Below are 144,179 nucleotides of genomic sequence, written 5' to 3'. Positions count from 1 at the left end.
GATCTCATCAACAGGATGCTTCTTTCTCCCTTACTTTCCAACATTTCTCCCAGCACTGCAAGAACACATAAGAAGCATTGCCCAGGCAAGGTGGGACACTTACCTTAGTGATAATTGGTCATGAGAAAGCAGAAAATCTCAGCAAGTAAAAATCATAACAATGCCAAATTCAAGGGTATCATAAGGTACTTCTTTTTGTTGTATCTTTTGTTTCCTCCAGGTCAGAGATGAGTAAGCTCTAGTCCATGAAAGCCAACACTGTTTTGATTTGTGTTACTTTGGACAGCTACCTCTGCTGAATGTCAATTAGAGGTGTTGTACATGAAGTAGTTCCAAACTATTGACTTGCTGCTTGTGGATGTACTTGATACTCAACTGCATTTCTTTGAGTCCATTGCCTTCGAAATAGTTTGAAGAAAGCAATTCCCAGAGACTGGGAGGGTCTTTTCTTGGATACTGAAAGATCTATTTTCCAAACAAATGCCCTACTGCTTCTTCACAAGCAAGCAATAGGGTAGATAGAAAGTGAAAGGTGGTAAATGAAAAACAACATAACAATATAAAAGTTTTTTGTCAGTATGGGAAAGAAGTGGCTCACATTCTGCAACCAGTATGAAGTTTAAATTAGTTGAATATGTAGATGCTTAGTCAGTTCAAGAGACAAGAATCATGGCTGACCGTGTAGAAAATCATCTTCACTAATGGAAATTTGCCTGCTTGCTTTACAACTTAAAAAGCAACTGCAGGTTGGTCATAAAGTATTTTTTATTTTTAATTCTCCATTTTTAAATGGAAAAATAACTTAATAACTTGTTTTGCCAGGCTGGCTTTTCAGTCAACACAAAAATTTGATTGGCATTTGGAAGCGCAATCACCTTTTCTTTGTTCCTAGTTTCTTAGGTTTTTTGTTTGTTTGTTTTATGGAAAATAGTTCAGTATGTCTGCAGATTTTCATGTTAGCCAGGAATTTGTTATTGACAGCAGATGTGCATGATCAGCATTTGAAATACCTAGCTGATAGAAATACAAAGGGCCACCTAGAAAGGCAGATCAGTTCTCCTCCTACATCATGCCTAAAGGACTGGATGTTGTACAACCGAGTGTCTTCAAAGAAAAAAAGTAACTAATATGCACTGCAATCTGTTCTTCTTTCCTGCTTTCATCCTACAGCTAGGAACATTCAAGATCTCTGAAATTCAGAGCCTCTGAAATTTCGGGCTGCTCTGATGTCAATAAATAATCCTACAAGTGATTTACCTGAGCATGCAGTTCAACATCAGATGAGGAAGAACAATTCACAAAGCTGCAAAATTTAATCCAAATTTTGAAATCTTAAATCTTTGATGTTTTCTGCTTTACCCATCATCAGTCTGTAGTCAAGGACAATCACTAAAACAGGTAGCACCAGCTCTGTGACCACTCACTCTGTTCTCTACCACTAAGGCCCAAATACTGTACTACCATCAAAGACAGCATTGTCTCTCCCAGGCTGTAAGGAGATTTTCTAATCAAGCAGAGGAGATAGGAAAATGGCATGGCTGAATAAGAACCTGCTGGTCAAACAGGGTTAAGAAGGAAATGCACAGGCAGTTAAAGGAGGAATGGGAGGCCTGGGAAGAATATGGGGATGCAGTCTGAACATGCTGTCATGGAATCAGGAAAGCCAAGGGGTAGATGAAGTGAACATGGCCACATGAGACCAAATATGTACCAGCTTATGGGGCCAGACAGCATGCATCACAGGGTTCTGAAGGAACTGACTGATGTAGTTGCCAAGCTGCTCTCCATCATTTTTAAAAAATCATGTTTGTCACTCAAAGTCCGCAGTGACTGGAAAAAGGGAAACATCACTCCCATTTCAAGAAAGAGTGAAGACCTGGGGAACTACAGGCCAGTGAACTTCGTCTCTGTACTTGATAGGATCATGGAGCAGATACTTGTGGAAGAGCTGTTAAGACATATAATAGATGAGGTGGTGCTCCAGGACAGCGGGCATGGCTTCACCAAGGGCAGATCATACCTGATCCATCTGGTGGCCTTCTATGATGAAATGATGGCATTAGTGGACAAAGGAAGGGCAGCTGATGCCATCTACCTGGATTTGTGTAAGGCCTTTGATATGGTCCTACACCACATCTGTATCTCCAAATTGGAGAGATTAAGATTGGAAGGCCTGTTCAGAAGATAAAGAATTTATTGAATGATCGCTGAAGACATTCATGGCCAGGTTGGATGGGGCTCTGGGCAGCCTGATCTGATGTACAGAAAAACAGGGAGCTGTTGGAGAGGGTCCAGAGGAGAGCCACAAAGATGATCAAGAGGCTGGAGCACCTCCCCTATGAGGACAGGCTGAGGGAGCTGGGCTTGTTCAGCCTGGAGAAAAGAAGGCTGCGGGGTGACCTCATTGCAGCCTTTCAGTACCTAAAGGGAGCCTACAAGGAAGAGGAGAATCAACTCTTTGAAAGGGTGAGTGACAGCAGGACAAGGGGAAATGGTTTGAAGTTGAGGGAGGGAAGATTTAGGTTGGACATCACGGGGAAGTTCTTTACAGAGAGAGTGGTGAGGTGCTGGAACAGGCTGCCCAGAGATGTGGATGCCCCGTCCCTGGAGGTGCTCAAGGCCCTGGGCAGCCTGGTCTAATATTAAATGCGTAGGGGGGTTGGAGATCCATGATCCTTCAGGTCCCTTCCAACCCTGGCCATTCTGTGGTGAGTGGCAAGCCTGCTCATTGCAGAGGGATTGGATTTAGTGGATCTTTAAGGTTCTTTTCAACCTTAGCCAGTCCATGATTCTATGATTCTATGTTGTGTCCCACAGGAGCAGAATCCCGTGCCTTCCCAGGCCCACACTGAATCCATGTTGACAAAATCTTACGAGAGATGGAGCTGTTCAATCCTGGTCACAAAGAGAGGAGAGTTCTTGTCCACGAACATTATGTCTCACATCTTGTGAAATGTGACACAGATGTTTAGCAGGTGCGTGCAAAGAAGGATGGTGAGTTGCATATGCATTCTGTTGCTCTGCATTATTGCAGGCTGTTTCTAAAACAGAGAGCATAGTTAGGGACTCTGGAGGCTTGCTAAGTTATTTAAAGCTGTACCAGCTGTTCTTGTAATGCTAGAGCCCTGTAGTATAGGTTGGCTCCCTCTGACCTGAAGGGCTGTTATTACTAAACAGAAATCCAGATCAGGGAGTTGCTAGTAGCAAATAAATGATTTCAGGCATGTTTACAGACCTCCCACTGATACTGCAAGGCATAAAAGGTCATATCCTCAGCTGCTAATCGCCTAAACAACTCAACTAATCAAACTAGTTATTGCAAATTCACATACATATTTATGTTTATAAATGTTTTGCTCTTTATCAGCCAGTGAGCACATGGAACATTCAGTAGAGAACCTGGACACTATGTTGCTCAGGATTACAACATCATGCACTGCAGAGAAGGGAAGGACTGAGCTTAATGTGAGATAAATGAGCTAATGCTGCAGAACCCAAAACAGCATTGTCGGACTGGTTCCTGGCCTCTTCTGGCTGTACAACTTCAGTCTCCTTGAATTACTGAGGAGGCTCTTGGGATACCATTAAGTCATTAACAAGTGTGAGTTCTATTAACTGATTTCTGGGAAGAGGAAAACACTTCTTACGCAGTTAACATCTCAACGCAGACATCATCTTGAGCAACAGAGTATGTTGCTTTGTCAACAAACCATCCCCTTCAAGGAATAAAAGAAAGATGTTTCACCAGAGCATGGATGAGCCCTTCATCAGGTAAGCTGCTGAATAGCTTTGGAGCCAGGAGCTGCTAGCTTAAAGAAACACCTGAGAGGATATTTCCAGGTAACAGCCAGTGAATTCTAAAGCATTAAGCCGTTAGCCCTTTGCCCAGCTCAATACATCAATCAAGTCAGCATTCCAGAAACAGAATAACTACACAAGGAGCATGGGGTGTGGGTGTACTGTCGAAAATACATTCAGTGATATGTCAGCGCTGACACAGGTAGAGGATGAAAATATACTCTTCTATGTTCACGCATTTGAGAATTTCAAACAGTGCCACACTTAATCATATAAATCCAAATAAACAAAAAGCCTAGTTGATGAGACACTTATCCTAGTGAGCTGAGGAAGCACACAAAACGCAGTGGAAACCCATTTTCTATATGTGTGTAGAAGTTCTGTGACCATAAATTCAGACAGGAATTTGGAATTCTGTGCTAGTGAAGGGCATAAATGACATAGTACTAGAAAAACATCTCACAACATAGTTCTGAAAACAACAGAGAACTGGGGGACAGAGAGATCACATCACATTCCTGGGTCACACGTATCAGCAGCAAGTATCTTGGAACTCCTTCCTAAAACTCTGGAGGGCAGAACCTTTAAGGGAAGGAATTGTAGAATTTTCTGAGTTTCATTTCATCACACAGTGAATAACATGACACTAATACTGCTGGGAAGCTCTTGACAAAACATTGCATTTGCCTCAGATATGTTATTTTCCAAACTTTTCTTTTGTCTTTAAAATATTCCATAATTAACATCTGCAAAGCAGAATGTGGCAACAAGAACACACATACAAGAGGGACAAAAGCTGATGTTCAGAACTGAACCTCACCTATTCTCACTCCTGCCTTTCACAGCAAGGGAACTGTGCCCACCCTTCCTGCTAGCTTTAAAACATTCTGAAGGACTCACTCACATAGTCACACACCTTTGAAATATCATAAAGCTAAAGCTAAAATAGCAGCAATACTAAGAGATTTGATTCCCAGTCTGTGGGCATTTCTTCAAGCAGAACAGAAAAAACAATCAGAGGAAATAAACTATTACTAATAGAATTCTTGTGTCTTCAAAGAAAGAGAGAGATTTGTCAGAAAAACAAAGAAAACACTTTATGAGATTATTATGAAACACACCATCATCAGCTCAATCAAAATGGGGAGATTTTGCAAGTTTACCTGAGTAGACAACTCACTGCCTCACAGCTCCTTGCTTGCTTACCCTCACTGCACTGAGAATGGGAAAGTGGAAAGGAAGAGAAAACCAAAAAACCTCATATCACACACACACACACACACACACACACACACAAAAGTTCAACATGAAAAGGGTCAGTACTGGGCCCATTCTGTTTACTATCTCTATTGATGGCCTGGACAAGGGGATTGAGTGCATCCTCAGTAAGTTTGCAAATGATGCCACATTCACAGGAAGGGTTGATCTGCCTGAGGGTAGAAGGGGCTTTCAGAGGGATCAGGACAGGCTGGATAGCTGGGTTGAGGCCACTGGGTTGAAGTTCAACAAGATTGAGAGCTGGGTCCTGCACTTTGGCCACAACAACCAGGACAGGTAACGCTACAAGGTTGGGGTAGAGAGGCTGACAAGCAGCATGGCAGAAAAGGATCTGGGGATGCTAGCTGACAGCTGTCTGAACATGAGGCAGCCGTGTGCCCAGAGTACAAAGAAGGCCGATGGCATCCTGGCTTGTATCAGAAATAGTGTTGCCAGCAGGAGCAGACAGGTGATCATCACTCTGTACTCAGTTTTGGTGAGGCGGTGCTGAGTACTGTGTTCAGTTTTGGGCCTCTCACTGCAAGAAAGATACTGAGGTCCTCGAGCATGTCCAGAGAAGGGCAGTGAAGCTGTGAGGGGTCTGGAGCACAAGTATTATGGAGAGCAGCTGAGGGAGCTGGGATTGTTCAGTCTGGAGAAGAGGAGACTCAGGGGAGGAGACCTAATTGCTCTTTACAACTCCTGAAAGGAGGTTGTGGTGAGATGGGTGTCAACCTCTAAGGCAAAACTGATAACAGGATGAAAGGCAATGGCCTCAAATTGCACTACAGCAGGTTCATGTTGGATATTAGGAAGAATTTTTTCTCCAGGAGAGTAGTCAGGTGCTGGAAAGGGCTGCCCAGAAAGGTGGATGAGTCAGCATTCCTGGAGGTGCTCGAGAAACATTTAGCTGTGCTACTGAGGGACAAGGTTTAGTAGGAAATATTGGTGGTAGATAGACAGTTGGACTGGATGATCTTGCATCATCAGAATACCTAGAAACACCTTGGCAATTCTATGATTCTATGAAAGCATCAGTGATTTTTTGAGCTGATGTTTCTTGAAAAATGTTAAAATATCATCTGTTCAGAATTAAGTGAATGAAATGAAACATCTGTAGATCACCAGGCAGAATTAACTCCATTGGGTCATGGAAATACTTGCTTCTGCACTTCCATCTTCCAGCCTTATTACTACTTCTGCCACTCTGTTGAACTAATCTAACCTCCCAACTGTAATCCATGAACTGACTGCTCAGCACAGTTTGGATGACACAGGAATAGTGGAATTGCTGTGCTTGCTCAGACTCTATTCATCTAACCCATCATTTAGTCCCAGCATCAGCACTGTGGTGTGATCTGCCACTACGATGACGATGCTCTCACCTTTCTGATATTGCTTTGCATTTTGTAGTATAGCTAACAGTGCTAACTAGACAATATCTTTTTTTTTTTTTTCTCATAAAACCCTTAGAATTTTCTCCAGCTCTTCATCTCAGTAATCTTTGCTGCCTTTGCATAGGCCAATTAGACAATGTCAAAGGAAGCATTTATTTTTATCTTTGTTTATTGTTTTTTTTTCTCTGTTTCATCATTAATAGAATCACAGAATCACCAAGGCTATTGGTGATTATTTTATCACCATTATGCTGAATGTCACCAAAATGTGTATGACAAGAGATGAGAAAAGGTATTGCTCCTCTTTTTTTTTAAATGAAGGAGCCCATAATTCCTAACAAGTAAACAGATCAATGATCTCTTAATTTTTAATGGGAGAAAACACTCTAGGACAGAACTTCATGTCCTGCATTACTAGAATATTTTTCAACTAGTGAAGTTAAATTTTTAAAGTTAATTTTATTTTTTCCCATTTATGTTTTCCTCTCTTGAAAGTTCACGTGAGAAGGTGCAATGGTTTCTCATCACTTTGTTGTTGTATTTGCCTGCCTCCTGTTGCTGTGACTGTGAACATCAGCAAGGACCACAATGTTCTAGACTTCCAGCACTTTATTGGTTTCTGTGATACTTATCTTACTGTGCTCATCTAGGTTAAACAGTCTCATGCTTTTTGACATCTGCTAATGAAGCTTTTTCCTAGATTCTATGTTATTTTATGTCTTTTCCCCTGAGTCACACCCATTCTGCAGAAGCAATCGGGCTGGAATGATTAAAATGGCACAAGATACAGAGATAGAGCTTTATCTGAATGAATGTGTTCTTGCCCCTAGTCTGCCCACATCTCATTTCTGCTCCTTCAACAGTTCCTGCTGGGTGAGAAGCTCTGCCTGCCTGCCTGCCTGCCTGCAGTAAATGCCCACGGTCTCTCTTTCCAGCTTTTCCTCACAGGTCACGTTACTTCTGCATTGCTAACTTTTAGTTGTACCTGACAAATTGGCTGAGTTCTTTTAATTTCTTGTAGTCCCACTGGGGACCAGGGCAGTGATCAAGGCTCTTCACAGCCTGTTGCTCTGTGGTGGGGTGAGCACTTAGCTGATTTCACTGAATTCTTATATGCAGGGTAGATACCCATTAAATTCATTACGCCCTAGGGAGGAAAACTCACCTGTGCAGTGAAATACAATTGCCTGAATCTATCTCGGGAAATGCTGATTTTTGTGCAAGGCTATTTTTCCTAATGGAGAGCTCACAGAAGTGCATGTGGTAAATGACAGGATAAATCAGCTCTGGCAATAAACTCCATGCGGGTGAGATATTTGCTGTCCCAACCATGACATAGCTGCTGCTGAAAGCAATTTTCTGAGTCCATACATGAAGACACAACCAATCCTTTCAGTAAGTGGTATACTAACTCTGCGGGCTTGACCTCGTGCTCACAGTAAATAACCTAAGTGAGAAGTGAACTTGTGTAACTAAATCTTCTGTTTTGGTTCACTAGAAAGTAAAAAAACCTAGGCTGTAAATAAATGTGGGAAAGACTGAAGGACAAACAGGGAAAAATGACACATCTCTGTGCTGTAGTAGAGCCTTTGTGATACCACAGTGAATAAAAGCCACACTGAGGTCGCTGTCACGTCAGCCTGAACCCTGGAACCATCTTCAGGGTTACAGAACTCTCCCACTTAACAACGCTTGAGTACCGGGCTTTCGCGGCCGCGTTTCGGTTCCGGGGCTGCAGGGAGCCGCGCTCACAGCGCCCAGCATCCCGCTGTCACAGCAGCGCCCTGCAGCAGGTGGGCGCTGCGCTGCGGAGCCGGGCGGAGCGCAGACGGAGCGGGGTGAGCGGTGGGGACGGGACGTTGTTATATCCCGCCTTGCTAAGAAATCGTGGTTCACGATTTTTGACGTATTCGGTCTATAGTAGAAGCTTCTCTGAGCCATCGAACTTCTGCGTTCACGGCTAGTGCAGCTGTCTGAGTGAGCCTTGGTGCGTTAACACAGCCGTCTCAGCCTTCTGCTGCTCCCGAGCCAAACGGCTCTGCTGCTTCACTGCAGGATGCGTATCGCAGTGCCTCACCGTTCCGTCTGCCCGGGGTTGTAAGTGTCTCACTGTCTGGCAACAGAACAGAGAGAATGAAAGTTAGAATCTGAACCAGCACCTTAAGCTGCCAGAGCAAAAATGACAAAGTAATGCTAAACGGGAATCTCAGTGCTGCCTTCTTTAGTGCGTTCTGAACCATCTAAGACAGTTTTCTAGATAAGAAGCAGATCTGGTATCAGATGAGCACGGGTAATGTTCAGATCTGCTAATACTCTTGTCAAGATAGGTCATAAGCACGTGTCCTGTTAGTAAAGATTGACAATCTGTAGGTAAGTCAGCCTCTGTTCTTTCTTTGTGACAGAATCCTTACTTTTGCTTTCTTTCTCTCCCAATTGGGCTGCAGCTTTTCCCAGCAGTTGGTTACTGGTAGTAGAGTAGGTGGAGACAGCAGTAAATACTGTGGCTTACAGGTTATTGTCACAGTTTCTCACCAAGACCTTGTGCCTGACAGAGAAGCAATATCACATATATGGCTAATTCATTTTTCAGTGTCCAGGAATCGTGGTTTTAGTTTGAGGGGTGGGTTTCTTTTGTTTGTTTGCTTTTTTGTTGTTATTGTTATTGTTCATGGAGACCGAGGAATGCATAGTGACTCAAAATGGAATCTGTTCCATTTTCCATTTTCCAAGAAACTTAAAACTTCATGTTTTCCATTGTGACTCTTCACAAGCTGCAAATTGAAGGCATAAAATGCTTCACAGATCCTGTGCCAGGTCTCTTGCCTTGTGCAGTCGCTCACATCTTTGCAGAGAAGGTGTGGAAACAGCACCAGCTAGAGGTAATGATATTTGGTCACAGGGAAGCAAATCACTCCCCGACTGAGAGGCAGTGAGAAGCTGGGCTCTCCGGTGGGTTGACAGCTTGGTATAGCTCTGTTGGGTTCTTGTGGATAAACTGCTTAAAAGGATCAGTGCTGAATGACACTGTGGATAATAATAAAATAATAACAACTAGCACATAATAAAAACAAGTAAAATAATGGTAATAATAATAATAAAGCCTCAGTAGACTGCTATTTAATGGGGGGGTTGCTTTTTTCCTTATAAGGTGATGATTTTCTGCACAGTAACATTAATAAGGTGTGTTAAGGTATATAAATACCGTGGCTGCTGCTGGCCATCTCTCCCACAGGCTGAGCTGTTCAGGTGCTCCTAATGGGCTGTCATTGTCTTCTGACCATGAACAAAAGCTGCACAGTTCACTGGAGGAGTACAGTGTGCACATAGTGAATGTGATCAGGCCGTCCTTGCCTTTGCATGTCAGTTCCCCTTACACCCTCAGACAGGACAGATGTGGCTGAGGTGCACTGCTTGTGGGGAGGGGATGGCAGATGTTGGTAAGGGACACAAAGTGGTGAATAACATCCAAACGGAGTAATATGAAGAGTTTCTTGTGAGAGCTGCTTGAATAGTGTAGAAAGTAAGCATCTAGGCCTCTCTGCTGAAAAACATAGGGAGGAAACATTTATTTCAAAACATTTATTAATTCTGAGTGTGTTACAGTCACTGGTGAATATCATTTGGTAGGAAATGGAGACCTCTACAGACGCCTCATGAGAAGGAGCTACAGTGGAGACATGATAATGCTTCACCTCACCAAGGGCACCTAGATGTTCATTTATTCTGAGCAGTCTCATGTTCTGTGCTGAACTCAGCTTTACCTTTCCATGAAAATTAGCAAGTGAGGAGGAGTCTTTATTTCACTTGGATGTGAGGCACCATGCATTTATAAACGGAAGAAGAAGGGGAATGGAAAAACCTTCAAATGGATGAACACTGCAGCCCATTTACTAGGCTGCAGAAATAAACTTCAGATCTGAGATGCGTATAGAGGTTTGGGGTACCATTACCAGTGCACCCTTAATACCATGCAACTCTGTGAGGTCAGTGCTGTAACGCTGATGACCCAGGTATAGATGGAGACATCAGGGAACTCTACAAAGATTACCAATAATAAGAAAGTCGCTTTGCTTCATTTTCTGTCACTGCATTTTCCCAATTTCCATGTGCAAATGTAAAGCACAGCCTACTGCATCACAAGGTTTTGATATTCAATTCACTTGTATGACAGCACACCAGCCAGCAAAACACAGCATCTATGGAGGCGAGCATACCTTTTTCACATCTCTGGAAGCAAAGCATTTGCAAACACCTTTTGACATTTTGAAATTTTTAATAATACCATCTCCATACTTTGATTTTTCTTTGCATTCCTATTTATCTTTCAACTTACTTAGTCCATGATAAAAAAAAGTTTTGGACAGTATTTATCGATGTATTTTCATCAAAGTCAATGAAATATTCCCCACTTACTCTAGTAGAATAATTGGATTCTGTCCATTTTTGGGTTTGTTGGGAACAGAACTATTATTTCCAGGAGAATAATTTCTAGGGAGAAGGAAGCTTGTAATTTGTGTTTTATATGCTAATTTCCCTTTACTTTGAAAAATCTCTCTGTCATAATTCCATATTTTAAGCTATACCACAACAGCTACTAGGGCTGTGATTCACAATAGTGTCCTCTGGACAAAGTGAAACTGCACCTTGGATTCAGAGGTCTAACAGAACTGGAGCACTGAAAGAACAGCCTATACAGGGATGTATAAATCTCCAAGTGAAACATCATGAATGACCTGGAGTACAGTCCTTCTACACTCAGATTTTGCATGCAAGAATGTGAGGGTCAGTTTCTTAGAATGTACCAAATGGAGTATACTTATACCCTGACATTTCTTTTTCTTCCAGTGATTAATTACTTAACCCATGAAAATTGTACATATTGAAAGTACTGCCCATTAGATGTAGGACATTTATGGTTTACAACAGAGTATAGAAAGTACAATGCAAGCCAGGAGGCAATTGAAGATAAATTACTTTGAGGCTATGTCTTGCAAAAATTTGCTCCTCCAGGACTCTGAAAATTATTCAGGAAAATGTTAGCTAGCCTTGCTCTTTTATCCTCTGTAAGCAGGAATATTTTCTTAAGATCAAACCTTGATGGTCCACCATCTGACATTCAAGAACCACCACTTTGTTTAAGTTTTCAGAAAGGGGTTCCTATTACAAAAGAAGAAAGTAGCGGAGATAAGGTATGATCATTGTCAGTGAGGGTTAGGATGCCACTTCTGCAGAAATTAAATTGCTCAAGCATTGAAGTATAAAGTCAAGAGACTCAGAGGGTGAGGGATTCATTATTGTGCTGATGTAGGCAGGGTGACCCCATGCCAAGAAGAGCACTAGAATCCTTTAATTTACAAATATCCAATGCTGAGTGTCTTCTCTATAAATCACTAAATTCTTTATTCTCATTACTGCAGTCTATCCCTTTCTCTCCATCTTTGTTTTCCTCTTTTAGTGGTTAAAGTGTGTTTTAATACAGCTTTCAAGGTTTAGTTCAGCCCATCCTTGGTACCTCTTTATTTTATTCCTACATTTGACTTCTAAGAAGTAGCTATCTTTGTGTTCAGCCTGAGGCATTTCAGATATTGTTCCCTGCACAGTCCTTCCATCTTTGCGAACAGATTAACTCACCCTGTTAGTTATGAAGGTCCCTTTTCACACTCTGGGGAAGCTTGTTTTCTGGAAGAAATTCTGGATGTTTCATTTTCAGGGCCATGACTCCCCTGCAGTCGGTGTTACCGGGTGGTTCTCTACTTGCACAGTGCTTCTGTCTTTCTGGAAGTAAAAACTTTGTTTTTCTGCTGCAGCCATGCTGTCTCACAAATGGTTCCTTTGATGACTAATTTTCTTTGGCATGCTTTTCCATAAGAAGCCTTTGTCCAAACACAGTCATAGCTCACTGATTACCCTGGGAGGACATGTATTAGCACTCATACTCACAGCTCCTCTGATTTGTTTGAAGTTACATGAATGTGTAAGATAGGAAGATTTCAGAAATATTTATGCAGCTGTTTTCTATAAAACACAAAGCCAAGCCTTGAGTCTCCGATTAACTAGTAGTTCCCTCTCTCTGTTTAATGCATTTGCAAAATGGACAAGGGGAAAATTTGTAAAATGTGGACTATTCCAGATGGAAATAATTATACTACGGGCGACTACTGAGTAGATTGGAGCGGGCTGATTCCTGTTGGAACGGGCTGATTCCCAGTGCCTCTGCTGGTCTGAGGCCTCCTCTTGCCCCTTCTCTCAGGGGCAAGTGGGTGTTGTCAGCTCCACCACCAGGGCTCCCTACTCTGTCAAATGTCATCCGTTTATGCCGTCTTGAAACAAAGGAGCCCAAATTCGTGGCTTTTGTTCCATGTACATATTTCCCTGGGCATCTGTCACTAGTCTCACCCTGACCAAGATAAAGCATAATTATCACATTCCTGGGTTTGTAGCCTTTGTGAGAAAAAAAGAAGAACTCTCTTAAATTATACCTTATTTGTACCTTACCTTATTTTCTAACTCCAAATTTTCCTCCCAGTGTCTTTTATTTCCAATTACACTAAGGTCTCAGCATCATGCAATAACAGGGAAGGAAAAGACAGAACTGTCTATCTAGGTGCCTTGAGGGCAGCAGCAAGGGCCTGGATTAAGGGCTACACAGCAATTTGCAGACTGAATAGGTCATGGAGCACAGTAGAGGTTCTAAGGCAGCACGTATTTTGAGATGGAAGGTGTAAAAGGACCTTAAAGAGGCAAATAGATGAGTTGTTACATTGGAGAATTGTGGTAATGTCTAGAGACACAGTAAATCCTTTGCATGGGAAGACCTACTCAGCATTCTTACAGTAGGGAAAAGTTCCATCTGCAGAAACAGGAGCTGCACATGCCTTAATGTCCTGCTTTCAATTGCTATTTGAAGCAGCATATATCTGCATAGACATACAACTCAGTATGGGTGACAATACATGTTGGAAGCTGTTCCTCATCCACAACAGCAGAAATCACTCAAAGTAGCTTATCAGCTACAGCTTCAGTACTCAACTGTAGTTTTCCAGCATAGATCTACAGTCAGGATTTGTTTCTTACAATACAATACATTTAAGGAAAGGTGTCACATTTTATTTGAGTCTGTACCACAACCAGGTGTATATCTCTCTTACTGAAGTAAGATTGAGTCCACTGCCATTCTCTATAATATACAATTCCTGCAATGCAGGAACCTGAGACAGCTGTGTACTCCTCTCCTCACTGCTCAAGCAACTGCTCTGTTCCAGCTCTGCATTTTTGTTTGTTTGTTTTTCCAATTTGATGAATACAGCTATTGCTTGTGTCCTCCTGATTTTTCTCTTTGTATTATTAGACATCATACTGTCTTTCTTGTCTGAAGACAAGTGGAAGGTTTTCCACTTGTCTTGTTAAGAGATTGGAAATAGAGGATGGAGAAGGCTTATGTGCTGCAAAATGAGAAGAGCTGGAGTTTATATAAGCAGAGAATGAAGCCAGGGACTTGTACTAGGACAAGAAAGTGAGCAGAACTAAAGATAATGCTCAGACAGAGAGGTAATAGACTGTGATCATCACAGAATCACAGGATGGCAGTGGTTGGAAGGGTCCGTAGGAGATTGTTGAGTCCAACCCCCCTGTCAAAGCAGGTACCCTATAATAGGTCGTACAGGTTGGCGTCCAGATGGTTCTCAGAAAATGCCATAAACTGTGGCCATAAAAAGAAGCAGAAATGCAGCTGTTTCTAACATAACACACTGTCTTCTCTCGAAAGGTATGCATACCTTTAAACTAAGAGGAAAACGAGGTGATCAAAGGCAACGCTTTGATAGTAGTAAGACAGCAAAGTTGTAGGAGTTTAATAGATGGATGGACATAACTGCACAACATTTTAGATAGCTGGCCATCTGCTAAATCATCGTTCCTACTGAAAACCAGCCTCAGTATTGTCTCCCACACAAAATACAACTATCTTTGCAAGGAATCCACAATTCTTGCATATGCCATGGAGGTAAGGTACATTACCAAGAAGCCATGGTCCTCTGCAGAGAGTTCTGGCCTCTTTAGCCCTATGAGAGGCAAGCATATGCTCACCAATTTGCATGTCATTCTCTTATGTGAGACAGAAGGTGGTGCAGAACAGGTAGGACTGAACACTTCATTCAATAACTTTTCCAAATTTTCTCCTTTTAACTGTTGTTGTACAGCCTTCTTTCACATTTCACAGAATCACATTTGGGAGAATTTTCATTGGATTCCAATAGGATAATAAGATAAATTGCATTTCTAGAGATGGGACCACTGTCTGGTTTCCTGCCATTCAGACAAGTGAGAAGTATGGCCTTTGCAATAGCATTTGTCTTCAGTTGTACTTAGCGTGCCATCTATACGACTAGTAGTCATGACCTCACTTTAGAACAAGACATCAGAGATAGAGGCAATAAAGAAGGCAAATATCTAAGTACACGTGCATATATAATACTGACAGGGAAAGCAAATGTCATACTTGTGTACATATATATATATGTTATTGTATGTGTACATGGATGTTCCTGAAACCTTTGTGAGAGTGGAACAAGGCTAAATGACTCTAAGTTATCAAGAATAAAGCAAAGAGCAAGGTGCAGGCTTTAAATGGATGAACATATCAGGGCTTTAGTGAGGTGCCAGTGCTGAATTCAGTCTGCCAAGGCAACTATGAATCTAATGATGTAACTACAGAAAGGTCACCAAGATATCTCTAACCTAGAGGTTCATGCTTCAGACAAACATTCCAGGAATGCTCATTTTTCATTTCTAAATGTTCCAATTCTCTGAACTGTTGGAAATCAGGTATAAAGTCTGCTCCGTATATAAAGAAACATTCAACTCTTTAACCCACCAGACTTCCAGTAACAAAGACTTTTGGATTAGATCTGAAAAGATTGCACATGCCCTGAAACAGACCTTGCTTTCTCTCAGTTTGCACACTCCAACCCCACCACTTAAAAGCAAATCCTTCTGCTGCACCAGCAGTGAAAACAGACAGCGGGTCACTCACTTGTTTTTGGCTGCCCAGTTGATTCAACTCAGCTCATTTGCTCTCTAACCAGTGTTCTCTGTGTTTTTCTTTAAACGTACTCCTGCACAATTTTGGTTAAAGGAAGTGGCCAGGCTCTTTCAAAGCTGTGTATTTATTCACACTGTGGTGCAAGATCAGCTGAAATGCTGCTTGTCATCACTAGCAAACTGTAGCTCTGGAAAGAGGTAATTAGAGCTGGGTCCACAGTTAGTGCTGAACCAAACACAACACTAAACACATGTTTTTGTCCTTTGTGCAATGAAAGCAGTGTGCTCTGTATGGTTATCTGTTTGAACAAAAACTATCTCCAGAGGAAAAATATTGCTTCTAAAGATGCTGCAAGCTGTGCCAGTCCAGTGCAAAAAAATCCCGATAATGTAGGAGGCTCTTGAGGATTCTTTGTTAGCATGCCTTTTTTTAATAACAACTTATGTTTCTCCTCCATAGATTTATCAGCACAAAGTATCCTAGAAGAGCTTATAACATGCATTTTAATCTCAGTTCACTGACAATGATATCAGCACATGTAAGCTGATTTGCTCAGCCAGGTGTTTTGCTGCTTGTACTGTTTATCCTGGCATTATTCTGCTTGTGCTGTGAATAAGATTTTCTAGTAAACTTTCTAAATCCCATTTAATTGGACTTTGTGGACTTTTAAAATAAAAGTTAATGAATTTCTTACATAATACTGTAATACTAGTGACTTCTGACCTATAATAAATAGCAGCAACTACAGATTTATCCAAACCAGAGGAAAAGAAGTGAAGTATGCATGGATGTGGCATGCTTTATTTGGTCCAGGTTAAAGATACACCAGGCAATTTGTGAACCAGTTCTCTGAAAAGGCTAGTCCGTGATTCAGTGCTCTGTGTAGCCAGACTGGGGTTCCATTTACTATGGGTCTTGGGTCTTGATCTTGGGTTCCATTTACTATGGTTGGCGAACCATCCAGTGATTGCTGGAATGCAAAACTGAGCCTCTTTGATTTTCATTACACCACATTTCTGTAGATCATTTGGACTTAATCAAAAGCTTTTTATCATTACTATTCGTAATTTACTTATGAGACTGCACGAGCAATTAGTGCCCCAAGATCTGTTCTTATGTCTTGGTACTAACTTCCATCTTCATCAAATAAATATCCACATTCTCATCCCAGAGTTTACTTGGTTCTGGATAGAACAGTTCTATCACAAGTCAGCACTGTTGCATGCAGAGTTGCACAGCCTTACCTGCTGCAGATAATTTAAATGCTGGAATTAAGATCCTATTTTCAAGCTACTTAGTAGAGACAGGCATGTTAAGTGAAATAGCTGGCAGGGTGAGTGATTCTCCAAATAGTGCCTCTTTATAGAAATGCAGAAAGATTCTGTGTATGAAGATTAGATTAAGATGCTTAGGCTCTCTTGTGGATGCCTAAATACAAGTCCTGACTAAATACAAGTCCCTTGTGCCTTCAACTTTCTATCATGCAAAGCTCTGCATAATACAAAAGTGTCAGTACTGCCTCCTTTTGTGTGTATCTGAAACTTACAGATTTCTGTGGTCAGGACTATTTATTTGTGCTTTATACATAGCACATAGTACAGGAAACTTCCAACTCTTACTGGATTTTTAGTTGCTACTGCATATGAATAAGACAAAGTAATCTACATCAAATTAACAAATTAATCCACATAAAATTTAAATTCTGATTATAATGATTGACTAGGAGAAGAATCTCAAGATAACTCTAGAGAAGAAACAGAAACCTGAGTTCTAATGTTTCTTTTCTTGCTCTTACAATCACCTCTCAGGAGTGTCCATGGAGTTACACAAATGTTGTGAATGGCTAAGAAGAATGGCTATGGCACAGAGTGCCTGAAGTCTACCAGAATCTTTCTGCCAACTTGCAATTTGTGCAGGTCTGCCCTGATTTGCACAAATAGATTTGTACCTCCTTCCTTGGAGAGAATTTTGCTTTTTCTAAAATGATCATACAGTCAAATGGCAAGTTAGAAGAACTAGGTGGTTTTTCAGCTAGCAACAACTGGCAGCACCTCTTCATTGGCAACAGGCAAGAACTGCAGATGCCTTGGAGATGTGAGAGCAAAGTGCATAGGTAAAGAGCAAAAAATTTCTGGTGGAGAGATGAAATTTTCTGACAAATTGGGAGCAAGAACAGAAAAGGAGAGGGTAGGAATAAAACCTGGCCTTCAGTGAAAATAAAATAAACAAAAATCAAAGGATGGTGGGAACAGGAACACTATGGAATTCTAAAAGGAAATGTGATCATAATCTCTTACTGTTTCATAAACTTGTTTACCAAACACAGGCAGAACAAGAGGTAATTCTAGAAATAAAAAGCAGGGGAAAAAAAGTGAACAAGAACTGTTACTTAATGAGGTGACCAAGCAAGAGTCATAACTTCAGATAAAGATGTAGTTGTGCTGGAAGTCACTGGGAACTGCTTCTTTGATGGCAATGAAATCGAGTGTTCCCTGAAGTCTCAGTCAAAATTATGTCTGTTTGAGAACCGCTTCAATTCTAAGCAGGACTTAGGTGGAAATCATTTGATTGAAGGTTAAATCCTGTCTTCCAGAAAATTAAGACTAAATTAAAGCTTCCTCAGAAAACAATAACATCTCACTTTATACCAGGGTGATAAATGGGATATTTTTCTTTGAATGTTGTAAGGAAGTGCTGGCTGCTGACTCAAGCAATTCAAATAAAAAAATAAATGGAAAGAGAGGACAGGAGAGACCTGGAAAATGAAGATTTGAAAGAACAGAGCAGAACAGCAACATTTGTAATCATGAAGATAATACAGGTTTGAATGGCCTGTTAGAAAATCTATCCCAATGGCATTAGGATTAAAAGTATAATAAGAATGTTCACAGGTTGGTGATTGGAACCAATGCTTCACTGACACGTGTTATAAGAAGGAAAAATACATAGTGATCATTTAGCTTGCACTTTGTTCCGGATCTTGTCTATCAGCTGTTAGGAGGTGCCCTGAGGCAATACTGCCCTGAGGTTGTGTTTTGCTTTACATTTCTCCCTTACTTACAGTACTCTGGTGTGTCTGTGCCTGTTGATCCTCTTAGCTCCTACATTATTCTGTGGCTAACAAATGTGAATTAAAAAGTGTACTTTCTTGTCCATTCATACTTGTAAATCTCTTCTGTGATAATTCATCACCTGTTCTCCAGATTTAATGTTGTAAAAAATAGTGAATAATCGTCCTCTGTCCTTCTGCATCAGTACGTAAAAGACTTCATGGATTGAGAACACGTTCCTTTTCAAATGCTTGCTTCTCATGGTGAAACTCAGGAGGACTTTACCAGTTGTAGTGAGGTGGGTGTCAGCCTCTTCTCCCAGGTGACTGTGGTAGAATGAGAGGTAATGGCCTCAAGTATGTGCTAGGGGAGGTTCAGGTTGGATACTGTGAAAAACTGCTTCTCAAGAAGAGTGATAATGTCACTGTCCTTGGAGGTGTTCAAAACCCATCTGGATGTGGAGCTGACAAACATGGTCTATAGCGGTCACACGTGCGTACTAGAGGATCTTAGTAGTCTTTCCAACCTCAGTGGTTCTGTGATTCCATGATCTTCCCTTGTACCTTTTATGTCTAAACATAATACTTTTTGAGAATAGACGATCAGAACTGCACATGATATTATACATATGGCCATTTCTCTAACATATCTGCATTATTTTATGTTTACTGCCACAGCAGCAAATCTCAATACTCTTCCAGTAGTTTATGGGAATATGAACAGCAGAGACCTGCCCTTTGGTTAGCTTCCTCCACTGTGACATCCTGAAACAGTATGCTTGGGTTGCTGCCTATAGCTGGTTCAGACTCCACACCAGCACCTGAGCGACACTGTGAAAAATGCAGCCCTGAATTACTGCCCATGCTGTTGTGAATATCTGAAGAGCATTGAAAGCCCAATTGTCTGCATCTCTCAGGTTCTTCCTCAGCCTCATAATGGGCCTGCTTATACAGGCACCATGTCAGTTAAGGTATAGATTTCTACATATGTGTGGAAATTATTAGGGTAAAACTTAGCTAGAATTCACTTATCTTGACACTGAAAACGAACTGCAGATGAACTTCTTGTCATTAAAAGAAGACATATAGCATAGCTACTGATATTTAGTATTTAGTATACATATACACTGATATTTTGTATCAGATGTTACAGGCTTTCTTTTTAGGTATCTAGACTGTTTACACTTAAATTGTGAATATATTTGAATATATGAATGTATCTTCAACATCCAGGATGCCACAGAGAGAGACTCTTACTGATTCCTACCTTTGCACAGGACGGCCGCAGATGCACATGTGACATACAGCCCTAGAGCTTTCCTGCATATACCAGAGAGGCATTGCAGGTCATTGCAGGGCCTCCTTTTGTACACTGGGGTCTTTCCTGATTTCATCAGTGCACTAAGCCATTCAGTATGAACATTACTTCACAACTCCACTGACCTCAGAGCATCATTTTGAGCACCCACTGGCCCCAGAGTTCTTGGGTTACTCCAAATTCTGTATTGAGTGACACATCCTCACTGGGTGTAACAGGGATAGGCAGGTTCTTTTAGGTATCCTTGCTGGAATCAGGTCTGGCCATTGAGTTGTGGCTGTAATTATAGCTTTATGATCACATAAGCATTCTAGCAATCAACATAGCTCAGTATTATCTAGAATCTTTAGAAGTCAGCATAGCTTATTGTTACATTGATTCATTAATATAACTTCCTTATTTAGAATTTTTAGTCACTTTGAATTTTTAATCTGCTGCTAATCAGTCACCTCTCAATACTTGGCACACACAGTACAGTACTCATAATCAGAACTTACCTAAAAGAGCATGAGTCACTCACTCCTTGGGAGAAGCAGACAGTAGTGGAATTGTTCCTGGTCTTCAGAGTATCACAGTTTGCCATTCAGCAGCAGTTCCAATCTGAGTCCCACAGAGACATGCAGCTGCTTGATGTTATAGGCAGTGTCTCACGTGCTGCTACACACCCCCTGGTGTCACAGCAACCTGGCAAACCAGGTTTTCAAAATGATCGGTTGGGTAAAGCTTCTTATCACACTGCTGTCAGGAAGCTTTCTTGTTCTGTGGTCGGTGCCACCACATCCTGGTGACAATATTGATGGGCAAATGCTCTGTTCACAATGCCAAGAACGTAAAGAAAGGACAGGAGTGATACATGATCAGCCTATTTACATGTAGTAGCCATTTGCCTTGTTATTATGCCAGTGATGTTAGCAGAAGTCGGACAGGGTGTAGTTATCACAAACCAACCCTTAACTGTGAAGAACACTGGTGAAACACTATCTCTTTATCACAGCTTACAGCTTAGTAATGTGGTCATAAAGAAGACTTACTGGTGACAGTGGTCCATATGTTGGCCAAAGCTGTTTACTTGAGAGGAGAGTAGTGTACAAAACATTTATTTGAGTAGCGAATATACAAAAAGATTTGAAACATTATATAAAATAAAACAAAGTATTTCCAGCAGCTATAACAAGCTATAGCAAGCTATAACAAGCTATAACAGGAGCACACGTATGACTCCTTGTTACGCAAAAAGATAATCTGGAGTCCAGCAGTTTTGAACGGTTAATCATGAAAGTCAGTAAATGTTAGATCGTGAATATTTTAAAGCATTTTGAATAACATCAAACATAGCAGAAACATTTACAGTAGCTTTTTGAGTTTCATAATACTTAAACCTGACAACAATGCAAGTATAAATTGGTGGAATTTTGTTGATCTCTCTACCAAGGGATTAATTATATTACACTTCTTGCTTACAGAGTAATGGCTGTTTAAAAAGGTAAAAGGATAACAGACTCCAGGAGTCTCCAGGAGTCTGATGAGGATAAATTCCTGGTCTAGGAATTGGACAAACCAACCAGAGGTGAAGCATTACTAGATCTGGAGGTCATCAGTGCAGAGGAGAACATTAAAGAGGTTAAGACTGGAGGCAGTCTGTGCTACAGCCACAATCCGCTGGTTTAGTTTGTGATGCTGAGAAACATCAGCCTGGCAAAGAGGTAAATCAGGATCTTGAAATTCAGGAGAATGAAATTCCAGCAGTTTAAGGAATTGTTGGATGAGATTCCCTGGGAAACTGTCCTTAGGATCTGAGGAACAGAACAGAGCTGGCAGAACTTTAAGGGTGCTTTTCTGAGAGCACGAAAACTCTCCATTCCTCAGAACAAGAAATCTCACAGAGAAGGCAGGAAAACAGCACAGTTGAGCAATGACTGCTGCTCAGACTGAGGAACAAAAAGGTGAAGTATAAGCAGTGGAAGCAGGGGTGGGTGGCCTCAAAGTATATAGGGATGCTGTCTGGATGTGCAAGGATAGTGTCAGGAAAACCAAGGTGAAGACAGAACTGAGCTTGTCAAGGGATGTGAAAAATGACAAAAGGAATTCTGCAGGTATGTTGGTCAGAAGAGACAGGCTGAGGAAGTTGTAAATCCCCCCCCCCAGTGAATGAGAGGGAAGAATTGGCTTCAATAGACATGGAGAAGGCTGAAGTACTCAACAAGTTCTTTGCCTCAATCTTCAGTAACAGTCAGGAATTCCATGCCTCCCCTGCCCCTGAATCTCTAGGCAGAGGCTTGGGGAACAAAATTCCACCCACTGTAAGTAAAGAGACTGCTCAAGACTGAATGTGTATGAGTCTATGGGGCCAGACAACATGCATCACAGGGTTCTGAAGGAACTGGCTGATGAGTTTGCCAAGCCATTCTCCATCATGTTTGAAAAGTCACAGCTGTCTGGCAAAGTCCCTGGTGACTGGAAAAAGGGAAATATTCTTTTTTTTTTTAAGAAAGGGAAAAAGGAAGACACAGGGAACTACAGGCTCATGTTTGTGCCTGGGAAGATTATGGAGCAGAACTTCCTGGAAGATGTGTTGTGGCACACGCAAGACAAGGTCATCCAAGACAAGGGCAGATTGTGCCTGAGCAATCTGATGGCCTCCTGTGATGCAGTGATGGCCTTAGTGGACAAAGGAAGGGCAACCAGTGTCATCTACCTGAACCTATGCAAGGCCTTGGGCATAGTTCCACACAGTGTCCTTATCTCCAAATTGGTCAGATGGGGGGTTGAAGGGTGGGCTATTCCACATTTGAAGTATTGGTTGGATGGTCATCAGAGTACTGTGGTCAGTGTCTCTGTGTTCACGTGGAGCCCAGTGATGAGTGCTGTCCCCCAGGGGTACATCTGGGACCAGTGCTACCATAAAATTTTCTGATTGAAATGCATAGAGAGAAAGATATGCTAGAGTACAGCTAAAGGATGTAGTTTTTCCCAGTGCAAGCATTCCTTAACTTCTCTTTTCACTACCACCATTTACAATTTCCAAGCCACTGGGTGGCTCTGTACATCACTAGAGTCAGTATAAACAGGGCTGGCTCCAGATTCAAAAACTTGAGTAATGGGCAGTAATTCAGCCCAAGTTATCTTTGCTTTTCCATCAGCAGGAATATCTATAGCTTTGTTGAATAAAACGTTTTCTTAGATAGACACTTCCATCTGTAAATTGTACTTCTAAAGTATCATTAGTGTTAAAAGGGAAGCATCTTGAATAGGAATAGAAGATGCATGTCTCTTTTATGCTTTTGAGACAGTCACATTCAAATGAGAGTCCTTCCTGAACAACAATTTTCCCAAGGGGCAGTGCAATGACGAATTTTAAGTGCACACTGCTGAATGGTAGACTTTTGGGCTACCCCTAGGGGTAGCTGTTGGTCTTCTATATAAACTTTAAAAATAGCCAGAGGGATATGGAGAGAATGATTTATAGTGAGATTTACCATCTCCCTGAGATTGGTATAAATTGCCCTAAGCACCTTTCTGCATATGGGATGTATTTATTTTGGGAAACTTGGTAGCTACATGAACAAAGTCAGATGGGATAGGGGTGCTAAGCATTGTGTTCTTACCCTAAACACTGTCACCTCACTACGAGATGTAGGCAGAACAGGATAGTAGAATGATCAAATTATTATTATTTACATTAATTCTACTAAATGTGAAGCATGGTTCTGTGACTGGGAGCCTATGCTCAGATTCATTTTTTCTTAAATAAATTATAGACGCCAAGATAGTTATGAAAATAATGAGATTAGTCCTTAGAACAATTGCAAGAAAATTTTCATCTATTGAGAAAGACATATATTACAGGATATTGAGTGTCACAGCTGGGACTGATTTTTCTTCCCTTTCCGTTGGTTTCTTAAGTAAGTAACTTCCTGGATAGGGCCCTAACATTTTTTCATGTGATATTCCCAGTCCTAATCTGGTTAAATATTCCCAACTTTGTGTAGCTTCATAGACTTCATAGACTGATTCTTCAGTGAAGCTTCCTGTTAAAATATCAGCAATACATTGCAATAAAGTTTTACCAGAAGGTAATGAAGTTCAACAAGGCCAAGTGCAAGGTGCTGCACTTGGGTTGGGGCAGTCCCAGGTGTTTATACAGACTGGGGGAAGAACGCCTTGAGAGCAGCCCTGCAGAGAAAGACGTGGGGGTTCTGGTGGACATGAGCCAGCAGTGTGCACTTGCTAGAAGGCCAACTGTGTTCTGGGCTGCATTGAAAAAGGGGTGGCCAGCAGGGAGAGGGAGGTGATTGTCCTTCTCTATTCGGCTCTTGTGAGGCCCCATCTGCAGTACTGCGTCCAGGCCTGGAAGCATTCAAGGCCAGGCTGGATGTGGCTCTGGGCAGCCTGATCTGTTGGTTGGTGATGTGCACATAGTGGGGGGTTGAAACTGGATGATCATTGCGGTCGTTTTCAACCCAGGTCATTCTATGATTCTATGATTCTGTGAATCAAGGCAGCTTGTAAAAGATTTATTACAGACGATGCTGGCACTGTTTCTTCATCAGTAATTCTGATAGCCCATTTAGTATTTCTCTTTATCCCACTTTCGTTTTTTAGGATATTCATATCCAGCATATTTAGGTCTGCCAATAACACTTAATAATTCGGTTGGGCACTAAATGTGTTGTTTTGAAGCCCTAAATACAGGACATTATTCCACCTTAATCATGAGTGGTTTTCCTCCAGTATCTATAGGGAAATTAGTTGTTAATTTATTGTTCAGTATGACTCCTCCTCTTGCAGCCTTCCAGTATTTAAAGGGAGCATTTAAGCAGGAGGGAGACCAGCTTTTTACAGGTAGAAAGAGATAGTGACTGTACAGGGGGGAATGGCTTTAGACTAACAAAGGGGAGTTAGATGTTAGGATGGTGTTCTTTTCTTAGAGGGCAGTGAGGCCCTGGCACAGCTGCCCAGAGAAGCTGTGGGTACTCCATGCTGGAGGCGCTCAAGGCCAGGTTGGATGGGGTCCTGGGCAGCTGAGCTGGTGGGGGGCAGCCCTGCCCATGACAGGGGGTTGGAACTTCATGATCTTTAAGTCCCCTCCAACCTAAAGCCATTTTATGATTCTATGATGATTTGTTCTACTTGTCTCATTCATTCTCACTTTCATTAAGAGACTATTACTTAGCGGTATCATTTTTTGATGTTTAAATTAGTCCACTGACTTTGCTGAGCTTTTGTTAAACCTCTAATTTGGATTGAGTAGATTAAGTTAAACCACCCACTCCCTATGAATGGGAGGGTCAGGATTTAGTTCTCATGCAGCTGTCTGCAATGGTCTGTCAGAGCCCTTGCAAAAAAGGGTTCTCACAGGTAAATCCTGGTGTAGATGCGTATGTCCCTGTGGCTTCTTACCATACAACTCGCAAATGGGGCTGCAGCAGGAATGTCCTATGGAATAGGTTAATCGCCTTGGACTTCATCCTGATGCAGTGGTTTATTATCAGTGCTTGTTACAGTACATCCCATAATTCATTTGGGCCTCACCAAGGAATTGTAGGTTCATTGCCCTGATCTTAATAATATTAATAATGGATCCCTTCACCCATTTGATAACTAAAGTCCATAAGGTTTGGAGGGTGAGGAAAACACCATGACGTCTGAACCCTTCTTTGTATTGGCTTAAAGCTTGCTTTCTGAGGCATTTCTTGTGATAAGACTCTGACTAAGATTGAAATCATCTCTTGCTTTTGTAAATAGGGATACTACTCACACTCCTTTATGCCAATGTTAGCATAACCATTGAGGTATTGACTTTGTGGGTCATTTTTTACATGCTCCTTGAATTTTCTGTAGATCATCTACTTTAAAATCTTGAGTTTTAGTGATGTCATGTTTCTGCAGATTGTCCCTTTATGGGTCATCAGTGGTTACTTGTTTAATCAAAAGTCTAATTGATACTAGTAATTAGGAATTATTTCTCCATCAGATTAATCTACACCATCTCAGATGTCTCTGTCTCAACCAGCCGTGTAAACCTTTATAGAAGCTAAATATGAATGGTGCTGGAAGGTCTCTGGTATCCCAGCTATATGAAATACTGAGATGACTGAGGAAGTAAGTGTTTCTGTGTGCAGGTGGTTTGCAGGTGACTTCTCAGCGATATTCTTGTCTTGCTCACACAAATAGATATTGCAGATGTCGAAGAGCAACAAGAGAAGGCAACAAGAAAAAGTGAGATGGGAGCTGAGTGATACCAAGACAGGCTGCAAGAAGCAAGGATGTTGATTCAGCAACCAGGATCTCTCTCACAGAGACAATTTTCTTTCCCCATGTGGGAAACACATGGGAAAGAATACAGGTATGTCCATGCTGGAACTACAACATAGGCATGTGAGGGTCCCCTCCATTTCTCTGTAGGGGCTTTTTGAGGTACATTTGGGGTCTCACCCAGGTCTCTTTTGAGTGATTCTGGACAATACCTGTGATAGACTGGGTAGAGAATACCTGATCAGTGCATCCAAACTCTCTCAGCATCTAACAATTGGCTCTTGCCTCACTGAACTCCGTGTCCCTTTTCAAGGTGCTTCACACCCTCCCCATGACACATTTCTGACTTCCATAGCATTTAATATTTTAGTCACTCTCACATTCCTCCCTTTTTAACCCAGTCCCCCTTAATGAGCATGTAATACTTAGGAACGCCATCAGAGGGCTCTCATGGTAACTTACAGCGTTTCCCCTGAGGAAACTGGACAGCAATGCAGGTGAGAGGGCACAATCCATCAGCAGCTTGAGATGATGCATAGTACCAAATAAGACGTAGCAGCAACATTCCTCTCCATGTAGGCCCAGTACCTTGACCCCTGAGCCCTTCCATCTTCTCTTCTTCCATACCTGGTTCCCTCAGCTTGTCCTCTTACATCATGAGGTCTAAACCCTAGACTACTTTTGTGGACCTGCTGTAGACTTGCTTCAGCTTGACACCTCTTTTTGAGATACATTCTCACCAGTGCTCTGCACCTCCTTCCTGTTCAGCTCCTTGTTCACTCTTCTCCCAGTGATCATCCTTCAATCTGTCCTCTTGCAAGAGGAATTGCATCTAAAGATGGAACTGCTGAACTTCAGGAGGCCCATTCCTTACTATCAAACTCCCTCTAAATTTCCCTCCAATTTACAACAATTATGGTTCTCTCAAACACATGGATAGGACAAAGAAAAAATTGTTTTAAACTATGGGAAGGAAGATTTAGGAGGAAGTTTTCTGCTTAGAGAGTGGTGAGGTGCTGAAATACATTCCCCAGAGAGGTTGTGGATGTCCCATTCCTGGAGATGTTTAAGACCAGATTGGATGGGGCCCTGGGCAGCCTGATCAATACTTGATCTGGTTGTCAACCCTGCCTGTGTGAGGGTGTTGGAACTTGATAATACTTGACGTCCCTTCCAATCCAAGCCATTCTGTGATTCTATGATTGGAAGAGAGAACTAGTCCAGGATATCTGAGAGACAGACCTAAGAGAGTCACTGGATTTACCTTGAATAAACTCTTTATTTACAGGCCTTGTGGATGTTGACTTCTAGCTGGCAGGTTAGCAGCCCCTTTTTGCTGGCAAAATGATGACAGGCAATCAGTATCAATCTCCCAAAGCTGCTCTGCAAAGCTGCACTTAAGCTACTGTGCTTCTGTCTTGGAATTGCTAGAGCGTCAATAAGTGAAACACAAAGACAGTATAAGACACATGAAAAAGAAAGCAACTAACTACAGGGTCCAACAGCTAGTCTGCTGTGATATCCTTCCCTTCTCACAAGAGAGTACACCCAGAATAATGAAAAAGAAGCAATCTGTAGTATTTCATGCAGTATTAATCTGCAGATTATTAAAAGAGAAAGACCACATAAAAACAGGAGACACTCTACTGCTCAGTCTGTTCTTCTCTTGCTCAGACAGCTCTGTGTCATTTCTGTTGCACAGCTTTGAAATGCCCCAACTCAAGGACAGCATGAATAACTGGCAGCAGCAGCAGTGGAAGATTAAGGCAGGCTCTCCCCTGCCATCCAGCTATTAAGGAAGGGCTACCCCAGAGAGTAATCAGAAAGGTGAACATGGAGTCACACTTTGGATGAAAGGTGGCATTTGCAGCTACTACTGATGTTGCCATACAGTGTTTGCATCAACAACCCATGGAATGACAGCAAGAGAAAGGGCAAAGCCTGAACCTCATTGCAGTATAGATAAACAGTACATAAATACGTCATTCTCCAACTGTTTTTCCTCAGAGCATGGACTCAGGCCAAGTTCTTCGAGAAACTCCAAGCGTGTGTTTTGTATCTCTGGATAAGTACAGACTCCACAATTTTTCCAGTTATGGAAGGAAATGTGAAGTGCAGTACTGGCCAACAAACTTCCATTCCCATCGTACAGATGCTCAGGCGTCTTCACCATGCTGAAATACTCACCAAAACAGAGGCCTAATGAGCACCTCTTCTAAAGACTGCAAAAGATGATTCAGCAGTGTTTTCATAGGATAAGCAGTAATAACTGAATTCTTTGAGCATCTCCAGCAATTAGACAGCAACATCATTCATACATGCACCTGTGCTGCTTTTGTTGCACCCTTGCAAAGATACACACTGTCCAAAGAATTACTCAGGGCAGAACCAAGGCATCTGATTTTCTATAGCCCAGCAATAATATTTAGTACACAGTTAAGACATGCAAACGCAAGAAGTTTTGAAAAGCCTCTTCAACTGTTCTGTTCAAGACAATCTGAGTACACATTGACAATTACAGGAAGAAATTGGAGATGTTTATGATTTTTTTAAAATAAACTTTTAATGCGCTATATAGGCATGATCACTACGAGATCGTCCACCTATATGCAATACTACACACTGCAACACACTGCATTTTCAATGTACATTAAAACGTCTGGGAAGAATATTCCTTCACTGGAAAAAATATCATACAATCACTTAAATAAACAAAGACAACATTACAGTGCAAACAAAATCCTGGTTTTATTTATTCTGCAATTACTGAGTATTTTCTTTCTAAAAGTTTTTTTTTTTTTTTTTTTTTTTTAATAATTAAAAAACCTACCCACTGACAACCAACATTTTCTGAGATGATTTCCTTTTGCTGAATCATGGCCTGATCCTTGAAGCTGTAGTAAACTGTATACAGATCTGTATGTTGCATATTGACCTGATTTGTGCCAGGCTTGGGATCCCAACCCCAAGCCTGCAGACAGCAATAAAGTGGCACTGCTGGCTTCAACTGACTTTTGATCAGCCTGTGTCAAGAAAAAATTCAGTACAACAGTCCTCTCCGTGAACTAAAGAAGTGTAGGTAAGAAAGGGCCAGGTGTTGGTTTACAATTACATTGTTTTCTGCTGCTAATTGTTGGTAGAGAGTGTAGGGGCTTACTTTTCCATAAGGAAGAAAAACAGTTGTAGGACAGCAACAATGGCAGATTCTAAAAAACACACTTTGCCATGAGAAAAAGGCAGTATTACACCCCTTTCACCCAGGAAGCATGTGGGCATTGCCAGAGTCACACAAGCAAAAAAAAAAAAAAAAAAAAAAAAATACAGCAGCAGATGCAAGCAATCTGATTCCTAATCTGTGAGAGATCTGCCTTCATGTAGTCCTGCAGCAGCAAAAACATGCTAATATTAAAGTGCTTTTATGCTCTTGCCAATTGGGTGATTTCATGAGGAGAATGAAGGCATTAGGGAAATGCACAGTGTGCATAGGTGAGAACACAAAAACCGGAGTGGTTGTTTCTTGGAGAGGAATGTTGTCTCTGTAAACTTCATTGTACAACCCTTCTCTCAGAAAACCAGTAAGAACCTCTGCCTTCGAATTCCATGTGAGATAGGGACAGTTTGACTCACTACTGTTAATATATAGAATGACACTAGGCTCTTCATGTACATGTGGTCCGCTCCTGCTCAGACTGTGTTGGATGTCAATAAACAGAACAAGGCAGGTTTAAAAGACAGGCAGCAGAACATTCACCACTGATGACATATATGTGACTTCCTTCAGGTTCTTATCAGATTAGACAATACAGTGAAGCACTACTTTTACAGGCAGTAAGTGATTATTTCATTACATTTTTTTTCAGATTTGCACTTCTACACATACATAAAAGAGAAGAAAGGAAAGAAAAGCTGATTTAAATAACACACAATTTCACAGTCCTCTTGCAGTCTGTAAAATACCTAAACTGCATGAAACCAGTTTGCTACTAAAACATCTGATAGGTTAATGCACAACACTCTAGATATAGGTGGGAGATGGCACAAAGTGAGGACTACAAGGCTATTGAATCCCCAGTTCCAATTTCTGCACAATTATAGTATTTCACTTATCGCATTCAACGAGCACACAGAGCATGTACCAAATATCTCTCAAGTGAATGGGCACCGAGTTGGCAGGACTGAGGTAGAGAGCAGCTTCTGCAGTGCTTCTTGCTGGCAGTGCATGAAATACAGCAAGGGGAGTTCTGCTCATGGGGAAAATGAACACTGGCCAGAAGGTGTGTGTTGAGGCACCATGTTGTAAGAATGTCTTGCACACTGGAAAATTGAATTCCTGCTCTGCTACATACCACTGTTCTCATCTGCACAGCTGTGAAAGCCAGCTTGTGTAACGGCAGTGTAACACACACTTCTGAGTCTGCTACCTCAGTGTGACAACTGTTTGTTTCAGATGAAATAAGCAAGTGAAGATTTTGCCTACAAAAGCCTTTTAAAAGCCTTTGACCACCCTCATGCATAAATACTAACCCACATACTAAAATGACTCATTCTCAACTACTTAAAACATCAGGGCGCAACTTCCCCGAACAATATTAGCCACCTGCATCTAGGAATGAAACTTGCAAATGAAGACAGTAACCCTTATAGATTTATTATTGTACCAAAAAAAAAAAAAAAAAAAAAAGGATAAAAATATAGAATAGACTACTTTTTTTATTATATCCCCTTATTCATAAATAATTGACCATGACGTGCTCTCACAAAACTATTCATTAAGATTGATGTGCCTAATAACGTTTCCACATTTGACTACCCCAAGAAACATTGGGGTTTAAACTCTGCGCATTAAGAAAACAAAATGCACCAAGCTAAGTGACCACACCGAGCTGCAAGGATTTGCCTGCTATCAGCTCCTTCTCAGGTCTACCAAGAACCTCATGGGCAGGTTACTTTTGCACATGGAAAAGCTTCTAAGGGTAGGAAGAGAATAAATATTGCTGGTGCTTTACTGTTGAGAAAAACTTGTTGATTCAGTTTAAACCCCGGAGAAACAATGTTTTGTTGGGAAGTATTTGCATTCACAGAGGAGCTCTGGGAAGGCTATCTGTTCTCTCTGTACTAAGGTAAGATTTCTTTCTCTTACACAGAAGCACAGTTTTAGGGGCATGCTGCAGCATAAGATTACCATACACAAAGTCCCATACACAATTCACCCACATGCCCCAGTCTAAAGGCAGTTGCTTTGCATCATAGACTCGAGCGCTGGATTCCAACAATGGATTTAGTGCAACCCTGCTTACCTCTCACCTCCCATCCACAGGAAGGGGTGAGACTAGGATATTAGAGGGTCCGCACAGCCACAGGGTAGAGCAGTGACAAGTGTTCTGCTCCTTTGATAGGAAGCTTTTTTGTAGTGTAGTAATGGATGACTTCAGGAACACTGTCGAAGGGAGGGCTATTCTGACCCAGGATGTATTTTTCTTTGGTTTTTGTCAGTTTCATGTGCATAAAACCTTGACTGCTCCTACAAGAAAAACAAAGTATTAGTTCATGATTTTGTACAGAAAGGAGGACAGCACCACAACAGACTTATTCACAATGCAGGGAAATGTGAGAGAACAAGACATTTTCTAAGTGAAAGGCCAAGACTGCTCCAACACACAGTTGACTGTTAGTTGCAAACCTTCAGAGTCCAGCATAAAGGCAAAGCAAGGTTGTTTTACCCTAGAGCTGACCCAGAGGCATGCAAGAGGGCAGCCTCTTTCCCTTTCCCTTCCATTTTGCTGTGAGCATTTACTTTTCACAAAACCATCCATCTTTTCTCAACAAAAAGTGTCACTGTTTTTGTCGTACTGGATCCATGCTGGCGGTAAGCCTCACTCAGATGAGACAGATCTTGTCCTTGGGAGACCTCTGTGCAGGGCACACCTTTCCTATCCTAGAGCAATTGCCTAGAGCGTGGCCTTGTGCAGGCAGACCTGCTGCCCTCGGCTGGGGAAAAATCCTCAGATCAGCCCTTTACAGAGATCTATGGCTTAAAAAATTTCATCTGCATTGTGCTTAGCTCTGGATGCTGGCCTGCAGCCTTCCTGCAGGCGCAAGTCAGTAAGAGACTTTGTTGAGGATTTTTTTTTTACATTATTAAGGCAAACTAAATACACGCTTTAGCTTAAACATAGTAATAGTTAACTATCAATGCACTAGGAAAAATTCCATCACCACAGGCAGTTCTACAAGGAGTCTGCAAAGACACATGCCCTGAACTGACTTGAGCAGTGCACTGGTTCAGTGGTCACAGCTTCAGACCATTTGCTTACAAACAAAGGAACATTTGTGCTGCTGGTTTTTCCCTTCACTGCAAAGCAGCTAGGTATGCCAAGAACAAATACTTCTGTAATCATGTTATTCCATCAAAGCTCAGAGATGTTGCTCAGGGAAGCTCCAGTGGTCCCATTTCTCATCAAAAGAAGAATTTTCTTGTCAATTTCTCTTTCTTTTGGTAAAACATGTTTGTGGAGCAAACTGCAATCACACAGAACTCCCCAGCACTAATGCATCTATTTAGTGTATGCAGTGTTTGAAAGGAAACATGCAATTCATGCCAATGCTGGATATTATTCATTACCATAACAAAAAGCAATTTTTGATCAAAAGGGCTATGAAGTACTGCTAATGAAATTGACCCTAGTAACAAAACCAATCCACTTCTAAAAGCAAGATATTTAATAATACATGATGTAATTTTGCAGCTGCTGGTACATACTGCCTGCAGCTAATATGTAGCTCTTACAGCTCTTACTTTTTCTGGTAATTGCTCAATGAATTTTTCATGAAAAATACAAGCCACAGTCACCCTAGATCAATTCATTTCATAGTAGAATGACTGAAAAACCTTTCATACAAAACTGATATGACTGGAGGTAGAGGCACCACTTTCATCCTACAGAAACAGCAGTCCCCTTAATGTAAGCTACATGCAATTCATATTTATAGGATCAAAAATCCATCACTGTTTTCCAAGTCTTCTATTCTAACTCATCAGTATCTCAACACACATACTCTCTTTTCAATCACACTGCACTATAATTTTTGAGAGGTGTAGACCTGCAATTGTTAAAAATCAGCAATGAAGCAAAATGACTATTGGGAGTAGAAGGATTAAGCTGATGATCAAAGAACCTTTCCCTGCAGTCACTATATCATCATTTATATCACCATTTAATCATTGCAGCCCTCTTCGATGCTGGCCTCACTTAGCCATTGAAAGATGAATTCCACAAGGCTAACACACCCGGGGATTTTATTTGCCCAAGGCTCTTCTATTAAAACCAATTGCTATAGAAGATCTTTGTGGAACTTCCCAGATGATTCAACTTTCAAATGGTCACATGGAGATAAAAAACTGTATTCACTGTTATCTTTCGTTATTTTAATTCTTAGATATCTCCACTAATTATTCAGCAAGATCTCTGATAGGTCTCACCAAAAGCTAGTTTTCTGTTAAAGGTATTTATTAGAAAACTGGTAGGAAATGCTAACCTAGTGTTCTGACTGTTGAAAATTTGGGATTCCACACCCACACACATGTCCCCCCTCCCTCCCCTGCTGAAGAAGAGAAAATACAAAGAAGTCTTTGCTGTTTGGACAGGTCAAAACCCGGAGTTTCCCCTCTGAATAGATTTGAAACAGGGGTAGATCTTATTGTAGTTTCTTGTGAAATAAATACCCCCCAAAAACCAACAAGCAGAAAACCAAAATAAGAAACCCTCCTCACATCCATTGTATTTCCTCCCTTGCACTTCTATGGTTTGAGTTCTCCCCAAAATAACAGAATTTTTACTCAGTAAAACCCCATCTGAATGCAAAGCTCTCAGAAGTAGATTTCTGATGTCCTTCTCTATGGGTGGCTAAGGAGCAGAGGTGGCAACGAGCAGCCACGTGAAACTGATCTCAAAGCTTTGCAATAACAAGAATGCATGTTCACAAAAGAAAAAAAGACTAAGAGGAAAGATCGACATTCAAACAGTGAACAGATTTTGCTGATCGCAAGTGTTTGTACGCAACCGTAATCACAACATTTTTAATGATGGAGTGAGTTCTAATTTCTATCCCAGCTGTCCAGAACTCTTTAAGCTGTTCAGCACTATTTCAAGGTTACTGGCAGATGAAAGCAAAGACTATTAGAAGCTGAATTTTGTGTTTTCAGTACTTTCCTCCCTCCCTCCTTGCCTTCTTTTAAGTTTCCAAAAATTACACTGTGAATCTGTTATCTGCTTTCCTTGCTCCAAGTAAACCAACTGAGACATCATTTGTTCCAGCAAGAAATACCAAGATAGATATTTCCAGTCTTCTAGAATAAAGAACAAATTCACTCGGAAGGAAGTGGTGTGGCAGGTGATTGAAAGATCTCTGTACGTTCTTTCCAGCTGAGCCACCCAATTCCATGTTGGAACCACACCCTCGAATTTAGCTCTTCCAAGTGCCAAGGATTTCAAACCATTCACATCTCCATTCGGGATCCTGTGCTGTAAACCCTTCTCTTTTTGTTTCTGAAGTCTGCCTTACAGGCTCCCCTCTTCTGACATGCCTCAACTCAAAGAAAATTAGGGCCCATTAGTAACTGGCTTGGACAGAATATGTCTACACTTGTTTTACAACACAACTTCTGTTAGACCCGTGACTAGAATTACAGGAATAGTGTTCAGAAAGAAACTTGGAAGTAATATTCCTCCATCATCATCTCCTCCAAACCCTTTCAATTCATGCCTTGATCTTAGTAAACATAGAAGTTACTGAAATGTAAGATAGAGATGAAGGAAAAGTCCTATGATTTAAGTGGCTGTAAATCAATTTCTGCTTGGTTTTCTGCAGTGTCATTTGCATTCACTTAAATTTTACAAGCACAAGCAAAAGATGCCCTTGATAATGTATTGTCATTATTGTCATGTTTTTGGAATCTGGATTACTCAATTATTTCAGCAATAATAGCTGTTAGAAACTTCCTGGTCTTCCAGGTCTGACAACCAAGAAGTAGAACCTAAAAGAAAATCCCAAATTGAATGCATGAACATTGATGAAAGCCGGTGTCTTACATAGATCTGACATAACCACTTTGCAAGAAACTGTGCTGGAACCTTACTTAAGTAATGTAACAAATGGTTACTGTGTCTTCCAAATGTTGCTACGATTTCTCAGTGTTTCTCCCAAGTTTTTGTTCATCTGAGAGTGACAAAACGAAGACAGTGTCAAGACAGTGACACTACAGAAAATATTAATTCCTACCTTATTTCAACCATTCCCATGAGTTTCAAATGCAGAACTGGAGAACTCCTAGATACTGATCCCTGCACCAAACTGCTTTGGACTCTCCAGGGCAGGTGTTTATACAGACACAATACATGACTAATAGTCACACCTTGTTTAAAATGTTTTGCAACTCAACCATAAAACCAAGTGACTTTGAATTAGAGCTTTCCCACACATTTTACCTCAGTTTTCAAAATCCAGTGAGGATGGGAAAATAGATTGTGCAGACAGCTCATCAGATCGTGCTTTGTTTGATCCTATGCCTGAACTTCGGTAGAAGAACCTTTAGGAAATATTAATTAGGCACTAAACCTAGCATTTTTTTTCCAGAAAATGTTAACAACTATGAAACATTATTCGTGTTCACAACCAGGAAAATTGGTCAAGCCTTCTGAATACAGGTTTTACTGTAGAAAGTGCTGTCTTGTCAGAACAGATTTTCTGCATCAAGGCACTCATAGTGAAATGCCACTTGGGTAAGGAAAAAGGCAACAACATTGCAGCAGCATCAGAAAAAGCATTCTAGCAGTGCTGGAAATGAATGTTGTTTCATGCTGTCACTTTGAACAAAACTGACAATGTTTCATGGCAACTTACAGAAACAAAGAAATGAATTTAAGTCTCTTCTGAAACAAACAAAAAACAAACCTGTTTCCTCTCCCCCCCACCCCCCATATGAGTGATCAATTGAACAAGTCCTTTACTGGAGACAATCAGTTTCTGACCTGACTATTGTTCCTGTGGCTCAGCTCTGCTTTTTCAAACACAGAACACACGGCATTGTCATCCTGTGTCTAACAGCCACTATCTCCACTGTACAAGCATGTGTCACTTTCTCTACTAAAAAGGGCTAGTGCCCCTTTGCAGCACCATGCAAAACAGTACTTTGCAGAAGAGTGCTCTGCTGTGCCCAGGCTCTATTCTCTATAACCAATGCTAATCTGCTGCTTAGAAAGCAGGAAGAATGTTTAGCCTGTTGGACTTCTGTAGAAGTGGCAAAATCCTCATCTGCTAACAGCCACCTCTTTGTAATTTCTGTTTAGGCTGACAGCAAACTAGAAATGCATAGAGAGATAAGAATTAGGATTTTCTTATGATACAGCTACTGCTTTCCAAGAAGATGTTATGTGCTTTAAATTAACTAAAATGTATAGAGTCCAGGTTAATACAAAAACCAGAACCTACCGCAGAGCTTATGTAATCAGTCTTGAAAAACAGGACCTCTTCTACAAATCGGTCTTATGTTTTCATATGCAACAAGAACTCTGCTTTCACTCTCCTATGCCATTTAAGGAAAACCGCAAGTATATCTGTAAGCTCACAGGATCAGGGTTTTAGTAAACAACATCCTCCATGGATGACAAAAAGGCTGAATTCAGCTCTTCTCTCCCACTGAACGCAATGATTGCACAGAAATTATTTGACAAAAGAGAAAGTAAAGATCTTTCCTGTTTTTACTGACACTGTGCACATTCAGTTTACTTCTGAAATAATCTTAATCTAAAATTTAGAAGTAGTCACATTTCCTGAAACTGAAAAGTAAGAAAATGAAGTGTAAGCAAGGTGCACACCACTGCAAAGGGCCTTGGCAAAAGGAGACTCTGACTGAAGGAGTTAAACAACACTAGGAATTTCAAAAAGCTGCCAAAAGCCAAGCAATTCAAAAGTCATTCAAAAAATGGCAGTTCATCTTGAAGGTTCTGATAAAACCAGAGTTCAGAATCATATATTTCTTGTGGCCACAACAGTCTCAAAGTCAGCAAATAAACAATGTCAGAGGCAACTGTACTTAGGATTTTGAGATGAATTTAAATACTGGAGTAGATTTCAGGAGGATAAAAACTACATGTTATCCTCTTCAGGACATCAAGCTGGAAACCTTTATTACAGTGAATAGGCATACTCAGCTGTACTATTAATTTTAAAATTACCCACCATTTATTCCAGAGAAAATGAGGCCTCACCACTCATCAGGCAAGCATACTTCAGCCACTTTCAGATCTCTGGATTTCCCTTTTCCAGCATACTTACTAGTTACCTGGACAGTAATCAGCCATCTAAATCTGCCATGCTGTTTTCATGCATTCTAAATAACTCTGTGGAACTCATGCACAATAACAAAGGCTCTAGGCAAACCAAACCATACAGGATCTTCCTTCTTCCATTTTTAGAGAAAGTAGTCATCTTTCATCTCTGTCAGCACATGCCATTCAGTGTCAAGTTTGTAACCTTTACTTCCAAAAGCAAACCAATGCTCAGATACCAGGAAATTAAAAGATGACTGTTAAATTCTTTAAGAACAATTAAGAATTACAATAGCTGTTAATTGTTGTAACTTCAATTCTATTCCAGCTAAGGCTTACAGCACATCTATACACCACCAGATGTCTGTTTCCATCCAGTCCAACTCCCTGTCCCCAGCAGGACCTGCCCATCAGGTTGTTGAGTGTTTTGAACAGGCAGTTTCATAAAACCTGTGAGGATAAACATTTCCCGACTTCTCTGAGCCCAGTCTCAGGTCTGCACTGCTCTCACAGTGCACTGCTCTCTCTCTTCTTCCTTACGTGCAATGGGAACTCCTTGCTGCAGCTTGTGACTCACTATCCAACAAACAGCCATATTCTTAGTAACTTTCCTGGGAAGGCATTCCAAAGCTCACCACCTCACTTTCTCTTCTGCAGAGCAGCAAGGCTCAGTGCCATGAGCTAAAATCTACCAACCTTTCCAGTGGCCCTGTCTCTGGACCTGCTCCAGTTTTTTGACTTGCCTCACACCAGATACAGCTTCACAAGTACAGTGTTCTGTATATGTAGTCCTTTTTTTATCTTTTTGCTTGTGCTTTAGCTATTACAGACCAGCAGGTGGCTGGATTTCACCAAAGAAGACTGAAACTTAAGGCAGCATGCAAATTGAGATTTCCTACTGTTATGTTTCACAAGAGCTTGATGTGCACTGAAGTCATGGCTGAACACCTGAAACACAAGTATGATGGCTCTCCTCTTGCTTCCTGCACTTATTCTACCACCCAATTGCTAGTAAAAAGCAGACCTTACATATAAAGAAGCTTGCAACTGGGCATTTCATTGGCAGCAGTGACACAGTTATCAGGAGTATGGATCTCAAGTTTTCACTAAGCCTTATGCAATTAAAACTGGGTTTAAGGAAAGAGTGAAGGAGTATGAGAGGGCCAAGCACTACAACTGTGAAAGAATACACAGAAAACACAAGGAACAATGACAAGTGGTGCCCATCAGTCAGTACTGGAACCAGTGCCATTTAACATCCTCATCAAAATGGGTCTGGGCGCACCCTCAGCAAGGTTATGGACACATCTGAAGGGGGATGCCATTCAGAGAGACTTAAACAGCCCTGCTGAAAAGAACCTGGAGGTACTGATGGATGGCAGCTGGACCTGAGCCAGCAATGTGCCCTAAGAACCCAGAAAGCCAACTGCATTTTGGGCTGCACCAAAAACAGAGGTGACCCCTGCCCCTTTGCTCTGCACTGGTGAAGCCTCATCCGGAGTACTGAATCCAGATGTGGAGTCCTAAGTATAGGAGAGATGTGGACCTGTTGGAGTGCATCCAAAGGAGGGCCGCAAAAATGATCCCTATAGAGCCTATGAGGACAGTCTGAGAGAGTGAGGCTGTTGAACCTGGTGAAGAGAAAGCTCTGGCGGGACCTGATGGCAGCCTTTCAGTAACAAAAGGGGGGATATAGGAAAGAAGGGGACAGAAGCTTTAGCACGGTCTGTTGTGACAGGACAAGGGAAAATGAATTCAAAGTAAAGAAGGAGAGATTTAGATTGAATATAAGGAAGAAGTTTTTCACATTAAGGGTGGTGAGGCAGTAGGACAGGCTGCCCAGAGAGGTGGGTGCCCCATTCCTGGAGACACTCAAGGCCAGGCTGGATGGGGTTGTGAGCAACCTAATCCAGCTGTAGGTGTCCCTGTTCACTGCAAGGGAGTTGGGCTAGATGACATTTAAGGGTCCCTATCAACTCAAGCAATTCTATGATTCTATAACGTATGGCTGCTGGAGGGGCTACCAAAGAAGAGACAGCTGCCTCAGCTATGAGGCGCAGGTCTCTGGACTGTGTACAGAACAATACCTTTTGCCTCAAACACTTGTCATAACCAAGAAAAGAAATCCTTGTTTTAACTGAGCTGAATGACAGATGAACCCAGATTTTAAAGATCATTTAATGCCTCCAGAGATATCCAACTCACACACAATGAATTTTCACCAGGTAAACAACACTAATTTAAAACAACAGCCATTTACATGAGCAACTTAAATTAAAACAAATGTTTTATCTACAGGAGCATTATAACTTGGAAATGGAGCATCTTCTATCGTTGCTTCATATATGCAGAATAACCACTTTTGTAACATGAAGCTGACAAACGACTCGTGTGTCTGATCTTCTCAAAGACCACAGAACACAGAAAGCTTTCCTAATACCAGAAAAAATGGTCTTTGGAGACCTCTCCATTGTATATTTGTTACATTAAATGAAATTGAGCAAGTGCTGCTGTCTATGTGCTGTGTATCTTTTCAGACATAGGTAATGTTTTTGTAGATTCCCTTTGTCAGATATTTCAGAAATCCTAAAGTTTGTCTCCTGTTGTCAGAGAGAAGAATACCATACAATCAAAAACTGCAGAGCTGTTTGTTTTTATTAAAAAATAAATAAATAAAATCAATCGTATGAAGTCACAGAATGGATTTTATATTGCTGTCATAATCTCAGTTATCTCTACCTTTTTTCAAGTATCATAAATGTATCCATAGAACTGAAAAAATTGCTGGTTTGTACATGCTGATGAAGGTCCCCGAGAAGCACAAACATACCAAAAGAACAAGGGTGAACATGATTACCTGGGAAAAGCGTGCAGCATCTAAATAGGGGCATAAGCTGCAACTTCTGCCAATAAATGATCTTGAAGAGTCACAGCTACAAAAGTACTAAAATTTATCTCCCCTCACAAAGCAATTCCATATCTCACTCACTCACATTAGGCACTTCCCCATTTTTATGACTAAGTAGAATCACTGTTGTCTAAACAGTAAAAATAAAGAAAACACAGGGTCATCAATGAAGCAATGCAATCACAGAAACCAGAAGTAACTCAGATGTAACTTAATGGATTTCAGTATCAGTTTAATTTAATACTGGAAACCTCATTTTAATGAACTTAAATGGCAAAGATAGTGCTCCTGAATGTGAGAAGGGCCTTTGGCTCCTGTACCACTTAAATAAGCTTGGAACTGTAGTTTAAAAAGGTTTGTTTCAGTTCTCTAATTTTGTCCATCTGTAGCTAGCAGTCCAGCAAACTTCTGAGAATCTTCTTCCATTGGGTGATTTATTTTCTTAAAGCTAAACTGAATCTCCACCTTTCAACTTTGTAATGTGACTGATTTATATTTATTTATTATTAGTTATTAGTAATATACATTATTAATTATTAGTTATTACACAAGGATCATTTTATTATTTGTCTCAGAATATGCCAACAATTTCTACATATTTTGAAGAAAAACACTAGTAGCACAGTTCTGTAAGCTTAACATTGAAGCTTGTCTTTTTTACTGTCAACCTCCATGTATATAAATATAAAAATCATCTACATTCACAGAAGAGCTTGCTCTCAACAATTACTAGAGAGTTTGCCATTAAATAGTTGTGTTTCACACAAAACATGGATGAACTGTGAGTTTACTCATGCATATGTGCATGCACTTGTATAAATTCAATATTTTCCCTATAGAATGCTATTTCTCCCTCACAGATACTTCAATATGTGTACTCCTTCACTTCATGGAGTCGCTCCTGTGAGTAAACAGACATCCTGCCTGCCTCTCACCTCCTCCCAACAGAAGCCATGATGTATATCAACTCTCATTTGCTCTAAGGGCCAGCTGGAGTCTAACTAACTACCCTTTCACATTTCAATGGATCAAGGACAGTCTAAAGCACATCATCTTGTTTCTGTTCCTGATCTACTGTTCTGGAGAGATCATCACCTCTGAGCTGTCAGTGTCCTCATATCATATCATATCCATTCAGGAGAGCACCATAAGCCTCTACAGTGATGTGCCTGCCTACCTATTCCACTGGTTTTGTTAACCACAGCTACTTAGGTCTGTCATACTTGTACTACCTGAGCCTATGTTAAGAAGTGTGAAAAACCTCAGCCAGATTGATGAATGGAACGTCCTCTAATGGAAGGATGCAGTCTATGGATAGCTAAGTGCTCCTCAGAGGCATTAATTCTTCCCTCAAATTTATTATAGTTAAAGTCACAGCAAGACATCACAAGAACAAATTTAATAATTACTTGTTTGACAGGTCTAATCTGATGCACTGCTAAAGGTTGGAGGGCTTATCTCTTCAGCCTCAGAGCCTCATCTTCAGCACTGCTTTCCCATGCTCTAAACGCAATCACAGCAGAGACTCATTTGCATTTCTTCAGCAGTCTGTTGCTGCATGAACCTCCATTTCAGTGTGGCTAAACTGAAAACACAGGCCTCAGGGGTATCCAGAAGCAGCCCCACCACCTCCATTAGCAAAGCCCCAGAGAAACCACTCTTACTCCAAGACAGATACTCCTGGAATTGCTGAGAGTACTCTATCTTCTCTTTTTGGGAAAAAAAAGTTGGCATTGCAAGTCCATAACCAGTTCCTCTGAGGTGCAAGCTCAGGAGAATGGATCAAGTAAAGTTTGCAATGCTTTATATAATAGGATGGAAGGTGGATGGAAATAAGCTCCTAGTTCCCCTATCAAATGAGAGGTTGGACTCTCTTTACATGTCTCTATGATAGTCTGCCCTACCCAACTTGCTTTTCTGGCATCCAAGATTAGATCTGGAGTTCAGCCATAGATAACAGGATAAAAACAAAGACCTTCTCACCACATAAAATCAGTATCTGTGCCAGTTGCTACCCATTCTCCTGATGGCAAGCATAAGCATATGACCCATCAAGTAGATATTAGAAGATGCATCCACAGAGCTATTCACAACTTAAATACAACTCAATTATGGAATAGAATGCTACCCATACCCACTGGCCTGAAAAGGCTACTGATGCCAACTCATGACAATACTATGCCACAGTTCACTATTGCTGCAATAAAGGTCTGCAGTGTTTTTAAAAGACGACGACAATATTTGCTTTCTGAAATGTACTGTTTCAGTGCTTGATGCCAGTCAGGCAGCAATAATTTCAATCAAATTACAACTGAATTGTTAGAGAAGAGTTTAGCTGACAATGGCAATAACACGCTGAGCTTTCACTCTATTTACAGCTTTTGTTTAGCATGGTTTCCTATTCTGGCACTGATATATCTGGAAAAAGATACATTTCATGTGCTGGTTCACTGCAGCCATGGCAACGCCACACAAATAGAAATGCTGCTTTTAAATTTACCAGGAAGATTATTCTCTTATTGGATATCTGTTCTAGTGGAACACAGTGCAGTTACTTAACACAACTGACTGGACAAACATAAATGTAACTTCTATTTCTTATTCTCTCCCTCACAGGAGCAAGGTGATACTGAAACAAAAAGAACAAAGATCAAGCTGTAGTCTGACTTCATGGAATATTCCCAAAGCTTTATAAAGTATTTCCAAAGAGTATGTCTCCAGTGACTTTTCAAAGTAAATTCTGATGCAAGAAATGGCAAGTAAAGGAAACTTCTCTCTTCATATGCCAGGGAAAAATGCCATCTCCTCTACAGCCTGGAATAAAAACCTCAGCCTTTCCTGCAAAACATACCACTATAGGGCTGGGAAACAGGACACTTCTTAATTTTCAAGGTAAAGAAAATGCTCTGGCAAGAAGAGAGAATAAACAGCAAAGTGTGGAGTGTAACACATTATCCAGCAAGCATCTTACTCAGAAAAATAAATAAATACATATATAAATAAATAGAACTGAAGTCACTATAATTATACTACAGGCATGCCACTGGCATAGTCTTTGGGAAACAGAAATGCTACACGTCTGAACAAAAAGCCTCTATGAAACAGACATCAAATGCCTGACAGCCTCTCCCACAAGACATGATGACCAGAGCAGAATCACCAAACTGTGGTTCGTAAGGGCACTGTCTATATCGTAACACAACCTCCTATAAGTGTGTTCAATTTACATAGCAGTCAGTTTACTGAACACACAGCAGGCAACAGTTAAAACTGCAGTCATCTTCAAAGCCAGTAGTTTCATATTAGCATATGCTTGAGTTTGTGTCACAGACTGCTTCCTGATAGGTCATTCCCTGGAAACACCAGCCTTATCCTTTATGCAAAAAACACTACACAGACATATCAGAGGAGGACATGGCCAAGTATGCAGAGCACATTTAAGCACAAGTGGAGTCCAATCAGCATGGATGCTCCAGAATTACTTACAGAGTACAGCTTATTTTTTCCACCATGGCATCTATCAACTCCAGAGATATAATTCAAGAACCGTATCTTAATACAATTATTGTAGGTAAATGAAACAATGACAAGGCTGCAAGTTTGTAACAAGAGCAAATTACACATGGCTGGTGAGTATTATTTTTGTGCTATAGCTTTATTAACTTGTTTCCCTCCTAACTACTATATATCTTCATAGTGTACTATCAGATTGCAAGAGAGTCAAGCTTTCCATTTCATCATAAATATGTCAGAAAATAAAACAGAATTTTGATGCCGAAACTGTTCTAAACTTCATTTCACTATTCACATTTAGCAGCAGCATCCAAAAGACCCAATCCTTACAGGTCTCCCGTGCAAGACCTCAAGCACCTCCAAGACTGTCTGCTACATGAAAAGTGAGCAAAGCCTGTCTTTCCGGTCCTGATCCAGCCTCATGCAGTGAGAAAAGCACTGGGTTGGTACAGCAACATAAGTCCTGCTCTGTGTAGGAAGGTGCATTATTACATAGTTGGTGTTGGCACTATTGAAGACACTGGTATTGAGGCACCTAAACACAACCCCACCCATGATCAGACCAGCAGCCACATTCCTGCAGCTCCTTCATCTTTTTTTTTTTCCTTCTGATGTGAAAGCCAGTCTCACATTCTATTGATGATGATGGAAATCAACTACCTGCCAGTAACGTCATCCAGCAACTTCAGTTTGCACTGGAATGTTCCAGAGGATCTTTTTTTCAAAGAGAAGTAATTTTATCTGTGGCAGTATGAACTAGGTTATACAGTTCCCCAGTACAGTCTGAGAAAGAGATGGCTGACTGCCATTGTGCCTGTGGTTAATCCTGCCAATTACTCCATGCATCCTGTTCTGAGCGCTTCCATACAAGCCACACATCTGTCCTCATGAAAATGGGAGCTGAAACAGATTGTCTCATAAACCTCACTGAAAAGTGGAGCGCTGGGAAGAGTGCAAAACCATCTGAACACAGGCAGCCCAACTGGAAAACTTCCTAGCTCATTCACTTAAGTCAGCAAAACTGAGTGACAAAGGCTTGAGATCTCTCTTATAATCCCACAGAGGGAGACACAGGATTCCTTAAGCTGTTGCTTCCATTGTGACATAAAGTACACCAGTGGTACATGATGTCACTTCTTTTAACTCTCATAAAAGATTGCACTCTATCAGTTGAAAGGATATCCAGAAAAACAGTATCTGCAGAAATGCCCCAAGATGCACTTGATAGGGATATACAGAGAAGTGCAAAAAAAACCAAAAAAAAAAAAAAAAAAAAACCCAAAAAAAAAAACCCACCAGAAAGCTCCCCAAAGAGATAACAACAAATATTGTAAAGGAAACATACATGCCAAATTCAGAGGAAATTTGTGGGAAAAGGTGAAAAATTGCATAGTTTAGAAATGAGTACATACACTGTATTTCACATTTTAATGAAGGGAGAAGGAGATCCCACAGGACAAATACTAATGAGCATATGAGATCTCACAGGAATTAAATGAATGAAGAGATTCTTGGCTGTACCAGGCACAAAATAACCTCATCATGTACTGATTAGTTACCACTGAGTAAAGGAATCAGAGCCCCATACAGCAGCATGTTGTTGGTATTCTGAAAGGCCGATTTCCTGTATCTAAAAGTAGTCATACAAAAAGGCTGATTGATTGAAACATCTCCTCACAAACATTCTAACTAAAATCTGAAATCTGAGAATGTCACTTTTTGAGCTTAATGAACAAGAATTCTTCCATTATCAAAACTTTCAGAAGCTGATTAAAAAATATATATATATCAATAATTCTCTCCATTTGGAAAAGAACTCAAAAAGAACAATGAATTATACAAGCTGTGTACTGAATGAGGGGATAAAGATCTCTATGGAAATGGGTAGGAATCAGGTGTTAGGGAACACCAGTATCAAATATTTACTTTGTGAGTAGCTTGCAGATGGTAATGGTCAGCGAGATGGAAAGTAAAACAGAAGCAGGCTGCTAGAAGAAGAAGGAGGTTTGCATGATAACTAATATATGATTAAAAGGCAAGATTTTTTGTTTAACTAGATATTTTGAGAGAAAACATTGGTGGCATTTGCAGGATGTCACAGCAGTTCCTAGAAAAAAAGAAAACTGATGACTGGGTAATGGATAGCAAATGAATTCTAAGTGCAATACCATGGTCATGAGAGAATAATGCAGGCTCTAGTGAGACTATGGGAGAATGATCATCACCATAGGGAAGTGGTACACAGAGTTACATCAACATGTGAGGGTTGGCTGTGGATTTGATAAATGTACAGAAGAAGAGCTAAAAGGTATTGAAATCTTATCTTATACTCCAGAAAACACAGATTGGAGGATGTCATTTATAAAGCAGATGCTGAGGAAACTTTAGCTAAGTGTCAAAGAAAAATCTAGTTTAGAAGATTCTAAAGTACAACACACAAGAAGGCCATTATTGACCACCATCTAGTTGTACAAATTTCTGAAATATGAAGAAAATAAAGAACACCAGGCAAAGTAAGGATAACTAAGCATTGCAGCTGATCCATTAGACCTTAACTGTCTTTTTTTCTCAGAGCTTACCTCTTGTTAAATAACAAGAGCATTGTTCCCAGGTAAGGATTAAGTGAAACACTATGACATGCTTCAATAACAAAAGTTGTATTTTAAGACTTACAGAATATGAAAAGTTAAGCCCTATATATATCTGAAGCATATGGCATCAAGCCTACAATGTCTGAAAGAAGCTAGAGAAAAATTGCATCAGAGAATGCACAGATCAAATGACAAATGTGACAAGAGCTGAACTACATTCCTCAAACAGGTCTTTTCTAGTTTAAGGCAGACTTCTATTGTAAGGGACCACAATTATAACAAAGAAGTTAAGGTTTTAATGAATCCTACAAAATATCTGAACAGAATCTAAAAACTAGGTTAACACATGTACTTTTACTGTGTCTAAAATAGAGACAGAAAATCAATTTGAAATCTACTCCTTAGACCAGCCAGCTAAAGCAGGGTAGAACAGATACAACCCTTTATTTCTAATTAACCTAAAGATATACAAAATTCAGCAATGTATCTGAAAGTGTTACCATCATGTTTTACCATTATTACAGTAGTAAAATGTGCTTGAAGAACAGCTCTGTAAATAAACCATTTAAAAGTTAAACTGTCAGGAGTAATGCTGGTTTAAAAACAAAACCACCAGCAACAACAAAAAAACCCGCAAAAAAACAAGAAAGAGACAAGGTCTGTTTCTTTCCTACCTAGGAAAATCAGTTCCACATCAGAGCCTATCTTGGAAGAAGAAAAGCAAGTAAACAATTTTCTTCGTCCCTGTACAGCCAATATGAAGGTCAGGGGCCTTCCCATTCTCCTGGGTGGAAAACCTGAGAATCTTAGAACGTCATCTGCTGGATACGCAAATGAGCATATGTTGAGGCAAAGATCTGTAACATACTCTGCTAAGCCAAGGTAGGTGATGCAAAAACCCGTACTGGAACTGGAATAATGTTTTTTTCCTAATTCTTGATCTGGGGCTCTTTATTTCCAACAGTTGAACCAATACTGTTGACCTCTGCAATAAAATGCCTTCCTTCCATGTATAAACCAAGTGCCTTTTACAAAAGGAATAACCCCGCTCCTCTCCAAATATTTATTCAACCTGAAGCAGAAGCAGGAGAGCATTTCAAATCAGAACGAGAATAAAAAATATCCAAGTTTATTTAGTTAAATGGGCACCAAAAGAAGACTAAAAACCTCTTAACATACTGAAATTACAAGGTCTTAATTCAGCAACTGTCACTATACATCATGTAGGCTGACAGTCTCAAACCCTCTGGGTGCCCTTTAGAGCTGAATTAGTGCAGCAACAGACTGAATAATTTTGCTTTCTTGCACCAGAGAAGTTATGGCTTTTAAATGACATTTACTACGTTTTACTGACAAGTACTTACTTCAATGAAAGAGAATAGTCGTGCTTGCTTGTTTGACTGTTTCTTACAAGGTAGCTACACTCTTTACATAAACGTAAAAGGTTTTCTGCATCTGTCCGACTGATTGCTCCATGATACCATCTAGGAAAAATCAGAGATTAATAAAGACATGTCTCTCAACTCATACTACTTTACTACCTTATTTCTTTAAGGGGTGGATAGCGGTTAATATCATACGGATATATTTAAGATCTAATATATTGCAGATAAAAAACATATTGTTTGCTTTACCTGAAATTAACATTACCACATAACCTTGTGGAGGCTTGTAGTCTGTCTCAGTTGAAGGAAAAAAAGTCAGATCAGGACAGCATGTAGTAGAATTGGCACACTTACCAATCTCTAGAGTAAGTGGAACAGGTGCATTTTCTATGTAGAAATAAAGTGAATGGGGAGAGGAGGGTCCTCCACTGAACTGAGCACTGCGAACAATCTCCCCAGTACCTGCTGCTCTGTATCAGCAAGTAACATTTTGCAATCCAGTCAAAAGTGCTTTGTCCCTTCCCAAAATGTTCTCCAGCGAGATAATGAGCCCTGTTCTCCACAGGGTTGATTTCTTCTCTGAGAGAGATCTCCCCCTTCCTGCATCTGTAAGGTGCACTCTGAAGCACCACAGTACGACGCTTCCCTGTCTTCCCAAGCAAGATTATGCATGCATCAGGAATACTCTCTCTCTGTCATTACCAGGAACAAAGACTGGCCTTGTGCAGAAGTTTCCTTTTGTTTGTTCTACATTTATTTCCCTGTTTAACTTACTCTGAGAGATGCTCCAATTAAAATACAAGTGAATAAACAGTAGTTCTTTTATCAGAAATCACTGAGCCAATGTCAATCCTGCTGTCAAATCTTGTGAATGTGATACATGAAAATTGGTGTTCAAAAGAAAAATTCATCTTGTGTCTGGCTACAGCTAAAGTCTATGCTAAAGAAAGCTAGAAGTAAGGTTATCCTGCAGCATATTCAAGACAGACTTGCAAGGAATACTCTATACAGCTCAATCACATCACAAATACCACAGAAACAAAGATGTTTCTGTTTTCAGGCACCTCATCAGTTATTTACTGCTGAAGAAAATGTCTCAAAAAGCAGTTTAAAAACTAAATTGTCTTCTGAATGTAAGGAAGAATACTAATATTGTCAATCATAAAATGCATTTGGGGGAGCATAAAAGTCACTTCTATTATTTAAAAATTGTATTTCTTTCTTTTCTTTTTTTTTTCTTTTTTTTTTTTTTTTTTCCTAAAGGACCAAATGCAGCCAAAATAAAATGTGACCTAGCCCAAATCAGGGAGGTACTGAAGTCTCATATTTAGAGGGAAGTATTTAATACATTCTTTGGGCTGCATGTTTCCCAGTTAGCAGGGAGGTTCATTGAGAGCAAGCACAAACTTGTTTCGAAGGGAAAAAAACAAGAACAACAAAACCTAGTGATTAGAACAGTCAGAAAAAAAAAAAAAAAAAACTACAGCAAAATCTGAAGACAACTGCTGATGGGAGAGCATCTGATTCAGAAATGATGCCTGGAAGCTGTTCTGGCTACAGCTGAGAGTCAACGGCAGTGCTGAGAAGTGTAATTGCTTGTGAATCATATGCCCATATAAATGGGACATTTGGCTTGCTCCTGTTCCAGCTAGCTAAAGATAAGCATAGTGCTATAATAAGTTTAAAGTTCCTGCCTAAACTGCAGTTTAACTGTACTGTGGCTGTTTGCTCTGGGCGTGTCTATTTTTTAGATGTCAACATACAGATATTTGTATAGAAAGTTCAAAGATTCAGAAGTGAATGACGTGATAGCAAAACTGTAAAATAACTTGTAAAACACACCAGTGCAAAAGCACAGGACGTGAGAGCCTGAAGGCATGTATATCTCCTAAGGTATCCTGGAAAACAACGGCATATAGTACAAACCTGGAGGCAAAATTCAAACACAATCACACACTTCCTGAGACAAACTGAAAGCATCCTGACCACGGTTTATAGAAGTTCTTCCTGATTTGCCTTATTTTGTTAATGATCATCTAACAGCCACTATATGGCCACAGCTCCACTGCAGACAAGACTGCCACATCAGTCATGCAGTAGGTGTGATGAGTTACTACAGCTCACAGAATGCACAATACTATTCTGTTTCTGAACTGGTTAGGGCAAAACAGGAAGTCAGACCGTGTGTGCACAGCAGGGAGGGATTCACTTTCAATAGAATGTACGGAACGCACACTTTCCTTTTCACTGTTACATTGAGGAAGTGGAACAAATTCATTCAATTCCCCTGCGTCTGTGAGTTAATTCAGTTCATGGTTATGGATTCTTTAGTCACAAGCAACTAAAAGTAATTTCTTTATGCATTATTACATCTTGGGCTTTCTGCTTGTTTAGGAAACTCCCAAATTACATACTAAAAATTCACTTGTTAATTTGCAGGTTTTCATTCCTCTAGATCTTGTGCTCCTCTTTACAGTAAAAAAAAAAATCCATTCATAAAGAGAAAGGATGGAGTAGTGCTGTTAAGTAGTCTGACAACAGTAAGAATTGAGCACTTTAAATTATTATAAATAATCTAAAGTACAATAAATCCAAACTCTTCCACTTTTTGACCAATTATTAACTGGTCATGCATTTCAGTTTTGTTCCTGCAAAACAAAGAAGCAAAAATAATCTTGTGTGACTAACATTTAAATGATTAAAGGAAATAAAACTAACTCTGCAGACTACAGTTCTAAATTGCAGTTACGTTGTAATCTGCTACAATAAGCTATTTATGAGACCACAGTTAACTGACAGATGTTTGACTTTCCACAATGTTTTAGGTGTATTTTACGGGTTACTGTGGACTGAAACAATTCAAGTTTGAGAACCAAGTTTTACAGCCAAATCTGTAGTCATCAGTAATTTTTCTGTACTGTAAGCAAGTGATTTCACAATAGTGATTGCTATTTCTTCTGTTCTAGGTAAGTCTACCCTTTGTTGATAGGCAGGTGCCTCAAAGGCTGAGGCTAGCTGGGTGGAAAATGATACCACATGGATTATGGTATTCACTGTTTCAAGCTGAAGGCTCCAAATGCTAATGTAATGTAATGCATGTAAAAATAGTATATCAAAGGAAAAGGAACTGTTCAAATCACCATTGCTTAGACTCAACTGACAGAGGAGATTCTCTCTATCTGAGGAATTGGAAGTGCAAAAAAGATTCAGCACTCATCTTACCAATACCATTATCATTCAGGCATGTCCTCTCTTTCACTTGAAAAGAATCTCTGTGTCTAACAGAACACTGTCTAGAGTGGGATTCCTTAAGGGATTAAAAATATACATCTCTAACTTCACCCTTTGAACCTGTAGGAAAACTCACTGCTCACAAATATCAGCATAATCTGTGTATATTACTCCACAATCCACAAGATTTTTATTTCTTTATTTATCAGGAGTCTCGGGCCCCTGTCATAGGGCTACACTTTTGGGTCACTCCTTCACACCCACCAGTCTGCCTGAATAATCTGAGGAACAGTAATGATGCAGGATTGAGGCCATCCTTGCAGATAACAGATTGATTAACTCCATGGAATTCTCACAGAATTTGAATTTGGAGCTGACAAGACTGCTTCTACATATCATCCTCAGATCCGACACCACAGAGCAGAAATAGTCTCTTTTATTTAAGCTTTGTTACTTGTCTCATCAAAATTCTCCCTACAGCAGTATAATAGCCAAATGCAAGGCATTTCCTGAGCTACTAGAAACACAATATGCAGTAATGAAAACACAAGAATTTACACAGCTTTAAAGCACAGTTTGGATATACATGAAATGTACTTGCTTTTCGTAATGCAACACAGTAAGAATGGTTTTAAGTAGAACAACTGCACACGACTTATAAGATGAAATTGATTGTTCCTGAAAGATTCCTATTTAACTTTATATCGTTTTCCATAGAAGTTAATTTACACTCTAGAGAATTAACAACAACAGTTCTGAGTGCACTAACAGAGGGGATGCAGAAGAAGTGGAGATGGAGTGGGATCTAGGATATCTGCTGCTCCTGTAAGCAGGAAACAAATTGATGAAGAGCAATTACTGTTGCTACTTACATCTGCTTTTCCAGTGGAACAGTTGGATCTATTCTTTCTCCTAGAATCCCACAAAATTCCGGACTGCCATGTTTGATGGGTTTAAAGCCTCTTCCAGGTGCTCTTAATTGCCTGCGCTGGTCATTTGAAGAAGAAGGAGAGGCTTGTCGTTTCTCACTTCCATTAAATTGGGCTGCAAGATATACAAAAGTTACTTCTCTAGGCAAGTTGAACAAGAAGGAACACAGCTGTAGTGTTTAGAGAAGTTTCACGCTTCCCAAGGAGAATAAACACGCATCCATTAACATTAAAATGGTTTGCCTTCAAAGTTATACTTATCATCTGGAAATATTTCTAACAATGCAAATTACAGTTCTAAAAATCCACACACTTCTAAATCCTGTTAAAATTGTCAGTGTTTATGTTAACACCTGGTGTTGTCTTCCTCAGTAGATGATACTCTTTGCAGTGATGAACACAGGCTTTCACTCAGCTGCTACAGAACAACAGGCCAGTGAGAACATCAGAAACTCAGCTTGCCTCAGCTTACATGAAATCATCCACACAGTGATTCTGGTGCACTTTCAGACAGGTGACACCCATCTACATGCATGAGAAATACTAGCAAGTGGCAAACAGATTAAAATGTTTTATTTTACAACACTGTCACAAGGTTTTTGTATTCAAATACTAGGGTATGAAATGATGAAAAGGAAAAATTGCATTTGTTATGTTTCTCTCACAAACTGTATTATGTCAGGAAAAGCAGTATGGTTATTTATCAAGCACATATGAATGAGGCCTGCAGCCTCACTTAGAGATTTTACATATCTATAACTTTGAAGAATTGAAGGATCAAATACTGACAGAAGCAGCAAAAGGAGCTATCTACACTTTCTAGACATACACTGCCTTCGGGGGTTTGTTTCTTCATTTAAAATAACCAGCTGTAGATGGATTCTTGTTTCTAAAAATCATCTAGTAGAGAAGAGGTTGAACAAACCTCACTGTATCTGCAGGCAAATATGACAGTGCACATAGAGCAACTTTTGTATTAATTTCAACAGCAGCATTAGAGAAAATGAAAATGTTGCAAGGACAATTACAGAGAATTGCTACCACAGCATGTTGTAGATCATGTGCATTTAGATCTCAGCTTGTAACACAAAGCTAGGCATGCATCTGGTAGTACTTACAGCTTTAAAGCAATTGGACAACTGGAAAAAGCTGTAATCTTCAATAATACAATTCGAACAGAATAGAAATGTGTTGGACATGGAAAAATCTTGTGGCGGGTTTTGCTTTGGTTATTTTTATATGCTTTCCACATGCCTTGGGCACACTTTCAAATTGCACCTCTTTTTTTGAGAAATTAGGCACTAAATATTATCAGAATTGGACAGATGTACTAATCCACATTCTGAATATACAGGGTAGAAATATGGTTACATTTTGAAATGTACATTCACATTTAACCTTACTGATGGATAATGAAAGCTTACTAGCATAACAAGGAGAAATACTGCATGTGTGTACTTGCATGTTGTTTCAACTTCAAGAAACACCTGGATACTATAATTTGGGAACTCTGTGAATGTAGGTGATCTTAATGCTATCAGCTACTGATTGAACAACATCTTTCAGATGCCAAAAATCAGTTCATAAAACGAACATGAAATTCAGTTCCTAACAGTAGCAGCAAAATCTTTAAAACATTATGATGGTTAAAAATAGGACTCGTTAGGCAAAAATAACACAGACAAAGTTAAATTTCAAATGTTTTGAATGTTTTTGTCTGAAAAGCTCAGACAGGCTCTGGACTCATGCCCTATTTCTTTTTTGTGAACTAAATTGGCGGGAAGAAGCAATCTAAAGGGATATCCTGGCAGACAAAACTGGCAAGTGTGATGACTCAGGCAACAACCCATATGATGGTCTTATCAGATGAATTTTTAGGGCACTGTAAATCCACTCTCCACCTAAGTTGCAGTGTATATAGTGACAATTCAGATGTTAAAGTCCATGCAGCTAGGAGTGAAAAGTTAGTTACTGCACTGGTATTTGTGTTTGTGTGGATGTCAGCTATGGAACTGACTGCATCCCAGCTTTTCCTCACTATCCTCATGTGTTCTCTTCTCCTGCCTGTAGCTGGTGGCTCATCCTTCTAGGGTTGACGTGGCCCTGCTCCACGTTGACTAGGGTCCCTGGCACTAGCAGTTGCATCCAGCACATGTGGCTAAGCTTGGAATTTGAAGATCCTCCATCAAGGGCTCTGTGATCAGTGCCAAGTGGTGAAAACTACTATCAGATGGCCTGCTTCACATCAGAGGGCCGCTTATTTTACTAAGTGATCCTGAGACAGGCTCTACAGACCTTGTGTGCATTTCCTTTTCCCAGAGGTCTGTTCTCCCCACAGCATCATGGAAAGACCTGTTTTTTCTCACACCCAAAGAGGAACCACTGTCAGCTTGAAGGTACCAAACCACCTCTCTGGTGTTGCTATCTCCTTTTTCAGACAGACTTACTTTCCAGAAAGCTACTTTGTCTCTGTGATTTTGCCATACTCAGCTCTTCTGGGCAAACTAGTTTGCCTAGCTCAACAGAGGTCTAACAGGAGGCCCCACATCTCATAAAAGCCTTTAGAAACACATTTCAGCTCAAGCCATTTTTTCCTTCCTATTTTCTTCTCTCTGCCTCTAATGAAACAAAACCAAAGCTTTTTGCACTCAAGATGTAGGCAGCCAAAATGCTGCACTCCATGCCATACAGCCACATCTTTCAGCACTGCACACAACAGCTGCAGCACGCAGCTGGTGCTGCTCAGCCATCACAGCCTCCACACACCTTCAGTTTGGCACATCCCAGACTCCAGGCTGGAGACAGACAGCTTCTCTCCATGCTTCAGCAATAAATCTTGAAGTCGTGCCAGATGTACAAACGTCTTCCTAAAAAGGCTTGCATGAGTAGTTGACTTCATGGTAATTCTAGTGTTTCTTGCCATTTTGGCTTCTTTCCTAAATCTATCACCTAGCAAATCAAAAATGTTTGCTGTGTAAAGCTCATTGTGTCTGCACTTCACATCACAAATGTATGCTGTTCCCTGCAGACGAACCTCTCAACTAAGGAAGGTTTTAGCAGGAGCTGCCCGCAGGTTCACAACCTCCTCTGCTTCAGGTAGTTGTGAGTCCATGAAGTCAGACTTGCTCCTTGCAAGAATTTCTAGTACCACTTAGGAAAATGTTGTGCTATTCAGAGAAATCCACCTGAATTCAGAATTGAGCAAAACCCACCCAGCCTGTTTAGCTAGCTACATTATGGTATGCAGAAAAGTAATTCAGACACCTCATCATAGGGTCAGTACTTCTCCAGTGCAAACATTTCATTGTTTCAAACTTAGGAGTTGGATCTCTTCTTCTCTTATTTTAAATATTTTTAAGTCCAAGGAATTAGAGTAAGTACAGAAAGAATGGGTTATGCAGCAGCCTGCAGACAGTCCTGATACACTGCTTTGTAACAAATAACCAGGTGCCTAAGACATTGTAAGCTATAAAGAATGACACACCCCATTTCAGAAATCTTATTCATCAAAAAGCTTATTTTCCTAGCACTGTAAAACAGAACTCTGCATGTTGATGTGAGCCCATAAGGAATCCAATCATATCATAACACTTTTTAATTAACTTTCTTCTTAATCTGTTAATTTTGTACAGCAATGTTTTAATTCAGTATGCTTTCATCAAAGTTTACTGCATGTTTTAGAAGAATATTTATACACAGGCAAATCAGAAAATGTAATAATATCTACAGATTGTGCCTTGTTAATTTACATTCACGTATATACAAATTAAGAAGTACATGATGAAGAAAGAATTGACAATGCTAAGGCCCTTTTAAAATCAGCACTCAAAGAAGACTGTTTCAGAATTCACTCATTGAAGATCAAAAAAGGTGGTCACGAAAACCATTACAGGACTCAGTGACTTCACAAATGCCAAGTAGCACAAAATAAGAAGTGCAATAGAAACTAATACATTTATTCTTTGGATTTAATTAAAACTCAACATTTTCATACGATATGCACAGTACATGAAGAGTAAGGCCTAAGATTTCCATGTGCACACATGACTCTTGGGACAATAACTTTTGAAGCCAGTAATCTCCCTTCTGTGTCTGCTGTATTACTAATTGAGAAATCTATGAGGTGTGATCTCACTGCAGACAGATGTGCCCTGGCCCCACAGAGTTGTACAGTAAATATTTAGCTTGTATCTCAGTGTTGCTAAACAATGAAGTTTCTGTCTTAGCTATTGTACATACATTGAAAGAAAAATGACCTCTGGGTACACACAATCACTACCCTTGTGCTGGAAGATCACTGACTGATTTTCATTGGAAAATTATCAAAAATACTACATAAGGAAAAGCTCAGCTCACAAGGCTAAAACTATACTAAACTATGCTGCAGAAAGAAGCTGCAGTTAAACAGCTTCAAAGAATTCTCCATTTAAGTATTTAAGTGTCACATACACAAGCATGTGTTTCTCTCCAACATCATTTTACAGTTCAAGGGCTTGATTCAAATACAACATTCTTTGCTCAAAAGTAGCTCTAGTCCCAAGTGGTAAGAATGGCTGACTATGGCTCCAGCCAAACAAATACTAGACAGAATGGCAAAAACTTGGACGTCTCTGATAATGCATGCAGCCAAAAGTAACTGTTCAGTTTCTTTGCAGGAGCTCTTCAACAGCAATCTGTTGTCCCTGCAGACCTTCCCATGGCACCCATGCTAGCCCAGAGGTCAACAAAAGCAGGGATGAAAAAAAGCACACTAGTCTCCTTCTGTGGGGCAAAAATACACATGAAGCTACCAAGATAAGGCAAGAGAGCTAGTGTCTGAAGGTGGGAGCCAATAAATGCCAAGAAGATGTACATAGGACCAAGTGTTAAGTAAGGTAGAGATGAATAAGAGAGAGTAGGCATAGAAGAAAGTCTGTGGGAGGGGAAAAAAAAAAAAAAGAGGAAAGCAGAAAAAGGTGAGAAAGAAAAAATGTGCAAGATGCAGGCATGGCAACAGAGGGGAGAAGACAGGAAATCCTCTCTGGAATCAAGAAAATTCTCTGGGAAACTGTGCAGAGCAGCTGAAGACCTACTGCAAATCCACCGCCTGTGGCACTGCACAGCCCCTGCAGGCAGCCTGCAGATCCTTGGAAGCAGCAGATATTCTACCTCTGCAATAGAGTTACTAGAGACTATGCTGCAGTGTAAAAAGGTTCATCAATCAGGAGACTGATGTTGTACATTTGCTGTAGCCACAGACAGCTTTGCTGTCATCATAAGGAAACAAAAAGGCTCTAAGTAAGTTGAGCAGTGATACGTAGGCCAGAAAAAGGGCACAATAGACCAAAACAAAGGAAGGATTTATACACATATTCTAGACTGACTTTCAGAATCTGCAAAACAGCTGTTGTGGTACTGGAAACCCAGTCATATATATCTCCTTAGAACACAGAGAAACTGACCAACCTATCCTGACGCACAACAGATATCTCAAATTGTAGCCAGGATCTCACAGACAGACAAGTCTCCCAGCACAATTCTTGTAAACATTTTAATTGGCCTAACAAAGGGGATGAGTCAGCTCAGGCAAGCCTGAACTGAAGCCTGCTGCCAACACGGCAGGGCTCAGTACCAGAGCTGTACGTTCTATTTGAAGCCATATAAACAGGTTAAGATTTTGAGTTAGAGTTCATGCAGTGTAGGTAGAGAGACTGTACTGCACAGCATGCAGCAGAACTGGATGGTGGCTTACATCCAGGTTCTGAACAACTATTAGCATATACTTAAGTGACTGAGTATGGAATCCCACCAGATTATTTATATATGGCATGCCAAAGCACACCATGCTGCTAGAAAGTAGAAATCAGTTTTCTCCATCCTTCTTCTCTCTTCTGTAGGATTCCAGCAAGAGGCTTATTTTTAAGCAACTGCTTCAGGTTCATCTAGGTCTTTTGCTCCCAGCTCCTTTTTTCAGGATAGGTTCTACAGACATCAGTTTGATTTGGAAAAATGTAACACCAACTGTAACATAAAGGCATACAAATATACGAAGCGAAGGGGTAGAATCACTCACAAGCACATCTTCACTGCTTTATTATACTGTGCTACAAAAGAAATGCATTTGTGCCATTGTACTTACTTATCAGGCAGTCAGGTCAGAAACACCCAAGCAGAGTAATATCACAACAGGCTGTATACAACACTAGCCTTGTAGAGCTGTGGAGACAAGTAACTCCCCATTTACGCAGTGTGGTAATACTATAGTACACAGATCTGCAATATCAGGGAATAATTCAAGTAGAAAGAGGCCTTGGAGCTGCGTAGTCCAACTTGGCAGGGTCTACTATGTGATCAAGTCAGGTAATTCAGAACTTTATACAGCCATCCATTCACACAGGATAAAAACATCTGAAGATGAAGACTACAAAATCTCCTTAGGCAATCAGCTCCAATGCTTGGCTATCCTCAAAGAGGAGAAAAATTCTTCTGCATATCAAGTCAGAACCTTGCCTTACTGAACTTATGCCTATTATCTCTAATCTTCTCATCACACACCTGCTCACCCATGAAGAGCTTCTCTCTCTTCTTGATGACCTCCTCAGATACATTGAAAAACTACTTATCTGAGCTCTCCAAAGTTTTCTCTTCTGCAGACCAGTTCTCAGCATCTCCTCACTGGTCATGTGCTGCAGTTTCCTGCGATTTTGGTGTCTCTCTTCTGAAATCAACACTTATCAACATCTCTCTGGCTTCAGAACAGTAGACACAGCATAGCTGACCGCACACAGTTTGGATGGGCATATGCTTTGCTGGGTGAAACACTGGCTGGATGGCTGGGGCCAAAGAGTTGTGGTCAGTGGAATTAAATCCAGTTGGCAGCCAGTCACAAGTAGTTTCCCACAGGGCTTGGTAATGGGGCATCTTCTATTTAACATCTTTATTAATGATCTTGACGAGGGGATTGAGTGCACCTTCACTAAGTTTTAAAAAACACCAAGTTGGGAGGGAATGCTAGAGGGGAGAAAGGTACTACAGAGGGACTTGGATAGACTGGAACAATGGGGCCTAGGTAAACTGCATCCGTTTCAATAGGACCAGGTGTCAGGTCCTGCATTTTGGACACAACAACCTCAGACAACCTTACAGGCTTGGAGAGGAGTGGCTGGAAAGCTGCCTGATAGAAAGGGACCTTGGTGTACTGATGGACAGTCAGCTGGCCAGCAGTGTGCCCAGGTGACCAAGAAGGCCAACGTCATCCTGGCTTGTATCAGGAATGGTGTAGTGAGCAGAACTGGGGAAGTCATCCTGCCCCTGTACTCGGCATTGGCGAGGCCTCACCTTGAGTATCATGTGCAGTTTTGGGCACCTCATTACAGAAAGGATATTGCAGTGCTGGAGCAGGTCCAGGGAAGGGAAGGGAAACAAGGCTTGTAAAGGGCTTAGAGAATATGCCCTTTGAGGAGAGACTGAAGGAACTGGGGCTGTTTAGTCTGGGGAAAAGGCAGCTGAGGGGAGACCTTATTGCTCTCTTCAAATACCTGGAAGGTGCTTACAGTGAGAGTGGGGTTAGTCTCCTCTCACTGGTGACAGGTGACAGGACAAGGGGAAGTGGCCTCAAGTTGTGCCAGAGGAGGTTTAGGTTGGATATCAGGAAACACTTCTTTACAGAAAGGGTTGTTCACCACTGGAATGGGCTCCTCAGGGAGGTGGTTGAATCACCATCCGTGGATGTGTTAAAAACCACTTGGATATGGTGCTCAGGGACATGATTTAGCAGAGAGCTGTTAGAGTAGTATGGTTAGGTTGAGGTTGGACTTGATGATCTTTAAGGTCTTTCACAACCTGAGCAATGTTATGATTCTGTTATTTTAACATTCTATGTATTGTCCAAGAAATGTCAACTGAAGGGCTACTGGCTAAACTCCTGTTCACACAAGTGAAGATGCTGCTTTTCTTCATCATGACTAGGGGAGCACTGTTAGCCACGTTTACCTCACTTTCCCCAGGATTCCCAGCCCATTTCCAGTAAAGCTGTAAACTGGGAAGCCAGCCAGTTCTTACTTTGTATCACTGAAGGGGGTTAGTCTGCTCCATGTGCAGATTTTTAAGTTTGTTCTGATTGGATTTCACAAGCTCATTGTCAGTCCATTTCTCCAGCCCATTCTATTCCCTCTGAATGACAGCTTTGTACCCTTCTCATCTGATGCAATTCCAAACTGATGATGTGCATTTCCTCCCCTCGACTACATTATTGATAAAGACATCAAACAAGGAGGGTTCCAGAATCGGTCCTCTGTAAAATCACATCGATGCAGAATCCAGGAAGAGTATCAGTCACTTAGCACTACCCTTTGGTAGTCAATGGACTGGAATTATTTCCACTCATCTTGTTGTATACCGATCTAGGCTATAGCATTCGAACTAGGTAACAGGAATGCCACAGTACAATGTGTTGAAGGCTAGATCTAAGGCAGATGACATCTACTGCTCTTCCTTCTTACTGCAAGCATAGAAATTCTACCAAGTTCTTGGCCTTTATCAATCACACCAGTGAATGAAGCCCCTTCAGCTATTTCTTCAAAGCAAGAGAAGGGAGAAAGGAGAACACAACCAACAACAAGCATAGACATTAGCAGAGAGAGCAAGTCATTTTCTACACAATCTCTATGACTGAGAAGTTTCTGCAATTCAGAAGGATTAATCTGAAAACAAGTTCTACAAATCCACAGAAATGATGAATGATTAGATTGAAAATGCCAGCTATCAAAAAACACTGGTGAGGAGAAGCATGTAATTGCAGGCACATTATATGGCTTTTTGTCCTGCCCCTTTAAGAATTGGCCCACAATTTAAAGACCTTGCAAAGCCATTCTCTCATTGTAGATCCACCTAACAATAAATACTATCTGCATGACATTCATTAAAATAGGGGTGAGATTGAGAGGTGGGAGAAATAAGATGTTTATTAACATTAACTAAGTGCTGAGATAGTTCACAATAGCTGAAGCACCGAACAGAAAAGTGCAATGTTGCACATTTCTGAAGCAAATACGCAAATCTATGCGTATTTGCTTTTCAGAGATTTCTCCCCTCCCTCTGACCCCAAAAGAACAAAAATATTCTAATTCTCCCAAAGGGAAAAACAAATACTGTAAGAGGGAATTTCCTGGCCAGAATTTAAGAATCCTACCTGCCAGAGCTGGGATGGTGACTTTATTCCACTCCCACGGCTGATCATACTCATCTGCAGGCCTGTCATCATCCTGTGGCAATTTGCTTTCTCGTAAACGTTGACTCACCAAACTTTCAGAATCGGATTCCACACCACTACCTTCTGGTTCATAGGGTGTGTCATAAAGCTGCATGTTTTTCTGATGGGTCTTCATGCCTTCCTGCTTCTGGAACTCTGTTGTCAAGAAGGAAAATTGCATCAGTGTCATTACCCACAATGCCTTATCATCACTATTAATTTTAGAGCATTCAGCTTCCACATACTCCTTAATTTCTACTTAATTACACAGATTGCAAGCTGCTACAAGACTTCTAAATTCCACCTCTGCGTTTGGTTAACTCTCTGGAAGCAAAAGCTTGCTCTAGCTAACGATCATAGTACAGAAAGTCTTATGCCTCCAACACACCCCAGCTTGTGTAGAACCAGATTACAGGAAACACAGTACCTGTCAGTCTGTGCAAGGTACATTTACAAGCAACCGAATGTAAATCCTTAATAACACTGAAATTTGTGTATGTGGTTAAGTCTTTAAGAGGAGATAATTCAGATACAAAGACCAACCAAAATGAATTCCATAGTGTAATTAAATGTGCTGATAAAAAATTCTCTAGGGAATGCAGAATATCAGCAAAAAAATGAACTGATACTGCAGTAAGAAGATGTGATGGAAGCAGTGATAAACAGATCTTAGTTTACGTTGTATTATGGAACAAAATTGACAGAAACATAGTGGCTGGAAGGGACCTCTGGAGATCACCAAGTTCAACCATCTGCTGAGGCAGGTTCCCTGAAGTAGGTCACACAGGAAAGCATCCAGGTGGGTTTTGAATATCACCAGAAAAGAAGGCTCCACAGCTCTTCGGGCAACTTCTTCCAGTGCTCTGCGACCCTTCCAGTAAAGAAGTTTTTCCTCATGTTCAGATGGAACACTGATGAAGATCAGGACCCGTTACTGACCGCTAGGGAAACTGCCTCAAACAATGTGTATTCCTTTAAGTTTACATGGACTTTGTTAAAAAATAAGCATGACAAGCTTCATAGAAAACAACAGTGCACTGTGATTGTGGTTTATCTGTTCCTGGGAGATTACAAAGCCAGTCACTCTGTCTACTATTGGGGGCCTTTCAGCAGACCTATCAACCCTGCATAAAAACAACATAAAATAAGGTTTTCATGCTCTGGCAACAAAATTAATTCCCTCTTGAATATGTGTTTTATCTAGAAAATGCATGTCTTTAATACAAGTCTTCAGGAGTGTCATTACATTTAACCATTAAAGTGAATTTTATATGAGCAAGTCAAGACACTTGTGAAGTGTACAAGAGGTGGAAGCAGGGTCAGGTGACCCAGGAGGAATATAGAGACAGAGTCTGACCGTACCAGAATGAAGTTAGAAATGCCAAAGGTCACTTGGATTTTACTCTTGTGAAGTCAAGAAAGTAAATCAGCAGCAATGGGAAAGCTAGGATAAATGGGTCACAGCTAGCTAAATGTGACAGGTGCCCTAGATAAACAAGATAAAGAAGAGACAGAGACATTAAATTCCTCCCTCTCCTCAGTCATTACTGGTAAGACCCCAGACCCAGGAATCTCAGACCTCTAAGAATAGAGGGAAAGGATGGAACAAGGCAACATCCTGGTAGAGAAAAATCAGTATCAGAGCATAAACATTAAAAAAACCTGAACATGTAGTTTATAGCATCACCTCCCATAGATTCCTACAAGTGCTGGTGAGACCAGTCTCTATTGTTGATTGAGTGACTGTGGTAACCTTGAGATACTGAAGAAGGAAACTGTAAGAAAGCAAATGGCAACTCCAGTCCTCAAGAAGGAAGATGTGGTAGACCAAGCAGTCCCACCTCAGTTCTAGGAAAGGTGTCAGAGCAACTAATATTTGAAGCCATTTCCAGACATGTGAACGATGACTGTGAGTACCCAGCATAGATTTACAAAAGGAAAACTACTTGAACAGACTGACAGCCTTTCACAGTAAGATGAGTAGTTTGGCAGATGAGGATCAGCAGTGGCTGTATGTTCTTAGTTGCATTACCTAAAGTACTGCTAGTAGTCACAAGGTGGTGATATCTTCTCTCTACTAAGTGCTATTGAGGTCATAGCTGGAGAGCTATGTCCAGCTGTGGGCCATCTGGTGAAGAAGAGCAGACAAACTGCAGAGTATCCAGCATAGGGCCACAAAGATGATGATGGGACTGGAGCATGTCTCCAATAAAAAAACGTTGTGAGAGCTGAGGCTGTTCAGCCTGGAAAGGTTAGAAAAGACCTCTTAGAAAGGGTCTTCAGGTACATAAATACCTGAAGACACAGAGTGAAGACAGAGCAAAACTCTTCTTGGCAAAGTGTTGTGACAAGGCAAGAGGCAGAAAGCATAAATTAAAATACATTAAATTTCATCTACACAGAAGAAAATTTCTTATTTTTTATTGTCAAACATGCAACAGGTGGCCTAGAGAGGCTATAGAGATACTAGAGACCTGACTAGTGTAATTCTAGGCATAATTACAGGCAACCTTTCTACTGACTCTGCTTGACCAGAAAAAAAATGAATCAGGGAAGAGGAGAGATTTTTTTTTTTTCTTAATAAATGATACAAAGACATAGATCAGTCCTCCTCACTTCATCAATTCATCAGTCAGTAACACTGATAGAATAATTGTTCCAGACATTTAAAAAATACCGTGAAATGTCTGTAAGAGGACAACACCCTTTTTGCTTAAAAAACAAATACACAGCTAAACTATGTGTATTATAAATATACTAAATCTGTTGAAATCTACAGCCAATGATGTAAATACAAACAAGACAGGTCAGGATAATTCCTAGTTACAAACGAAAACCACATTAACACAGTCCAAAACAGGGAAAATCTAAAAAAGGGTATTCAAAAGGGTACACTGTTTAAAAAGAAACGTGCTTTCAACCTGCCTGAAGTAGAACACAGTTCTTGTTTCAATTATCTTTCTAAAATGCTACACTAAAAAAAGGTATGCTGCATTAGAAAGAACACGTCTGACGCTCTCCTGAATTCCTGTGGATCAATGACAAACATAGTATTGCTTCTAAGTCACTAATGTTACATGCCTGTCTGTCTTCCAGTACTGTGAAGCCATCCACTACTATCCCAGGAAGTTTGCATCACTGTGAACAGAAGCCAGAATTCCACCAAATCATATAATTTATATTCATTTTAAGTGCCAAAGACATCTACACCGATAGCTGCTACACATAAGATCATGAGCCCACGATCAACATTTTTCGTTTACTCACAGAATTACAGCATCAGTCTGCACAGAAAAGATAATTTCCTAATAGAAGGCCTTTCATGTCTTGTGGTCAGAAACCACAATGAAAAAAACATCCATTTCTGATCCTAAAGCAGAAAATTTTCCCTAGGAAAGACGAAGGAGAGAAAAGAAATGGAAGGAGAATATGTATATGTGTATGTACAGACACACGCTTTTCACAGCTTCCTATAAACTTGTCTGAAAGTCTATCTTTTACATAATATACTGGAAGTATACATGAAGTAATTCTAAGTAATGAAAGTTAAATAAAAAAAATTGTTCCTTTCAGTAGCAGGCAGCGAAGTTGATGATACAAATAAGCAGTATTAGACAATGATAGCTCGGCGCAGAGTTGATTATTCAACAATTAACATAATCTCTATCAATGACAGCTTTAAGTACTAAAGTAGTCACAGGAGTGACCAGAGAGTCCAAAACTATGTTAGAGCACTGGCTTTGGACCTTTAAAAGGTCAAGTAGCAAGGGCAACAAAAAGTACATTGAAAAATACAGTGCAGATTTGTACAGGCTGTTCTCAGTTCACACTTTAGTATCTTGAATTCCGATATACTAATAATTTGAACTATTACTGCTGATACAGAAAAGTACATTTCTATAGAATTGTGTTCTTTATTAGTCAGTAGAAGAAAAACAACTGAAGGTTTGAAAGAGCTAATTTTGGTAGCAGACTGGAAGACATCCTGGTAACTCTTACTCTCTCAAATTAGCAGATGTAACAGATTAGGCCTCAGGAGACTGGAGTCTTTTGTAAACCAGAGAACCTGACCAGTAAAATACAGAAACAGAGACATCTGGTAGCACAAGATTCTGTGATGCATGACTGAATTTGACATTCTTCTTCCTAGCTGGTGAGCAAATTCAGCAAAAATGCACAAACAGAGTAGACCTTGTGCTCCACCGGATACAAAGACAGCCTCATGGTAACCTTTCCAGCAGCCATTGCAAACCTTTTCATAATCTTAAATAAATCAACAGCGTTACTCATTGATGTGCTGTATTCCTGAGGTGAATTTGGAGAGAATTGGGATATGCCATCAAGAAAACACCTATGCAGAAAACAAAAGTGAATTCTGAACGCAGTACTACTTACTTACAGAATCCAGTAGGAGAGAATCAAAGTTCCTTGCCCAAGGGGATGCAACTAAAGTGCAGATCCTCCTACAGTATACAGAAACCACTGGATATTTCTTGCATCTCAAACTGAAGTGTCCACTAATAAGCGTTGAAAGAATGTTGTTGCATTCTTAAAATAAAAATTTCTGACAACAAAAGAATTATTTTCCCAAATGAAGTATGCCTGTGTCACTAGGCAGTAATAAACTCAAAGCAACCTGATATACCGTTTCACCCCTCCCATTCCTTTGTAACACTTATTTGGAGTAAAGACAAAGCACTGGAGACCTTCCACAACAATTGTGTAAAGAAAAATGAAATTAAGCACCTGAGAAAAATTTTTTGCTTTCTTGTACGGCAAAAGGCAGTGAGCTGAATGCTGTTGGTCAGGCTAAAATGGAATGGCAGAAAAACATGATATTACTACACTGAAGTAGAAACATCTTGCTTAGCCACATCCAATATGCCAAAAGGGAGGCTCCTGCTCAGTCAGATGTAATAATTTTCCTGCAGTCTATTAGGGCTATTTAATAAAGGATAGAAGTGGCACTGGCACACACTTGGCTTTGGCCAAAATCCTCATACTGGCTCAACTTAGTTCTAGCCTGCAAGAGGCAGTGCAGTAAATCAGATGAATCTCCCTATTTTTTTAACCTGACAGTTCCACAAGAGAGTATTTTCAATTTCTTATATGCAAGGACTTCACAGCATCTGTGATAATACAGATGTATGAGTTTCCTTATCATTCTGATAACAAAAAGTAACCCTTGCATTCCTTTTTAAGAAAGAGATAGTGTAATTAGATACAGACACATTAACTTGTGGACTGACCAAATGCGGTAAAATAAGGCTGTTTTGACTCATTAGTATGTCAGACTCCAAAGCGTACAAATCTACACATATCAGCCATAACTACATTTCCACTTCAGCTAACAATGTCAGGACTGATGCAGCATTTAAAATAATAGTCCTAATGGCTTTTCAGCTGCTTTCTCTAAAACTGAAGTGCTACCCTGGTGTGCAAATAACATGCTGGAAATGACATTGATGATCAGTGCCAGCTTCTAACAGGTAGCACAGAAAATGAATTTTAAACCAGAGTAGAAGACTATCAACATCCTTTGTACTTGACAAACCTAGGAGCAGGACAAAGACAGAATGCTGTCGCTGGGAGTCTGCACAGCACTTGTAGTTACACCCATCCCCTTTCAACAGTAGAATTCGATGTAGATCAGACTGGTGGATAGAGCCTTGTACTATTTCTAAAGCACTACTGCAATCAATAGCTGTCAGTTGAATGAAAGCACAATGATTTTTTCAAGTCATTTGTGAATGCATGCAACTTTCATCAGATACACAGCCATCTGAACTAAACACAGCAGTATATTATGTTCATTTACATAATACATATAATTAAAAATCTAACACTGTGCTGGAGCAGGACTGTACAGAACAGTGCTGTTTATATAAAAGATATTTAAAAGTTTCTCTCTCCATATAAGTGAACTCAGAATCTCTTCTGGATAGTTGCTCCACTCTTCCCAAATGTCAGCATTTAAATAGCTTCAATCTTAGTGACCTAGATTTGGCTTCCTGCTCATGCACATCAAGAATACAACTTGCCACCAGCTACATAACATAAACCACAACCAATCTACAGTGAATACTGCTGTGATGCTTAATACATTTGTATCACTTAAATCTGCTAGATAACTCCAGTGGCAGGGATCTTAGCATTGTATTCCAGAACAGTTGTATCTGGAAATTACAGATCTTTCTGACATCCAGTCTTCAAGGCACATAGAAAAAAAACCAAATATTTATTCACCAAAATAGTCTGAAAGTTTAATTAAAACAAGTGAAAAATACTGAGAGTCCCCTGTTTATCTTGTTCTTTCAGTGTAGAAGTACAGTGACCTACAAAGCAAGGGAACATTATAGTAGCTGGGGAAAAGGCTAACCTTTCTTCAGCTAGGATAGTCAAAGAGAAGCACAGATTTTAAAATGCATATTGGAACTTTTTATACTCAAGTGCTCCACAGTAGCAACTTAGGTTAGGTGTTTGGAGGACTTGGTGCAGTGCACTGTTTTTATCAACAAGCATGGAATAAGTAGAAGACCATCATGCTTAAAAAAAGAAAAAAAAGTACCTGAGTACATAACTCAAGAACAAGCCTGTATGTGTACAATAGCCACTTGTATTCTCACCTGCCACTAAAAACCTGAAGTTATCAGTGGGAGCAGAAAGAAACTTGGGAAGGCTCAGGCTCACATGAAGGGTATGGATGAATACCTGATGCATTTAACCTGACATTATCCTGAAAGCATGACTGTCTCTGGCAGAGAAAGGTCACATCAGGGCCAGATCTGTACATAAGAAAGCCATGCCTGATGTGAAGTCTCTCTCTTTTCCTTCATTAGGGAACAGTTCTGACTGAATTGGCCTAAGCTCCTGCTCTCTGCATGCACTGCTCTTGAGTTTTCCAATGGAGAGCCACTGATGTGGTGTGTAACGCCACTGGAGGTTACAGAGCTGTTTGTATTGGGAATATGTTCACACCAGGTAACAGATCAATTAACAACTTGCCAGTCTCCCAGAGGTGTCAGCTGCTAATACAATGATCACCTTGCCACGAGAAGGTTTGCTATCACTGAATATTCCCTTCTCCCTAAACAGGCCAGGCAGCTGCTTACTTTTCTCAAGCCTCACTGTAAATGTTTATTTTCACACCTATCTCAGTAAGATCACCTGAAAACACTTCAGAACTCAGTCTGTAGAGTTCTCATCATGTCAGCAGAGAGTCTATACACAACAGAAGCTAAAATTGACCTCTGCTCAAATTTCACCTCAGAACACTGGAATTCAAACTGCTTTCTGCTGTGCTTCCACATCCATCCAGATGCCTCCAGGTACTGGACAGAAGAGAGCATCAACAACATCCCAATACAGCAAGGATAGTTTTGCTTGAGACTGCAGCAGATGCATCCCAACTCTCACTATTCCAGAAAGCACTGCAGGATATTGCAACCTCTTTCCTCCTTTTCCCTTCCAAACACAAGCCAAATGACTCAGAAGTGAGCCACTTTCCAGGAATGAACAACAGACCTTTACTGTCCAGCCCTGGTTTGAAAGTTTGGCATAACCTCCTGATGTGAAAAGCAATGGCCTGAAACAGCTTGCACTGTAACGGATATCCTACTGAACTCCAGGTATGACTCATTACTCCAGGAAACAAAGCAACTTTGCATTACAACAGTTGTAATAAAGAGCATAATTGCTAACAGAGAGAGCAAGGGAGGAGGGGAGAAGTCCCTTTATGATTAAGTATCAATAAACAAGCAGCAGAACAGATTCCTATCTACCACAGAAGATATGCATTGAAATAAAATAGGGAAATATATCCTGCCAAAGATGGCACAAAAGACATGTTCTTCTTTTGGGGGTATACAGGGTAGTACAGAGATTAAAAGACAAAACACATAGGAAGACTAAATCCTGGTGGACTGGAAGAGCAGTAGTAATGTTTCCAAAGGATGTGAAACTGCCTTTGGAGTCATATTTCTTTTATGGCAGATGCAGTTTAATTTCTTCAGTTCTCTGAAGGCAGGAATTTATTCTATGAAGTCCTCCTCCCAAACATAAAAATTTCTATAAAATGAGCAGTGATTTAACATTATTACTGAGATTTTAAAATTCAAAATTTCTGCAGACACTGTCTGTACAAGAGATCTTTTCATTGCTTAGGCAGTTATTCATTACACTTTTCTGAGAGACCTTAAAGAAGAGAAAGGATTCATTTAGTGGTAGCTTGGTCAACAGTCAGCTCTGGATTTTGCTACAGACTGCTGCATCATTGCACTACATTTGTGTTTGTAGGATGTATTGACCTTTTCTGATCAGAAACACTGAACTGCAGGAATCAAGGATCAACGTTCCATGAGCTAAATAGGACAATTTAAATGGCAATAAAGCAAAACAGAGACTGCTTAAATCAAAACTCATATTGCCACTCCATACTCAGAGACTTCCAAACCATGCAAACGAGGATATATTTCCTATGTCAAATGGCAACGGAAGCCCTCTTGGGAACAGAGCACTGGTATTTTCATGTACACCCATTGGCACAATGGTTCTCATTGCCTCATTAAATACATGACAGTATTCCCCCCCCCAAAAAAAAACAATCATCTGCACAAACAGAATCAATTCACTGAATGACATTTTGATACCAATGCAGTGGCTATTTAAAAAAAACTGATACACTCCAGCATCAGGACAGAGAAGGTTTCAGCAAACATGGCTATAATTTCCTTTCCTGAATTTAGATCAGCCTTGATAAATCATGGCTACAACCAGTGCTCACAACTTCCTGCCCTCTCTCTTCATGCAGAGAATCTCAACCCCTGACAGAAAATCACCTTGAGAGAAATGGGGAGTGGAAGGAGGATCCATTCATAATGTAAATGCAGCTCAATGCTTTCATAAAACTAAGATGTTTTCTTGAAACTCATAAATAATCAGACACTTTGATGAGCAGATAGTTTACTCAAAACATGGAATGAGACTGAGCAATGAGCTTTTTTAGTAGCTATAAATATGTATCCATGTTTACACATTCCAAATGATTTTGCACGGATCATATAATGGTTTGGATTGTAAGGAGCCTTAAGGATCATCCAGTGCCACCCTCTTGCTGAGGGCAGGGTTGCCACCCACTAGATTAGGCTGCCTAGGGCCCCCACATCCAACCTGACCTTGAATGCTTCCAGGGATGGGGGATCCACAGCTTCTCTGGGCAACTTATGACTGCAGGACTTTGTAAAGTCCTTCTCTGACTTTCTCGTTGGCACCCTTTAGATATATTCTCAGGCATCCCCAGAGCCTTCTCTTCTGAAGGCTGAACAGGTGGCCCAGTTCTCTCAGCATTTCTTTGTAGGAAATATGCTCCAGCCCTCTCATCATCTTTGCTGCCTCTGGACCCGCTCCAGCAGCTCCATGTCTTTCCCGTTCAGGGGGACACAGGCCTGTGTACAGTACACCAGATGAGGCCTCAAAGGGAGAACTCCCTCCCTCTCCCTGCTGACATCCTTCTGTTAATGCAGCCCAGGATACTTTGGTCTTCTGAGATGCAAGTGCACACTTCTGATTCATGTCCAGCTATCCATACACTAAAACCTCCAACTCCTTCTCCACAGGGCTGCTCTCCATTCTGCACTCAGCCTGTATTTGTGCCTAGGATTGCTCAGACCCAGGTGCAGGACTTTGCACTTGGACATCCACACATGTGCAAAAGCAAATTCATTAAAATCATGACAAAGTATGTAACTTCTTCCCTGATACCTTCTTTTTAAACTTAATCTCATTCAGGGAACACTGGAAAGTGGATGGGGACCTCCTTGCAAACCTGAATACAGTGATACAGAGTAAGGACAAAGTCGTTCACAAGAATAAAACACATGGCAGATGGAGGCAGTAGATGCACCTAGGTGAAGCAGTTGCCATCTTTCGTTTAACAAAAGTCTGACAAGGTTAGTTCTCAGAGTTGAGGTACACTCATTTTATTTTAGCCACCTGGCAACGTTCCCTGTTGAGAGCACAGTGCAGAGAGAAGGGTTTCTGCTCAAAAACTCCTGGAGCTTCGTAAAACAGGTGGCTATGCAGTCAAAAGCTACACTGAAACATTAATTGAACATTTTTTCAAATGAAATATCTAGCTTGTGAACAATTTTGCCTGTTATAATTTAAAAACAACAAAACTGAAAGCTCCAACACATAGCCTGAAGCTTCTCAGATGACTAACATCCATTTAAATTTATTTTCTCTTTGTTAGTAATTTTTCATAAAAGCTTTGGAAGTGATATCTGATGCAAGAGATCTTCCCTTCTGAATGGGATTCCAGCAATACCAAGCACTATCAGTACTCAGTATCCTGTACTCAGCACTAGTGAGGCCGCACCTCAAGTACTGTGTCCAGTTTTGGGCCCCTCACTGCAAGAAAGGCATTGAGGCCCTGGAACGTGTTCAGAGGAGGGCAACAAAGCTGGCGAGGGGTCTGGAGCACAGGCCATATGAGGAAAGGCTGAAGGAGCTGGGAATGTTCAGCCTGGAGGAGAGGAGGCTGAGGGGAGACCTTATTGCTCTCTATAACTACCTGAAGGGAGGTTGTAGTGAGCTGGGGGTCGGCCTCTTCTCTCGTGTTGTTAGTGATAGGACCAGAGGGAATGGTTTCAAGCTACGGCAGGGGAGATTCAAGCTGGATATTAGGAAGTATTACTTTTCAGAAAGGGTGGTCAGGCACTGGAATAGACTGCCCAGGGAGGTGGTGGAGTCACCGACCCCGGGGGTGTTCAAGGAGAGACTGGATGTGGTGTTGAGGGACATGGTTTAGTGGGAGCTATTGGTAATAGGTGAACGGTTGGACTGGATGATCTTTTAGGTCTTTTCCAACCTCAGTGATTCGATGATTCTATGATTCAAGTCAGCCATATCCTCTTAAACTGTCTATTTTTTTCTTGTTCACTGCAAGGAACAGCCACAGTGATTGTTTACCAGTTATTATTTGCAGTCTTGAAAACTGCAAGACACGTGGATCAGACACACAAATTATTTAGTTTTGCCCACTTGGTTTGCTCTTCCAAGGAGAAGGGCAATCCTAGCTGCAGTCTTTGTCCTGTCATTTAAATTGAGCTACCAGTACAATCTAAGATCTCTGATTAGTACCCAAGGACTTATAATAAAGATAACTCATCTGTTGGAAGTAGAAGACATCAGATATAACAGTGTTAGGATAGGAGATTCAGTAAGCTCAGTGTCCAGCACAGTCCTACATGTGCATACAGCAAAAGTCATCAATGTACACGGTGAAGGAATGGCTATATTTGCTGTTCAGTTCTGAAGATAAAGATAGTTTGACTTAGAATACAACCTCCACTTGCGGTAGTATCCACCATCATGGATTTTTGTCTCTGACAATCCAAGGACTTGCATGAAATGGAAGACATAGAAAAGGCATAGAAAAGTGAAAGGTATGTGAACACTGAAATTACTGAGGAAAAAATGTTTCAGCTCAACCTCCTTGGTCTATGATTCTTTCTCTCATCAAGTCAGCTCAGCAAGAGATGGATGGGAAGTGCAACCAGTCCCCAGCATCTATGAGCCTTAACTGTTTTACATGGAACTGTCCAGCTGCTCTTGTTCAATACCTTGCATTTGTTTGCAAACTTATTGTAGTTGTTAGAATATGCAGACAAACCATAATTAGATGCTGATTTTTAATTGAAAGCCTTCTTACAAAGAAATCTGTTAGTAATGCAGCATTATTTTTTTTTCCCTTGGGGTAACACTTGCATACAACAGTATAGAACCTGATGTGTTCTGTGTAAATATTTGCAGCTATTGACAAAACACACTAAGGCATATAGTCTTTCACATTATCATCCAAGAGCGTTTGTGCTTGCACAAATATCTAACAACATCAAATAAATCTGGCAAGCGTTCAGTAAAGCATCATTAAGAACAGACCCTGCTCTTAGGAAAACCAAACCACAGTCATGCAAACACCATTAATCAGTTTTCTTCCCTCCTTGCAACAGAAGCATCACAAATCATGAAGAGTAACATCTGGTATTTTCCACTGAGGTCAGGTCAGATAACACCATATTTTAAAATTCATTCCAACCATGATCCTGCTGCATATTACTGAGTCAACACTTTCTGATGATTTCTCCAGTTACACTTATTTTCCAGTATGTGCCTTTAAACCAACAATGAGAGTGCATGCAAACATTTTTAAAGCACAAAGCCACAACCAAAGAGATGACTGTAGAAAGCTGTATTTGTTTCTGGATGTTACATTCTGCATTTAAAGAAAGACACACAAATATCCTCAAAAAGAGATTAGGACAAGCTACCTGTTGATCTGCTCTATATTCCACTATAACTCCAAGTTTTCTTAGTGGTGATGCATCTTGCAGCCCAAGGAAAGGAGCACATAAGACACACAAAAGTAATGATAGATGTGAAAGATATTCTTCTTCCCTTCTCTCCTTCTATTTTCATTTTAATTGAGACAGAAATACAGACATCATCTTGCCCACCAGAGGCTGCATTACAGCTGTAACATCTTCTCCAAGCCTTCAGGAAAGCTCCAAAGGACTCAGTTCTGCCATCACACTTGAATGCCGTGCAGCCAGTTCTAGACAAGTGCAACAGTTTGACAAACCATAGGAAAGAGAACTATAGCACTAGAGCTACAAGATCCAGCATTTTTTTCACACAGCTTTCAAAATTACCTACTACACAGAAAATAAATGCAGAATTCAAAACAAGCCCTGGTTTCCTACAGGCAGACCTTATTTCCCTGCAGTTTGCCTGGTTTGTTCTTAATTAGTAGTCTGGACTACAAGAACAAGTGTTTTGCATACCTACATCCCACTTCGTGATGCCAAGCTGTGCACAAACTTCTCATCACCATTTCACCAACTCATGACATTGAGCGAGGCAGAACCAACAAAAACCTCAAACCAAGTTTGAATTCTTCCATGTTCTTTTTGGATATTTTGATATAGCTCAAGAAATCCAGTCATAGTAACACATCATGGTCCCAGAGCAAGCATAAACATACCGCCCACTTACTAGATCTTTATCTGTGGAAGTACAACAGAAACAAATGCTCTTACCAGCACATCAACACGGACCAAAACCAGAAGAGGCTTATTTGCCCCTACCTAGAAAGGACAGGCTGCTCCTGCAGAGAATGGCCTCAAATCACGTCAGCAAGCATAAAGTCAAGTACCTATACAAACTCAGCTATTTCTTAAGATCCTCCAGAAGAGCTTTTTCAAGCAGAACTCTTGATAGTCAGAAACCAGAGAAGGTAAGAAGCTGTATGTTGTGTTACCAGTCTACATAAAAAACACAGAGCACAAAAGCTGAGTTTCTGACCATTTCTCATTGAAGTTTAAGACCATTTTGTGACACTGTTGTAAAGTCATAGTAAAAGGCTGCCAAGTTGATAAAGCAAGATGTTATGCCTCTGTAACAAGCAGACAGAACCGTCTGAATCTTCAATCTTCATTTACTTTTAAAGATAAGAAAATCTCTGGTTTGGACTATGAAAAAAAAAAAAAAACAATAAAAAGATGCAGGAGAAAGTGCAGCTATCAATTTACCAGCTGATTTCAGAAACAGACTCCATTTACTTAAGATTTCACTCATGTATTGCCACTATGGATTTTCAGGGTTTATTTGAAAAGCCAGCAGGCAAAGAAATTCTATCCATTTACCAGCAAGCTAGACAAAATATTACAGTTGAAGAGGCATCTTCTCCTTCCAAAAAGTATTGTGTTTGTTTCACCAAATGTTGTGTTAATATTTACTGTAACAACTTATTTTACTTTGAGCTAGCTTACCATTTCACTATAATACAGTGGAAAAGCAGTAACTGGAAAAAGAGAAAATAGATAAGAGTAATTGTGAAGTACTTCAGAAAACAGAAACCTTCACCAGTTAACAATAAATAAGAAAATACAAAGGACTTCCAGTAGGACATTTTTCTTCAGCACTGTCAACTACGGATAGAAATTCCTTTTTACTTCAAAAGTCAAAAAGTCATCTTTATGAGAAGTGACAGAACCCCCCACCAAAAAAAAACCAAAAAACTGCCAACAGTTAACATCTTTGAACTAAAACCTGTGATTCAAATTTTACCATTTAGTTCATTTCCAGGTTGCATCTGGTCCTACGAAGATGAAAGTGTTGAAAAAGACAAAAAAAAGGCCAAAAAAAAAAAATTCCAAGAAAAATAGACAACCTTTTAGTCTTATTTTAAACCCATTTTGCATAGTATATTTCTGCACCAAAGCTAAGGCAACAGAATCCTGTGCATTAGCTTAACATTCTCTGTTCTAAATTAGTAGCCAGAAATTACCACAGGAATTGGTACCTTTGCAATTCTGACTCCAGTGTTGAGCTCTTGCCTATAAAACCAACGTATGGTGCAGTAATACACAAAATCTGTCCTCCCAGTTCCAATTTCAGACCAAGGCTGGAGGGGAAGGGTTACCCTTTTAGGAAAAGGCCAAGCCTTATTTTTTACTTTTACTCAACTGTGCATAGTAGAGAAGATTTGTTTCTTTTTATTTTCATATATTTGTAGGCTGGTATGCACTACTCTAAGCAGCAAGCAACACCATGTTAAACATTAGGGAGAATGCTTTAAATTATTTTAGAGGAGGAGACAGAGTTAAATATAGAGAAATGCTATTCATTTTATGTATAGCTGGTTTCCACCCCCCGTTATGCAGCCAATTATAGCAACCACAGCACATTGCATTCCCTCCCAAGAAAAGAATTTCTGGCTTTATCTTCTCGCAGTCACCATGGGGTGCAAAGTGTACATGGTGGCCACCAGCCACAAATCTAAAGTGATGCACAATCTAAAGAACATGTGAGATAGGCTGCTTTGCTTAGAGAGAAGGTGAGGACTTACATTGAAGCAGCCTCAGCATTATTTCTGTTCTGCCTCAACTCATGCAAATCAGGCCTAATGGAAAGTAAGGAGTCGTCTTCTGTATTGCTTTCCACTACACAATAACAATGGGATAGTTAAGATATTTCTAACAGAGCGAGAAACAACTTTAAATAGATTCCAAAGCACAGGAGGTGTCTAACTAAATTTAGTTTTCTTAATATTCCAGTGCAGTCCTTTACAGGGCTCCTAACATGTAAATAAATCTGTCTCGTTACTAGTCAAAAGTTCTTGTCTGTACGCTATTGAACTTCGAACTTCACCCAATGCAATGGTAAACCAAGAGCTGAGAGAACATACACATCAAATTTCAAGAGTGAAGTTACCTCGCACTTTTTCCCACCTTGTACTTGAAGAAAAACAAATCTTGCTGTGCTAGAATGACCAGCATGCAGCCACACCATTTAGCAATATATATATATAAGTCCTAGTGACAAATCCACAATACTATATGAAGTGGATTGATGATGGATTAAATTCCCACTTGGGGCCAACTTCTAGCCACGACTAGCACAATATTAAACTTTCAAGCAGAATCTAAAACTGTATGTAGGTGCGAGAGAACCAACTTGAAGTTTTTTCAAAACAACATCCACTGTAAAGTTTAGTGGATAGGCACACTAACTCTTACATATTGACTAGAGCTGATTGTAGTATTCAAGTTCAAGCAAATAGCAAATCTTAAACTGAAGAGCCATTACAGTGCTGAAAGATCACTGGTTGGTTTACTTGGCTCAGCCACCTTGAAGAGGCCAAAAATTTTTTTTTTAAACATTTCATGCTATACATACTGCTATATCCAGGCTAGTATTTATCAAAGCAATTATCGTTGTTCTTTTTTGCATTATTTGCAGCTGGAAACTTGGCGCCAGCCAACAACGTGCCAGAGGCAACCTGGTGAAGGAAGAAGGATTTTACAAGACCTGACTCACCACCAGTGCACTGTAGTGACTATTCAGATGAACCTACATGTCTGAACAAAAAAACAGCCTCTTTAGTTACAGGGGAAACTGACAGTCAAGGCCTTCTGAAGTAGGTGCAGGTTCATGGGAATACTGCTTTCTGTACACTCCCAGCATTTTTCTGTGATAGCCTGAAGGAAGACAGTCCTACTGCTCCCAGGATGCCCATGGGGAGCTCCCAGTTAAGACAGATGAAGCTGTTCTTCCTAGGCTATCTGTCATGCATTGGAGATGCCGCCATGACTCAGGCATGGATTCTTACTACAGTACCTAGAAAAAAAAGCAATGAAGTGTGTGAAGGTGCTTGCTGTTCTAGCACTGGTTGCATGCTTTCTGCAGATAGTGAAGGACCTTAGGTGTCAGAAAGTCAAACTTTCTCATTGCTCTTCTGCTGCATAGTCAGAATGATGCGGATAGAAACCAGACAATAAATATACAGAAAAAATAGAGAGGAGGATGCTAATGCTGTGAGCGTGTGGACAAACCAGTGAATTTTTACTTGAAATCCTTGTTAGCATCACCTGCAAAACTTTATAATGGTGTAGATCCCAGGCAGGATGTGGCTGTGAGCAGCCTGGCCTAGTGGCTGGCGACCCTGTCTGTGGCAGGGGGGTTGAAACTAGATTATCTTTGAGGGCCTTTTCAACTCAGGCCATTCTATGACTCTGTGATTTTATGCGCCATCATCCAGCTTGAAGAACATGTTGAAAACCACAGGCAAGACTGTAAGATGACAACAGGCATCTGAATCAAATGTTCTAAAGCATTCATGGGAAGTCTTTCCAGCTCCTCGAATCTAGCATACACAACTTTCTCCGGTAGCTGTTGGCCATTCCTGGAATACATATAGAAGTTGATCTAGTCAATCTGTCTTGTACATGTTGGACTTGCATAGGGAAGGACACGCTCCTTTCAGATTACATGCAGAAGTCCTTCTGGGACTTACTTACATCTTTCATTATCCAAAGGATATTGGCAGCATGATGCTGTGCTGATTCAGGACCAACTCAAAAGCATGCACATTGGCACTTCCACACATCTTGTGAATCAGCATATCCTACCTACAAGATCTAACATGTCCAGTTCAAGGACAACTGTGCAAGTAATCTCTTGCAAGAAATACATAAAAAAAAACAAAACAAAATTCCTACGGTCCAGTACTGACCCTTTGCCTTTAATTTTCCTGAAATAGCCATGAGTTACCTCTGAAGTTATCCCTAACAGAACTGTAGAATGGCTTATGTTGGGTGAGACCTTAAACATCACCTAGTTCCAACCCTCACTATGGGCAGGGTTGATACACACTAGGTCAGGGTGCCCAGCACCCCATCCAACCTTGCCTGGAATGCCTCCAAAGAAGACAAGCCCAGTGTGTACTTTATCAGTTGCATTATGATGGACTTCTGAAGCCTGTTCACAACATAGCATTTACTCTGTGTGGAACACAAGGCAAGTTACATCTCAGAAAAGGTGACTATTTTCAGAAATGCCATTCACTGTTATCTTGCAGCAGTCTGAAATACAAGAGGTGGGTTTTCTCCCTGTCTACTGCATCTCCCTGAGCTAGATGCATGAAAGAGAGGCCAGAGCTCTAAGCAGAGACTGAAGCCTCTGGCCGAATACTAAATGATGTGTAAAAAAGCAAAAGAAAAACAAGGGGCACATTTAAATTCCTAGGCAGAGCACAGACCTAAGGCCTATTAAGACCTCTAAGAAATAAGAGCACTGATGTACTGTATACTTACCTCAACTTCCTAACCAAGATCCATGCTCAAAGGCCTTGTTTGCCCAAATCTTCCTTCGTTCCCCATTCAAGCACAGAGAAAACACTGCTTCTGATCTGGAAAGGACAGCAGTTTTCTGCTGCCAACACACTCCTCTAAGTGTGCTTTTACACAGCCTTACCCTCATCTTCCTCTTTAGTAAAAAAAAAAAACCCACACATTTTTGATAAATTGATTTCAAATCAATTTGAGACTAACAATCCTCTGTTTTTGAATTGTTCAAATACGCTGTTTTTTTAATATAACAGCATTTGTCATGTCAGGCACTGAGTACTCAAGAATCATACACTGGAGGTAAGAAGCTTCCTTCAATGCCAAACAGTAAGTTAAATAGATGCATCTGTTGCCCTTTTATCTCATTCTTGTTGCCATCATTCTTTATGATACCTTGACAGGCTGACAGTACAGACTTCATCTAGGCAATGATCTAAAATTGAATTCTCCATATAATGTGAGCTTTTATGAGCTCTGTAGTCCAACAAAAAGATAGTGATGTGTTGCCTTGAATTGGCATTTGACCAGAAGCATTGCACATGGTATGAAGATCTGACTAATTCCTTCTGAGAAGCACAGATACCTGGAAGAGCTGAGTCACCACATGCAGTTGTCATAGGGTGGGGGAAAGGCACTACCCCCTTTTGAGCTCCCCACAGGGAAGCTCACGTGGCAGTAATACAGTCATATGGAATTTTAATAGGGAAAAAAATCACTCAGATTTCTCCCCACTTAGGCACCACAGAAAATAAACAGAGTCCTCTGCATCATTTGACATCCAGTGCAGGCTGATAGGAGTAAATACTCAACTGAGACTTCTATTTTTTTTTAACCTCCCCATCGCTGCTTGAGACGAATGCATGACATCCAAAAAATCTGGATGTCTCTAGCATTACCACACTAGCCTGGCAGGGTCTCAGTCACTCACTTCTGTTGGAGTGCAGCAGCTCCAGTCCCAGTTCCTCTGAGGAATTCTCTCCTAAGCACATTTCATCTCCCAGGTCTGATCCAAACAACAATGCTTGCTATGAAAGCACAGTTCCCTTCACCTGTTCCTACAACGGGTATCGTAATTAGCATAAGGCAGCTGACTGAAGCTAAGGGAAAACTAAGCATTGAAAGCATGCATAAGAAAATAGTGGGAATATTGTACAACACGTGTGAACAGACAGCCCACCCACTGCAAGGGAACAGAAAGGTTTTATACTGCTGTTGCAGAGGGAACAATTATTTCAGCTATTAGCCTGGAAGCAAATGAGCATCTGGGTAGCAGCTTTACCAATCACAGCGATGTTATCTTTGATTGTTTTTTTCTTTCTCCTCTTATCTTCAGCTCTTCATTTATTTCTTGGATGAGGACGAGGTTATTCAGGTGGTATAGCAATGCTATTACCTTTTTAGCAGGTAACTTCTCTCTCTTGAGAATTCTCTCTAAGAATTCTACACAGAATTCTTAGAAACCAGAACATCTTAGCTATCCGTACTTGTTTCCAGGCATGCATGATAGCAGCCAGGATCTCACTCCATTCAGGGTACAGTATGTCAGATATTTAGATTGTAGAACATTATCTATTTACATTGATACAGCAAATCCCCAGACAGAACAGGGGTATGGCAAATATGCAACCATGCTTTAAGCACAAAGAAACTGGATTCCCAGGGATTTTCTCCCCACCTCTGTATGGGTGTGACAGAAATCTGCAGATATCAGCTCAGGCCACCAGATATGGATGGCTGCCATCAGATAACACCTTATTATAAACATAAATGCTCTGCCTAAGCCTCAGGTCAAGCCTTTCCTCAGAATCTTCACAGGATTGAAGGCACAGGGGTTGCTTTCCTCCAATTGACAAAACTGCAAATTTGAAAAGACATTATTTTTGATAATACTGTAAGCAGAAGAAAATTCAAGCATGATTAAATCAAATTCTACCACAGACAGCATAGAATCAAATAGACTATTAACCAGTTTATTGAAGTCATCCACTTTAAGGCTTATTTTCTTTTTAAGTGTCAGTTAAGAATCAATTTCTCAGAGTCAAACAGTTCAAAGAAGGCAAGACCAATGCTGATGAACAAACAAGATTTTACCAGTATTCATAGGCTACGCATCTAGATACTGACTGCTCTGTTCTGGACCTGGAGTGTCCACAATTATGAATGTCCACAGATTTTAGTGAAAAACAGAGTTGCTAATGAACATATCATTTAAGACATTAAAAATTTCTATCCAGCTGTAATCTTATATTCTCAAACTGGAGTAACAGGGAATTTTTTCATATAGAGACTTGCCTTTGCCAAAAACTCTACTGTTTGAAGAAGCATACAACATGCACAAAAAAAAACCTGCAGGCCCTGATTTCAAACAAGCCCTTGCATATGTCAAAATAACTGTAAAAGAAAAAAAGGCCGTGTTAGCTGACAATGTGCTGTTCATAGAATGGCCTGCTGACTGCTTCGTGGAAATATAAGCAGCAAAAGTTCTAAACCTGAGTTTTGGCTAGAATAAGCAGACTGAATTGGAAATTCTCTTCCATAATAGGAGTAACCTCCATTTAATCTTCAAGAAAAGGAAAACGCACTGCAGTTTTTCTTTTAAGTATTAACACTTGAGGCTTCTTTGGTAGTGTTGTTTTGACCTATAATAGCTACAAAGTCAAGATAGCCTGATCTTGAGCAATTGGGGGAAACTTTTGCATAGTCAAGCTATGTTATTGTCATTATCTTTAATACAACTGTAGCATAAACTGGAAACATTTGCAGAGCTGACAAGTTGCATTAAACACCCTTGCATACTACCTGTGTAACACGATAGTGTAAAAATGAACAGCAGACTTACAGAGCTAAAGACAGTGATAGCTGTGGTACCCGAGATCTTGTCTTATGAAGAATTTACACACTTCTACACTCTGCCACACTATGCTGAACATCAGTAAGGGCAGAGAAATAGAAAACAAGTTGTGATTGACAAAGTGAAGATTGTGAGCCAATACCCCCGTGTTCCTGCTACAAATATCTGTTTACAGTCATCTCTGAGAAGGTACTTTTTAACTAGCTCATAGTGAAAGGCTAGCATGTCAATTAGGACATATTCCTCTCTATCAAGCCACAAGACAGATTGTTTCCCTTATACTGTCCTTTGCGTGTTTAATATTGCATCTCAAGTATAATTTAAATCTTCTCACTTAACAACCAGAAAGCATGGAGAGTAGCTCTTTTAACCATCTCCCTTTAATTGCATTTTGAAGCAATAAAAAGATTGCCCCCATTTGGAATTAGCCCATCCTTAACACAGTCAAGGACTTCACTATATAAGTTAAGCTAAACAGACAGCCATATGAACATCCACATCAGAGCGTATGGCTAACAAACACCACAAACAAAGCAGCAAACTAAACACTGTGGCCAAACTATAATCCAAATGACTTCTTTACAAGTACTAAGTACTAAAATTCACCTGGGAAATACAAACTATAAGAACTCCCCAAAAAGACACCTTTATTTTTTCATTTGTCAAGTAAAACAAATGTAAATTCAAATAAACAAATATAAAAACACATGCTTGAAAACTACGGAATATAACCTGATCTCAGGGAGACTTACGAGGAGACTTCATTTCTACCCGCATCAGGACAAGATGACTGGAAGCTAATCACCCAGATCACAACACACTAAATGTCTTCAGTAGAGTTTCACGCACCTTCTGAATACGCGTTTGATTGATCCAGTAGAACACTTTCTATATGATTATACATGGTTAGAGCAGTTTCAAATGCTTTTAGCATTCATAATGTTTGATTGTAACAAATGTTTGCTTTAACACAAAGCAAATTTAACAGTTTATGACTGCAACAAACTCCACGGTTGGTCAAGGGGGTGGGTGACAGCTTCTTGCAACCGCAAAGGTACGCACATCTACTATCCCTCGCTATAGCTATGCCACCCAGTATTGTACAATAAAGCATCCATTTATTATGGCTAATCCTCGAAAAGAAAGTGGCATAAGTTTCTGTTAGGAGAATAGAAAGAGAAAAATCAATGCACTGAAAAGTTCAAAGCTGAAATTACCAACGCTTGCACTGGTGTGCAAGCAGCAAGAACTCATCTGAACCAATTTGTTTTTCTGAGATTACTCAGCTAGAATGAATAGATGTACAACAACAAGAAGTAAGATCTCCCAGTCCCTCTATTGGAAATTTCAAGCAATACAGTCAACAAGAAATTTCCTGAACATCTCATCAGAAAATCTACTGAAGAAGAGAAAAATAGGAACATCTGCATGAAAAATGATCTCTGCATATAACACCCTCATCTTTCTCTATCAATTAGTCTTCTGATTGCCCCAAAAAGGAACTGTCCAATAGAAAAGGAAAGCATACAATGAAGTTATCTGGACACAGCTGTGACTTTTACCTCACAATGACAGTAAAAGGATCAGCTGTAGAAATACAAGAGAAGCACAACCTATCTGCACAAAGGTATGTACTATATCAAGTCATTGTAATTTAAAAAATTTATGTCTGCAGACCTCAGAAATTTTTAGACTACACAGCCAACAAATAGGGAATGGATGCAGATCACATCAGAGAAACACACAGACGAGAAGGCATATGATGACAAAGGGATTACTCCAAATTCCTACAACTCTGCAATTACAAACCCCTTCATAACACAATAGGAAGACAACCATCAAGAACATCAGTTAAAGGCTTACAAGCATCCTAAAGTGTCTCATTTGGTGCATGGTCCCAGAAAACCATTAGAGAAGGAAGGAAGAAACATGAAGATGTAGCTTTGTAGCTATCCTGCAACAGAGTGAAAGCTGAGAAGACTGAACGTGAAGGAGGAAAAAAAAGGCCATAAGCAAATTGATCAACTTGTTTTAATTCACCCTAAAACATTGTGCTTTGGCCATTCTTGCTATGTGCACAGATGATAACCTTGTCATTACCAAGCAAGGCAATGCAGACTCCAGCCCCCATGCTCACTTTTTCACTTCACTACATGACAATACAAACCATCTATATTTGACAGCCAGCTCCAGAGCAGTATTTTTAGATTTCAAGGCAGGTACAAGCACATGAAAAGCCTTCACAGCAGTTACTGTTACTATCTGACATTTTCAGAAACAAAACAGTTTTGCACGTTAAAAGACATTTTGGTTTCACAGCAGTTGTAATATCCAAGTGAACTGCCATACAGCTAAATCTTCCATGTGCAATTTTCTTTTCTTACCTGTCATTATTCTCTGGGCTTCATATGGTTCCATATAGCCAGTGTTCTCCCCTTTAACCATTTTGTTCAACTCACTTTTGGCATCAAATGGATCTGAGTAGTCATCAGCTATCAAGACCTGAAAGACAGGAAAGTAAATGTTACTTGATCTCTAGGCAGACATGCAAACCAGAATGCAGTATCACCCTAATGGCAAAAAATCTGAAGTTTCATTCAGATGAATGCGTCATACACCATCTTCAGATTACAACTACAACCTTGGTTCAGAGGACAGATAGAACTGCTGAGGACCACTGACTAAATGGTGCTAAAATACACTTACTTCTTTTCATCCCAGAGACTGTACAAAAAACAGGCTGTGTATCAAAAGTTATCCAACTAGCAGAAGATACAGAATAATTGGGATGGGCAAACTAGAAGCATCTAAGCACTCAGCATATCCAATTCAGCGTAATTCTTAACAGAGATTTTTGCTATTATTTGGTTAAAAAAAAAGCACACAATTCACAATATTGCTAAACAATTTATCAGCTGCTAGGAATCATTTCTCCCTGTTGCCGAAGGGGCTGAGACAATATTGTTTCCAGAAGCCAACAAGGGAGCCAGAGCAATGAGAGAAGCCCTCATGTGAAAGTTACTGCAGAGCATGCAGGTGTGAAGCAGGACAGGAAAAGGAGTCAGCAGCTGAGAAAGCAGCAGCAGGTTACTGTCTCTCACTGCCAAAAACCAAAGAACTGTGAAATCGTTCTTCTGGAATCAAACCCACCCTGCCCAGTCCCCTGTTCAGGGCAGGGAAAGCCTGAAGGATTCTGTCCTGTAGACAAGTCTCCTTTAGAGGGATTTTTCAACCATGACTCTTCCTGTCCCACCAGTTTTACATCTTTAAGACCAGTAGCAGTGGGACAGAAAGCAGCTTGCTATGCCAACAGCTCCAATTTTTTTTAAACAAAGAACCAGGGGTTCAGTGCCAGCTCTCAGACTGAAGCTGCATCTGCTCCAACTCCACCTGCCAGAATATCCCACCAGATAGAGGAAAAACACCACTCTCAAGCATGTCCCAGCAGGGGATTTTTGAAGACACATTTATTACCACTGACCACAAAGGCATAAATGTCAGAGCAAGGCTTAGCTGTCCTCCAGTTAGAGGTTAACAGCTGGGTTACCAAGCAGTCCTGGATTGACATTTTAATTAGAAATCAAGTGTGTTTTCCATCACTTAGAGTTGAAAGTGCTTGGAAATCTGTTTGATGAAAGCATCAGACTGACAAGGTAATAGAGGGAGGAAAAAAATAGTTATCTCTCTGGCAGGAACCAAAATGATGGTCTCATTGTTGTGAAACCCCAAGGAGAAAAGCCCCCTCCCCCCATCACAGGCAACATATGCCCAAGCAGCAAATCAGCTGCAAATCAGAGACGTGTCAGCTGCTGCGCAGACTTAAGACAAAGGCAACAATGTGCATCATGCAGCACTAATTTCTGCTCCTCAAAAGGCGAGGTTTATCTCTAAAAGCCCTGCAGCTGAAAATGCCCATCCATTTACGCTTCTGATGCAATCCTGTCAAGAGCTGATTGTAATATGGGCTCCCTGCTGCTCTCCTATTACAAATGTCAACATGTAATATCTGCCTATCCTTAGCATATCTATGCCAAAACATGAAGCAGAAAACAATCTTACAGACAGTTACTTGATATTTCTCCCAGTATATTTTTTTTTGGCAAATTAGGAAAAAGGAAAATTATACAGACAAAATTCTGTCAAATGAGGTAAAATCTAGACTGATAATGTTAATAGTCAAGAGCTCGTGATACTTAATGTGAACACAAAGACTTCAGCAACTAACTTGATATTCAAAAGATCTAATAAAATAAAATTTGCTTGCTAGCAATTAGAAGATTTGTAAAAAAAAAAAAAAAAAGTCCAAATGCACATTATTTCATTATTATATTCTTTATAATAGTATCCATGAATCTGTCCCAGACCAGGAAACTTGTGTTCCCCAGTGTGAAAATCTCCCCTAGCTTGAACAGTGATGCAACTCCTCCCATCCTGAGGAATAGTACTGTCAAAGCACTAAGCAATTGTGTATAGCAAATTATAACCATATTTTCAATCAGATCACCTATAAGAGTTATCAGACTGAGCAAACATTTCTCCAAAAGGCCCCTGAAGAAAACACAAATCTCCAACCCACTCTACAGTACAGAAATAGCAGTCTGCCTCCCCCTCCTCAAGCTGTGCACCTGTACTTCTCTATTAAAAGTAGCTCTACAGATAGAAGCTGTAAGAAAGCTTCAAGTGACTGTTACGGTTTCTGTTTATGTTCAAATGTATAAATTCTCAGCCTAGGTATGGCAGCTGGCCAGTAGCAACATTTGAGTTCTTCTGTACTTGTTAACAGCTACCAATTTTATACTTCTTGCAAAAAAAAAAAAAGCTTAATTCAAAAATGCCATCAAGACCTCAAATTAATATATTTGTTAGTTTAATTATAATACCAATCTCACCAAGAACTATCTTGTCAGCCAATTGTGCACGTTCTGCTTACCAGCTAATATTCACCATGTATACTCCTTGCTGTGCAGTGAGGCTCTGCAGACTGAGATCTGAATAATCTCTATCTCTATGCCACGTGGAAAAGATGCTGCCATCCTTCCCACCACAGGCATGTGGGAACAGGGCTTCCCATACAATAATGAAGTGCCTCCACATTCATGAATGCTCATCAGTGTTTCAGATGGAGACGCTGGTGTCATGCATTTCTCTCTCAAAAACCTTTCATCTACTGCCTAGAAAAGTGGTCTCAGTCATCTCTTTTGTAGTTCAAGTGGCCAAAGCCAGCATAGGTGATTCCAACCTGTGGCATGCACACACATTCACATCTTGGGGTAAGTGTATTTCCAAGGCAAGTGGCTAAACTTATTTGACTGGCTTCCAGATTGATCCACCACATTAGTGATGGACAAACAGGAGAAAAAAGGGAATAGATGCCGGCTGTCATCTACCAAGACACTTCTCCCAGAAGTGATCAGGACACTCACGAGCTGATGCTGCACCTACTCTATCTGCCACAAACACAGAGTAATGATGTACTGAGGTTCTATTAGCAAAAGGCTAGACAGGGCATTCACACAGTGTCTGACCTCAGTGGGACACAGGTAACTCATCTCTTCCCTTTGCCAAATCCAGCCATACTTCATGTAGGTCTTAACTGTCAAAATGAATCACAGCTATCAAGAAATCCCCAGATGGCCACAGGCAGCCATGAAGATTCCAAATGTCTCAGTTTGCTGAACTGACTTACATTGCATACTATTCAATGGTGAAACCATGAACTACAGAAAAATGTTGATGATTCCACTTCAGATAGACAATCCATGATCAAGAAAAATGGGGAGAAGTGAAGACCTCTCCCTATTACAACCAGAAGAATAGTGCACTTTGGTGCAGAGCTTATCCTATCACTGTGCAGCAAAAGTTAGGCATTCCACCTCCCCAGTGCAAATATGCTTTGACAGTAAACAAAAATGTAAATAACAAACCATGAGAGCCTATGACAGGTCCTAGCTCAGAGCTGCCATTCTGAATGGAAGTTAGAATGACCTAAATTTGTGTTTCCCCATACAGTAAGGTCTGTTGTGGAAATCAAAGCACACCTGTTCTAGCATGTGACAGTGATGCTGTTGACATACATTACACTTTGCCTGAAGTGCCCAGGCTATTCTGACAATTGTCACTACTTCCATCGATGAAGTAGCTGTATGACATCTTCATTTGAATCACAAAAACTACAAGACTCCTGAACAGCATCTGTTTTACTACCCCATCATATTCTGCCCTGCAACATGTTCACACTGACACTACTCCATTGTAAGAACGGGCACCACTTCTAGGGGTTTCAACTGTGGAAACAAGTCATGTGATGAGCAAACAAACACCAAGTACAGTGGGAAAGGGGTGGCAAATCACAGCTGTTAGGACCCTGAGCGAACCAGTTTTGCTGACCACTTTCCAAACTTGCTACAAGTCAGCTCATCCCAAGTCACACAGCCAGCACCACTCACCTTTTCTTTCCCTAGAGTTAAAGCAAAAGCTTTCTGCTCCATCTTCAAGTGAAAGTACACAAAAAAAACCCACACTTAAAACCTCAAAACTATACTCTCACCCTACAGAACAGGTAGAAGCATTTCAACACATAGCAGACAGCAACAAGAGATCCTGAGGCATATGCCTTATTTTGAAGGTAGTCACCTGTCTCAACATTTTCTGGTTTTCCCAAATTACAAACACCAGCAGAATAATTAACTATATCAGTGGCTGAAAGTCTAACTAGGTTTTCCTAATGCAAAGAAGGAGCACTGCAAGTCCTCACCATTCTAGAGACTTAGAGGCAGCTCCATGTACTAGGAGGAACCCTGGCAAATATCACATCTACTCAAACCAAAGGCTGAGATCCCATCCATTCAGCATAATTCAGGATGGCTGATGAATTTCAGACTCAACTCAGTACACAGTCTGTCTTTAAAATGGAAGTAATGTTTTGAGTATAACAGCTCAGACCCTAATACACTAGGGACTGGCTCCTCTACCACAAAGGAAGACCATGAATTTTAACAGTGTAAGCACTGTGTTGAGCTGAGTTGTGTTACTGCAGGAAGCCTGTCACTATAGGGTCTGGGAAGCCTGTATTCCAGATGCTATGGAGTGAACAAGCCTCAACACTGAGGCTGTTTAGACTGCAGTTTCAGAAACAAATTTAGGATTATGCTTAGACAAATTCTTTCTATCACTTAACTGAGCAGAGTGCAGGCAGACCGAAGAGGTAAGACAGCTACATAACTCACTCTTACCAGTCTGTACAAAAAAAAACACAAAACAAACAATAAAACAAACAAATTTTGCTTTCAATCTTTCAAATAAACTACTTTTCCGCTGAATATTATTGCAGCGTAATCCATTCACACGTACTTACACTTATCTGATTACATTAATCTTTCTTTCCAACAGAAGTGAATCAGTTCTGCCTTTGGAAGAATGGCATATAGGAAAAAGAAAAAAAAGTCAGTTGAAAGATAAAGTCCAGAAGCATAGCCAACAGCATCTTCAGAAACCAGGATTACCAAATATCAATCATATGAAGGAAATTCAAGACACGATTAAGAATTCCTCAACAGAAAGAGAAGAAAAACAATTTGGTTTTCTATTATGTAGATCTAGTAACACTCAAGGTATTAATAAATACAAGTAGGACAAACTCTGAAATATAAATAGAAGCCCAATGATATAAAATTAAGTGAATCTTATATTTGACCTTACTACACCAGAGACATCAACCAGGAATTAGGGAACACTCCCAGGAGTTGTCCCATGCTGGTGGCCTTTTAAAAGGCAAAAGAAAATGAGTATGGCTTAGCTACTAGGTAAGCAAATTCCAAGCAATAGCACCAGTTAAGAAGCCAATTAGTTAAGAAGCCAATTAGAAATCACAAGTTGTTCTCAAAAACAAAACTCAGAAAATTAAATACAGCTGAAATTAGTTTTAATCCTATAATATGTACTAACTAAGCTACAAGCATCAGTGTCTTTCTCACCCACTGTCTTACAATACTGTACAAGTCCTACATATGTTACATATACACAAGTTTAATTGTGCTTTTGTATATGGAAAAAGCATGACTTGCATAAGAAATCAGTGGAAGAAAACAAAGAACAAGCTTAATGCATGATTTTGCAGATATCCTTATCTCATTAAAAACACTAAAAACCTCTCCTGGTAGCCAAACCTTTGGGAGACTTACTATTAAAGATCCTTTTGGGGGGAGATCCACCATTGTCTTGTAATTAAATCCCCCACTAGAAAAATGACAGACTGCACAGTCTGCCTTTTCCAGCTTTTGTGACTGGCAATTAAGTCTACTAATATCACAGACAAGAACATGCAGCTGGCAGCAGATACAGAAGGAGCTCTCATTTAAAATGAGCCCTCTCATGTTGCGTCAGAAAACTTAATAGAACCCAATGAAAATTCTTCATCTTCTCTGAGAATTTACAGTCACAAAAGACCAGTCATTAGGTACAGTAGAAATCACCCTGTATTATATGCTGCTTTCCTTTTTGTTTGCTTCTTTTAACTACCATGTGATATTTTTGACATAACCAGATTTCTCTTTGTCCCAAAGGGGTTTCCAGGTCTCACATCCCAAACATGCCCTGGGCAGATGTTTCCTTAAAAATAATACTTTTATGTAATGCCCAGGCAGCTACACATCAGAAAAGTCTCTGATGAGCTCTAGAAGGACATCAGAAATTTAGACCATGTTACTAGGGGACTGCCCCACAGATGGTTCTGTGTATATACTGGGTGATTCTTCTACACCTTATCTTGCATGTTGGAAAGACCATTTTCAGCTCTGCCCTGGAAGAAGTCAGAGGCCTTATTCATAGCTATGATCACTAAAGGGAAATACATTTTAGACAAGAAATGCATCTGGAACACAAATTCAGGAAGATAGCTTCTAAATTACTGAGACAGTAATTCAGACAGAGTAATTTAGACAAATACCCTTAGACAGAAGGTGGACGGATGGTAAGGCACTGAAAAAAAAAAGTGTTTAGTAACACTCATCCATCTGTAAGGCTCCATTCTCACAGGAGACTGCAGTTTCCAAATCTCAAGCAAATGCATTAACCTCCACCTCACACTAACAGAACCCAACCACTAACAATCTGAGACATTAACAACAGCTCTTGTCTTCTTGTCTGCTCATATCCCTCAATCTAGGCCCTCGGTAGCCTTCAGTTCCCTGATACAGGATCACAGAATGGCTTGGGTTGGAAGGGACCTTAAAGATTACCTAGGTCCAATCCTCTGCCACAGGCAGGGACACCTCCCACTGCATCTGGTTGCTCATACTCCATGTGTCCCTACTTCATATAGGGCAACACAGGCCCAAAAACTGCTGCTAAAAGCTTAGAAGGAATTATGTTTCCTTTTCAGTAGGGAAAGGGTGCAACTTTGAGCTATCCTCTATTATTTTAAATTTGAAAATATGCCTTCCAGTATCTGTCAATAGATCCAAAAATTACAGAAGAGTGGACAGATACAGCTTAATGTGTCTTGCTTCCTTTGGAATACCAGGTTAAAACAAAATCCTAACCCTCCCATGTCGTCCCCCCCCCCCCCCCCCAAAAAAAAAAAAAAAGCTTATATCTCATGGACCACTGTTATGAGAATTTTTATGAGAATTTTCCATATTTCATGCACAATGCACAACTGTTCCAAAATCACAGCTTATATCCATTTCCATGCTAATGGGCTGTCCTGCTGTAACACCTATGGAAAGAGTGACGTATCCGGGGAGATGGATTGCAGTCCCTTTCCTGTCTGTCACTAGAATCCACCACACACCTTTTCAGCTCTCAGGTCTGGCATTTCTTCTGTCACTGTGACAGCAGTGCCTTACACTCAGCCACAGGATACAATCACATTGACACAAGGTAGTAAAGTGAAGAAAAAGTCAAACCCTACTCTTTGTCATGGCAAAGCTGACCACAGCTCAGTACTAACATTGGGACCAGGCACCAAAGACACTGCTGCTGGTCAAGACTTGTGCAAAGATGTTTAGAGACACAAGTCCCCTTGAACAATCTCTGGGGAGAAAAGGAGCTCGCAAAGATACAGAATAGGCATTTTGACGGGGATAAAAGCAAACAACAGCAAGCTGGCTATCAACACAAGATCAAATTGCAAACCAGAAGTTTACTAGACAGCTTGATGGTAAAAATAAATAGATTTACTTCTCTATTTTCTAGACCTTCTTTCTCATTAGTCGGGTTAAAAGCCACTTAGCTAAGTTTCCACACATGTTCTTACTGTGCCTGCCTTCTCATTTAGAGGCCCTATAAATCACAAGAAACTAACCTGCAGAAAGCTTCCCTGTCCACATCCACATTACAGTAGAACAGCCCTAACCCTCTGCAAGTCAGCCTAAAGCCACACGTGTAAATAACTGTACTGCAGACCTCTTTCCTTATCTGAGCAGCTTAAGACTGAAGATAGTATCTGTGCTGCCAGACAACACTAGGGATGCTAGATTTATGGTGGCCTAACTGTAGAAAAAGAGTTGTGTAATGCTGATGCCTCAGCGGATGTTGAGTGTGTCAGTATTTCAGCATTAACATGTACTTAACTCCTGCACACATCCGCCTGGAAGTTCAGAGGACAATCTATAGAAGCAAGCACAATGCTTTCCTTCTTGCTGATCAGTATTCAGCCCTGCTTTGGTGTCCTCACAATACCATTCTCCCCCAGTGACTCACCCAGCCATGCCCAACTGTACACACCTGATCTGAACAAAGCCCTATTCATTCCTTTATGTTCTGCAGAAGAAAGTAAGCTTGAACCAGGGAGACCAAAGTTGCTGCAAGTCCACATTCACCTGCTGCAAAGATTAAGCTGCAGAATGATGAAAACATTCCAGTTTAACAGAGCCGTATCTTCCATCCTACACTACTCTTCTTACAGGAATGCACTACATCAACATGTTGGCAGCACTCAGACTGCAGGGCAGGATTTGAGCATCTGACTTAGACACAGAAACAAAGGCTTGGGTTGTATGAGATCTTTGAAAACAATTATATCAATCCCCTGCTCAAAGCAGGGTCTCATTGTTCAGGTTATTGCCCACACAAGTTTTAAAATGTTCTAAAGATAGAAGTTCCATTACCTCTTTGTAAGCAGAATGTGCATCTATGTACATAAAATAGTACATAATGATTATGGCTATATAATACATATACCATGCTTACATATATATCCATGACAGAATCATAGAATCATTACTGCTGAAAAATGTCTCAAAGATCACCAAGTCCAACTGTCAGTCCATCCCCATGTGCCTCAGTGCCACATTCACATGGGTCTTCAGCACCTCCAGGGGTGGTGACTCCACCACCTCCCTGGGCAGCCTCTGCCAATACCTCATCACTCTTTCTGAGAAGTTTTTCCTAATATCCAACCTGAACTTCCACTGCTGCAGCTTAAGGACAATCCCTGTCACTGTTACCTGTGAGAAGAGGCCATTCCACTACAATCTCCCTTCAGTGAGTCCTAGAGAGCAGCAAGGTCTCCCTAGAACCTCCTTTTAAATACGAAAACATGACATTATTTAAATATGCATAACAGGGAAACCTACATTTGAGACAAAACAAATGAAGAATGTAAGTGTAATTGACAGACTGCAGCAACAGCCAGAAGATGTATGCACCAGACAATGTAACTAAGTGCGTATTTGGATTCCATTCACAGTTTCCTTGAAGATGCAAGCACTACCCCAATAGACTGTGCTGGACATTTGCCCCAGTTCCTACTCTGCTCTCAGTTTAGAGAAATATTTTCACAAGCAATGGATGGCATCTATCACTTATTTTTCACTTCTATCTGAAGTTGGAACTTGCAGGACAATAAATCTTTCATCTGCCTTCTTTTGCTCTCCATGCAAACTCCCAATACTGCATTATCTTTTAGTAATATTTTCTTTCACTGTCTACTAGACACGTTTAGCCTTATGCAAACTGTGTTACTAACGTTTGAGGTCAAACAGCTCACTTTCTCCACGTAGCCTTGTCTGCTACATTTATTAGTTTGATCAGCTTCAATTAGAGTTGGTATCTCAACATGCAAGCACAATGACAGAAGTGTAACCACAGGGACAAGACTCACTGCTACTATTCTTTCCTCTAAAACTTCTGGTAAGCTAAGGCTTGTAACAGAAGCAAGGTGAAATTCAAGGGAATGCTTCAGGGCCCCCTGTCTGACACGAACAATCTACAGAGACTGGGAGAACAAGCACTGCATTTGCAGTGTGCAGCTTTCTCTTCTGTCCCCATGCATTTGTCAGCTGCTGGAATGAGGTCAAAGTCATCACTATTGAATCAGCAACAGGCATCCAGCAGCAATACGTTTCTTCACTCTCTCCCCCAGCTGGCTTTTTCAGCACACGTCATCACAGCAATCACCAGACAGAAAGATTAAGTGGTGGCTTTATGCAGCAGAAGTAAAATGCAAACCAACCGTGAAACTCATAAGGCAAGCTCATAAAGGGTACGCCAGTGCTGGAGCCTGGAAGACTCCTGGTGCAGTGATTTCCCTTCAGGGACATCTCTTCATCCTGCTGATTCCTCAGCTATATGGCAGCAACCTGCTGAGCCGCAGAGGGGCTGCAGGGCTTCTCTTTCTGCAGCAGAGAGGGAGCTGAGCCCTCCCAGCAGCTCGCAGAAGCTCAAGTGTAGCTCCAGTCTAACACCTTGCCAAGGAAACGCAGTGCTCTGCCATGCCATTCTGCCCTGTATGCAGATAGTCACTTCCCAAAAGGGTATCTCCCCTCACAGCCATATGCCATCACAGCAGCATGTGGCCCTCTACACCTTCCCTCCAGCATCAGGAGCATGTGGGCTCCTCCAGCACACTAGATCACAGGACAACCTGAATACATCAAGCCAGCAACAGTTGCCCACTGCCATAACATTTTCCAACCTTTGTGTCAAACAGTGAATAATAATGCCCCACGTGCTGCCACCCTCTCCTCCAATTCTCTAAGTAATACAAGGATGGCAGCAAACTTTGTTGCCAAGTGTGCCTGCTTAGGCCATAATACGTGTCATCTTATTCCTAATTAAGGTTCACACTGTTTCATTCCAATTCAGTGCAGCAACATGAAACAAGGCAGGCTTACAAAGCAGCATATCCATTCTCTTGGTAAAAACAGATTACAGAATTAACCAGTGAGCAAAAAGATCTGCCAGCCTCAACACACAAAGAATATTTGGTTTGAGACACCACTCATTTTGGCGGCTGGACTGGAGGGGCTGCCCAGCAAAAGACCTGTCCTGATGGAGGTATGTGAGGCTGGTATGCAGCATGCGTTTGGCTATTAGTCTCCCTAGGTGAGAGATCTCATCAATCTGAGCTTTAGCAATTGCTTAATGTTTTACTTTTCCTACTTGTTATCTGATTGTGCTCTTAACTTATTGCAGGCAAAACTAGTCTTTTATTCCTACAATAAATCACTGTAAATCCAGTATTGCTTCATGTATCATTTCACTGTTCAGTATCCAAAGAACCCTTTAAAAAATATAGTGACAGCAAGTCTAATTTAACAGCACCTGTGTTTCCTCCAATGCTCTCCATCACCCTTTGAAAGCCAGTTGGAAACTTTTCAACAACACCTGTGCACTTGCACTTCAGCCAACCCAGATTATGAGACTCATCAATTTACCTTTCAATACACATAGCATCACAATGATGAACAGGCCAAATCAGCCATCCATTCATTTTCAGTGCTGTATTATGCAGGAGGCACAGCCTGCAGCCAGAGACCGCTCGAAGTCCCCCACTAGAACTTCTTATTTGAGCTTCATGACAAGAGTGCGGGTGAGAAAAATTAAAAGCATTTGTTTAATGCCTTGGGGACATTTTTTTCTTCCCAGGACAGAATGCAATAAGTACTTCGGGTAGCTCTCAACTGTTTAACCATGATCTTGGAGCATGTGGCAGCTCATATCTTTTGATCCTTATCCACCTTCAAGTTATTTGTCTAATCCTCCTGATATAATTTTTTTTTTTTTTTTTCCACAATTTGGTGAATCATTCAGCTTCTCTTCTTCACTGCTGCTGCTGTCTCGGCAATTTTGCATTGCTTCTGTATGTCTGCTATGCACAGCACAGCTTCTCAAATGAATTTCAAGTCTTACACTGACTGCTGGACAATTGTGGCAAGCATTGTGGCTAACCATGTTATTTATTTAACGCAAACATGTCAGAGGATGGGAGACAGGAGAGGAGCAAGCTCAACCAATGCTTTCTACTTGTTTTAGTACCTCTTTCTTTAAGTCATCACTTGAGGAAGATCCACTGCAATGCAGCACTTACCAATCTCTACAATATTAGTACATAGAAACTACTCAGAGAGTGGGTAATACAGTACTGGCCCATCATATCTCATTCAGACAGTGCATGTCGGATCTTTAAAACCATGTTTGTCATGCTGTTGTGATTTTCTTTGAAGAGTAGCTCTATTAAAAAAAAAAATCAAAAAAAAAAAAAACCAAAAACCATGCAAGATTAAAACACATCTTGAAACATCTCAGAAGAGCAGAGATCTTAGTAATCTTTCAAAGATGCTCCTCCTGTAGTACCTCAGCAGCATATAGTGCACCATCCTTAATAACCATCACATAATAAATTGTAAGTGGCTGAAGCCCCTCAGCAGTCACCATCATTCCGCTCTCATACATGAAGCCTATGAAATGTTTCAATACTTTCAAGATTACTGTAGTCACTGGTAATACAATATCAGGTATTTTTGCAAAATCACACAGAAAAAAAATGTAAGCATTACTGTTTAACTTCAAAGTCTGGAATTCAGCTACAAAAAACAAAGCAGTTCAGCAGGTATTCTTCACTCATGCCAAACAGACCACAGCTATTTTTTAAAGAGTTAAAGATTAACAAGTTATTCACCTTATGCTGGCTTCCATCCCTCCAGAGAAAGCAACCCAAGTACTTGCAGGCCACAGCAGCTGTTTTTTCAGCTAGAAATAAAATACTATGGCCAAGAAGTGAAAATGACTGGCTTTGTATACAAGAACAGTGAATATTATCTGCCTTGACTTTAGTAAGACCTCTGACACTGCCTTCAGCAAGATTCTCACAAAGAAGCTGATGAAGAAATGGATGAGCCAATAGTTAAGTGAATGGTCAAACGCAGAAAACAGCAATCAATAGCACTGTGCCTAGCTATAGGTCACTAAGTATGGTTTACGGCTGGGTCAATACTGGGTCCAGCTCTGTCTAACCATTAATGGTCTGGATGATGGGGCAGTATATCCTCAGCAAGTCTGCAGATTCAACTGGGAGGAGTGGCTGGTATAATAGAGAGCTGTGCTGCCATCCAGAGGGACCTCAACAGGTTGAAGAAATGGGCTGAGAGGAACAACATGAAGTTTAACAAGGAGATGCTCCAAGCCCTGCTCCTAGGGAGAAACCATGTGCCAAGACCTGCCCAGAGGCCCACAGATGAAAAAAAGGCTTGGCAGAGAAGAACCTGGGAATCTTAGTGGACATGAAGTTAAACACCAACTAGAAAGTGTCCTTGCCACAAAGAAGACTAATAACAACATGGGCTGCATGAAGCTAAGTATTGCCAACAGGACAAGGGAGATGAGCCCTCCTTTCTACTCTGCCCTGGTGAGGCCACTCCTGGAGCACTGTTTCAGTGTTCCCCAGTAGAGAATAGTCATAGACACACTGGAGAGAGTCTAGCAAAGGGCTACCAAGAAAACTGTTCTGGAACAGAGGAGACTCAGGGAAGATCTTAGCAATTTACATAAATTCCTGAAGGGAAGGTGCAAAGAGGACAGAGCCACAGCAGTAATACTGACTAAATGTCCTTGAGATATTCCTTCCAACCTAATCTATTCCAGAACTCTGTCTCCTGCAATAAAGGATGAGGCCCTGGTGCCAACTTCATGTATTTGTAACCATTTGAAAATGTGACTATGAATACAGATGAGGAGACAAAAATTAAAGCACCAAGCACAGACTAACTGCTACGGCACACATACTGGTCAGCTCTTAGGCCACAGGAAGTTCAGAACACAGCCTGGAGAAACAGAAAAGCACACATCCTGTTGTCTGGCAAAAGCACAGGCACATAACATCAAGACTGAAATGTCTGTGATTAAAGATGCAATCAAAAAGCTTACACTGGGCAATTCTGGAAAGATACAATTGTTTTAGCAAACAATTTTGTCTGAGTTTCTGCCTAGAACTTGCAGCCTCAACCTCCCAATTAATATTCTGTCTCATCCTCACAGTCCAAAAGGAATAAGCAGTTTGCCTCATTTCAGTGAGTGCAGAAATTAAGCACATGACAAATCAGAGCTACTATCTCCAGAAGCTGAGTGGCCATTCTGGACTTGGAATAACATCCCAGCATATACACGAGTCTTGCTTGCTTCCTCATGAAGCAACAGAAGGAATACACAAAAGAGCACTGCAGGCATATGTTTCTGCTCTTTGAGCACCAGGTGAGCATGGTTCATGTACTTTAGATACTGAGATTGCACAGTAGGGGTTAAAACTGGACAAAGGTCCACTGCTGTAACATAAGCCTTTTTCAGAATGAGGCCACATGGAACATGTAAAGTCTTCCAGTAAACGATTCAATAATGAGTTCAAAAAAAGGGCAAGTCGGTCATTTTGTTTGAATCAAGTAACTGAGGAGCTTTCAGCATTTTGGATCTGTTAACTGTAAAGGTATACATAACATGCTCTTTCAGGAGATCACCACACCCTTCTCCCATCTCCATGTTTCTAACAGCTTCAAACTCCCTTCAGCTAGCCTTTCTCTGCTTCAATTCTCTTTGTCCAAGAGTATGAAAATCTGATCATTTCCAGATCTAAGATGGTTCCCAGCTGGGCAATACAATGGAGAAGCCAGGCCCACTTCTAACCAAACAGGCCACCTCAACACTTGTAACAGATCTAAGATTTTTAACACTCCACATGTTCAGGCAACAACTAAGTATTTTACTGTAAGACTTTGATAATCCCTTGATCATGATGCTCACATTTCTGGAAGAACACATTTCTAGCACAGTCTTACTGCCATAGCATCGTGAGATGCATAGAAAAAAAATACGGCTTGTATGGCCTCGCACAAGCCACTCTTGAAGGCTCACAAGACCAGCAGCCTCCAATATCTTCTTCTCCAGACATGTGGCTTAAAGTCAGAGCCATATGGCAATAGATACCGCGTGAAGAGAGAAGGTAAGTTTTAGAGTACAGCTAGCTGGAACGAATGGTAGCCCAATAGTCTGCTGAAATGGATTAAACACAAGAACACAGCAGAGTTGCATCAGAAACTTAGAACCTTTAAGAAGTATATTCCTGGAAATAAATAACCCTAACGCTGCTTGGGTATCTTGAAATATCAGCTGTAAGATTCTGTTAAATACACCTGACTTATTCTCACTTACAAGACTGAATGCAGCTCAGACCTTCTGGATACAAAAGATATAACAAACATCTTCTCAACATTCACATTTTCTCAATGTTTATTAAAAGGTTTTAATCATACACAGATGTTAATGCTGGAAAGTTCAAATAGCTTTTCCACAGCCTATTGTAACGTAAGAAAGGCAGATGTTTGATGCAAAACGTGGCTTTAGCCCTCACACTTAGCTAGCATTCAATCTCTGCACCACATACTTCTGAGATGGATTCCATGGAAACTAAGTTTTCCCTTCCTACACAAACGTAGGATTCACATAAGTCTTCAGACCTCTGGAAATCAAGTCAGCAGCTATACTGCCTTGAATGGTTTCCTGCTACCACACAACATTTACAGGCTCTCTCACAGCCACTTCTGCAGAAATGGATCTTATAATTTGCAGTGCCTTTTGCACACACTATCTAGATCTGTTGCACAGTTCTATCTCTGCGACACACAGAGAGGGGAAAATGTTGCTCATTAGTATGAAATAATCATCTTTTTACAAGACAAATACACTACAGGTCCACCTCTTAATCACTAAGAACTTACTGCAATGGAGTGTAATGCAGTTGCTGTCTGAATAGCTCTTCAGATCCAAAGCCACATAGCTAAGTATTTAGGTAAGAAAATAGACAAAACAACCTTTTGTACCCTTCAGTATTACTACTTTCATGGATTTACAGCAGAAAAAAGAGCCACTTAGGAGGACTTCAGCTCACTCTTCACTAACAGGTTTGTCCATTGAGCTGATGGCAAGCTGAGTCTCACATTCCAACTCACCTAAGTTCATTTTTTCTTCTGCAGGAGAACTGAGTATTTAACTTCTCCCAGGCCTGCACTGAAAACAGAAGCCAGTCATTCCTTATCATCCATACTGGAGGAATGGAGATGAATCTGCCACAGATTATAACCTTGCCTGATTTCCTTTTCTTTCAGATACACATCACTGCTAAAGCCCCCAAATCTGTCTGATTGTATTACCTAGGTAAAAAAGTCCACAAACCATTCTGAATTCAAAGATACCTGGCAGTGATAACACCCTCCCTTGTGTATTTCTTGTGAAGGTTGCTCACCTCACTATTATATGTGCATGGACTGCTACCAATCTGGCTCTGGTCAGCATCCTTACCTCTGCTTATCAAAGGCTCCTCAATCCCAGATGAGTTACACTTCTGCAGTAACTTTTACAACCTTTGTCTGCAATCTTGCCAGATGTAGCCAGGCCTGCCATTACTTTTAGTATGTATCTCCTCTACTACTCATATTATCTGGTTTATCATTTTCCTGGAAATTATACTATCTAGTTTGCTGTTATTTACACTTTACCATTTGTCCTTTACATGTAACTACACTGAACAGGTATCTTCCTGGATCTACTACCCATTCCAGAATCTCTCACAAGTTTAACCCATAGCAGTCCTACCCAGACATCAGAAACAAAGCTTGAAAAACCACTCATGGAATTTGTGGGAAACCATAGTTCTCTGTAAAAGAAAGCAGATTATTATAACTGTATATTCAAAAAGAAGAAAAAACAAAGATTAGAGATGCTGGAACAAACCACAAGACTTTAATGAACATCTCCCTTTTGGAGAAAGGCAGAGACCTGGAAAACTTCAGTCTGGAGAAGACGGAGAGAGGATCTTAACACTGTTCACCAATATCTAATGGGCAGGAGTCAAGCCAGAGGTGGGCAGGCTCTTTCAGCCCAGCAATGAGACAACGGGCTATGACCACAAACAGGAACACAGGAAGTTCCATCTGAACATGAAAAAAACCTTAGGGCAAGGTGAGGATGAGCACATCTGCCTCTTCAAAAAGCTAAGGCTTCCTGCATGTCATGTATACTCTCTCTCAAAACTAGAAGGAATGAGGTTGCGGTATGAGTATTTTTTTTCTGGGGAATCATCCTATCTTACAGAAGTGCAGACTACGCATTCAAAGCAAATTTTAGAACCAGCAGCAGACATTTATAATCACAGAAGCTGGCAAGGAGGGTTACTTTAAACAGATGTTACTTCCATTTTGCAAATTCAATCAGTTGGCCTAAAATACAAAGATAATAGTAGTAAATCCTGTCCTGCATAAGAACAGCAGTTGCACTTAGAATAGTTTTGCCCCAAGCAAAGCAGTTATTTTCCTTACAGCGTGAGGCTGTTGAAAGTATTTGCCTGAGAGCACTTGGTCTGAACACAGGTAATTGACAGAAGAGTGAATATGCTGAGACTGTAACTTTAATGATGATTCACTTCCGAGAAAGAAGTTGCTTCCAGTCAGGAGCTACCTGTAAAGTGACAGAGTATGTAATAAATGCTAGTGTTTTAATCTCTTGTCATCATTATGTCAAACTGATACACTGGTAATTCCACCTGGACAGGATACAATTTATCAGGTTGTCACGGAAATGTGTTACCACTCAATTCAATCCTGTTACATACTAAAACATGCACCCACGGTTCATTTAAATTGGTAAGTTCAGCACATACTTAGAATTCCTGTGATGAGACTGTAATGCTGAAGTCTCAAACTGCAGAAAAACTGATTTTCAATGCAGACATACAAAAAAATAAAAACCAACAAACACAACAACAAAATATTGTACTTAAAAAAAGAGCAGAGGCACAGTGCTTACAACATCAGAGCTGCTCTAGCCTCTGCTAAGCCTCCCCCTGTAACCTGAGTTCCTGAGCCTGGAACCTTCCCAGCACTGTTTCTACAGTGTTTTTGTAAATATTTGTAGAGAACCACTACTGAAAGACAGGAGAGCATTTGCAGCCGAGCCAGCGGCAGCAGAGCTTGCTTCAGCTGTCAGCTGGAGACATAAATGTGCAGGGCAGTGTTGTGCTGTTGTAACGCAGGACTTTGAACAACCTCACCTTCAGCAGTGAACGAGGAGGTGAAGAAGTTAGAGCATGGCTTTTTTTTTTTTTTTTTTTTTTTTCTTCTCCTCCAGCAAAAGCAAGAAGTATGTTGTTGTTTTCATACAAATCCTTCCTGTAAATGTATGTTAGATACAGACGTAAGAAGCCTGGCTGATGAGCAGATACTGCCCTGCAGAGTGCAACATGCCTCCTCCAGCACTTACAGCCAAAGCCTGTAGCAAGCACTAAAGTACACAGATTTGCAGAGGATTAGTAACACATAAAGAAAACCCCTTCTAATATTGTACACACTTACATCTCATGTAGACCTTAGAACAGCCTGTACCCTGCTCTCGAGATCTTACCAACTAATTAGTCTTCACATGCCAAAACAAGCACGATGCTGGTACACAGCCTGTCCTGTGCAAAACTGTCAAGGGGCTGTGAGTGAATGCAGGAAAGGAGAGAGGAAGAAAAAACCGCCACAACCACACTGGGAACACTCCCTGCCACTCATGCTGCAGCACCAGGAGGCCAAGCAGCCCTCAATCGCCCTTGGCCCAGGCCTGCTGTCATCCCAGAAGCTGAACTGATACAGTGTGATTGTAATCACAGTACAATCTGGAAACGGGTGACACACTCCACGTTCCTCCACAGCACATCTACTATGTGACATACATATCTACTCTGAGACATACCAGAGTACCAGCAGAAGACAGGTTTCAGGTTGGATATTATGAAGAATTGCTTCTCAGAGAGGTGAGGCAGTGGCACAGGCTGCCCAGGGAGGTGGTGGATCACCAACCCCGGAGGTGCTCAAGAAGCACGCGGATATGGCACCGAGGGACGTGGTCAGCGGGCATGGGGAGGGTGGGCTGATGTCTGGATTCAGTTATCCTAGAGGTGTTCTCCAACTCGGATTCTATGACTCTACGACACGCCCCAGAGCTCGTCGGGGGGTAGGCATCCACGGGCACCGCCACCGAGGCGCCTTGCCCCGCACACAACGATCCGCACCACGCACAAAGGCCTCCTCCATCCCAGCAGCTCACCCGGACGAACGCCTCCCCGGCCCCATTCCCGCAGCCGGCCCCGGAGGGCAGGGCCGGGCCCGGCGCTCACCTTCTCCTTGGCGGGCGCGGAGGCCGCCAGCTGCTCGCCGCCGCGGCCGAACTTGCCGCCGTCGCCGATCTCCACGCGGATCAAGCGGTGCCGGGGGGAGATGTAGCGCACCTCGGGCGGCGTGCCGGGCCGCCGCTCGCTCTGGCTGCGGGCGAGCAGCGGGGAGCCGGCGGGCGCGGAAGCGGCGGCACCGCACGAGGCGGAGGAGAAGGCGCGGGGGGCGGCCGGGCCCGGCTCGTCGGGCGCGCAGGGCTCGGGCCGGCACAGGGCGCGCAGCTTGCGCAAGGAGGAGCCGGGCCCGCTGTAGGGGTCCTCGAAGTCGCGGTCCTTCTGCGCGCGGTAGGCGCGGAGCAGCTCGCTGGTGTCGTCGCGCAGGTGGCGGTGCGGGAAGCCGGGCGAAGTGTGGTGCTGGTGGCGGTGGAGGTGCGGCGGCCCGTCGGGGCGGGGCGCGCCGCCGGCACCGTTGCGCTTCTCCCGATAGTCGGGCCGCGGAGGCTGCGGGGGGCTCTTGGTCTTGTTGTTGCCCAGGCTGAAGTACTTATTCAGCCATTTAGCCATCGTCCCCGCCGGCCGCGGCCCCTCAGCGCCTAGCGCCGTCCCCGCCGCCCTGCGCGCCGGCCCCGCTCGCCGCCGCCCGCATGGAGCAGCCGGGCGGCGGGGCGGGCGCGCCGGTCGCCCCGCTCCGCTCCGCTCCGCGCGCCGGCGGCTTCCCCGCCACCGAGACGCCCCGGCTCCCCGCGGGACGCAGCCGCTCCCGGCCGCGCCGCAGCTCCGCTCTCGCGAGCGCCGCCGCCGCCGTGCCTGCACCGCGGCCCGGCCCGACCTCAGCACGCAGCGGGGCGGGGGACGCGGCTGCGCGGGGGGCGGGGCGGCCGGGGACGGGCGGGGCGGGGCGGGGCGGGGCGGGGCTGCCCGAGCCCTTGGGAGGAGCGCGGCCGCGGAACGGAGCGACTCTGAGTGGGGTGGGGCGAGGGTCACTGCCAGCGATGTGACGGCGCAGAATATTCGCTTTCGGAAGGCACTCGTGAGGGCCATAGAATCATAGAAATATCAAGGAAAAGACCTCTGAATCACCGAATCCGACCGTCAGCCCACCCCCACCGTGCCCACTGACCACATCTCTCGGTGCCGCATCCAGACAGTTCCTGAACACCTCCAGGGCTGTGACTCCACCACCTGCACGGGCAGCCTGTGCCACTGCATCGCTACTCCTTCTGAGGATAAATGTTTCCTAATATCCCACCCGAACTTCCCCTGGTGCAACTTGAGGCCATTCCCTCTTGTCCTATTGCTCAGGGCTGTGCCCACACCCTGTGCATCCCATTCCATGCCCACTGCCCTCTGGTGCAGACCCTTTCCCAGACCCCCAGCTCCCCTCCCCTGGCACAGCTCCATGCCGTTCCCTCGGGCCCTGTGGCTGTCACACAGAGCAGAGCTCAGCGCTGCCCTCCCCTCCCTGTGAGGAGCTGCAGTCGCCATGAGCGTTCCCCCCAGCTCCTCTGCTCTGCGCTGAGCACACAAAAGGTCTTCTCCTTCACCATCTTTGTAACTTCCCTTTGGATGTTCTCTCACGGTTTCATGTTCTTACACTGTGCCACCCAAACTGACCCAGTGCTCAAGGTGAGGCTGCACAGCGTGGAGAAGAATGAGGCAATTCCTTCCCCTGCCAGGCTGGCAGGGCTGGGCCCGATGCACTGTAGGGTACAGTTGGCCCTTGTGGCCACCACCATTATTGCCAACAGCAGCTGCAGTGTTCCTCTGGGAGTCCTCATCCCCCACCATGAGGAGGCAGGAGGCATGGGCCCTCTTCCTCTCCCAGGTGGGCTGAGGCACTGGAGCATCTGTCTGGAGAAGCTATAGGCCTGTAGCCAGAGCTGTGCTCTCCTGCCACTTTCCTCAGTTTGAGCCCTGACCTCACAGCCCCACTACCTGTGTGTGCTGTTCCCTTCCATGACACAGGGGTCTTTGATCGCAACCCTAGGGAAGGGCACCAGGCCCTGCTGCTGGCTAGGGATGCTGCTAAGCAAAGAGGGCATAGTGGTATTTGTCAGTGATGCCTTTCCTAAGTGAGTTCCTATATATGTACTACAGTGAGTTGGAGATGATATCTGCATGAATCACACTGGTTTATTGTCAGGAGGGTTTTTCATGTGGGCCACTGTTGTTGTGATCAGTTAATATTGCTTGCTGTAAATTTCTCCATTTGCCCAGACAATTAGCAGGCTCTCCCAAGCTTTCTTCTGACTTGCTGCGTTAGTCTCCTCTTCGTACCTATCACTGTACAGTACCTATCACAGTAATTATTTGGTCTGGTCTTGAAGAAAGCTGGAGGCGCTGAATGGATGTTCAAGTGGAGTTATGAACATCCTTATGCTGATCCCCCTAGCCCCTCTATGGCCTCTGCAACAAGAATTCAAGTTAAGATCAAAGAACACTCCAGGTGGGACCTAGTCTGGCAGTGCTACAATTGTGGGAACTAATCTGGGACAGGAGGCTATCATTGTTTGCACTGCATAGATAGGATTCATCTTACAAAATGGTGAAAAACACCCCAGTAATTACATCTTTGGGAGGCTTCCAGCAGCCAGGATTCAGAACACCAACACAAGCACTAAGAAGTTGGTTCTTCTTTATCTCCTTTTGGGATAACCATTACCACCTCTTCGACTCAAATCAAGTTTATGACAGGGTTTTCAGATCCATGCTTTCATGTGAAGGACCACCTCCCTGTTGCTTTACCAAGTCCATTAATGCAGAGTGATGGACAAGTGGAGAGTCTGCAGCTCAGGATTTCTGTTCTTTTGATAGAGGACAAAGCTCTGAGGAAGACCTTCCCAGACCGAAGAGGAGCCATGGACAAGTACTTGCTTTCTGCACAGAAGGGTGGCTTGAAACTAGAGCCCCTTCCAAAGACTGGAAAGGTAATGTTATGCAGGGATGTCTGGCTAGTCATGCTCTACACTATTGCTGTTAATCACTTGGGCCCTCTTTTTATCTTGCACTTTATATCCTTAAAGAGGGAGAGAAGAGGAAACCCTATCTGCATGGGATTACAAGTCAGCTGTGTAGTGCCCTGCTTGCATTTTTGCATTCTTGAACTCCAACCTCAGAGTCATACCTGTAATATATTCCTGAAGGTAAAACAAAGTAAATTGTGTTCATAACTTCATTAGTGATAGATCAGACTTCCACATGATTTTTTGCTTGGGTTTTGTGGGCCATTTTAACTTTGTTCTTGGCACATTCACACAGTATGGGAAGCCTCATTCTCTTTTGAATGCCAGAAAATTTCTTTGGGCTTGATCACCTTGCTTAGACTAAGCCTGAATGTTTTATAGTTACTGTCTGAGAGCAGAGCTCCTCCATTTCCAGTGTAGGGTTAGAATGACTGTAGTTTTTCATAGAACAGCCTTCCTGACTGAAATGAACCCTGAAAGGTGTCCAGCATTTTACCTGGTGACAGCCAGAGTCCTGCAGAGGGCTGAAAAGCTCCCAGGACTGCTATTTATAGGAATGGCCCTTATACAAGTGTGAGTTTCTGTCCTGAGATGAGCTTCAATTTCATTAAAACTCCAAGGACCTCATTGCTCAGAAAACCAGCTTCCTAATTACTCCCTAATTCCTGTTCTGCCAGTCTTTCCACCAAGAATTTGGCTCCAATATGGGTGCATGGGAAAGGCAGGAAGGCCCCAGGAGTACCACAAGCTCAGTCCCACATCTCTTACGGATGTATAAAGAACTGCATTTTAAACATTGCTTTTGCAGACAGATAGGTGAGCAAAATGCAACCAGTGCAGGGCAGTTTATCTAATACTCTAACAGTTCTCTTAATCTACCTACCTTAAAATTTCATCAGAATGTGAAAATAGGAAAGTTGGAGAGACTGGGAAAGCCCAGGAAAAGTCCAGCCTGGGTACTAACTGGCATAAATGAAAGAAGTATCTGCAAGACAGCATAGCATAAAGATGAGATTAATTTTCTATCACCTTATACAAGCCTCAAACTTGCACCAACCTGAGCCTGTAAGGATCACAGCACTCCTGGCTGCTTTCCAGGCCCATGCTCATGCAGGTGCACCTGAAGCACTACTAGTCTCTGCTCTGTGACATGTAGATCTGTGGAGGAACCAATCTTCATCTTTTCAGAGCCTGGAATGGAATTATGAATTCTGCCTGGTTAGTTAGTATTTTTAATTATTATTGTTTTTTAAATCCAGATATGGGAAAGAAGGGTCAGTAGTTCTGCTCCTGTTTAGCTCGTCGTCTCTTGAAGTAGAAGCACTAGGAGAAGTTTGTAATTTGTTCCAACTTAGAGAATGAGTAATACTGAGATTCTTATTGCCAACAAGACCAAAAGAAGAGCTGGCATTTGATACGTATATATTATTACATGCAAGCGTATATTATTTTGCATTTGTGCTGAGTGTGCACACAACTAATTATATTTATTTAGTTAAATTATGAAGTTAAGGAGCAACTTCTTGGGAATTTACAAGACACTTATTTCCCCTCATGTGTCTCGTTTCCACGTATAATAAGTATTGCAATATTTTAATTGCATTTCAAATTAAGATAAAGAGGAAAAAGAAGCAAGTGCCATACATAACAAATAACTTTCTGGATTAATAAACACACAAGCAGTGTTGTCATATATAATTTCACGGTTCTCTAAGAAAACAAGTCCAACATTTTTCTGTATTTATTAGCTCTTCCAACTAGAATTCTTACAAAAGGGATGGAAAATAGGAATTATACTGCTTTTTGCAGCTTTGGGCTAGGCAAAAAATCACAAGCATTCAACACATTAAGAAATGACATCATAAAACCAAAAATGCTCACTTTATTGATATGCTTCTTTCTTGGTGACTGATGTAGGATGTTTCATAAAGGATATGTAGCATCCATAATTCTTTCGGATCTCTCCAAATTGTGCATATTGCATCACAGTCATGTAATGATTCCAGATTAGTTTGTACCCCATAGCCTATCAGAATTCTAAATATTTTTCTTTCTGTGTATGTATGTGGCTAAATGTGAAAATCCGATTTTTCTGTTTTCCAGAGTGACTGCCTACAGCAACTAGTTCACTTCTGAGTAGGCGGGAGTGCTCATTCTGGAATCACTTTTGGTTACTGAAGCCCAGCTGATTCTTCTCACACTGTCTTACTGCAGGAAAAGATCGGGCGTTGCTTTTCCTCTTTTATTTTTCCTTTCAGATAATCTCTTTCTTCCCAAGAGCCAGTGTAGTTCAGGTCCAATGATCTTTTCTTTTATCTTATGGACAAGGTCAGATCTTGAAGTTTTTCTGTCACTTACAGATGCATTGTAGAAAGAACCTCTCATAAAGCTAGCTAGCATTAGGACTATGCATTTGCAAGCATTCAGAAGATTTCTGGCTCGGGAGAACAATATGGGCTGCATCACAGGTTTGCTTTGGATGTGGGCAGTCTGTAATCAAAGGATTTGAGCTTTCCAACACCAGCAACCGATCAGAAAATGATTAGGTCTGACAGTGATGTAGCTGCAACAGCAGAAAGTTCTTCATGGATTGTAAAATCTGTCTGAGACTTTCATTCAGCCTGTGAGGCTGAGCATTTGCTGGCTCAGCTGGATAAACAGCCATTTTGTTGCACGGATTTTTTTCCCTGCTTTGTGTTGCAATATGCAGTAATCTCAGAATTTCTGGTTTCTGCTCTGAGGCTCAGTGCTATGCATATCTTCATGGCAGTAATACTAGTGATGAAAAGTTGGGCACTGCCACAGGGGCCCAGAGGGCCACTGTGATATCCACAGTGAATAGCTCAGACCTCAGCTGAAGAAGGCTCTGAACATGCAGATTTATCCTTGCCAGACTTTCACTGTTAGATTGGACCTAGGTTCAAGAGATTCTGCCCAACTGAAATTATTCTGTGCATCCATGAATCTGCTCTCCTTTCTATGTACTCTCCAGCTCCTATGCTTTTGTGCTGTGTAAGACAGAACATGTTCTGACCTGAAAGCCTCTGCTGGCACAACAGGAGGATTTTCCTGATGGATATGCTTGATGGCTGCCGTACTGAGATGTTGTTATTCATCCCGAACTCAAAGCTCTTGTACTTCTCCACAGTCTTCCCACTGTCTGCTGCTTTGCAGTTGTCTATATATGTTGTGTTGGTACTTCTCACTTACCTTGTTTGCTTAGAACTTCTTGGGAGATCCTCCAATTCTTCACTATCTGTAAAAAACCTGCATAAATTAAAGTCATCAGTGTGTTTTGCCAGCTCAGTGTTCAGACTCTATTCCTGGTTATTATTAGCAAACATCAGCAATCTTAACATGGATCCCACAGGCATGCTCTTGTTAACCTCCTTCAAATGCAATCATTGGCTATTTATTCCTTCATTTCCAATCTCTTAAGCAGTTTTAAATCTCTCTCTACTCTTAGTCTTTCATTACTTCAATTCCCTGATTCTCTTGTGAGAAACAGTACCAGAAGGCTTTTGAAAGCCTAACTACATCCTATACTCAAGCCATGCTTTATCTGTCACTTTAACATTTTCACAGAATTCTAACAGTAATGAGGCATAGCTTCACTTTCCAAATTTTCTTTTTACACTGATCCAGGGACTCTGTGCATGTTCATATTAAAGTGATGCTCTTCAAGTTTTGAAGATACTTTGCTGTTCCTAATTACATTGTTTTCAAAATGGCTTACCAGAACTCTCAGCAGTCCAGTGAATTACAGAAGCCAACACATCATCTCTACTGGAGCACTTTTGTGCTTACAATGCAAATGGGACCATGTTTTGTCTTGGTATACTGGCTTTCCCATGCAGTATTCATGTAAAAAAAGCTTCTGTTCATTTTAGACTAGCAGTGTCAACAAGGGCTAGTCTTTCCTGTATCTAACAATGTACCCTTCCAATGACAGAAACAAGAACTAAATAATAGTAGTGCAAAATTGCCAACATTTTTTCAGGCTTTAGTTCTAGGATAAAAATAGCTATCATATATTTTGATTATTTTCTCTATACACCTTTCGTAATACTTATCAATCTAGGCTAAGGCAAGAAAAGCATTGTCTCCAATTTTCCACATTGTTCTGCCATGAGAAAACAGAGGCAAAGGAAACCAGATTCGTTGACATTTTCCATTCTGAACAAAGATATATGCACAGATTGAACACTGACACTGACAATCCGTGACATCAGCTGAGTCTCTAAACCACTAGAGATGTGTTTACTGCTAAATTCTGACAACACTAGTTCTGACAACATCTAGTGCAGTATTGCACAGGCAGGAGACTGTAATCACTTATACAAAGTACAGATTTTCATTGTGACATATGAATTGTTTGCACTGGAACATTTTATTGATAGGAATAGATTTTCCCATTTGTAATCCGTATTCATTATTTTTCTAGTTAACTTTCTACTTTACCAGAAAATGTATGTAGTAATATGAAGTTGGTTAATTTTCTCATTTGTCTGCATGGTTTACTGAATGAAGCGTAGTCATTAGCCTCCAGTGTTGTTGGAGGGAAATGCAGAAGGTAGGAACTATTTAACAGGGGAGTGGAGCCATGGTACTCTGATGCAATTACACAAATGAGAAGCCACGGGGAGAAAAAAGGAAAAGAAAGAATTCAAAGATCAAAATGTACTCCTAAGATGAAAGAAAAGGATAGAAACTTAGACTATTATGTGGTCAAGACACTTTGCAATAGCACCATAGGAGGAAGGAGAATGTGACATTAAACCTGAAGAAATAGGACAAAACATGTTACAGCAGTAAATTCACTAGATTAATCAGTGTTCTTCTTTCAACAAAAGGCGACTGTACAAGGCCAGACCACCCAGCTGATGGAGCAGAAGAATGAACAGTGAACAAATGAAGAAGCAAGGCCTGATCCAGGAAAATCAGCAACTTGCTCATGTGCAGCCTGTACTGAACTAAGCTGGATTTGAAAAGAGGGAGGAAATCCAACAACTTGCAGGGAGGGATACTGAGATGATCAGGAAAACACATCTCATAAATGTGGCTAAGACTCTAGTGCCATTGCAGGAAGTTTGGCTTTTTTGACAGTGGGGTGATTTACCCAGTGCCTGGCCTGATGACTGCTGATAAGGTCCACCTGGGGCAAAGGGGGAAAAGAGTTCTGGTGTGTGGCTCACTGACTGGGCTTTAAACCAGGTTTGAAGGGGGAAGAGGTGATGGCAAGCCTGCCCACAACAAGGCACAGGATAGAGTTGCTAAGTTAGAGAGCAGGGTGCTAGCAGGGACACTCAGCATGCTCATCTTATGATGATGCAGGTAACGGAGAGACTAAGGGTAACCAATTCAAAGGAATTAAAGAGTTATCCTCCAGGAAGGTAAAAAGACCACCTGTTGAGCTGAAGTACCTCTATACCAATGCATGCAACTTGAGAAACAAACAGGAAGAGTTAGAAGGACTATGCTTTTAGAAAACCATGATGTAATTGCTGTCACTGAGGCCTAGTGGGATGATTCGCATGTGTGCAATGTAGCTATTGATGGCTACAAGCTGTTCAGAAGGAACAGGCAAGGAAGGAGGACAGGAGGCATTGCCCCCAATATCAAGGAAGGAATAAATTGTGAACAGCTGTCCCTGGAGAATGGTCATGAGCATATCAAAAACCTATGAGTGAGAATTAGAGACAGAGGCAACACAGGGAGCCCTGTGGATGGGATCTACTACAGGCTGCCTGATCAAGTGAAGCCTGTTGATGGAGGCTTTTTCTTTCAGCTACAGGAGGTATCATATTTGGAGGCTCTGTTCCCGCTGGTGGACATCAATCACCTTGCATTTTCTGGAAAGGTAGTGCAGTGAGCTGAAGCTCCTGGAATGCGTCAAAGATAACTTCCTGAGCCAGGTAATACACAGCTTCACCAGGAGAGATACAATACTAGACCTGTTTTTCACCAGCGCAAGTGAACTGATGGTGACATCGTGACTGGAGGCTGTAGTGACCATGCAGTCACTACATGTCAAATGTAGGCATGCCAAATTCCAGCTTGTCGGGAGTTAGTCAACAAAACCCCCTGGGAATCTGTGCTCAAGGACAAGGGCGCAGGGTAGAGCTGGCAGACCTTTAAGGAAACTTTCTGTAGGGCACAAGAATTCTCCATTCCCAGGTGTAGAAAATCAGGAAAGGAAGGAAAGTGACTGGCTTGGCTAAACCAGGATCTGCTGGTCAAACAGAAGAGCAAGAATAAAATGCACAGGCAGTGGAAGCACGGGCAGGTAACCTGAGAGGAGCATAGGGATGATGCTAGGCTGTGTAGGAATGGGGTGAAGAACACCAAAACCCAGCTGGAACTGGACTTGGCAAGGGTCTCAAAAAATAACAAGCAAGGCTTTTACAGGTACATCAACGAGAAAAGGAAAGTTCGGAGAGCATATTTCCCCTAGCAAGCACTACAGGCTAATAACAACAGACAAGGAGAAGGCTGAGGTACTCAATAACATTTTGCCCTACATACAATCCTCAAGTGGATTGTTCAGCAGGTGGGAACTGGTGGATCAATACTCCACTTGCTGTAAGTGAAGTCAGGTTCGTGACTGCCTCAGGAACCTGAATGTCCATAAATCTATGGGTCCTGATGAGGTGCATCCCAGAATTCTAAGTGAACTGGCTGATGCAGTTGCTAAGCCACTCTTGATTGTATTTGAAGAGTCATAGCAGTCAGGTGAAATCCCCTGTGACTAGAAAAAAGGCAGGGTTGCACCCATTTTTAAGAAGGGTAGGGAAGAACTACCAACCTGTCAGCCTCACTTCTGTGTAGGGGAAGATCATGGAGCAGATCCTCCTGGAAGCTATGATAAGGTAAATGGAAGAGAGAGAGGTGACATGGGATAACCAGCATGGCTTCACCAAGGGCAGGTCTTGTCTGACCAATCTCGTCACTTTTTGTGATGGTGTAATTGCATCAGTGGACAAGGGAAGAGCCACTAATGTCATCTATCAGGACTTTAGTAATGCCTTTGACACGGTCCCCCACAATATCCTTGTCTCCAAATTGGAAGGAGATGGATTGGACAGGACGGATGGCGAGATTATTATGAGATATTACCCAAAGGGTTATGGTCAAAGGCCATGTCAGAGGGGAGATTTAAGCTGGATATAAGGAATATGTTTTTTACAATAAGTGTAATGAGACAGTGGGACAAGTTGCCCAGAGAGGTGGTAGGTGTCCCATCCCTGGACACATTCAAGGTCAGACTGGAGGGGCTCTGAGAAACCTGATCCAGCTGTACGTGTCCCTACTCATTGCAGGGGAAGTGGACTAGTTAATATGTAAGGGTCCTTCCAAATTAAAATGATTCTATGATTCTAAAATGTTTCATATTGTATGGACATGAAGTTATGCTTTAGGAAATAAAGCATAAATAAAACATTAAACCAACGTCAGGCCATTGATCTTATAGAAAAACCTATCTTAATGAACTCAGATTTGGGATGCAATCAACTCAGTGGGATTTTCTTGTCATCTGAAACAACACCAACCGGTTATTAACCACAGCATTTACCTTAAAAGACTAGTTATGGAATGCAAGAACATGGGACTCTGGCATTCACTGCCAGGAATTTCTGGTTCTTCAGGAAGAGCACTGAGTAAAACCCAGAGTCTTTTGTTTACAGTTAACAATGCCTGCCCTAGTCAGGCAGCAAGGTAAGGACATGAACTAGAAGCAGAAGTGCATAGATACTATTCCTCCTTAGGTTACAGAGCACTGTTGCCCACCTTTGGAGGGAGAGAACCCACCTTCCCCATATCACTGGTGCACAAGTTTTGCTATCATATGGTTATAAATAAGGCAAGTCCATTTCCTTTCAGCCAAATATGAAGTAGAACTACTGAAGGATCTCTGTAGTTGAAATAAGGACCTTACGCTACCAGAAGGAGTGGGAAGTAATAGATTGTCACTGCTTGTGAGTAGCTGAGAGTAATTTCAGACCTTTAACTGCACTATAACTCAAAGAAGAGCTGTTGGTATTTTTTCTCTTCACATCAAATTGTCAGATATGACTTGAGTGTTACAGAGTATAAAACTGTTGAAACCATTCTAAAAAGGCCTGTTCAGTCACAAAAATTGCTAATATTATTTGCATGGACATACACACTGCTTTTGATGGATATTACACAGTATTTCAAAACATCAGGCATGAAATTCCACCCTTCTCGCCTCCACTGTGCTTCTTTTCAGCAAAACTTAAACATAAGACTTGCTGACTTAACATCTTACATTTCTGCAGTGTTTTGAAAATTGATATAGAAAGCCTTCTGTTCTCCCCTAGTTCTACATTGGATTAGCAAGGGATCTGAGTTTTGACTTTTCTGTCATTGTCTGAAGATAGAAGGATTGAATGCTAATACAGGGCTTAGAGTTAATCACATTGTATGAACTTGTATGTATGGTGACAACAGCAGCCAAAAGAGGTTTTGTGTTTGCCATCTGTAGAGCAAGTACAAAGAAAAATGCAACAAGCATTCTTTGTGCTATATCCTTGCCAAAGTCTTCCTTCAGTAGAACAGTGACTGGCACAGAAGCAGAAATGCAATATAAGGCAGGTGCTCTATGTCGTGAAAATGGGGCAGCAGGCACAGTGCATGGTTCTTTCTGTATCTCAATAATGAAGGTAAGCAAAAAATGGAGTAATAAAACAGCAGCTTTAATAAGATGGCATAAAAAGAGAACAATACATAATGAGTCAATCTTAAGTCCCTTCAGATGCTGGGAGCCTTGCTTTCATGTGGCATTGGAGAGATCCCAAATGGATTTTCCCAAGGCATGCTGTGCAAGTTCTGTCCTGGAGATGTTCCTTCCCCCTCCCATTCCATGGTGTCTTTTATCTTGTGTAAATATACAAAACTACAGATCTTCTCCTGACAGGCTGGAATGTTATCTCTGTTACAACATCCACCAGCATGCAGCACAGGCTGGCACAGGACACTTAGCAGATTCTCTTATGGTGACTACCTGTGTTAATACATAGGCTAGTCACTCTTAAGTATAAGGGCTGTTAGATCAATCATGACACAATCAAGACGGTTAACTCTGAGAATGCAATGTTTTCTCTCTGTACCTGTGTACCCTGACACAGGGTGGTACCATGTGGAAACAAACATTAATAGAATAGAGCAAAGAGACAGAGAAAGATGAGAAGATTGTGTTTGTCTTGTTTATGGCCTTGTAACCATCCTGAAGGGTGGTATATTACACATGAAGATAACTAACACAGTGGAAAATACATACTTTCTGTAAAGATACATTAGATAACACATCAGAATAAGATCCTATCAAGTGTTCAAAGCCCTGTGGAAGAGGTAACTCCTTTCAGCAGAAATGGAAGCTCTTAATAAAGCACAGGGAAAAATGCAAAAGTCCAGATGCTCTACAGCTGACAGCATTAGGAAAGCTCCTGTCACATAGAAAACAAAGCTAGAGAAACAATTCCTTTATACACCAGAAACAGTAAGATTTAAATGGCAGAAAACTCACTCTGTGGCCACTGCAAAGTGGGAAAACGCAGTTTTAATTTGTTGATTGACCACAGAAATTGAACAGCTGTTTGGAAGAATCTGACACAGTCTGTTGGTACTGGGACTAGGTTTTAAATTTGAATGAAATCTGCAGACAATATCTGCAGATATATCTGTTTATACATTTTGGAAATTCTGCTTCAGCAGACCACTTGGATTTTGTCAAGCAACTGTAGTATCTGTGAATTAAGTAAATCCTTTATTTCAGCGTACTGGTGGCAATTTGGGCTCAGTGGAAAGGATACAGGAAATGAGAAAGAAGAGAGTGGACCACAAAGGCAAATATAAGTTGATTCTAATAAGTTGTGAGCAAATCAGTAAAGAGAGCAGAACTAGGGTCTGATTCATATATAAGATGATTCAGTTTAAAGACAGTTCCAGAAAAATGTGAAATTCTCCCAATGATGCTTATTCCTCTTGCAAATCACAAATCTTGAGCCTGTCCTGCCTGTACTGTTCGAAAACAAGGTTTAAGTCACAGGTTACCTAAATCAATATTTTGATGTAAACTGGGAAAGGGAGTTCTCAGATCCTACAGTCAGTTATGACTGGAAAGATCTGCAGCATCACAAAAAACATCTGAGTGGACATGGGAAAACAGACATCCATGCAAGATTTTGGAAAGGAAAAGAGAAAAACAGCAAATTAATTCCATCCAAGCACATCTCAGATCAACAGCAACCACTGACCTTCCCAGATAGGATGACATAATTTCATTAACAACACAATATTATTTAGGGACAAGCTACATTTTGTAACTTGGATTTAGGCAGTTCACTGAAGGTTAGTCAGCTGCTCAGTATTCTTTTTGGTTATTTTTAAAGTGACATGCAACATAGGCAGAAGAGTCCTATTTCACGGTCTCTGTGATGGATTAACATACATTTTCTACTAACACTGTCAATCCTGCCTGTGCTGGCCATACCATGTCTACCTTGGCTATATTTAGCCTTACATTGTGATGAACCATGGTCAATCAGAGGAGAAACTATCATGTTTCACAGAGGATTAGGATGGAAAAAAACAGACTTGGAAGAAATTGGCTATTTTTGAATATTCCTGAAATCTCTGGATGGAAAACATGCATTTACATTTAGCAACATGGTGGAATTTTCTAACTTGACTTGGGACCATGTCTGCTAAAAAGTTCATTTCACTGTGAGAAAAAGGAAAATTCTTCATATTAAAGTAGCTTTTCTCTCACCTGCAAAAATCCTGTTCCATGGTTGTCCATTGCACATCCTGCTAACAGTGATACTGATGCATTGCTTTAGGTTAATTAATTTTAAAAACATTAAAGTGAATTTTCAAAGAATTCTGACAACAAATGAAGGAGTGAAATATTCCCCTACTTCTTCCTATTCCTATTTTATAAGATAAATTGCTTTGTTAATGAGGAAACACATCTTGTTTAAAGGGTTTTGTAAAAATATTTTTAGAATGTGTAGAAGTGACAATTTGAATTAATGAGGGAAAAAAAGTAAAATTAAAAAAAATCCTGCAGCACTTTTGACCCTTTTTCACATTAAGCTCAGAATACCTAATTACTTTTTCAATATAATGATGAAGAAGAAAAAGCACTTTTATAGGAGTCTCTATACTCTCCAATAAAAATATCAGGAGAATTCTCTTCATAACTTATTAATATGCCCATTTTTACTGGGTATTTCTTCAGCATTATCAGCAGAGAATTTGAATAGAAACATAAAAAGTTCTGAACAAGAAGGAAAGTTTAACATGCCTTGACCATGTTAAACTTCTTTAGCAGGGGACTTGGAGATGATCACCAGAGGTCCATTCCAACTCTAATGACTGCGTGATTCTTCTATATGAATTGCTTTAATAACACTGCAAAGAGTTAAAGAGGTGGAATTTAAATCCAGAGACTCCAGGAAATGAACACATCCACCCATAAACATTTACAATCCTCTAAAAAGCTGAAGTAGATAGTGTAGCATGCTGACTTCAGCCTCAGAGATTGCACAAGTAATTATCTATAGATATTTCTGAAATGCACAAGCAGCAACTACTAGGACAAAAATAAAATAAAATAATGACATTCTATAATCTTGTTTTTGGAGATAGTCTGCATAGTAGGTATGAGGTGAGGCCTTGTTCCATGTGGGAATCAAGAAAGGAACTTAATACTGAGCATGGGTTCCCAACATGCAATTCATTCAGCTGGTGCTCTAATTGAGTCTGAGTTCTATGGAAATACAATAAGATTCTGCAATTAAAGACTGAATTATAATACCTATAAGAAAGTTGTTAAATTATGTTTCTGCATGCAACTTTAATTCCAGCATTACTCAACTTTACAATGCAAGTGGCACATTCAGCTATTGCTCCTTATTTTAGCACTACCTTCCTTTAAGTAGAAGGGTGGATTAATGACTTCCAGAGGTATGGTGCCACCTCACTTGCATGACCTTTCAGTAATCACAGAAAGACAATTACAGATTCTCCAGCTTGATTTTTTAGGTTGGTTACGCATTTGCCTTTAGATCTGTAAGGAGACAGGCATGCAGGTTTTGCAGTTGATTTCTTTCTCATTGTGGATCTAAGGAAGAAGGATATTACTCGTCCTAATCTTGACCAAGTACTGCCTTTGTACTGTCAGGGGTCAGCAGCAGTCATTTGCAGTGCATTTGTATGGCCAGGCGGACTTGGAGGGGTAAACAAGTCCTGACTGGTAGTGGCCTGACACACTGTAAGGCATTGTCTGTGTTTTTAGCCACTGACAGAAATATCCACTGATTTCAAAGACAGTGCTGTTCTTCAAGACTTTCTTCAGTTCATGATTCACAACTTCTCTGTCATCTTCCCCGAACGTGCAGGAACAGAAATCTGCGAGTTGGTGTTGCCTCTCAATGCCAAAATTTTCCTCTGCCAAGTATCCTTCTACTTTAGCTTGTACAAAAGAGAATGGTCTGTAACCAGACTGTACCAAGATATTCTGTAATATTCAAATTTCTGCAAAGAAAACATAAACAGATACACTGCAAACACCTGAAATCCTTATTCCAGAGAAGGAAACTGTTCAGTGACTTGCACATATGCTGCAGTACAACAAAAGAAACTCTGTTCCTTTAATTAATTACTCCTATAACTTGAGTCAGAACATTTATTCATTTGTCTCAATGCAAGGTATTTAACCCAGGTTTGCCACATGCTGTTACTGTTTAATTTAAACACGGTACCACTATAATATGTCCTTAAAATGCCATGGCTAACCTACAAATAACTTATTTCTAATTTATTCTTTTCCCCCTAACCAAAAAGGACATCCTGGTTGCTCTCCGTTTACCCTCTCAAACCAGAATTGGCCATGGATGATAGAAGTTGTAGAAGGCCACACTGCAGCAGAAGGGCGAACAGGGATAAGGGGGCAGGAGGCAGACCTGGAAACATAAAATCATAGCCCTACTTTGTCAGTACTCTCCAATGGGTCCCTCTGGCTGGGCAGTGTCATTCCTGTCTGCAATCCTAGAAAGGAGGCAGAGCCTGGATTAGGCCTGGTGTGTGCTGGGCAGAGGTGATCACCACTGCTGTCCCTGGCTAGGGGAGAAAGATGGGAGAAAATCCCAGAGAGTGAGCTATGGCCTGTCTTTGGCTCAGTGTGGAAGGAACAAATGCACGCAGAGGGCAGGGCAGCATCTTCCACCTGCACCCAGCTGTTCTCTGGCCCCTGTTGCCCTGGCTGCACCAGGAGCTGAGCCAGCTCCTTCAGGCTGACAACATGGAAGCCTCTGTAGCACAGTGCCTTGTCATCTCTGGCCTGCGTTTCTGTGGCTTGGACAAGGGAGCATTGGCCCTGTGGCTGCTCAGCTCCCTGCAAAGCCAGACCACCACCTTCGTGTGATGTCTCATTGTCCAAGCTGTGTAGTGGTGCACCTCACTATTCTCTGGCAGATTTCCCCAGTATTGCTCCTCTCCTGCAAGTAAACCCCATGATAAACATTTCTTGAACTCCAGCAGCTTGAGCCTGTGCCTACTGCCCTGTGCATCCCGTTCCATGCCCACCACCCTCTGATGCAGACCCTTTCCCTCACCCCCAGCTCCCCTGCCCTGGCACAGCTCCATGCTGTTCCCTCGGGCCCTGTCGCTGTCACACAGGCTCCGTGTGAGGAGCTGCAATTTCCATCAGGGCTTCAGCTCCTCTGCTGTGTGCTGTGCACACAAAAGGTCCGCAGATGCTCCTCACACATCTTCTTCTCTAGACATCATCTTCAAAGCCCTGTTTTGGACTCATTCTAATATTTTACATCTCTGGCACCAGGTGGAGCAGTATTGCTGAAGGGGGCCATGGTGTGCATTCAGAGTGAACGTTTTTCTCCATAGCAAAAGACTTGTACTCACAGGCCACTCCAAAGCTGACTGCATACCCAAAAGGTTTAATAGCACAGCAGTAGTAGCTGAGCTTGTCTCTACTTAGCATTAGGAACAAAGGAGATTTTTAGAGCATTATAGAATGGGGAAGGATTCTTGTTTCTCACAGAGGTTCCTAGCACAGGCCTCCCTACTCTGACTCATGGAAAAAGCATCATGTTATGTGTGAGTGTCCAGTAACTGAACCCTGCGTTGAGGGACAACTCTTGCTGCTAAAATGAACAGGAAATAATACAGGTATATTTAACTTTCAAGATAGTAACCTGGGAGAACCTTTAACATGATAAGCAATTTGTTAATAACCCTTTTAGAGTTCCTTTCATTATGAAATACCACTTTGCCTTTTACACTGACTCAGTATTAGATCATTAGTGAGAGTGTCAGAGGTTAATATTCTTTGAATTCCCAATTCTGAGTTATTATTTAAGATATCCAAGGATCCATGAACCTACTTATGTCAAAGAAGAGAATGGGCATTATGATCCTTAATTGTCATTAATGCTCTGCTAATGATGACATAGACTGACTTTCTATGTTTCTACTGAATTCAAGAAAACACTCTCACTGTAATCTTGTATATTCAACAAGTTGCTTCCCCACATTGACCTATGGTGTCAGGAAGAGAGGATCATTCCATGTCACACCATCTTTCTCTAAATATGGAGAGTATGGCAGAAAGGACTACAGACACGCTGCTCACGAGTCCTGGAAATCCAGGATTGATCACCGCGTTGTACATGCTGTCCCATCATGCATTCTTGACTCTAGATTTTATAGTCATTTATAGTCACTAGTCCAAGCACTTCTTTTTCTCGTTTCAGCATTGTTTTTCTTTACTTGTTTTGTGTCTCATTCCATTCTCTCTTATACCAGTTTGCTAAAGGATAAAATCAACTGAGCCCATATATATATATGATCACCAAAGTTAACAATCCCAACTAAGTACGCTTCAGTGCTATCTTGTTGCCGCTCTCTCTGCATCATTCGTTTTCCACCCCATAAGATGCTGCTTTGCCAGCGAAACCGACCCCTAACCAGGTCGGGGCCAAATGCTCACACAGACCCCAAGTATAGGTGAAGCAAAATGGCGTTTATTAAAATGTAGCAGGCACTTAAATATTCTTGTCTGCTTTGTCTACACCCCTTGCATACACGCTGTCCTATTATGGGACAGCACCTGGCAAGCCCTGAGCATAGGGAACCTGACCCCGTCACACACCGTCTCCTCGCCACGCCTACTACATCTCCCCCTCCCTATGCTCAGTAATATCCCGTAACAGCGCGAACGCAAACGCTACAATTGTTCCCGATACCTGTGATACTCTATACTCTATGCATTGGTCCATAAGCTGCTACATGATCCTTAGCAAGCAATTCTGAAAGCACATAATCACACACGGCAGAATAGCGGCAATACACACAATTACTAAGAGTGCTAATACTATGTCCTTAACGATCTTCGCAATCCAACTCCCGAAGTTGCCAAACGTCTTCTTGAACCAGTCTCCGATGGGGTCGTCGTCCACCTGGATCCTCTCCGTATGGTCTCGCAGGGCTTTCAGCCACGCCTACTACACTATCTTAAGTGTTTTTTCTTAACTATCCTTCTATTCCTGGGAGTACTTCCCACCAACAAGAAAGCTTTTTTGAAGGCATTTAATACAGTATTTGAAGTTTACCTCAAATTTTATGTATGTCCATTTCTATTCTCTGATCATGGTCTCCATATGTGTAGCAAATGCTATAAACTAATACACATACGCCTTGAGGTAATCTAGGGTTATTTTTTTTGCTGGGTATCTTGAGATGCTTGTTTTATTGCTAATGTAATGCTGAAATAGTGTTAACCCTTCTCTCTAACTCTGATACTATTAACGGAGGGAAAAGTGCTTGTGAAAACTGCTGGAAGCCCATTTATTAAGTAGCAAGTAGATTTTGCAAAGAACATTTTGTATTTCATTCATTACATTAGGTAAGTTGTGCAAATCATTCCAGAAGAGTTCTGAATGCACTGAGATGCCAGGGAAAAAAAGTATTCTATTGTACTAAGTGCCAAAGTAACATGTTTAAGAGCCACATAACCTCATAATCCTTCATTCCTGAGATATGATCATATAACAATTCTGACAGGTGAGTTTATGACCAGTAACAATAAGAACACAATGCATAATCCTAGAGCAAACAAACCTACAGTTTCTCTAAACAATCAACAGATTATGGTGATATCAATAGGGTCATCAAAGTCTGTTTGCAGAGTTGTAGGTTGTATTGTTGTCAAAGTTTGATCAAAAGAAGTTCATACAGATCCTTCAGCTCTGCTGTCACTGCTGTTACACCTTGCGTTCTATCTGAAGGTGATGTGATCCTTTTACTCCAGGAAGTACAGACCCAGCAGAACACTCCCTTGCACTTTACTGCTGTATTAATAATTACAAGTACCCAATAAGGTTTCTCCCAGTGCAAAGTGTTTGTTTTCATTGGTATACCTTCAAGCAGATCTAGTCTTCAGTTTTTGAGGAGTGACACACTTCAGCAATGTGTTCTGGAAAAACTCCTTACAGGTGTATGGAATGTCTTTGCATATTTCATTAACACTCATAATTTAAAAGATTGTTATCTGTCAGGTTTTAGTTTGAAAACCAAATGTCAGAGATTTTGAGAAGCATGTCTGAAGTGTCCAGATATGCAGTGTCTCCCATTTGTTAAATATATAAGAAGCAGTTTGAATAGAGATTCTGGGTTACCCACCTCCCAGGATTTTAATAGGCAGATATATGCAAAAGTTAAGCACCTTTCACTTCCAGCCAAAGATAAGCTTTTCCTCTTTACAGCCCCCCTGGATTGGCAGTGATAGGCATAATGATATTTTCATTTTGTTTGATAGGCTGTATAAATTTTTTGCATCACTTTTCTGTAAAATGTGTTAGGGGAATGCTACATAGTGTTACACAAATATTACATAAAGGAATTACGTCTCCCAGCAAAGTACGTTTCTGCTGGTGGCTTTTTCCTCTGCACACCACAGAAAGACAAGGGTTCCTCTTTTGTGGTAATGGTAAAGTTACTTGATCAGGATCTCTCTGGAAACTGTAGTTCTTCAGGATGACTATAAACATTCCACTGTTGGGAAGGTGGGACCCATCACTTGCTTCCATTTCCTCCCAGTTCTATGTCATAATTGTGGCACATGGAGCCTAATGGACATTTAGAATCCAGACTGGAGGAATCCTACACGTTTTCCTAATAGTTCTTTGACTTTTCTAGGTGGGGGACTACAAGGCTAAGGCAAAGAAGTACTATTTCTTAGTAAGGAAGAAAAAGTTTTCATGGTAAAGAAGTTTGAGCATACCCAAGAAGACATAAGTTAGACTTGACACTAACCTAAGCTTTCAGAGCCTAATCTTTCAGGCTTTGGAGCCCTTATAAAACTATAGCAATCCCACTCCTGACTCCAAACCACTGGGGAATTTTTGCTGTACCCATTAAAATGAATTAGATATATTTGTGGCTTAGTATAAAGACATTTAATGAGTAATGCATTCGACAAAGTCCTACCACCGTGTACAGTTCTACAGAGAGCCTGCAAAAATCTACCATGATTCCTTACATACACTTGCCCCAACATCAGTCATGAGCATGGGCCCGGGGAGTCTTCATTTGGCATTGAGTTCATCCCCCAGCACCAGCTCTGCTGCCCAGAGGTGGCTTTGAGTGGATGATCTCCATATGACAGAGCTGTGTCATTTTTCATCTCAGCAGCAAGGGAGACTTCACTCCCTGCATGGAGCTTTCGAATAGCTGCTCCCCATCAGTTTAACCCATCTTGCAGCCAGCCTTTCTTGTCCTCCATGCTGGTCACAAGTTAACACTGCTGAACAATTACAGCTTGAATTTCCCCTTCACCAAGTAACAAATCTGCCACATGGCCTGCCTATTTCATTATGAAACATCCTTCAGAAGGTTGAAATTACTCCTGAAATCACTATTGACAACTCAACAATTAGCTATAAGAACATGGTTTGGCCATGCAGGGAAAGGTCACAATCATCTGGAGTAGACAGAACATGAGATTTCTGATTTGAGTGACAGGATTGCATTCCTATCTCTCAGAATGCAGATTACTGGATTTTGGAAAAAGACAGAGTTTATGCCCCTTGTCCAAGCTGTTGGGATGGTAAACTGCTGTACTGTGTCACAGCATGGGTCACACCATCACTCAGTCCTGAAGCAGCTGTGAGGATGCAGAAAGAGGACCATGGTTCTTCATCCTAACTGTAGAGACATCTCAGCTTCATTTCCCACAGCTGTTCCTTCTGGTCCATAATCATAATGAAGCGTTCTCAGGTATATGATTAATACAGGTAAGACTTCAGTGGATCAGGTAAAAAGGTACTTCCTTAAGGCAGAGCTATCAAAATGTCTAGAGTCATTGGACACTGATCACTATGGATCATTGCCATTATGCATAAAAGCAGGATGATCCACCTCTCTCAAAGGAAGCTGAAAACATTTGGTGGCAGATATGAGGTTGCCTCAACACCCAGTGTAATCTATGTAATTTTTGCATGGGAGGAGAGACTTAACAGGAATTTGGATGTCAAAGCAATGGAGAACTTGCTAACTGAACATATCTATACAGAGAGCAAAGTATTTATACATTTGCAATGTACTTTTTCTCTCTGAGATATGTGTGTCTTCAGATGGTGTTACCACTTGCCCTTTGGTAGACATCAAAACCAAATGCCTCAGCTTGATTTCACTCTGCTCCAGAGTTCCCAATGTGAGCCCCTTTACATGTACTGTGTAATCTGTATCGTTCCTCAGGGTCTGGGGCAGCTGATCCCTGTGGTCTAGAAATTTGGTTGCCCTGTGCAGCTAAGTTAGTATCTGAGATTAGCATATAGATTTCTTTAGAGACACAAACATCTGTCCCACCCTAAAGGTGCACAGACTGGCAGGAAAATTCAAATTAGCTGAAACAGATTGCTTTTTTTCTTTTCTTTTCTTTTCTTTTCTTTTCTTTTCTTTTCTTTTCTTTTCTTTTCTTTTCTTTTCTTTTCTTTTCTTTTCTTTTCTTTTCTTTTCTTTTCTTTTCTTTTCTTTTCTTTTCTTTTCTTTTCTTTTCTTTTCTTTTCTTTTCTTTTCTTTTCTTTTCTTTTCTTTTCTTTTCTTTTCTTTTCTTTTCTTTTCTTTTCTTTTCTTTTCTTTTCTTTTCTTTTCTCTTCTCTTCTCTTCTCTTCTCTTCTTTTCTCTTCTCTTCTCTTCTTTTCTCTTCTTTTCTCTTCTTTTCTCTTCTTTTCTCTTCTTTTCTCTTCTTTTCTCTTCTTCTCTTCTCTTCTCTTCTCTTCTCTTCTCTTCTCTTCTCTTCTCTTCTCTTCTCTTCTCTTCTCTTCTCTTCTCTTCTCTTCTCTTCTCTTCTCTTCTCTTCTCTTCTCTTCTCTTCTCTTCTCTTCTCTTCTCTTCTCTTCTCTTCTCTTCTCTTCTCTTCTCTTCTCTTCTCTTCTCTTCTCTTCTCTTCTCTTCTCTTCTCTTCTCTTCTCTTCTCTTCTCTTTTTTTCAGCCATACTGAGTCCTGAAAGAGCTGTGTGTGCGGGGAAGATTAGATGGGAGGGACAAAACACAATAACAAGGGAAAAAAGCAGTAATCCTCTGCTTTTTGCACTTGTAAAAATAGTCAGTGCTACTTAAGTAGATCATTTCCCTATCCTGTGGAGTATTAGGAGGCCACAGAAAGCAATGACTTAGACTCACTTCTGTTAAGATTTTCTCTTCTTATTCAATATTGATTTTCACGTTGTTATTCATGAAGAGGGAAATTCCATTTTCTAAAAGAATGACGTCAGAGGAAAACAGAACCAAATGAAAGTCTCTGAACATCTGAGTCTCTTATTTCTCTGTGTTGGAGTAATGTTGCACTTGATTTTTCCCCTCTCTAATCCCAAATCCAATATTTTCTATTTATTCTTAATCTTTTGATCTGTCAGTTAGCAAAGTTGATTTTCAAGTATGTGCAACTGCAAGCTGGCTGCATGTACTTGCACTCAGAACAATGAAGGTAGTTCCACTTTGTCTACACAGATAAGGGCATAAATGGATTCAGAATGAGTGGGTACACATATCTAAGGCTTTCCTGCATTGGGTTTTCAAAAAGATTTCTAATAATCTTATAGGCAAATAATATATGACTTGTAACTAAATTTCTTTTCCATTATTTTTGCTTCTAGAGATTAAAAACTAATAATTATATTTATTGAACAATGTTGAATGCACTTTATTATTCCTGATGAAATTGAGGCAGGCAGGTTTGTCTGTGCAGATGAGTTGGCTCATCATGGCATCAAGAAGAGAAGCTGGGTAGGGACTGATGGTCCCTTTCTTGCTATTGAGATATGGACTACCACGACTCTGGGATCATACTTTTTAAAGAAAGGTACCTCTACTGGAGTACAGGACAAAGCTGCACTTCAGCACCAGAAACTAATATTGAGTTAGAGGCTGTTGGGCAGGTGGTTTAGTTTCTTGCAATGCGGGTCTCTAAGAGATTCTTCTTTCTAAATTGGAGAGGCATGGATTTGGGGATGGACTGTTTGGTGGATTAAGAATTGGTTGGTTGGTCACAGCCAAAGGGTTGTGATCAATGGTTCTGTGTCAGGGTGGAGGCCGGTCACAAGTGGTGTCCCTCAGGGATCAGTCTTGGGACCAGTGCTCTTCAACATCTTCATCAGTGGCATAGATGATGGCATCAAGTGCACCCTCAGCAGATTTGTAAATGACACCAAGATGAGCAGTGCAGTCGATACATTGGAGGGAAGGGAAGCCTTCCAGTGGGACTCGGACAGGCAGGAGAAGTGGATCCATGAGAACCTAATGAAGTTCAACAAGGCCAAGTGCAGGTTCTGCACTTGAGTTGGGGCAATTCCAAGTGTTTATAGAGACTGGGAAGATCTCCTTGAGAGCCACCTTGTGGAGGAGGACCTGGGAGTCCTGGTGGATGGGAAGCTGGACACGAGCCAGCAGTGTGCACTTGCAGCCCAGAAGGCCAACTGTGTTCTGGACTGCATTAAAAAAGGGGTGGCCGGCAGGGACAGGGAAGGGATTGTCTCCCTCTACTCAGCTCTTGTGAGGCCTCATCTGGAGTACCAGGCCTGGGGCCTCCAGTACAAGAAAGACATGGACCTCTTACAACGGGTCCAGAGGAGGGCCACTAAGATGATCAGAGGGCTGCAGAAAGATTGAGGGAACTGGGATTGTTTATCTTGGAGAAGGTTCTGGGGAGGCCTCATTGCAGCTTTTCAGTGCATCAAAGGAGCTAATAACAAAGATGGTGGGACAGTTTTTATAAGACCCTGTAAAGACAGACAAGGGCTAATGATTTTAAATAGAAAGAAGACAGATTTACTTTAGATATAGCGAATATTTCTTTTACATTGACAGTAGCGAGGCACTGAACAGATTGGCAAAAGAAGCCATGAATGCCCTATTACTGGAAGTGTTCAGGGTCAGGTGGGATGGGCCTTTGAACGATTTAATTTAGTGAAGGATATCCCTGCCCATGACAGTGGGGTTGAACTGGATGATCTCCAGAGGTCACTTCCAACCCAAACCATCCTGCGATTCAATGGATCTAGTGTTCAATTTGGCTACAAAGAGTAAAGAAAATAGCTGATATCAATCATGCAGAAGTTCCACTGCAACTTTTGATATGAATTATACTTCTCAGGCTGTGCAGGAGAAAGGGATTATGTGAGCAAGGTTTAAATCATCAGGTTGTTTTATTATTACAAATGTAGCCATTAAGATCCAAGTTCAGCATGTTAGCAAGGAAATTATTAAAATCCATCTCTCTGTAAGGCAGAGCAAAGGTTCTTTTCATCTTTATTTAGAAGGCCGTTGGCTCCTGTGGCTGCTTGGTAGAACAGTTCTCATTGTTTCTGACTAGAGAGCTTTGTTGTTATGAGTCATCTTGTTACACATTCGGGAGTCAACCAACTTTTTTTTATTAATGTTTGTGCTTTTCCTTGATAACCACTGTGGTAGGTTGGACAGAAAAGTTTGGGAGTGTCCCAGGATTTGGAAGAGCCCTTTTTAATCTCCTTTTTCCTAAATCTTGGCAATTTTCTGCATGATAAACTAAGGATTTTGGGAATGTCCTATATAACTATTCTTTCCTGAGCAGATACTTCCTATAGCTGACATTCCTATAGAGACGTTATTCTCTCAGCTGTTGGCTTCCCTCTTCCATGTCTCACTTTCATTAGAGGTACACCATTTACTTCAGAACTAATCAGGAAATAGATAATTATTTTCTGTTGATCTCCTTCCCATGTGCACATGTAGCTATGACTCTGATTTATATTTTATGAACAATTTTAAACCCAAGAAACTGTGCAATATGTGTAAATGAAATTGTGTCATGTCCTGAGCTGCACATATTTGTCCCCTCCTACAACTATTGAGATGCTGAGCAGCTGATTTGCACTTTGAGGGGCTCTTTAAGACATTAGAATGTGCAGTTTGGTGTTGTTGCTGCTCAGCCATTTTGATTATTCATTCTGATGTGTAAAAGAAAGTCATGGAATGATATTTGTAGAAATGGCCTGGGAATTAATACAGGAATACATGTTTGGTACTAGGAAATGACATGGTCAGAAAGAAAGGGATGTAAACATCTTGTAAACATCAAAGGGTGGTAAGGAGGATGTGGGGGACTATAGGCCTGTCAGCTTGACCTCAGTTCCAGGAAAGTTTATAGAGCAGAGGGATCACACAGCATATGCAGGAAGACCGAGGGTCAGGCCCAGCCATGGATTTATGAAATGCAGGTTCTGCCTGACCAACCTGATCTCTTTGTATAATCAAGTGACCCACCTGGTGGATGACATATTCTGTCGACATAGTTTACCTAGACTTCAGCAAAGCCTTTGACACTGTCCCTCACAGTTTTCTCCTGAAGAAGATGGCAGCTTGTGGCTTAGACAGGTACACTCTTTGCTTGGTAATGAAATGGCTGGATGGCCAGGCCCAGCGGGTGGTAGTGAATGGAGTTAAATCCAGCTGGTGACTGGTCAGGAGTGGTGTTCCCCAGGGGTCAATACTAAGGCCTGTCCTCTTCAATACCTTTATTGTTGACCTGGATGAGGTCACTCAGTGCACCCTCAGTAAGTTTGCAGAGGACAGCAAGTTGGCAAGATGTATCAATCTGCCTGGATGAAGGAAGGCCTTAAGAGCAATATGGACAGGCTGGATAGCTTGGCTGAAGCCAGCAGCATGAAGTTCAACAAGACCAAGAGCTGTATCCTGCGCTTTCATCACAACAACGCACAGTGACTCTACAGGCTTGGGGCAGAGTGACTGGAAGATTGTGTAGAAGAAATGCACCAGGGGATGTTGGTCGACACGTGGCTGAACATGAGCCAGCAGAGTGCCCAGGTAGCCAAGGAGGCCAATGGCTTTCTGGCTTGTATCAGAAATAGCAATCATCCCTCTGTAATCAGCCCTGGTGAGGCTGCACCTTGAATACTGTGTTCAGTTTCAGGCCCCTCACTATAAGAAAGACATTGAGTCCCTGGAGCATGTTCAGAGAAAGGCAACAAAGCTGGTGAGGGGTCTGGAGCATGCCATATGAGGAAAGGCTGAGGGAACTTCCTACCTGAAGGGAGATTGTTGTGAGGTGAGTATCAGCCTCTTCTCCCATGTAACTAACAATAGGATGAGAGGGAATGACCTCAAGTTATGCCGAGGGAGATTCAGGTTGGGCATGAGGATAAAATTCTTCTCTGAGAGACTAGTCAGGCACTGGAATGGGCTGCCTATGGAGGTGATGGAGTCACCATCCCCGGAAGTGTTCCAGGAACATTTTGATCTTGTACTGAGGGACATGATTTAGTGAGAAATATTGGTGATAGGTGAATGGTTGGACTGGATAATCTTGGAGGTCTTTTCCAACCTTAGTGGTTCTACGAGTTTATGATCTTTTAGCCATTCATTATACTACTCCAAGTCATGTGACATGTCCATATGAACCTTTGTGAAAACCCAAAGACATTGCAATCCTGTGGCTGTACATAAACTTCTAAATTCTCCTTTCTTTATTCCTTCCAACTCCTCCTATTACGTATTTCCCATACCACATGCCTTAATGTACAGAAATTTCAGAGAGGCACACACTCACGCTGATTTCTCAGAAAAGGTTGGAGAGTCTTTTCCTGAACTGCTGCTCTGCAAACACTTCCTTATTTATCTATACATTGCCTCAAAGATGTCCGTTCCAACTTTGTTTTACTGACTTAAAAGTTCTACCTCTTCACATCACCCCACTTTCTTTGCTCCACTGCTTGGCTATCTGGTCCATCACTTCCTCTCTTGATTGCTAGTCATACTCTCCCTTCCATGTCTTCCTATTTTAAAGCTAGCTTTTAGGTTCTCTTCCTTTTTTGTTTTTTCTTCTTATGACATTAGGACTAGAGAATCATCCTGCAGTGTTCTGCATGTGCTTGCTGCATTCTTTGGGATGGATTTCAAGATCTTAGGAAGAGCAAGTAACAAATATGCTTTCATGTCATTTAGTTGCTTCCACCTTTTACCTGTTGCTGAGAAAAAAACTGCACATAAACCAAAAGTACCATCCCAACTGAAATAGCAGACTCATATTTCTCTCCCAGATTACATCCCAAGTATTATATGGGAACAGGAAACTGTTGTTAAAATTGTAATGAAATAGCCTAAACGGAATATACCAGAGCCTAACTGAATGATGCAGTTTCTTAAGTGATCATGATATTTCTCATCCTGAACTTTGGTGATAATGCTGTTTCTCTTCTCTTCAACACAAACACACACAACAATATCCATGATATTCAGTTCCGCTAAACAAAAGAAGAATTCTGTTAAAGTTTTATTTATTTATATGCCAAAGACAAGGCTTGAACTTTGACTGCTATTGCTCTGGGGAAGCACATGTACTACTAATTCACCACTTAAATGCATTTCAGCCAGGCCTCAGACTTTGCTGCTGAAATGCATCTCAGAATAGGAAATGCCAGCACCCTTTGTGAAAGCTTACAGGATCTTCTATTAAAAAATACTCAGTTTGCATTGAATTGGCCATAGCTGACTATGACAGAAGGTACTGAAATACTTTTTAAAAAAGGAGGTCATTTTTTTCTTATTTTGAGAAGAGTTATCAGGCAAATAATTGTATATAAAGTCTAATATCTGTCTTCAGCCTGTGTATTTTCATCACTGTTTTATGAAAGATATCATTTGATTTTAATGTACTTATAAAGAAATGAGTTGTGGGAAAAGAGGACTTGTTACTCATTGTCCATTTTCAAGCAACCTGCAAACTTTTGTTATCCTACCTACCAATGTGACATCAAACAGCAAACACTTCCCTCTTGGAATGATTTCTCCCTTGTCTTTCACTAACGAGAAATAATTGATCCTGGTGCCCTCAGCTGTTTAGCTTTTTCACAGATATGATCCTGGCCATTCTCATTCACATAAACTCCATAGGAAAACTCCAGACCAACAAAAAATGACATGAAAAGAAATTTCCAAGACACTTTTGCCATATAGTCTGAGTCCTCTCTTGAAAGATCCCTGCTCACAGGTCTTCATCAGAAATATCTGGGCTCCAGCCAAAGGAACTGTGAACCAAATATCTACATCTATGGCTTCATTTATTTTTGGTGCACATTGTACTTTTTGGTGCCCTAAGTATTTTTCCCTCTGTCCCATCAGAGTCCATCATGAGCTTTCATTATCATTGTCATACATTGCAAGGATCTGCATCTGAAGCACCAGTCAGCAGCAGCTCCAAGGACTCATTCTACCAATGTGGAATAAGAAATTGCTGTCCTGGAGGAAGTCCATCTGCCAGTCTCACTGTGGACTGTAGCAATTCTGAATTTGTTCTGTTGTACCTCATCTGTGGAAGCATGGGAAAGAGCAGCACTGCTTCTCCCCAACAGAAAATCTCTTTACATGGGTTAAGCAATCACATTTTTTTGATTGCAAGGGGCTGGGTATGTGGAGCAGTGAGGTCTGGGTGTTCTCATTCCTCAGTCTTTGCTTGTCCCATAGGTCATGTTGTACCAAATATTCTAGCAAATGAAAATAGATCAATGTAGACAGAGAGAGAAGATATCTTGCTACTGCCAGTGTATCCTCATATAAGTGAATAGTAATGAGGAATTTTATGAGTTTATGGTCCAATCACCTTAGCTGACATATATATTTTTTTTCCTTCTCCTATGCTTTCCTCTGCCACAAACACTGTTAGCAAAGACTTATCGTAGGTAAAATTGCCTCTCCACTGCTCCATCAGAGTTCTGTATCACAAGGCAATGGGAATGAGAATTTCTAGTTTTAGGTCCATCAAGACAGAGCGTTATATTATGTCCCAGTTTTACTAAATACTTAAGCCAGTGAGATTACTGTTGGACTGAATCAGGAGTCTCCAGAGCTCAGTAACTAAGCCACTTTTTGAGTGCTGTAACTTTTCTCCATCTACTTATGCAGTGCTGGTATTTGAGATGAAGAAGACATCTGTCCTGGTAAGACACTCACCTCAAGTGGCTGCTCAGAATGAGAAATAGTATTAACTGTACATGAGATGTACAATGTGAGAAAACCCTGCTAGAACTTACAAAAGCTTGTTGTTGGGTTTCTCTCCTTTAACCCAGATCCATTCTGGATTGGCCACTTCATCCCTCAAGTATTTTCTTTATTATTTTGTTTAAAGATGACAGCTCTACTGATAACTTAGCCTGAGGCCTGCACAGCAACTTCAGCACTGTATGTGACAGCTCCCAGTGCAGAACCAAAGCATCCTTTCCCAATCTGCTGCCAGCTTCCTCAGGAAATATAACTGTGGTTAGTGTGGCTTAATGGATTGCTGCATTGTCTTGGCAAAACAGATGTTCTAAGGCTGAGAGCCTCCTCTGCTGGATATCTAGACAGCTGGTTTCAGAGCGCACAATGAAAAGAAATTTTGAGCTTGGATGGGATTGGACTCACTTCATTTTTTAGAAAGTCCAAGCACAAAGATGGCAACACAGCTAGCAGCAAATCAAACAAGGACCTTGTTGTAGCTTACTTCAGAGTAATACAGTGTCCCAGGAATGGGACGTGAGGTTAATCATATGGGCTTCATTTTAAAGCCCATTTGTAAGATTTAAGGGGAAAGCTCAGTGTTTTCCCTAGAAAACTGTTCTGCTGTGGCTTGGCTTACCTGTAGAGCCTACAGGGGCTGGAAAGTCAAGACTAGGTGCAAGCCTCGACTCCGTTCTTCACTGAAGACTGCTTTATAAGTTCTGTTCTGCCTCTAAATCCAGGCAAAGCAGAAACCAGATCGGCAATAGGAAGAGGAACTGTGTCTCATACGTAAGTAAAACCTGAGCTAAGATAGCACGGAAAAGTTGATATCTGTGGACCAAGTCATCTCTTTCCACTTCTGCCTAAATGCTCTCTGTGCAGCTCTCAGCACTTTTCATAGTTTCCCCTCCATAGGGTTTTTAATCTGCAATAGCTAAAATGCAGCAAAGTCACATTTGGTAATGTCTAAAGATATTTGCTTTCTGCAGTGACCTGAGATGCATACACTTAAGGAGAAAGATGTTCTGCTGTCATAAATGTTTCAGTGTTTGTTTAGGAGCTTCATTTAATTTATTAGATCAATGAAAACAAATACTTTATAAAATGTTTGCTGGTAATTTTCAGAGAGTGCACAACAGTGTTTAAGGGAAGTAATAATGTTTACTAGTAAGTCACAGTTAACAAATACTATTGCTACTGTTTCTATGTATCATGTTATAAGAAACCTTTTGTTTGTTCTGGCACTTCCCTCATGCTTTTCATGGTAAATGAGGCATGTCAAGGATTATAATACTTGTCATATTGCAGTCACAAGATTACAGCAGAAGAACTTAATGCATAATGCTTTTCCCTTATACCTCTAATGCAGCAAAACTTGTCCTGTAGTTGGATTTAAAAACAAACTTGTGGAAGAAGAAATGTGTTTTCCCGTTACAAAGAAACAGGTTTTGATTTACTCACACTGATTTTTATTTTTCTACATATTCATCTTAGTTTTTCTTGCATGTTGATTCATAACAGTGGCCTGAATGACCCATGCTCAAAGGATAATGGTATTAAAAGACAGAATTGTACTTTATGAAGCCCATTATTGTAGGTACAATCAAAAATTAAAGTCACAGATTTACATTCCCCTCACCTCAGTCACAAATGAATCCATGGAAAAATTCTGTTTGAACACTTCATCAACTGATCTCATCCAGACAATGAACAGCATATGGTGCATAACTGACAAAACTGGTCTGCCAAAAATGTGTGGGTTCTTTGCTCATGCTGGGCAAGTACAAAGCAAAAAAGACCAGTTGGTATACTAGATACAGAACTGTCACAAAATTAAACTTTCTGGGAATTTTTTCTTAGCTGCTTCTTTCCTATCAGATGTGCCAGGGAAAAGAGTGATTTGGAATTTGGAATTTGTTTGTTTGTTTGTTTGTTTTTAATCTTACAGATAGTAGATTTGTGATTCTTTTATGTTAATGAACTTTCCACTGGGAAAGAAAAGCACTGATACCTCATCTTGATACTTGGAAAGCTTAATTATACATAAAAATTACAACAAAGCAAAGAGAGCAGTAGCAACAGTAATCACATTTCAATAAAATATGCAGAAGTTTATTATGGACTAAAGCCATCTAAATTAAAATAATATTTTTTTAGGCTTTATCACAGTGTGATCAAAATTAAACAATGTAAGTTTGTTTGTTTGTTTGTTTTCTAATTTAAACTGTCTCTTTGTACCCTAATGTGAAGTTCTGTCATATAAAAGCAAAAGAAAAAAATAATTAATAAGTCTAGAGACCTTAGTTGGTCTTAGCTACAAGGCTCAGCTTGTCACTTATTTTGTTTTCCATGACCTGAGCAGAACTTGGAAGCAGATGTGAGCCAGAACAACACACAACTTATTCTTGCTATTTTTTATTTATGTAGAAAATTAATCTTTTTGGGAGAGCCAGAAATCACTTTCTGTACCACAAAGACAGCTGTACGGTGTCATTACCCTAAAAGCCAAACCAGAAGAAGTACCAGCATATGAAAGTTGAAACAGTAGAAATTTGAATGGAGTTGAGGACAAGCCATCTTAGCTGTGAGAACATATAACTCATTAGAAGCATTCTGTTATGTCTCTGCTAACATCTTCCTAATTGTAGGTTTGTTAAGACTGGTTTCTTTTTGCTTGTTTTCTTTTTAGATGATGTTTCAAACAGAAACGAACTCATGGAGAAGTTCTGTTTGTAACACAAGGGTACTCAGACCAGTGGCTCACAATTTAGACTTCTTGGCCTTCTAACCTTGTAATCTAATGAATTACTGGAGTAGGTTCCCAGAGAGATGGTGGATGCCTCAACCCTGGAGACATCCAAGGTCAGATTGGACCAGGCTCTTAACAACATGATTGAGCTGTAGTTGTCCCTGTTCATAGCAGGGGAGTTAAAACAGAAATGGATGACCTTTAATGGTCTCTTAAAACAATTTTATGATTCTATGATTTACTTTTTTGCTGATGGCCACAGAAGTATTTAGGCATACTAATATTCTCACCATGTTTCCACAGAAGGTAAACTCTCCATGGTACTTACTTTGTATACAGCAGTTCACTCTGAAAAGGACAGATCAGGAGGAAGATGTTCTGTTCTGTAGCATGGATCCTCCAGAACCAAATCAGGCATAGCGTAGGATCCCTGTGTGCTGTGCTGTGTCAGGAGAGAACAGTATTAAGGAGCTCTGTTGGTATTCTTCACCCATCCCTCTTGCTGCTGTGAGTGGGAACGAACTGTGAGCAATGGTGACAGCTTGCTGGCCTTACTGCAAGACATCTTAGGACCTACTTATGCTCAGCATGGAGCTTGGAAGCCTCTCAGTAAATGAGGTCTAGGTGAGGAGGTAAGTGAAGGGAATTTCAACTCCCGCTAACTACAAACATTACCATGGATATCCACAATGCACTGTTATTGAAATGTTGAAGCTCAAAACAGCTTCAGGGTACTGCAGTCATGTTAAATAAGTAAACACTAAATTAAAATAACTGAAATTTTAATTACCAATAGTAATTAAGGGCAAAGCCACACTACTTTACAATTTACCCTTTGTTTCTTTAAAAATACATTCTCTACTACTGTTGAGAAAATATTGCAGAAAGCATAAACAAAGTTGAATAAACTGTGCTCAGTTTTGGGCCCCTCACTATAAGAAAGACTTTGAGGTCTTGGAGCGTGTCCAACTGGAGCATCAAAACTGTGAAAGGGTCTTTTGAGGAGCAGCTGAGAGAACTGGGATTGTTTAGTCTGGAGAAAAGGAAGCTCATGGGGGGATCTTATTGCTCTTTACAGCTACCTGAAGTGAGACTGTGGTGAGGTGAGAAGTTGACCTGCACCAGGGGATGTTCAGGTGGCATATTAGGAAGAGGAAGAACTTCTTCTCAGAAAGAGTGGCTAGGTATTGCAACAGGCTTCCCAGGGCACTGATAGAGTCACTGTCCCTGGAAATGTGTGAGGAAAGGGTAGATATAGTACTTAGGGATGTGGTTTAGTGAGCAATATTGATGGTAGGTGGATGGTTGAACTGAAAACAAAACAATTAGAGGTCTTTTCCAGCCATAATGATTCTATGATTCTAAATCCAAATTCTAGTGTTTGAGCAACTAACTCTAGAGGGGAGTCCTCAACTTCATTCACTACTCCTGTGACTGTTTCTGTTTTTTATATCCGACTATTTACAGGACAAGATGTCACACAGCTGGGGACAAGAATGGATGACTGTCACTACTGCAGTAGCCCATATGTGCTACTCATTCCTCTGAGAATTCATCTGCAGCTAGCTGATCACAATTTGTTAAATTTATTTATGGTGCTATTTCTGACACTGAGGTTTTGTCCCTCCTCTGACATTTTGTAACCACTAAAGGACCAGGTAATTTTTTTAATGCCTTTCTTTCAAATGCTATGGATAATATGGGAAGCCACTTGCAGTGAAAGGAGTGAAAGGGTTGTGTTGACCGTACAACAGAGTGGTTTTTTTCTTCTGCCTTAGAGAAAAGATGAAAAAACAGTAGACAGGCATTAAGGATTAGCAAGATATTTTCTTTGACCACAGAATAAGAGGATATGAATTAAGAGCCTGATATAACAGATGTACCTGCATTGCCAAACCTTTGCAATCACCTGTCTGAGTTGGTGTTCAAACTAATTTTTATCTGTAGAATGACAGAAAATGCTTTAAATACATTTGTCTATCAAAGGAGCAGGATTTGCCAAATTAAGACCACGAACTTATTACGTTTCACTGTTTTAGTTAAGGAAAAGACCCATCTACTGCAGCCTGAATCCCAGGACTGGAATCCATGTGAAGTTCAGTCAGACCCAGAGTGAAAAAAAACAGGCTTCCGTCTCTCTGTCTGTACAAATCCATGTAGTTTAATTCATAATTATAGACATGTTCCAAACTATAACCCGACATCAGCATAGAGTGGATCTGAGACAGGGATGAGTGCCCGTGTTAGCTAGCACATGGATGGAGCAAAAAGTGCCAGGCTTTTTGGGGAATGTTCTCCCCACTGGATCCCCTTCACTGCCTGAAATCTGTCAGACTCCTGTGTACTTTTTGTATATCATCTCAAAAGAAGAGTTCTTTCCAGAGTCACCTGATGGTTCATAAAAAGGACTGTGGCACTACTGCACGGTAATCTTTTACCTACAAGATAGCATTTTACATTTCTGTTTCAGACCAGTGGCCATGCAGGAATGGTGTCTACTCTATGCAATGTCTTTGATTAATTAAGAGTTGCTAATGATGTCATTTATTTTTTTTCAAGGATTTAAATTTCTTCTCAGGTACAGAAAACATTTGTCAGAATTTTGTTAAACTTGAAAATTTATTTTAAAAACAGGTAAAATAAACTACTTGCTTTGTATCAGACATTCAAAATATAACATTGATTATCTGTAAATTTTTTTAAAGAAACAACGTTATTCCAATAGAGGAAACTGTGTGTACCTATGTCATGGTAAATTGCCTTAAAAAAATTGGACCTATAGTTCTCTTAGTAGACCTATAATAAAATAATATTTTCCTCATTTGTTAATTACCTGCAGCTTGAAATTAATAACACTGTTGCATTTTTCATAGAAACAACAATTTCTCCATTCTCCCCTTCTCTCTTTCTGCATCTATGGGTATGTATACATACTATATATACAGTTACACTTTCATGTATATCTGTATAAATATCACACATCCATTTCTGGATTTGTTGGATTAACATGGGTAAAATGACTGAGATTATATTTCATTTCTCTACCATTCAGAATATCATGGTCTGAAACAGACTTATCAAATGCTGTGTTGACTTCATGCTCTCTTGCTGAAGAGAGATTCAAGAGTCAGTGACATAAAGAGCAGGGAGCACTTTCCTGTGTTGTTATTATAGAAACATAGAATCACAGAGTCACAGAATCATAGAATGGCATGGGTTGGAAGGGTTCCTAAAGGCAGGGCTGCCAGATCAGGCAGCCCAGGCCCCATCTAATCTGGCCTTGAGCATCTCCAGGATGGGGCATCCTCAGCTTCTCTGGATAGTCTATGTCAGCGCCTCACCACCTTCCAAGGAAAAAATTGCTTTCTAACAACTAACCTAAATCTTCCTTTTTTGGTCTAAAACTATATCCCCTTGTCCTATTTACATGTTTTCCCATGTAAAAAGTTCGTCTCCCTCCTGTTTATAAGCTTCCTGTAAGTACCAGAAGGGTGCAGTGTGGTATCCCTGAGGCCTTTTCTCTGTGCTAAACAACTCCAACTCTCTCAGCCTACCTTCACAGGCAGAAGACCAGCACTCTGGTCATCTTCGTGGCCCTCTATTCCCTCTGTTTGACCAGCAGTCCTTGCTGAGCCACGCTGGTTTCTTGCTCTTTTGCTTGATTTCTTATGCTGGAGGATGGAGAGCTCTTGTGCTCTCAGAAAGAAGTCCTTAAAGAGCTTCCCACTCTGCTCTGCTTTTTTGTCCATAAGGACAGTTTCCCAGGAGGAATAATTCAACAATTCCTTACGGAGCTGGAATTTTGCTCTCCTGAAATTCAGGAGCTTGGCTAGGCTCTTTGCCAGACCCGTATTCTTCAAGATCATGAACTCAACAAAAGCATAGTTGCCACAGCCAGGGTTGCCTCCAGTCTTAAACTCATTAATGTTATCATTAATGTGAGCACCAGACCCAGAAACACTTTTCTTCTGGTCGAGTTGTCTAATAATATCTGGACCAGGAAGTTATCCTCCATACATCCAGGAGTATCCTGGATTGCTTGCAGCATGACATGTTGTCTTCCCAGCAGATATCCAGGTGGCTGAAATTTTGCATCTGGATAAGTGTGTGTGAATGTGCTGCCTCTTGTAGCTGAAGCAGGATGGCCTCATCAACAGACTCCCCTCAATGAGCTGCCCATGACCACCAGATGTTCATTCTCTAATTTTAACTCATTAGCTGTCAGTCTGATGATGACTGTTTCTCAAAGGCCACTCCTTGCAGTTTAGCCACTTTTTAACATACAGAGCAACTCCCCCACCGTTCCTGCCCTGCTTATCCTTTATGAAAACCTTGTAGCCCTCTATCATATTATTCCAGTCGTGCAATTTCTCCTACTGTGTATCTGTGTTAACAAATAGATCATAGTTTCCTAACTGTACCGTGGTTTCCATCTCCTCCTTCTTATTTCACGTGCTGCATGCATTAGTGCAAAGGTACTTCAGCTGGGCTATCTGCTGTGTAACCCTCTTGGGGGAGCCATCCCAAATTCCTCTGGAACAAATCTGAAGTTTTCCCCCATTGTTTCCTACAGTGGCAGTGTTTCCTGGCTCTTTTCCATCACTTGGAAGTACAGCTCATTCCCCCATTACATCTAGTCTAAAGCTCTGCTGATCAGGCCAGCCATCTTGTTTCCCAGAACTTCCTTGCCCTTCCTGGTCAGTTGCATCCCATTTGATGTCAACACACCTGGTCTCTGAAAGGTGTGTCAAAGATAGTAGTGCCTGAAGCCCTGAGTACAACACTATCCATGCAGCCTTTCATTCAGCTCTTCCATTCTCCTCCTTCTGAACATGTCCCAGTACACAACTGGGAGGATCAAGATGGTTTTTATGCATTTTAGGGAAAAATGTGGAGAAAGTTTCAGTTTATTAACAGCTAGAAACTTACATAGCCTTCAACTAGTGATATATCCTTTCACCTAGCTGAAACTGATAAATATGGTTAAAATGAAATCTCAAATACCATCTAAAGATATCTGTGGTATCTATTACTTCTAAGCTACCTACAAAGATTTTGTAACATCAGACCTGATTGTGCCACATGCAATTTTTTTTTTTTTTTAATGATCTTTGAAAAACTTTATGGGAATTGGTAGACTTTTCAAGAAGTATTGTGACTGTCTGATAAATTGCCAGTTGATAAGTCTGCAAGACTTGGGCCATGAGCAGATATCACCTCATCATACTTTCCACAAAGTGGAAGATTATTAAAAATAATACTTATGAGAAGCGCTGTTTCCTCTGTCCTTCTACTTAGGCTATAAATTTTACCTTTCACTTCTGTCAATTGCGTGCCCTACCATTTGAAGTCCTATCTGAAACTAGCTTTAAGTGCTGTAAATACTAGGCCTTGAGATCTGTATTGTCTGATAATACTTTAAAGAGGCATTTCATCACTGATTATGTCAGGAGTTTTCTGGCTCCTTACATGTAACAGATTCTTATTCAGTAAACTTGGAGACTTCATGAGCATCTTATCCTCATCACATGCAGATTTTTCTTGGTCAAGTCCACCAGATCTGACATGTTCTTTTTTAGTGTGTTTCAGGATAACTTTCTTTAGAAATAAAAAAAAGTTGGCATATTTTAACCTTTATTCTTTCCTATATGCATTGTCTCCACCTAGGAGAATGCAACGTATGATGCAGCGGACACTTGCAAAAAAAAAAAAAAATCAGAATATCTTTTTCAAAACCATCGTGCAGTGGGCAGCCACGTCCCTATTCAGTTGCTGACTCATTCTCCCCAGCACAATGTCAGTGAGAACCAGAAGGGTGAAAGCAAGAAGAAAAACCCTAATGAGTCAAAATTAAGACAGTCTAATATGTGATAAGAATAAAATAATCAAAACCCACAAAACAAATGATGCAAAAGCAACCATTCACTACTTGCAGATCAATACCCCATGACTCTCAGAGTGACGATTACTGTGAAAAAACTCCCCTCCAGTTTTATTACTGAACATGACATTATATAGTATAGAATATCTCTTTGGATGGTTTAATTCTTCCCTTGTTCCCTCCCAACATCTTGTTCATCCCTAGCCACTTACTGCAGTGAGCAGGTGAAGAAACAGAGAAGGCTGAGCTGTTAGAGAGGGAAACAGGCTAAAGCTGTTGCTGCTCTCCATTTTTTCATATGTTCTGTGCTTTGTGGTGCTTTGTGTGGTGTTCTTGCTTTGCGTACACATGTTGTATAGGTATATAGCTGTAGGTAAGGGGATATATGCTTTGCCTTGCTTCTGGTTGGATGTCGGGTCTAGAGCTGCAATAGCCTCACCTATCACCAGTCCGCCAAGTTGGCCCTGTTCCCCAACACTACCACATATGGATGCTCAATATACAATGCTTCTCTTCTGTTCTTGGCAAAACATGCCTCAGATCAGCTAAACGACATACAGAGTCTCCACTTTGAGTCATATGCAGCACCAAGTCTGCACCAAAATGTCACTGAGTAGTGGCAACAAAAAGGCAAACAGTAAGGTTGAAAGCAGCACAGATTGTATAGGAAGCAAAAGAGAGATTCCCTCAGAAATTGTTAATAGAAATATGCAGCAGAAAGCACCTAAAAAACAAAGAGCCCTGCAGAGTAGTGTCATGAGCATTTCCTCTCTTGATTACAGACTTGAATGATTACACTTGGCTAGTGCTGCAGTTATGCAGATACATGTGCCATTGCTTGCTTCCACCTGCTGGTCGAGCAGGGAACAAACTTGGGTCTCACTATCAAGAAAGTGCTGATTTATGGACCAGTCATTTGAGCTTACACAAAAATTGTCTGCTGCTATGGCCTTGGTGTTTCTTGGAACTATCTGTAGCATCAAGAAAAACCCCTTTGGCTCAGGATTAAGGGAAGAAGATGAAAACCTTTCAAAAATGCAAAAAGCCTCTGGATAAATCCAGTGCAAATCAAACCCATCTTAGAAATCACTGCCATCAGAAAGGTAACAAAAGAATTTTAAGTTTTTTAGACAACTTTTTTTTTTTTTTGTGCTTCAGAAGTAGACATATATGTCTATTACAAACCTCCAGAAAAAAAAAAAAAAAAAAAAAAAAAAATCTTGTATAAAGAAGGAAGTTACCATAACTCAACATGTATTTGCAGCCAGTTTTCCAGGCTACTGAGTTGAAAATAAAACAGTAACTTTAGTTCAGGAGACCTATAATCCCTATTTGCTGGAAACCAACCCTGTCAATTAAAAAATCACTCTGTATGTGCTCAGCTTATTTGGCAGATTCCTTAATGCCTGCATATTGTTATATCTGGGAAGTCTAACCTGTAATTGGTCTTGCAAGTGGAAACAAGTCAGATGTATTTAACAGAATCTTGCAGCTGACACTTCAAGATGAAATGAGAAACACAAAATACCTAAGCAGTGTTAGGGTTATTTATTTCCAGATATATACTTTCTAGAGATTTTAAGTTATAGATGAGACTCTGCTGTATTCCTCTGTTTAATCCATTGCAGCAGGGTGTGGGGCTGCCACTCTTTCCAACTGGCTGTACTCCAGTATAATTGCAATTAAAGACAGGAGACAGACAGAGTGAATCCAGGACAGTTTCCTGCACTACAGGAACTTTATTCTGGCACTCTACGGTCTATTGGACCTTTTCATGAAGAGTTTACAGCCTTCCTTACAAGCAAAGGGTGAAGTCACATACTAGTTGAGGAGACTAAAGCACTGCACACTTCACTTGTAAGAGGAAGACAGAACACCTGTTGTTGGCCTGTATTCGTGCTAGCATACAGTCCAATTTTATAAATTTGTGGGGACAGAGTTTTTTTATTGTTTACAACAGTGGGATTACTGAGAGGATCTAATGTAGGCAGAGTGGTTGTCATTCTGCATTTGAGAATGGTTATTTTAAATTTAAACAATGGTCCCATGTCATGGTGAATCCAAAGGCAAACTACAAAAACAGGTCGTACTAAAGTAAAATTGTACCAACAGATGGCAGCTTTTCTTCCTTTATTTATTTATTTATTAATTTTATATTGTTACCTTAGTCACAGAGATTGGAGTTGCTTTCTCATGGGTGGACCCTCTGAGCACCTGACACCCTACCTTTGTTTCTTGTCCTGTGTTTCCTAGGAGTTGGGAGTGTTAGTATTATCCCAATTCCATTCTTTTTCTAAGTATATTTCAGTTCTGTGTATGATAACAGTTGACAGGGTCAAGCCTTTGCTCTGTGCAGCAAAGTAAAGTGCTTTCTAGTCTGCATGACTTAATATCTGATGTAACCATCCTCCCAACCTATCCCAATCAGGATTTTCCTAATTTTAGTTATCTCAACCACCCTTTGATTCCATTTTGTGGCTGGATGATTATCTTTAGCACGGTCTTTTACCCTTCCCATCTTAAAAGGTGTTTTCCTGGCTACTAAAAATTGCCAATCCTTTTCCCTTCAAACTGGGGATCCATTTACTTCCCAATTCAGGGCTTCCCACTGACAGAGCAACTATGTGGAACGAGCTCACACAGTGTAACAATCTACATACATAATTTTTGCTCCATTTTGGGCTTCTAGGACAACTCCTCTTATTACTCCTATTTGTACACTGCCTGCAACTTCCTCTACTACTGTTTGCCAGTGGCAATATCCAGTGCAACAGCTATATATTGCCATTTCCCATTTTCTCTTTTGGATGAGCTACAGAATCAAATAGAGTC

The 144,179-nt window shown here is 41.0% G+C and overlaps 1 protein-coding gene across 1 annotated transcript; it reads right to left on the bottom strand.

Annotated features, from left to right (window-relative positions):
- Positions 1-28,902: 28,902 nt before the first annotated feature.
- SHB (SH2 domain containing adaptor protein B) lies at positions 28,903-103,772 on the bottom strand. The gene is made up of 6 exons (XM_031609033.2): positions 103,187-103,772; positions 84,150-84,267; positions 61,168-61,383; positions 51,942-52,113; positions 47,818-47,937; positions 28,903-31,635 (listed from the first exon to the last, which is right to left on the bottom strand). Exons 1-6 carry the CDS (start codon positions 103,742-103,744, stop codon positions 31,452-31,454), a joined length of 1,368 nt encoding a protein of 455 aa, XP_031464893.1. The 5' UTR covers positions 103,745-103,772; the 3' UTR covers positions 28,903-31,451.
- Between the last annotated feature and the right edge of the window lie 40,407 nt (positions 103,773-144,179).

Source organism: Phasianus colchicus, chromosome Z, assembly GCF_987193195.1.
Source record: "Phasianus colchicus chromosome Z, bPhaCol1.hap1.1, whole genome shotgun sequence".
Classification (NCBI taxonomy): domain Eukaryota; kingdom Metazoa; phylum Chordata; class Aves; order Galliformes; family Phasianidae; genus Phasianus; species Phasianus colchicus.
This window is presented reverse-complemented; position numbering and strand designations above follow the sequence as displayed.

What these genes read in the sequence shown, in the direction of transcription:
- SHB (XM_031609033.2), bottom strand. Translation starts at nt 103,744, where the DNA reads ATGGCTAAATGGCTGAATAAGTACTTCAGCCTGGGCAACAACAAGACC. An exon ending in CCGCGCCCGCCAAGGAGAAG is followed by an intron (nt 84,268 to 103,186) that starts GTGAGCGCCGGG and finishes CCTGTCTTTCAG; the next exon opens with GTCTTGATAGCTGATGACTA. An exon ending in GTTCCACTGGAAAAGCAGAT is followed by an intron (nt 47,938 to 51,941) that starts GTAAGTAGCAAC and finishes GATTTTTCCTAG; the next exon opens with ATGGTATCATGGAGCAATCA.